At 42.7% G+C, this 144,179-nt stretch overlaps 1 protein-coding gene and 1 long non-coding RNA gene across 6 annotated transcripts; one reads left to right on the top strand and one right to left on the bottom strand.

Annotated features, from left to right (window-relative positions):
- Positions 1-48,080: 48,080 nt before the first annotated feature.
- Positions 48,081-113,679, top strand: LOC147424605 (MLO-like protein 10). 5 transcript variants are annotated; one of them, XR_015186438.1, is made up of 17 exons: positions 48,081-48,678; positions 49,158-49,215; positions 49,341-49,528; positions 51,956-52,072; positions 52,153-52,213; positions 57,263-57,348; positions 57,513-57,587; positions 58,518-58,600; positions 85,162-85,211; positions 85,302-85,342; positions 85,560-85,733; positions 85,813-85,848; positions 85,924-85,991; positions 86,065-86,125; positions 108,304-108,381; positions 108,888-109,126; positions 112,957-113,094. XR_015186438.1 is itself a non-coding variant. In XM_086500340.1 (15 exons), exons 1-15 carry the CDS (start codon positions 48,559-48,561, stop codon positions 107,535-107,537), a joined length of 1,320 nt encoding a protein of 439 aa, XP_086356466.1. In that variant the 5' UTR covers positions 48,083-48,558; the 3' UTR covers positions 107,538-108,280. The 5 variants fall into 5 exon arrangements, 3 of the variants coding, with proteins under 3 accessions (XP_086356466.1, XP_086356465.1, XP_086356464.1); XR_015186439.1 differs by having other exon boundaries at positions 48,083-48,678; positions 108,304-108,377; XM_086500340.1 differs by lacking the exons at positions 108,304-108,381; positions 108,888-109,126; positions 112,957-113,094 and adding an exon at positions 107,436-108,280 and having other exon boundaries at positions 48,083-48,678.
- LOC147424606 (uncharacterized) lies at positions 110,664-112,950 on the bottom strand. The gene is made up of 2 exons (XR_015186440.1): positions 112,500-112,950; positions 110,664-111,932 (listed from the first exon to the last, which is right to left on the bottom strand). It is a non-coding gene; the product is annotated as an uncharacterized LOC147424606 (long non-coding RNA).
- Positions 113,680-144,179: the final 30,500 nt, after the last annotated feature.

Below are 144,179 nucleotides of genomic sequence, written 5' to 3'. Positions count from 1 at the left end.
TCGGAAAACATGATACTTGGCTAGAATTCAAATAAACCTTACAATTAAAAAATAGACCAAGGTGCAGTATATTTTGATGTCCTTAATTTAGAAAAAATGAAAAATGTCATAGAAGACCACAGCCCATTTTGAATCACTCAAAAAGGGCATTCAAAAAGTTTGCAATAATAGGCCATAGACTGACATCATGGTGATGGAATTGGTTTACAATACCCATGAACTTCCCTTGTGCAGGAATTGGAACCACTGCTTCAATGTGAGAGTGCTAGGTACGAAAGCGATGTACGGTGCGTGCAGAGTCCAAGGGAGGAGAAGAGTAGAAGACACATTGTGTGGGTGGAGCAACCTCCAAGAATGTGGTGAGGAGCTCCTTATTCTAAGCACCCGACATCCGGCATCGAGCAAAGGCACAATGCCTTTACCCCAACAATCTCCCACTTAAAGGTGATATGGTGATAAGTGAGTGCTACCAGCTAAACTACTAGTATGTACAAGAAAATAGGTGAGAGTCTCTCTCAACCTATGCCCATTGGCTCGCTCAATTGATCTACATGAAATCGTATTGACTTTAGCGATAGGAGAACATGCATGCTAGACACTGCATGTAAATCCCACAGACAACTCTGTATGGTCTACAAAACTCCACTATGCATCATGCTAGTGTCAGTCATCGTATGACTGATAATCCTTGTTGCAAATGCTCCCACTATAGTTGCTAGGTTGGGCCTCAATACTGGTAGATGAGATTCCCGAATGCTAATGAAATCTGCATAAACCTAGTTGTCATAGCATTCCTTGTGCAATCTACATGTACTGCAATCATCATCAGGACTACCCATTGTGTATGGATGTGTCAACGTCGAGATTGGGATGGCTACATTCCTCTCACCCATATGCAGAATTGTGCGTCTTGGCACAACTCATCAGCATCTAGCATGAGCATATCAAAGAACTCCATGACCGTCATTTGTGCTTGTGTCTCTAGGAAGCAGACCGGGTCTACCTCTGCCTCCATAAACCTTGACAACACCTATTGTGTCTCACTAGAGCATTGTTGCTCTACCTTTGTCTCTACAGAGTCTACTAGACGTCTTGCACAGCTAAATCTATGTCTCGTGAGCATGGTGGAGCTCACCTGCGAAGGAGACACATCTCATCTCTCACTCAAAACATGCCAGTAACAAAATTGAGACTATGTTGTCTCAAAACTCATATACATGCAAAGGATATACCAAGCCACTGTTGGCTCCTCTAGTAATCATTAATGATCAAAAATGCATCTAGAAAGTGTGCTCTCGGAGCAATATATGACACCCACAATCTGCTAGCTATCTCATTGAGATCAACCTCTATCTCAGCTAAGGAACGTAGCGTACATGCGTAGCAAATATGATGCACCACTGGGCAATGACAAGCAAGCATCTCCTGCACCTGCAATGTCAAACGCCAAACCATTGGCCAAGTGTAGACAACCAAAGCTTCCACTAGAGAAGGTGCTAAACCACTCACAATGCGGTGTGATGTGGAAAATTGCATCCTTGTCTAGTAACCAATGGGGAGAAGTGTCACCTCTCAAAGACATATAATCAGGGTGAACGTTAAAGGCAAACATGAAATCACCCTCACTGGCATATGAAGCCACTCTCTAACATGTATCAAAATCTCATGTGTATCATGCATAGATCTCCACTATTGCCTCAGACGCTTAAAACAACGGCGTTTAATGTGCCCTATGTGACCACAATGCCAACAACTCATATATCGGCAACTACAAGACCTACGAGTCATCATTGTAGACTCTAAACTCTCAACACATGTCTGCAAAGTGGATGCCAAGAAATCAAACTATGGGAGAAACATTGGGAGAAATTTGGCAAAGTCTCCTGTGTAAAAAAAGAACTCTAGCAAAAGCTCAACAATAGACCATGCCAAACTTGCAACAAACCGGGAGATAGCTCGACCACTACAAAATCATGGAAGTCATGATCAAACGCATCAAAACCACATATACGTAAAATTAGCTCCACAATCTATTATACCTTCAAGCATACAATCTAGGACAAACAGCTCAACTGAGCATAAAGGGCATAACCATATACGCAAGTAGTGAACAAACTAGCTTAAAAGGCATCTCACAAGAGAAACTACCTGCAAAAATCTGCAAAAAACTGTGAATGGCAAAGTTTGTAGCCACACAAGCATATGCAACTTTCAATCCTGCGAGAGTGTGTACAAGGCTGAAAAAACCTATCAAAATGGGAGTCAAAAGCTCGACCACTAAACCATCAAAGAGCAATACTATAGATATGCATAAACATGGCAAGAATTTGGGAAAAATTTGGCAAAGCTTTTCGTGTAAATTGAGTAAAAACTCAAAACATCTCAGCCATAAACAATCGGCAGCACATAACAATGCATCAAATGCAGCAATGAAGCTATTTTGGCAATGTGCAACGCAGAGACTCGCTCTCTCATCCACATATATCATACACCAAGTCAAAAGCAACAAAACTCTCTCCACCACAATGGAGAGAAGCAAGACAAAACCTGTGGACCATAATCAAAAAGCACATAAACCTTTTCGAGATCAATCCATCTCAAACATAAATCCACATATAGCATACATGTACCATAAGCATCGCAACCGAGCTCACTCCTGCACCAGTAGCTCTATGGACAAGTCCACCTGTCCAAAACACCTGTATACCTGTGAACTTGGTACTTGCAAGATACACCTAGCTCAAACTGTATCCACAAATGTATATATAGCATAAATTGCACAAAATCGTGCCCAAACCACTCTCTAGAATGCCCCACACAGCCATACAATGCGTACAAAAGCGCATCTGAATGTGTAACAATTTGAAAGTCACACCCAAAGTATCACTTGTATACAAAAAACCAAGGTAGATGCCCTCTCAAATATCACCACAATGTGCCATACATATCCATAGATGCAAACCACACAATGCTCTGAAATGTAGGAACCAAACTGCCAAGCTTCGATATGTCGACGTTGTTGCAGGCTAATGCAAAAAAATTCAACACTCAAAATTTCAGAATTTTGATACAATTAATGTGTCTAGAACGTGCCAAAACTGCATAATAGACTTTTAGATCACACATATCCGAGTCTGGGTGTGATAGATATGCAAAAACATCCGTTTTTGGCCCAAAAATGCAGCACAAACTTGTTGTTGTTTCACCTGCTATAATTTTGGTCAAAATTTCATAAAAATGGATACCCCCATCACATAAATAATGTTCCAAAATCCCAACCTAGACTTCTGAATCATATCTATCCAACTCCATATGATGGAGATATGCAAAAAACATTGTTTCAAGAGTCGAAAACAACAAAAACAAGCTGTAGCACTTTCTGATCCTGCTCCTGCTTCTTCTCTACAAAAATTAGCAATGGATTGCTACACAAGCTCTATACAAGCTAAATATACATTCCTAAGCTCAAATCTGCAATTTGGGCTTCTCTTGCAGTGCAATCTGTGTGAATACAATGCTAGCGTAGAAGCTTTTGTGTACACGAGAAAAACCACTTGCAAACCTATGATGTGAACACGTTGCCACGCTATTCCCTTCTCTTGAATCTACTGCGGTCGATACGCTTCTCGTTTGCAAAGTCATTGACTCAATTGTCGCACTACACACTCATGCAAAACCGAAGCGCCGATACAAATTGTGAGAGCGCTAGGTGCGCGGTGCACGGTGCGTGCAGAGTGCAAGTTGGGAGAAGAGTAGAAGACACATTGTCTGGGTGGAGCAACCTCCAAGACTGTGGTGAGGAGCTCCTTATTCTTTTTGTATGTGAAGAATAAGGAATGTGTATGTACATATAGTGGGCAACCAGGCATCGAACATTCGGTCCCTCATCAAAGGCGCAATGCCTTTACCCTAACATTCAAGAGTGCATTGATAGAATCCTAGACAATCAACTATTTTGAAGAAGATTGAGGTGAAAAACCTGTTTGACATGCCCAAATTTTAAGAACATGCAAAAAAAAACACCATTTACTTATCAAGAAGCACATAATTTAAACCACATTTAGACTCGATCAATATCAACACATTTTCTAAGTAAATAAATAATGCAATGGATAACATCAACACATTAAGGCTTCTACAAAAGGATGTGGAAAGGACATCAAGCAATGCACCCAAAGAAATTGCATCACTAGTAAGTCTACCATTCACTAGATGTTGTATGTGCCTTGCTAACTTGCCAAATAGTTGGAGAACCATGTTTCCATTTTCTTTTACATAATCCAAGTAAATATTTTATTGGGGTTTAGTTTGGTGCTCGGTCTTGGGTGGCTCATAAGGGCTTCGTGTGGAAGTACTTGAACATTCTTTTTTAGATAGATGCCAACCATGGACACACTAGAAGAAATCAAACAAAAACATGCCGTTCAAGCCATGAAGCAAGACTTCAAAATTGACGAACCTTCTTTGAAAGACATGACTATGGCATTCTTCTTGTGAGGTGGAGACTCAAATTTAAACACAATGTCCTCAAGATCTCACAGCATGATAGAGCAAATTGTTAAACTTAGAAAAGAGAAAGGCATGTAGGCACAATGTTAGCTTGTTATAAAAACTTTCTTCAATTTGTTGGTTAAAGTACGGGGACCTTGACCTATGTCTCTCCATTTGAGCATCCCTAATACCTTTTTTGTAGGGAGGCATCGTAGCAACGGCCTAATCAAAACCACACAAAATTATCAATCCGTGGATTGAGAACGTGGCTAGCGGCACGAGCGTCATAGGATGCATCAAAATATAGGGTTCAAGGGATCCTTCTACCCATCATAGAGAGAAGCCATGGAAGGGGCTTCCTCTAATCAACCACACATTCTTAATTACTAATCACTTGCACACAATCATGTGATTGAAATTAACCTCTCACATCAATCACCCTAATCACACAACTACACAAGCATGCAATTAACATACCTACTTGGTATTAGTGTGGTTATTCCGGTCCATCCCCTTAATGCGACACGTATGCACACACACAAACCACACACCTTGGAGAGAGAGAGAGAGAGAGAGAGAGAGAGAGAGAGAGAGAGAAGGAAGGCATAGCCCTCACACACCATGGCCAATGGTGTGGAGAGAAGAGATTAACTCAAAAAGGATTAAAGATCTAACATCACACTAATACAATCTCACTTCACATAATCAAAGCAAAGAAGACTAATAAAAAAGAAAGTGCAATTTATTATTAGAAATCAAGAGCTACATGGGCATGGAAAGCCCATGAGCCTCATGACCATCCATTCTACAAAGAAAAGACCTCATGCAAGAATGACTTCTCATTTAGCATAGGGCTCTTTTATAGTTTTGGGCTTCAAGCCCTTCAACTATGGGATAAAGTTGAGCCCTTTGGCCTAAAAGCTTATACAATTTGGAACTCCTAAATGAGCCCCAAGGCCTTATATAATGAATAGGAAATATTGTGCACAATAGCATATCCTTAGCTTGGTGCATAATCAGTGTAGCATGTGTTAGACGTTGCTAACATTCCCCCCCTCCTAATTTGTCGCACGTCCTCGTGTGCCGCTGAAGCAAAGCACGGTGACATGGTAGAAAGCATGTCCATCGAGGAATGTTGAGTTGCAAAACATAAGACAAGTCATGAGTATCTAAGACCAACAAAGATGAATAAAACATGAAGTGCAAAAACAATTATGCAAAGTGAATTTTTGCTTCTAAAAGATGGATCAATCATAGCCAAAAACTAAACAACATAAACCAAAAAAAAAACCCTAAACTATTATGAAGATTAAACCACTTGAAATTTTTGTTTTATGCATGAAACACAAGTAATTAATCAAGACCTTAGGCTAATGCGATTTTATAAATCTACTAGCCTAAAAACCATATGACCAATCTTAATACAGCATCTAAGTCTATCCTGTCTACGGGCTATAAAGAAGCTCCTAATCTATTAGTACATTGTCACAAATTTTAGAAGCTCATGGAAGAAAGTTTTTAAAACATTTTATAGAAAAAAGTAAAGCACATCACAAGGCTCCCACCCCAAAGCAAGTCTAGCTACGACTCTCGGCTCCTTGAACCCTCAAGGAGGTGTTTCAAGAATCCACTAGCCTACCAAGGCCACCGCTAATCCTTATTACCCCAAGGCATCCATTTAGGGCCATGATCGAGCAAGCCAAGGTGGTTCCACTTGCCTGCCAAGTGCTAACAAGGCGCTAGGCCTCACATGGACACAACATAACATAGAAATTTCATTGTCATGTGTCCAGGAGCATTTGTGCTACTCTTTTTGGACACTTTTTGGCTTCATTGTTTCATTTTCTAGCACTTTTTTATTGCTTTCATAATTAGAGTGCTTATGGCAAATGGAATAAGAGACTAAAATCCTAATAATAGCCCTAGGTTATGCTAGAAGTGAGTGGAGTATTAAGTCAATCATTAAGAGTCTAGGACTAACGAGCAATGATCCTACATTAACCTAAGGTCAAAGCCAACTACCCAGGATTATCACACATAAAACCAAATTTTTAGTGAATTTAATATTCACAAAGCAAAGTATTGAAACTTTCATGTATGCCTAGCTTTTGAAATGAAAAGCACCATAGCTTAGAAGCAAAATCACTTAATCCAAGCATGCAAAGAGATGTAAAGATAAGAAATAGCATATCATGGAAGGATTTCACATATTCATGCTCTTTTTCACTCTTGAGCAAAGCATCCACCCTTGTGTGGAAGCCCTTTGATTCCTTTTATTTGCCTGCAGCTACATCCATACCGCCCTCAGGAATTTCCTCCAATTGAGCACCTTGTGCTCCCAACTGGACTTCAAACTGCTGCACAATCAACTACTTCCGAATTACCTCAAGCAGCAGCTCTAATTCAGCATTACGAGATTGCAGCTCCGAATTCTCTTCTCGAACCTTATACTCCCCAACAGCTTCAAACCATGATTTGTATTTGTCAATCGGTTTTGCCATATGCTCCTGAAAACGCCCAGCTACCTGATGCCATAACTCCTTGGTGTAGTCAAACACTTCCCTCTGCAGAGTGTCCACATCAGCATCAGCGAATTAAACTCTAGTGACTCCATGGCCATCCAAAGTAGCTTTCTCAAGATCCACTAATGGAGTCAATCGGTTCATCAAGAAATTATTATCAGCAACAATCAGATGTGCAATTTTATCTTCAACCTCCTAGAACTGTTTCTGAGTAGCATCCCTAAGTCCATCCACCCACATTTGAAATTCCTGCATAGTTCCCACCATATCTGAAATCCTATTCCGCATGTCCACACTCACCCGAGCCAACTCAAGTTGCAATGATGTCTTCTCCTTCAACTTCATCCAGTCTACTCCACAAATGACTAACTTCACGTTCCAGACTATCTATTCTTTCCCCTTTAGCCCTCTGAGTCTCCAAAGTCAAAATCATGGCCTCTTGGTTGCATATGAGTTGATTTGAATCTGACAAACTTTGGACCGCATCCTGCACTGAAAACACACCCTGAGGATTTTCTCTTGGAGCTTGAGAAAAAGGAGTGGCCTTTAAAGCCTGTGTAACCGGAGTCCGCTCCCCTGAGCTTTCCCGAGCCTTTCCCCTGAGTAATGGTACGACTCTTAGTGTCAATGTTAGACATGCCTGTTATCGAAGGAAAAAGTGGCACCTTCCCAATCGATTGCAATTTCTCATCAGTGCATACTGTAGATTTAATCCCATGACCCATTGCAGCTTTAGAATTATCCTCAAAAGGCATTTCCCAATCCAACTTCTGCCGTTTAGCTTCACTAATGCTCTGCACATCCGGACCTTTGAGAAAACTGGGCGGTGGTGGAGTTAGGGTACCTAAAGCACATGGGAAAAGATAGCTTGCAGGTAGGGTGCAACTTTTGTAATAGAAGGTGACCTGCACTTATCCCATGGCTCTGCCAACTACAATCTGTCATATATGAATGACGCCCAATCCACCTTTTGGCCCCGCTCAGCATAGTAAATAGGGGCAAATGCTTCTTTGGACATGTAGGTTGTTTTAGCCAACAAGCAAACCTTATCCAGATACCAGAACAGGTGAATACTACGGAGTTTCCTGCAATTCCGCACCATGTAATATGTCCTGCTACCTTTTGGCTGGCCGAACTCTGACCTCATCACTATGTCTGTTACCTTCTTCATTTTATGCAAAGGATTATGAGAAACATGGAAGACTTCCGCCACCAACTTTGGGGAAATATCTTTGTCTTCCACGATGTACCCAACGTTTTCCCTAAGGTGGCAGAGCTGTTGTTCTACACAATCATTTTTCTCCCAAAGCGCCTAAGGTAGGCACGCATACGCGTAAAGACCAACCCGGTGTAGCCAAACTTTAGTGTCTCAATCATGAACATCAAACTTTTCATCAACTTCCACTCCTCCAGTGCGTCTTCACCTCCCAACTCTGCACCCTCGCTCTCCTCCACACTCTACATGCTCTCCCTACGAGGGCGCAAAAGCTCTACCATAGCCATCTTCATAGAACGTGTATGCGGCATCTCTTCACCACTAAGCTCTTGTTGTTTAGCAGCCACGGGATTCCTTAAGCTATCAAAAGACATGGCTTCTGTGGTGATGGTGAACTGACGCGCAATGTTAAAGCTACCTTTGGATAAAAGCACGGGACACTTACACGCAAAATAATAATGACCTTCTACTTCAAAATGTGCATTGCCTACCCCATATGGCCCTTAATCTGAGATTGTGTATTAAGACAATGCACATGTGCAGTGATGAGACCCCTCACTTCAGGGGAATCTCCCTTTAAGATATTCCACCCCACGAACTGATGACACCTTGGATGGAGCTTGGATGACATACCCTTGGTAATGTATCATACAATACATTTCCATTGTGGTTTATTCTCAAAACAATTCGCTTGTCAAAACAAAATCCGATAACATTCCGCAACACTGACTCACTGCCAGACACTTCACATTCCCCAATATCCTCCAAAGATTCCTCCTTGAACTCTGGCACTGCTTGCACCCATTTTAGTACAATCTCCTCAGCTTTATTCACCATCCATTTTGGAACTTCAGGAATCTTGCCATAAAATTTCTTCAACCTAAAGCCATTGACTGGTTTCAAAATAGGTGTACCAAAAACATCTCTCAATCTGAACGTGACTTGGCCCAACTCTTCCACAATTTGATAAGGACCAAAATATCTTAGCTTCAATTTCCCTGGGTGTGGGCTCAATTTTGAATTGTACAACATCACCCAATCACCCTTCTGAAAATTTTTGAATTCAACCTGCCTTGTCATCCAAGCCTGTCTCCTCTTTTGTCCTATATCCGCTACATAGGCACTTTGAATCCGATCCTCATCCAACTTCAACAACTCTCTTTGTCTATGCAACACAGAATCCTCGGGGCTCAGCCTATGTTGAATTGCCAACCTCAGACTTGGAATTACATACTCCATGGGAACAACAACCTCAATCCCATATACCAATTTAAAAGGTGTCATCCCTGTGGCAACCTTGTATGTTGTACGAAATGACCATAAAGCTGAATCCATTTTGTCATCCCAATCCTTTTGAGACAATCTTCTTCAGGATCCTCACTAGAACCTTGTTGGTACTCTCAGCTTGACCGTTTGCCTGCGGATGATATGGGGTTGACTTCTTGTGCAAAATCATTTGTTTTGATGCCAACTCTGCAATCACGGAATTCAAAAAATGCACACCCTGATCTGATACTAACTCAATGGGACATCCAAATCTTGTCATAATGTTTGTTTACAAGAATCTAGCCACACTAGCTGCTTTAGTTTCCCTCAAAGATATTGTTTCCACCCATTTGGTAGCATAATCTATTGCAACCAAAATATACCTTGCTCCTGTTCTACTAGCTTTTGGTGATATTGGCCCAACAAAATCCAATCCCCACTTCTGAAATGGTTCAAGTGGCAACACTGGGTGATCCTGCATCCTATCCATTGAAGTGGGTTGTCCAATCTTTTAACATTGCAAACATTCTCTGGCAAACTGATGTGCATCCTTGAGCAACAAAGGCCACCACAAACCAGCTTGCATGATTTTCCTCCATGTTATCTCTCCTGAAAAATGTCCTCCTACTGCTCCATAATGGGCCTCTTATAACACTGCCTTTTGTTCCTCTCCTTTTCTATACAATGCTCCAGCAATAATCAGAAATGGCCTACTTCTCAATACAAACACACACACACACACATATATATACACACACACACATATTATATATATGTGTGTGTGTGTTCACATGCGTGCGTGTAGGAACTCAAACCCTATATTTCTCTCTCTCACCCTCTCCCACTAGGTGAGGGCAACTCTGCGGGGGGACATTAAGGTACAAGCCTTTTCTACGACAAGCTCAAAACATCATCAGCATAGGGTTCTCCATTGCCCCTCTTCCTGCAAATTTGACCTTTGTAACCCTGCCCAACGACAAAGTCAAACAACCTCAGCATGGGGTTCTTCATTGCCTCTCTACACGCGGATCTAACTTTTGCTTTGATCATGCCCCACCCTATCAATGTCAAGCTTACCGCTTATAGTGGCTCTACTCACATGGACTCTAAAGTTGATCCTATAAAGAGGTGGTCCACACATGCTTGTTTGCCCCCTTTGAAGCAATTGGCTGTGATTCTTCTCAAGTCTTACTACAAGTGAAAAATAGTACATTGTAGGTGCTATAAACATATGACACAATGTCCACCCCTGGCACATCGGCCCTCCCGTGTATGCAAGAGATTACTTGTTGTGGTAGCTACACCCTGGAAGGATCCTCTCGCCGATCAAGAAGTAAGAATCTTGGCACTTGAGGCCCATATTCATGAGATCATTGGGAAAAATGCAGCTCTCAAGCAATGCTTATAGAATCTTGAGAACGCACAAGAAGCAGAGAGTCAAGCTCTCCTTGCAAAAGCACGAGAGGTTGAAGCCTTCCTCACCCAAATCATCACGATGGTCTAAGAAGAAGTCCACAAAGTAACACATGGCATCACAAACAATATTGACACTGAGCTACATGTGGCCCTTCAGGAATGTCAATTGCTGCGAGAATGCCTCGGTCTTAAACTTCGGATCGGGGGACTCCCATCACTAGTGTGTACAACCAAAGATAGTCTTGAATAACCAAACATAAAGGTCAACGAAATACTTCAAACAATCACCATCAAGTCGGGCATAGGCTCTTGGATCAATGACACAAATAGGTGCTTGCCACCCGGGCACTGCGTTCTTACCCTCAAGGACAAAGAGGAGCATTTAAAGTTGTGACGCTAATCTTGCCTCCTTAAGGGCACAAGGGTTTGGAGTGCCAAGGGATCAAAGACGAACCAACTCAAACTCAAGGCAATCAAGCTCAAGAATATGCACGATGCCCGCAAACAAGGAGAATGGGTAGTCCATCTCGATAGTCTATCGAGATGGACAAGCTATCATCCAGGAGTTTCAAACTCCTAAGAAGACCTTGTTGCAACTGGATAAAGATAGCCCACATTACCCCACATTACTTCTGTTTTATGTTAGTTGGCTAGTGTGTCCCTAAATTTGACTCCCCCAAAAGCTAGAATATATCGTTCCCAATCTATACCCCACCCAATTGAGTTGTATCAGTCATATGATGGAGCCACATTGTAATGTTTTTATTTGGTCCCATAGGTCATATTTGACCTCTGAGGAAAATAGTCAATCTCTCTCTCTCTCTCTCTCTCTCTCTCTCTCTCTCTCTCTCTCTCTCTCTCTCTCTCTCTCTCTCTCTCTCTCTCTCTCTCTCTCTCTCTCTCTCTCTCTCTCTCTCTCTCTCATGAGGTCATTAAGAACAAGGAGGGATGCAAACTTGTGAATTGGACATGCAAGCATTCTAATGAATTACAATTGAGGGCTCTACAATACGAGTGAGAGCTTATCTTCTTGAAGAAAACTTCAACAAGAGTTCTTTGAATGCAATTTCCCCCTTTGACCATGCCTAGAAACCCACTTTCTTGAATATGCTTAGGGTAGTGGCTTCTACACGGCCGATTTTCAAGCCTCCATCATCATATAAGACTCTTCACAATAAAGAGTTGAAAGTAGAGGTGTATGGCATTGAGAGGGAGCTAGCACCAATAAGGGTAGCATGGGTAATATATAAATGCACCATCATGTGCGATGGGTGGTCAATTAAAAAACGACGACCTCTTATAAATATCCTTGCCCTTGTTTCCTTGGCAATAATTTTTTATTAGCATGTATGGTTTTTCATAATCTCATGCAAATGAATACCTACACGAGCACACAATACAAGCAATTGCAAGGCAACATGCAATCTTGAGGCGATAAACTACCCACACATTTATTGGGTGCCTTGTGCATCTTACTCTATTGATCTTGTTCATGATGAACTTTGTACGTTGAAAGCAACAAGCTCTTGGTATTTGTACATAAAATAATAACATAAAGCTGGCAAGGCCTTCAAGCACCTGCTTTGCCTTCCTATTCATTGTGTTGCAGAAGCAAATGCCATCGTAGTTTACAATGCATGAAAAAATATGAGAAGTGGCTTACGTGGGATGGTAGCCACACAATAAAAGGAAGTGAAATTGAGGACATCAATCTATATGGCCATTTTTTGGCATGATGCAGAGTGCATTGTAAAACTTATGAAGCCTCTAATTGATGTACTATATCTTAATGACTCTAAGGGTGCATCATGGGCACACTTGCAACCTATTTTATGACAATATTTATATTGCCTTGATAAAGTTTGAGCATTTTTATGCTTCTAATTCATTTTTTATTGTAAATAACAAATTTATAATTCAAGATAAAATCTAAACCATTGTCCATGATCGGAAGTAAACATGATATTGAAAACTTGGAACTTTGCAAGATGGATGAAATCAAAGCAATTTGCAAAGCAAGATGGAATTGAATTCTTTGGCCTATCCATGTTGTTGCCCATATCGTGCATCCACTTTGGAGGTGATCTCATCAAAGACATGAGAAAAAGCTAAACACTAGATAGATAGAATATAGTTCTAGGGTGGAGCCTAACCCTCTGAAGCAAGATCTTCTTGAGTCTCAAATTGTATGCTTTCGGGATCTTCATGGTGCAGATTTTGGCTCAACATTACCATGAAGATCTTTCAACATTCCCAATCTTTATCAATTAATAGCCTTGCCACTTATAACTAGCTAGGGGTTCAACACACGACTGGATGCTTTAGAAACATGAGAGAGAGAGAGAGAGTTGTAACTATTAACAATATACATAACACATGAGATATTCTACAAAGACCTTGGCCTACAAATAAAGTACAAAGTCATGTATTTCTTTCGACAGTTTATCCAAAGCAAATACATCATAGTAACAGGCCATTAAAGGGTAGGATGGTCCTGTTATAGTCCAATAGTTACAAGTACAGCACTTCATCTTCTAAATCAGTAGCCAAGGAGAGGACACCCTTACCTGCATCCACAGTAAGAAAACAAACTTTCGATTAGTTTTCAAACAGCATAACAGGTAACACGGTTGACCTAGTTGCCATCCATGTCACCCAGGTATTAACAAAAAAGAAAATCATGCTTCTAAAAATTATAGTGATGTGTAACAGCTTTTCTCAAAGATCATGAGTTCCATAAACTAGAATCAAACCCACATAATGTTAGGTCCAAATCTGAGCACTTGTTATTTGTACCCTCCGCACCCTAATGCGAAGTTTTAAAGAAACATTCCTTTATTCTAATGCAAAGTTAAGCCTCAAATAAGATCAATTTGACATATAATATTGACCGGAAAAAGCTCTCAATCCCATAAAATATCTGCTGTCTAAAAATTCATTTGAAAGAGTATTTTAGTGATTTAATGTAATACTGAAGTCCCAGTACACCTTAAACCATCACTTGATCTGCAAAAATCAAGATTAGAGATAGTAGTTGGCATTCCTATCATGGCAATAACTTTGGAGGGCCAACCGGGCCATATTCCAGTTATATCGTATATCAGGCCAAAAAGAGCCCGTATAGACCAGATAAAGAGAGATACATAAGGCTAAGAAATATCGTATAGACCACATATAAGGCTACGCTATACTGTATCTAAGGCCGAATATAGCCCGTATACACCAAATAATTCAATTGCTAGTACCCAAGAAAAAGCTTCAAATATTTTGTGAGTTTTAACACAGTCTATGGTTGATAAAATCATCATAAGGTACGATCAATCAGTAAGGGAATACCACCTGATCTGCAAAAAAACATGATAAGATTTAGTCGTTGGCATTCTGTCATGGCTATATCAATGGAAGGCCAACCTCCTTTAATGGAGTTATACCATATCCTAGGCCTAAAAACAGCCCGTATAGACCATATAGAGGAGACATGAATATAGATATAAGGCTAAAATATCCAAATAGATCAGATAAAAGGCCAAAACCATATTGTATATAGGGCCAAATACAATCCATATACCCTAGATAATGCAAATTCCAGTAACCAAGATAAAGCTTAAACCAATCTATGAGTTTAACAAAGTCCACTGCGGTAAAACTAGCAACATGAATAATCAACAGCAAAGAACATCTCGTTAGTTGTAGAACTACTAATCCAATCTAAGTTTTCAGTACATCTCGGCCCATCATTTGATCTGAAGAAAACAACCATGATTAGGGTCAGTAGTTGGCATCCCCAACTTGGTATTTATCATTGGAAGGCCAACCTGTGCTAAATAAATAATACACATAGTACAGCTAAGTAAACCTATACAAGGCCGAAATAGAGCCCGTATATACCAAATATCCCAATTCCCAACACCCAAAATCTATCCATGATTATTTTGTGAGTTAGCATAGTCTCCTGTCGTTAATCCCAGCAAAAGGGAAGATCAACAGTAAGGGATAAAAGCCAGCATCGGGGCTTCAAAGTCAAACCATATTATGAGTTATTGCTACTGACTACAAATTACTTATTAGTTTGTAGTACAATTCGGTCCATCAGCCGATCAAGTCAAAACCTTGATTAAGGTCATTAGTAGGCATTCTCAATCTGGCATTTATCATTGAAAGGCCAATTGATGCTTTAATACAGTTTATACAGCAAAAGTACACTTATATAAGGCCGAAAAACAGCCCGTATAGCCCAGATACACCAATTACCCGTATCCAAGATTTATCCATGATCGTTCTGTGAGTTTAGCAAAGTTTCCTATCGGTAAAACCAACAGCCAACGAAAGAACAATAGTAAGGGATAAGCCAGCATCAAGGCCTCATGTCAAACCCATAGTATGTGTTACTGCTAATGACTACAAATAACATTTGAAACAGCTCTTAAGAAGACAAAATACTCTCATAGATCATAACGTAAATCCATTGTTTGAGCAGAATCCTAACACAGCTTATTGAAAAAGACCATAGTTTTAAAGTTTGTTGAAACATTCCTTTAATAAGCAGAATTACCTCTGTAGATTCCACTGCAATTTTCTTCTTGGGGGCCATCACTTTGAAGACAACCAAGTAGCAGCTCGTACAGAAATATATATGTAGAGCATGCACAAAAGGAAAAAAACACACACACCCCTGCTGAATGAAAACTAAGTGAGCATAGAGCTCACCTTATATAACAATGCCAACTCCATGTATCCCATTCATAGCTGGCTGTGGAGCCCACATAGGAAAGGAAAGGTCACAGCAACTAGGTGGTATTGAATATCCCACCGCATCGGCCCAGTATAGTGCGGCGTTACCAGACTCATGAACCCCCAAAAACAGCACGTGGAGGGGATGCATTCAACCCAGTATCATTTCGTCAGACCCCTTTAGTAGCCCTCACCGAACAAAGCATTGCAAAATAAGTCTAAAATCGGTTTATTCTCTCGTTTCTCTTATGACAGTGGTTTAGAATCCGCCCAAAATATAGAGAAATCGAAATGGCAGCGCATCAATACACCCATGTGGTGGGGTATGGTAGAGAGTACACATACTAAGGTCAGTGGTAGTATTCTCATTTTTATGAAAGCATGGCATATTTCCCATCAGATGAAGAACGATACAGTAATGAAACAATATATCAATGCTTTAAAAGGGTCAAAGTAAACCAGAGAGTTACAATGTAGTAGATATGATATCTAGTACAATCTAGGCTAGTGTTAGACCAAGCCAGAGGTAGGATGTGGTAGATCAAATCCTGTTGATACCAGATAAAGAGAGATACATAAGGCTAAGAAATATCGTATAGACCAGATACAAGGCTGCGCTATACTGTATCTAAGGCCAAATATAGCCCGTATACACCAGATAATTCAATTCCTAGTACCCAAGCAAAATTTTCAAATACTTTGTGAGTTTTAACACAGTCTATGGTTGATAAAATCATCATAAGATCAGTAAGGGAATACCACCTGATCTGCAAAAAAACATGATAAGATTTAGTCATTGGCATTCTCTCATGGCTATATCAATGGAAGGCCAACCTCCTTTAATAGAGTTATACCATATCCCAGGCCTAAAAACAGCCCGTATAGACCATATAGAGGAGACATGAATATAGATATAAGACTAAAATATCCAAATAGATCAGATAAAAGGCCAAAACCATACCGTATATAGGGCCGAATACACTCCATATACCCCAAATAATGCAAATTCCAGTAACCAAGATAAAGCTTAAACCAATCTATGAGTTTAACAAAGCCTATTGCGGTAAAACTAGCAACATGAATGATCAACAACAAAGAACATCTCGTTAGTTGTAGAACTACTAATCCCATCTAAGTTTTCAGTACATCTCGGCCCATCATCTGATCTGAAAAAAACAACCATGATTAGGGTCAGTAGTTGGCATCCCCAACTTGGTATTTATCATTGGAAGGCCAACCAGTGCTAAATAAAGAATACACATAGTACAGCTAAGTAAACCTATACAAGGCCGAAATAGAGACCATATATACCGGATATCCCAATTTCTAGCGCCCAAAATCTATCCATGATTATTTTGTGAGCTAGCATAGTCTCCTGTCGTTAATCCCAGCAAAAGGGAAGATCAACAGTAAGGGATAAGCCAGCATCAGGGCTTCAAAGTCAAACCATATTATGAGTTATTGCTACTGACTACAAATTACTTATTAGTTTGTAGTACACTTCGGCCCATCAGCCGATCAAGTCAAAACCTTGATTAAGGTCAGTAGTAGGCATTCCCAATCTGGCATTTATCATTGAAAGGCCAACCGATGCTTTAATATAGTTTATACATAGAGTACAACAAAAGTACACTTATATAAGGCGGACCAACAGCCCGTATAGCCCAGATACACCAATTACCCGTATCCAAGATTTATCCATGATCGTTCTGTGAGTTTAGCAAAGTTTCCTATCGGTAAAACCAACAGCCAACGAAAGAACAATAGTAAGGGATAAGCCAGCATCAAGGCCTCATGTCAAACCATAGTATGTGTTACTGCTAATGACTACAAATAACATTAAGAAGGCAAAATACTCTCATAGATCATAACGTAAATCCATTGTTTGAGCAGAATCCTAACACGGCTTATTGAAAAAGACCATAGTTTTAAAGTTTGTTGAAGCATTCCTTTAATAAACAGAATTACCTTTGTAGATTCCACTGCAATTTTCTTGTTGGGGGCCATCACTTTGAAGACAACCAAGTAGCAGCTCGTACAGAAATATCTATGTAGAGCATGCACAAAAGGAAAAAAACACACACACCCCTGCTGAATGAAAACTAAGTGAGCATAGAGCTTACCTTATATAACAATGCCAACTCCACGTATCCCATTCATAGTTGGTTGTGGAGCCCACATAGGGAAGGAAAGGTCAAGGCAGCTGGGTGGTATTGAATATCCCACCGCATCGGCCCGATATAGTGCGGCGTTTCCAGACTCATGAACCCCCAAAAACAGCACGTGGAGGGGATGCATTCACCCCAGTATCGTTTCGTCAGACCCCTTTAGTAGCCCTCACCGAACAAAGCATTGCAAAATAGGTCTAAAATCGGTTTATTCTCTCGTTTCTCTTATGACAATGGTTTAGAATCCGCCCAAAATATAGAGAAATCAAAATGGCAGCGCATCAATACACCCACGTGGTGGGGTATGGTAGAGAGTACACATACTAAGGTCAGTGGTAATATTCTCCTTTTTATGAAAGCATGGCATATTTCCCATGAGATGAAGAACAATAGAGTAATGAAACAATATATCAATGATTTAAAAGGGTCAAAGTAAACCGGAGAGTTACAATGTAGTAGATATGATATCCAGTCCAATCTAGGCTAGTGTTAGACCAAGCCAGAGGTAGGATGTGGTAGATCAAATCCTGTTGCTACCAAGTATATATATATATATATATATAGAGAGAGAGAGAGAGAGAGAGAGAGAGAGAGAGAGAGAGACTCCAAGCACATAGCCACAACTAAAATTAAAAAATGCACATTAATGCAAAGGAAGAGGAGGAGAAGGTGTTGCTATTGGGATCAACTTTCATGCCATCACTATTGCCTCTCTATGTGTGTTACACCCTACTATTCGTCGCTAGTGCCTTATCACCACCACCACCCATGGCCCCTACTATCCCTTCACCTCCCTTGTTTGTGCTTTTCACGCTGTGTTGACTTATCAATCCGATCCCCTGTGCTGCATGTGCCTACTCCCAAATAGTGGTGCCAGCGTATCCATCTCTCTACTTGCCATGGCTCCAACCTTTGCATTGGTCTGCATCCTAGCCCGTTCTCAATCGCTCTTGAATTCCATCATCATTGTCTTGGTGCATGGCTGGCCAACGTGTTGCCATCGTCCACAACCGGAGTAGACTGCCCATCGACTTTGCCATGGTCAAGACTTGCAAAGCCATGCATCTTTGGTAGCACACCACAATTTTATGAGACTCATTTGTTTTTGTCATCATTTGTACTGCAACCATGTTGGGGACTGCTTGCTCATCAATACAATAAAGACAGAGAGAGGGGGAGGGGACTACCTAGTAGCAACAATCATCCATGCTCTCTCTCTCTCTCTCTCTCTCTCTCTCTCTCTCTCTCTCTCTCTCTCTCTCTCTCTCTCTCTCTCTCTCTCTCTCTCTCTCTCTCTCTCTCTCTCTCTCTCTCTCTCTCTCGCCGCTTCGGTTGCCACTGCAATGACCTCTCTCTTTGTCTCTTGTGGCTTTGGTTGCCTTTGCAATGGCTCTATTGTGCTCGGCTACCAATTTTCTTGTTTTCATTCCCCTGCAAGCCCCTTTCTTGTTCGCCTCCTGTCCCAGCACCCTCTCAGCGTGCAAGGGCTCACATCGTGCACGACTTGTGCTTGCAACCACGTGGGTTTTTTTTAATAGCGGCTTCCATAACAAATTAGAATAGATAGATCTATGTAAATACCATTGATTTTAGCATTAGGTCTATTGATTTTCATGGTCAACAAACTAGCTTTTGTTTTGATTCGTACTCTGAACTAACGTAGCTTGCCCATTGTCACTATGGACAGCCCACATTCTCACTGAAAAATATGGCAAAAGAAGAGTAAACATGTTGCTATTGGGGTTGACCTTGGTGCAATCACCTTTGTGCCCTTGTCTTTACCATCGGTGCCGCATCTCAAGGCTAGGGCTCTGTAGACTCTGTATTGTTAAGTATGGAGTCTGATTTACCCTTGTAATTTTCTGTGGTAAAAGCGCACATTTGTAAGGCCCCCATTATGAGGAGAAGCCATCGTGCGTGAAGGTAAATCACTCCTCGGAAACCAAAATTTTCACAGTCAAAAACCAGGGGCAACCTTAGGGGCCTGGGGGGCGGAAGCCCCCGAGACTTTTTTTTCCCTCACCAGAATATTCCTTTTCGCCGGAATATTATGGCCGGACGGCGGCCGGAAAGTGGTCGGAAAACAACCGTCGGTTGGCCGATGGCCGGTAGTCAATGGCCGGTGGCCGGTGGCTGGTAGTCAATGGCCGGTGGCCGGTGGCCGAATTCAAAAGCGGACTTGTCTTCTCAAGGGCAGCCACACATGGGCGGATTGGAGGGTCCGATTTGGACTTATCTACACAAGGGCGGCTACACATGGCTGCCTCTCATGAGAGAGGGCAGCCCTTTTGGCCTATAAAAGGAGGCCATTTCTACACACATTTCAGAGTGTGAAGTTGATGCAACAAGGTGAGTGTGAGGTGGTGAGAGTGAAGCAAGGCGGGAGCTCCATTAAGGGTATAATCCCTTTGTAAACTACTTCTTGTTTTGAAGTGCTAAAGCCATTGAGTAGCTGCTTTCCCATGGACGTAGCCCACATTGGGTGAACCACGTATATCGTGTGTACTCTCTCTCTCTCTCTCTCTCTCTCTCTCTCTCTCTCTCTCTCTCTCTCTCTAATCTCGTGTATGTAAATCTATCTCTCTCCATTAAGTAATCTACTCAATTATCTATTTAGCTACGTCTTATTTCCTAACAACTGGTATCAAAGCAAGGTTTGCTCGTAGCTAAGTTATCTCAAGGAAAGGATTCCTTGAATTGAGTGGGAGTTATGGCGGAGGAAGGGAAGCTCAAGATTGAGAAGTTCAACGGCAAAAACTACCAACATTGGAAGATGCAGATTGAAGACTATCTCTACTAGAAGGACCTCTATTTGCCACTAGGCGGTCTTGCAAAGAAACCCACAACGATGGCAAATGAAGCATGGATTGTCCTTGATCGAAAGGCACTGGGAACAATCCGGTTAAGCTTGGCGTCAACGGTGGCCTTCAATGTTTCGGAGATGAAGACCACGGAGGACTTGATGAAGTCACTTGACGACTTCTACGAGAAACCATCGGCATCCAATAAGGTGTTTCTTATGAAGCGCTTGTTCAATCTAAAGATGGCAGAGAATGGTTCAGTTGCAGAACACCTAAATGACTTTAACACAAACATAAGTCAACTTCGATCGGTGAAAATCAATTTCGATGACGAAGTGCGAGCTCTCCTTGTACTATCATCTCTACCGGATAGTTGGGACAGCCTTTGTGATGGCTGTAAGTAATTCTATTTCTGGCACAAATACTCTTAAGTTTGATGATGTTGTGGATGTTCTCCTAAGCGAGGAAATACGAAGGAGAAGCACGGGAGAATCATCAAGTGCTGCATTGTCAGTGGAAACAAGAAGAAGGCCTAAGGAGAGGTTCAAAAACCAAAAGGGTCGTGATCGCTCAAGGCAAACCAAGTTACGCACAAAGTCAGTTCTTGAATGTTGGAACTGTGGCAAGAAGGGCCACGTCAAGAAGGATTGTTGGTCCAAGAAGAAGAAGGAGACAGAGTCTCAAGACAACAAGCCAACATCGGACGCCAATGTGGCAGGTAAAGTAGAGCAAGATGCTCTAATTCTCTCATTAGACAATGTGTCTAATTCCTGGATAGTAGATTCCGAGGCTTCATTCCATGCGACACCACACAAGCAACATTTCCAAGACTACACCAAAGGTAATTTTGGGTATGTATACTTGGAAGATGATGAAGCTTGTGAGATTGTCGGCAAAGGTACAGTTTCTGTCAAAACTGCTAACGGAAATGAATGGAAGCTTAAAGATGTTAGGCATGTTCCTTCTCTTCGCAAAAATTTGATCTCTACAGGACAATTGGACGATGAAGGTCACAACATTGCATTCAGAAACAAACGGTGGAAGATCTCAAAGGGATCTTTGGTGGTTGCCAAGGGAGAAAAGGTCGGTACACTTTACTTGTGTACCGTTAGCACGCAACCTTCAGCTTGTGCAGCAACTACAGAAGTTGACAGTGCGGTGTGGCACTACCGGCTTGGGCATATGAGTGCCAAAGGAATGCAAATCCTTCAAACAAAGAAGCTTCTACCAGGTTTGAAAGAAGTGGACTTACAGTTCTGTGAAGATTTTGTTTATGGTAAACAAAAGAGGGTGAAATTTCAAAAATCAGGAAATGAAAGAAAAAATAAAAAACTTGAGTTGGTTCATTTTGATGCTTGGGGTCCTGCAAGTACACCATCACTTGGTGGCTCATTGTACTATGTAACATTCATAGACGATGCGACTAGAAAAACATGGGTTTATGTCATGAAGAATAAGTCCGATGTATTTTCCATATTTCAAAGGTGGAAAGCCTTTGTGGAGAATGAAACAGGTACCAAGGTTAAATGCCTCAGATCCGACAATGGAGGTGAATATTGCAGCTAAGCTTTTGAAAGCTTTTGTGCTAGCAATGGCCTTCGGAGGCAAAGGACAACCCCAAGGACACCTCAACAAAATGGGATTTCGGAAAGGATGAACAAAACAATCATGGAGCGAGCACAAAGCATGCGGCTACATGCTAGCCTATCGCATGAGCTTTAAGCGGAAGCCGTAAGTACGTCTGTGTACTTAATCAACCGGTCACCCTCAACGGCATTGGAGGGGGGAGTTCCAGAAGAAGCATGGACAGGTAAACCGGTGAATTATGCATTTCTCAAAGTGTTTGGGTGTGAGGCTTTCATGCACATAGATAGAAGCCTAAGATCAAAGCTAGATGCAAAGTCCAAAAAGTGTTTCTTCATTGGCTATGGAGAAGGTGACTTTGGGTATCGCCTATGGAATCCTGAAGATGGTAAAATCTTAAGGAGTAGGGATGTAATTTTTAACGAACAAAATATGTACAAAGATTACTTGGAAAGAAAACAAACAAAAGAAACAGGTGATGAGTACATGGAGCTTGAGGACGGTGAAGACTCAAGGACTGCAAACGGTGACAATGTGTAACAACGTCAACCAAATGAGGAGCTTCAACCCATTCCCCGAAGATCTACAAGAGCAAGTAGACCTCCAGAAAGGTTTGTTCCTTCCTTCAACCATCTCTTGATCTCAGATTCTGGAGAGCCGAATCATACGAAGAAGCTATGCAACATGAATCCAAAGAAGAATGGACAAAGAGCATGCAAGTGGAGATGGACTCACTACATCGCAACCAAACATGGGAGTTGGTTGAGTTGCCTAAAGGTAAGCGGGCACTTCAAAACAAATGGATGTACAAGCTGAAGGAAGAAGAAGGTGGGAAGAAAAGGTACAAGTCTAGGCTTGTGGTAAAAGGTTTTTCTCAAAAGAAAGGTATTGACTTCAATGAAATATTTTCTCCTATTGTAAAAATGAACTCAATTAGGCTTGTCTTAAGCCTTGTGGATGCTCATGATCTAAATCTCGAGCAAATGGATGTAAATACGGCATTCCCTCACGGTGACTTAGAGGAGGAAATCTACATACTTCAACCAAAGGGGTATGAAGTAAAAGGTAAGGAGAAAATGGTTTACAGATTAAAGAAGAGCTTGTATGGTTTAAAGCAAGCATCAAGACAATGGTACTTGAAGTTTGATCGATGGATGTTGGATCATGGATTCCCGAGATGCAACCCCGATCACTGCATCTACATGAAGAATTTGGGAGATGGGAAATTCATCATCCTAATGTTGTATGTTGATGACATGTTGATTTCAAGTGCTAACATGCAAGACATCAAAGACCTAAAAGAGGAGCTGTCTAAATCTTTTTCAATGAAAGATTTAGGTGCTGCAAAGAGGATACTTGGTATGAAAATATCAAGGGACAGGACAAAGAAGACAATAAAGCTATCTCAAGAAGATTACATCAAGAAGGTACTAGAAAGGTTTGCAATGCAAAATGCAAAACCAGTTTCTACACCTTTGGCTGGTCACTTTAAACTAACAAAGGATATGTGTCCAAATACACAAGAGGAGATAGCCTATATGTCTAAAGTTCCATATGCTGCAGCGGTAGGTTCTCTAATGTATGCTATGGTCTGGACAAGGCCAGACATTGCACATGCAGTGGGAGTTGTGAGTAGGTTCATGGACAACCCAGGTAAAGAGAATTGGCAAGTTGTGAAGTGGATACTTAGGTGTCTAAAAGGGACAACAACAAATGCTTTGTATTTTGGAGGAACTGATATTTTTCTAGAAGGGTATGCTGATGCAGATATGGCAGGTGACAAAGATACTCGAAGGAGCACTACTGGCTATGTGTTCACGATTGGAGGCACAGCAGTAAGCTGGGCTTCAAAGCTGCAAAAAGTGGTTTCACTTTCTACCACGGAAGCAGAGTATGTAGCAATGACGGAGGCAAGCAAAGAAATTATGTGGCTTCATAGATTCTTAGAAGAGCTTGGATTCAAACAAGACAATTGTGTCTTGTACAGTGATAGCCAAAGCGCTATCCATCTTGCGAAGAACTCAGCCTTTCATTCAAGGACAAAGCACATTGAGGTGAGATGTTGTTAGGAAATAAGACGTAGCTAAATAGATAATTGAGTAGATTACTTAATGGAGAGAGACAGATTTATATACACGAGATTATAGAGTAGAGAGAGAGAGAGAGTACACACGATATACGTGGTTCACCCAATGTGGGCTACGTCCACGGGAAAGCAGCCACTCAATGGCTTTAGTACTTCAAAACAAGAAGTAGTTTACAAAGGGATTATACCCTTAATGGAGCTCCCGCCTTGCTTCACTCTCACCACCTCACACTCACCTTGTTGCATCAACTTCACACTATAAAATGTGTGTAGAAATGGCCTCCTTTTATAGGCCAAAAGGGCTGCCCTCTCTTATGAGAGACAGCCATGTGTAGCCGCCCTTATGCGAATAAGTCCAAATCGGACCCTCCAATCCGCCCATGTGTGGCCGCCCTTGAGAAGACAAGTCCGCTTTTGAATTCGGCCACCGGCCACCGACCATTGACTTCCGACCACCGGCCACCGGCCATTGACTTCCGACCACCGGCCATCGGCCATTGACTACCGGCCACTGGCCAACCGACCGGTTGTTTTCCGACCACTTTTCGGCCGCCGTCCGGCCATAATATTCCGGCGAAAAAGAATATTCCGGTGAAAAAAAGTCTCGGGGGCCTTCGCCCTCGAGGCCTTTAAAGTTGCCCCTGATTCTTGTCCATGAAAATTTTGGTTTCCGGTGAGTGATTTTCCTTCACGCACGATGGCTTCTCCTCATAATGGGGGCCTTACAAATGTGCGCTTTTACCACAGAAAATTACAACGGTAAATCAGGCTCCATACTTAACAGATATCACTTCATACGTACTCTTTTGGAAGAGGGAAAGCTAAAGCTAGGAAAGGTGCATACAAGTGAAAATCCTGCAGACATGTTTACAAAGGTGGTCAACAAGGAGAAGTTGAGCTTTTGCTCATCTTCAATCGGCATTCAAGGATAAGAAGCCAAAATGGAAAGCAGTCAACAGGTTGGTTTGGAGATCAGTCTCCAAGTGGGAGATTGTTAAGTATGGAGCCTGATTTACCCTTGTATATTTTCTGTGGTAAAAGCGCACATTTGTAAGGCCCCCATTACGAGCAGAAGCCATCGTGCGTGAAGGTAAATCACTCACCGGAAACCAAAATTTTCACAGTCAAAAACCAGGGGCAACTTTTCGCCGAAATATTATGGCCGGACGGCGGTCGGAAGTGGTCGGAAAACAACCGTCAGTTAGCCGGTGGACGGTAGTCAATGTCGGTGGCTGGTGGTCGGAAGTCAATGGCCGGTGGCCGAATTCAAAAGCGGACTTGTCTTCTCAAGGGCGGCCACACATGGGCGGATTGGAGGGTCCGATTTGGACTTATCTACACAAGGGCGGCTACACATGGCTGCCTCTCATGAGAGCGGGCAACCCTTTTGGCCTATAAAAGGAGGCCATTTCTGCACACATTTCAGAGTGTGAAGTTGATGCAACAAGGTGAGTGTGAGGTGGTGAGAGTGAAGCAAGGTGGGAGCTCCATTAAGAGTATAATCCCTTTGTAAACTACTTCTTGTTTTGAAGTACTAAAGCCATTGAGTGGCTGCTTTCCCGTGGACGTAGCCCACATTGGGTGAACCACGTATATCGTGTGTACTCTCTTTCTCTCTCTCTCTCTCTCTCTCTCTCTCTCTCTCTCTCTCTCTCTCTCTCTACTCTATAATCTCGTGTATGTAAATCTATCTCTCTCCATTAAGTAATCTACTCAATTATCTATTTAGCTACGTCTTATTTCCTAACATGTATAGATAGAGGTAGAGTGGCAGTGCTCTAGTGAGACACAACAGGTGTTGTTAGATTTTATGCTCATGTTAGAGGTTGATGAGTTGGTGCCAAGATGCACAGTTTATGCCTTCAAGCTCAACCTCACTCACCCAACTGGCCTAACTGTGGGAGAGAGGCGTGCTGGGGTCAGCCCAACTTGGGCGGCCAAATGAATGTGAACTAGTTGTAAAGTCTATAAATGACTTAGAAAACTTAATGAAAAATCTCTCTTTCGTTTTGCTATTATCCTCTCCTCTCTCTCTCAATCTTCTTCTCTGCACTCTCTTCCTCTCCATGGAAATCAACATTAGAGATTGCATTCTCTTCCACAGTGAGCTCATCAAGTGCCTCGTCTTGGGAGTTTTGCAGTGGTAGAGAGAAGGTCATGGTAAGAAGCTTAGAGAAGGATGTTTGGTAGCAGTCAGTGATCAACTTGAAGTAGAGAACAGCTAGAGGACCTGCTAAGAGCTCAACCAGTCAAGGTGGCCATGGGTTGGCTACAATGATGCGCGAGGTGCAGCTAGCCTTAAGGGAACAACAGCCAAGGGTGGCACCAGCACAACACATAGTGATCTTGGTCAGCACACACAAAAGATCCCAAGGGGACAACCATGAGCACTACAAGCCAGCCATGAGGTAAAGATCCCTCCTAAGGTGGGCAGCTGAAGGCAGCCAAGAGCCACCACAGCACCCGGTAGCACCGGCTATTAGCGGCACCATTGGCTGCACCATGCTGCTAGGGTAAAGGCGCTCCGTCTTTTTCCTGCCCGGACATCCAGTGTCCGGACCCCCACTGTGTATACACACTTCCTTGTTCTTTCTATAGATACGAATAAGGAGCACCTCAGTCATACACTTACATCCTGTGCTCTGAGTTTTGACTCATTTGCAAAGGAAATTCTGTTTGTTTTTCTCCGTCTTCTTGCCATAAAAGTTTGAAGTGTTATGCCATCTTGCACAGTGGTCGATATATTCCTACTTTTTGACAATGATCGAGTGTTTACTCTCACTTTTGACAGGTTCTGTCAATTTGACACGGTTTGATGTTCTTGTACCCACTCTTGTAGGTGTGAGGATCAGCATATGCTTGTGTGGCTACAGACAGGTAGTCACAGGTTTCATAGGTTTTGCAAATATTTGCAGGGAGTTTCTCTTGTGGGACGCGTTTTGAGCTAGTTTGCTCTCTACTTGCATATATGGTTATGCGCTTTACGCTCGATTGAGCAGTTTGTCCCAGTTTATGCTTGAAGAGTTTGTAGATTGTGGAGTTGGTTTATGTATATGCGAGCATCGATTTTGATGCAATTGATCATGCTTTTGAGCATTGTGTAGTGGTCGAGTTACCTACCACTTTGTTGCCAGTTTGGCATGGTTTATGGTTGAGATTGTACTTGAGGTTTTGCTCAGTTTACAGTTGAGATTCTATCAGATTTTTCCCAGATTTCTCACCATACTTTGGTTCTTAGCCATACATTTATGGTATGCTCGTAGTAGTTACAGGTTTTCTTTGATTTTGCTTCATGTTCTCACAATGACGCATATTCCGATCGTGAGACTACAGCATGCAGGTTACAGGTTTTCACTATTGAGCTACTGGTTGGTTTGTACTTGATTAGCACAGTGGTCGAGTGTTCTCGCACTTTTGACTTGTATGCATTAACATGATGTGCGACACAATTGAGTCTACAGTGACGGCTCATGAGAGATGGAGGTCTCGCTCTTGCCGATACTTGAGTTGATGGCATTGTGATCACAGAGGGCACATTAGACGCTGTTGTTTCAGACGTATGAGGTAGCAGTGGAGATGTATGCATAGTGCAGATATGGCTTTGACACATGCTAGAGAGGTAGTTTCAGTGGCAGTCTATGCCAGTGACGGTGATGTCATGCTTGCCTCAAGTTTACCTCTTGCAGATTTGTCTATGACTTGAACACTTTCTCCACAGTGGTTACTAGATAGCGATGCTAATTTCCACGTAACACCATGTCATGAGTGGTTTAGCATATTTTCTAGTGGGAGACTTGGTTGTGTGCACTTGGCTTATGGTTCGGCATTTGACATAGAGGGTGCAGGAGACGTTTGTTTGTCTTTGCCCAGTGGTGCATCATACACGCTACGGCATGTGCGCTATGTTCCTTAGCTGAGATAGAGCTTGATCTCAGTGAGAGGAGTCTTTCTAGATGCATTGCTGTTCACTAGTGATTGCCAGAGGAGCCCGCAACGGCCTAGTATATCCTATGCATGTGTCTGAGACTCGAGATGGTGTAGTCTCTATTTTGTTACTGGCATGCTTTGAGCGAGGGACGAGACGTGTCTCTTTTGCAGGTGAGCTCCACCATGCTCATGAGACAAAGCATTTAGCTGTGCAGGACATGCCAGTAGACACTGTAGAGACAGAGGTAGAGCGATAGTGATCTAGTGAGACATAGTAGGTGTTGTCAGACTTTATGCTCTTGTTAGAGGTTGATGAGATGGTGCCAGTATGCATAGTTTATGCCATAAATCTCAACCTTACTCACCCAACTGGCACGACTGTGGGAGAGAGGCGTGTTGGGGTCAGCCCAACTTGGACATCTAAATGAGCGTGAACTAGTTGTAAAGTCTATAACGGCCTAAGAAAACTTAATGAAAAATCTCTCTTTAATTTTGCTATTATCTTCTCCTCTCTCTCAATCTTCTTCTCTGCACTCTCTTCCTCTCCATGGAAATCAACATTATAGATTGCATTCTCTTCCACAGTGAGATCATCAAGTGGTATTAGAGCAAAAGCCTCATCTTGGGAGCTTTGCAGTGGTAGAGAGAAGGTCATGGTAAGAAGCTTAGAGAAGGATGTTTGGCAACAACCAGTGATAAACTTCAAATAGAGAGCAGCTAGAGGAGCTGCTAGGAGCTCAACCAGTCAAGGTGGCCGTGGGTTGGCTACAACAATGCCCGAGGTGCGTCCAGCCTTAAGGGAACAACAGCCAAGGGTGGCACTGGCACAACACATAGTGATCCAGGCATGCACAAAGAAAAGATCCCAAGGGGGCAGCTATAAGCACTACAAGCCAGTCATGAGGTAAAGATCCCTCCTAAGGTGGGCAGTTGAAAGGAGTTAAGAGCCACCACACCACCTAGCAGCACCGGCTATAAGTGGCACCATTGGCTACACCATGATGTTGGGATAAAGGCGCTCCACCTTTTGCCTACCCGGACGTCCAGTGCCCGACTGCCCACTGTGTATACACACTTGCTTGTTCTTTCTATAGATAAGAATAAGGAGCACCTCACTCATACACTTGAGTTACTTCTTGAGGCTGCTTCACCCACATCATGTGTTCTCTTCTCCCCTTCTTACTCTCCGCACGCGCACTGCATTCGCGCACTCACACATGTTATGCCTACAGCAACTCCATGGCAAAACGTCAACAATAGAGGAGACAGACGGTAGAGGCAATGCCACCACAAAGCAAAGACAAGTCAACGGGTGGTAGTGCCATACCCAGCGCCTCCATCATCAGTGACGCCAAAAGCAGACCTACACAAAGCCCACATGCATTTTTTAATGCAAAATCTTTTATTTTAGATATAGCACTTTTCAATAATGGCCTTATTAACTTTTCAGAGGTGTTCACACAAGGATAACTATGTGATGACAATGATGTACATGATCCAATATGCCAAAAAAGGATAGTACCTAAGTCAATTCTATGATTATCATGATTTTTTTAATAAGGGATTAGACACTGCTTCAGTGAGAGTAGAGTAATGGAAGAGGTAAGACCTTCCCCGTAAAAGCTCAACTTTGTTTTATGTCATCACTTCTCATGAGCTTATTGGGTAAACCTAAACCCAAGGTTAGCTAGAGTAAACAAAAAACTCTAGGGTTTGAGTAAGCCAAAAACTCTAGGGTTTGGGAGTAAACCAAAAACCTTGTGTGATTGGTAGCTCTTTAGAAGCACCAAGTTATGGGTATACCTAAAACCCTCGATTGTGAGAAAACTTAATACTCGTGGTTGGGAGTAAACCTAAAACTCCATGTGTCATGAGAGTAATGAGTCCAATTTTAGTGGGCACATGATAAATTTTTCGAGTTTGGTTGAAGGGGGCAATTGTTGGGGTCACCCCAACTTGGGCAGCCAAATGAATGTGAACGGGTTAGGAGAGAGAGAAGGGGTGAAAAGTGACCCCCTTTAAAGTGTTCGAGGTTGCACGTGCACATATCAGCTTTGAAGAGTGAGTATACTTTAATTTTACATGTGATTATTTTAAAACAGCTTAGTTTGACATTATATCATTTTTTCATTTGTAGAAAATGTCTTTATTGGATTATCGGTCAAGGGTAATGTAACAATGACCAAGGCCACTATTCCTCCACAAGAGAAGCCATTCTTATAGTGGCTAACAATGCATGTGGAAATTGAATAGGTGAGTATAGTCACACTTGAAATAGGTAGTATTGCGGCATTACTTAAGATTATTTTGCAAGGGTATATTAAGCATGGTAGTGAAGATGGAATCCAAGAATTCTAAGATGAAAAGCTCCATGCACAAGCTACACGTATTGTAGCTTGAAGAAGCAATGCAAACTTATCTTAGACAAGCACTTTGGCAAAGTATTTATGCGGTGAAAGAAAAGCATACGGGCAAAAACAATGGAGAGTAGTAGCCGCACAATGTATGTGTATGTGTGACACTTTCTACACATGTATTTACTATGTTTCCTTAGGCTAGATGGCAAGTCTAGTAGAAGTTTTGGTGACATAGTCATTGCAAAATTTATTCCTTGAAAACATTGTTGCACACAAAGAACATTACAATGCACATTGGAAAAAAGAGAGAGAGAGAGGAGGGGGGGGGGGGGGGGGGGGGGGGGGGGGAAGTTTATAACAATGAAGCTCTTTAAAATATTTTGAATGCAACCTTGGCAAAGAAGGATGTAATTTCTAATGTTTAACATTTCTAATTTTCCTTTGAATGGAGGCTAAGAAGACCATTTTGTTTGGCCCATCTAGCAAATAAAGGTCAAACTTGATTAAGGTGAATGCATGATTGTTTGAGTGAAAGAGATTTGTAGGGCTAGAGAGCCAATGGCCTACCTTGGAGGCCCAACTATGTGTGTACACACACCCACACACACACTTAATACAAGTGGGAAACCTCAAGGCGAGGAAAACCCACAGAAAATAGCAAATACAAAGGCGTGAACACTAAAGTGTTCATTTATGAAAAAGGGCTAAAAGCATTCATAGGCAAGTTGATGCATGTCTAAAGTGATATCACCTACTTCCTAGGCAAAAATTTGCATCACCATGAGAGAACATGTAACTGTTGTGTTGACGCCACAGGGTCCAATAAGTCCAAAATCTGACCCACATAAAGAAGACTGCAAATGGTCGAGCAGAAGGCGAGAGAAGGCCAAAAGCCCAAAACCTTTTATGGAAAGCCATCAAGGGGAATTCGATTTGCATGCCAGCTACTATACTACAAACAAATTCTCTAATAATGTAGCAATCCCAAAGGAGGTGACTAACAGTCTCCTCCGGAGTCACAGCTAGAGGAGCAGATATGATGCGCACTAAGGAAAGAGCCCACTGGACGAACTCCAAGCACGCATCGCCAAAGAAACAATCGCTCCTTCAAAGGCAAATGACTCTTCCAAAGGGCAAAAGGCACTTTCTTCGACCAAATGTCAGACTTGTGCATTGACCATAGGGCAATTACAATGATCAACAATCCATGGTTGAGGCAGAAGAAGAGCATAAATCTTACTGGCCGACATAGTGTCAAAGGGCTTGTCCTGCAAACACCAATCATACATGCAATCCCTAGCCAGCAGAGGTGAAACATGCAAAAAGTCAACCAACATGTATTGAAGCTCTTTCCAAAACTGATGGTAATGCATACCCAATCCAAATTGACAAGCAACAAAGGGAAAGTGGAAAGTGTACCCCGCATCATCAACCATGTCGCCAACCACTCAAAGGCCATGACATGAGAGAAAGTAGGCTTGGAGAGGCGAGCGGTTGACCAAAGTAAGAGAGAATATCTAACTCCATTGAAGACTCTCTAATCGAAGAGAGTTCTCGTGCAATTGCTGTCAACCTTGCCATGATAAATGCACTGTAACTTCCTTCCAATAAAAAATGAGACTGGAGGTGATAGGGCATCTAGGATTGCACCCTTTTATCTTGCCGAACACAACCTCCCAAAAGGCTGGCTACCAATGGCCAAAGGAGGAAGTAACAACATGCCGACACAAGGAGGTAAACATAAGAGCCCACGGCTGAGCTTGTTGCAAGAGAGTGGGCTTTTCGGGCAAGAACATGTTGGTGCAAGTCCAAAATATTGAGTCCTCCATAGCGCTTAGGAGTGCAAAGTTTCTCCATGGGCATTAAACATAGGCCTTTTTTGTGAGCATGAGTACTCCACAAATGAGAAAAAACCAATGACATGAGTGAAGCAAGACAATGTCTAGGCCAATACAACAACGGTAAATAGAATTGTACATATGCCATCATGATACTTTGGATAATTCTCAAACGAACATGCAATGGCCATGTAGACATCTTCACAGTAATGCAATTTGGCATTCAAACATTGCATAGCCCAATCCACTTTTTGAGTATGAGTGACATTCCATCCGATTGGATACCCCAAATGCCTCACAATCACATTCAGAGGAACAATCTCTCTTTGCCACAACAACTCATGCCAATCACAAGAATTCAACGGGAGAAGCTTTGATTTACGAAACTTGACTCAAAGACCAACCAAAAGCCCATACAATGCCAAAGCTTCCATAATCATCCAAACATCAGCATGGTAGTTACCGGGGGGGGGGGGGGGGGGGGGGGGCGTAAGCAATGAGTCGTCTGCATAGGCTTGCCCATTGAAATTGCACTTTAACAGTAACTTCACGCCATGAAGACAACCAACAGAACTCAAGTGATCTAGATGCATCAACAAAGGGTGAGAGGCAATAGCATACAACTATGCACTAAGGGAACATCCATGTCTAACCGAGCAACCAAGAGGCCAGGAGTCTATCATCTCACCATTAAGGATCCTTGAAGACAAACTATGAGTATACAAGAAATAAAGAATATTGGCTAATTTAGGACCAAACCCAACACATCGCATCATGGCTGCAATGCAGTTCCGTTACACAATTTTAAAAGCCTTTTCTATATCAACTTGCGTTACAAGTACATCCTATTGCGTGTACTTTGTATATTCCATGCCAATCAGCACATTAGCCAAGTTGTCATTGATTTGACGACGTGGTATGAAACCATATTGAGCTTGATGTATTCCTTCAAAAAGATGACCCTTAATCTGGTCAATCAATAACTTTGCCAATATCTTATACACGACAGGAATCAATGTAATCGGTCTCCAGTGCAAGAAATGCTCACAAAGTGCAGTGTGGGTAACAATTTAAAAATGAAACCACACGACATCGAGATCAAGATGCATGTGAAAAATCAAGGGAGGAACGAGTCCATAAATCATATCTCAAAAGGCCCCATGCATAAGATAAGCATTATTAATATGTAGCAAACGCTTTTGATAAAGAGATCTATCACAAAGTGATTGCCCAAAGTACAAATTCAACAACATAGGGTGATGATCCGATATTTGCAAAGTGCAATCCATCTTCATATCACACACAAAGTCATCATACTGCTATCTCTGGATAACATACCAACTATCCAGACGTACACAATATGAGTGATGAGCAGTATGTTGAAAAGTAAAACCCCGGAGATCCGGATGGAGGAACGCCATAAATCAAGCATTACACAGAAGCAAGGGGATGATCCCATGCTTGTCTTTCTACAAGCAACATATGCAAATTACCTGTGTTGCTATCATACACGTTAGGAGTGTTGTTAAAATCACCACAAAGGAGTGCATTGGATGTCCATGTACAAGAAGAGATATCTCGCCATAGAGCAGCCCTTTGCCCAAAAGTTGTATATGCATATACACCTCCAACTTTGTAAATGAAACCATTCAACAAACATTGCACCATCATCCAATGAGCCCTTAGTTGATTCCTCACCAAAATTGGTTGAAGCTCATGCCAAACCAATATCATAACTCCAAAGTAATCATGAAAAACAACATACAAAATCCAATAACCCACAAAATATGAGCACTGATACGCAAACTCATGCTAATTATGTTCTTGCAAAACTACTATACCAGCCGTACATGTATTTACATAGTTCTAGGTTAGTCGCCTTTTATCAAGGTTACACAACCCACACACATTAAACGAGATGCATCTGATGTGATCATGCACGAGAGATCATATGTACAAAGGCAACCTAACAAGAGGAATTATGTAGATGTTCCCATGTGCACGTCTTCTTCTATCACATTTGTGCAAGAGCCAATGCTTTAATTCATTGTGGAACAAGTTTCTGTGAAAAATTCAATGTGGGGTAGAAGTCTCACCAATGAGTGTATCTTTATAAGAATGTATCGCTTTTTCCATGCGTCAATCAGCATACAATTGTCATTACATGGAAGCTGCTTGAACGATACATTCTTATTTGCACTCATAGGTGGAACATAATTATGAGAGAAGGGAGGAGTGTGAATCTTCACCATCTTTTTGGGCACCACCCAAGCACCAGACTCATTAGACCCCACATTTTTACCCTTCATAGCATTACCATTACTTGGAGCAATGTAGACTATGAAGGCTGGCTTTCCCTTTTTCCGAATTGGGAGTTACATTAACAACCAAGCTTCCATTTTTCTTAGCCTCACTAAGAGGTTTACCAGTGGATACAGGAGCAGGTGATGGGACTACTGAAGGAGGTGGTTGCAAAGTTGGTTCAGAACATTCAGATTGCTTATGCCCAAATTTTCCACATCAAAAACATCAATTTGCAAGCTTGTCCCATTTAATGAACGCTTGCCCACAGACAGATCCCGTGTATCACCTATGATGCTTTTTGGTGTAAGCATGTCAGTGTCCCATAGAATATAGAACATATTGGTATTTGCATCTAGTTTTGAAGGACATATCACCTTCTCGAGTTGAGCAGCCAATGGTAGAAAGTGTCTCCATTTGAACATTTGTGGCAAATAAGATTTTGATAGTCCTTTATCAATGCCCATGGCAGGACATGAGTCATCTACGTACCCAAGAACAATGGAGACATTTCCAACAAGAAGTTCATGGCATCAGTATCCGCCAAAAGGGCTTCGTAAAATCCATCAGCACCAAAGGTAACACCCCGGACAGCATGGCATTTGAGAAAAAAATTAACCCATTGCCCAACATCCTGTGCAGTAGGCATCTTTCCCGGGGGAAACAGAATGATTGCATTTAAGGCATATTGCACAACCGGATCCAAGAGTTCTTGCATAGGAATACGAAGTTTGAGAGGAGGAGATGGAGCATCCAAGCTTTCAGAGCTTCTTCAAAGTCCTCATATAAACAAGATTTGATCTTGAATGTGGCCTCCGAGAAGCTTCCCATAGCTTTCTGATGCCTAAACACACACAAGGAATCGAACATACAACAAAAACACCTTATTCAAGGAGAAAACACCTAAGAAACCAAGCACTGCCAAAATTCTTGTAACACCGTAACTTTGTACAAAGACCTTAAAAAACAATTACATATGTACACGATTGACGTACATGAAGATGCACCTTTCCCTATCTGTACAAAATCCCTGTCAACTTGATATTTTGCCATGTACTATGACCACCTGCAGGTATACAGACCCGCAAGGCTGCCAGATAGGCTGCTTCACATAGATGTGCCGCAGCAAAAAAAGGCTAACACGAGCAGTGCCATGCAGGCAGACCCATTGCAGGTGCTGAAACTCGTACGAGCAAATATGCGTCGATAGCGGGCACAGATGCACATGCGCAAGGGCACTCGGGTACCTCGCACCACAGAGGCTCGTGCCAGCAAGGGAACACAACACAGGGGCTCACACGCTCTCTCTCTCTCTCTCTCTCACACACACTCACACACACACAGGGGTTGGGGGGGCGGGGGGGGGGGGACGGGATTTATCAAGGCCCAAAAAAACACTAGGACCCAAAAAAAAACATTATTATCGAGCCCAAAAAACTTAAAAAGTCATATTTGACCAATCAGTGATTAACAACATTCTATTTCAATAAACGCATTAAAAAAAATTATAGGACCTATCTAATATGTTCTAAGTAAAATTAATTGTAGACCACATGGAGCTGGCATTTCCTTAGGGCACCCGTGGTCGTAGATGTGTGTGTGTGTGGGTGTGTGTGCGTGTGTGTGTGTGTATGAGAGAGAGAGAGAGAGAGAGAGAGATGATATTTGGTCATTGAGAGTGTGACGAGATAATGTTGTGATTGCAATAAGCCCTAGCCTTGAGATGGGGCACAATGACAAAGAGAAGGGCACAAAAGTGATTGCACCAAGGTCAACCCCAATAGCAACATGTTTACTCTTCTTTCACCATATTTTTAAGTGAGAGTGTGGGTTATCCGTAGTGACGATGGGCAATCTAAAGCAGTTTAGAGTATGAATCAAAACAAAAGCTAGTTTGTTGACCATGAAAATCAATAGACCTAATGCTAAAATCAATGGTATTTACATAGGTCTATCTATTTTACTATGTTATGGAAGCCGCTATTCACGAAACCCACGTGATTACAAGCACAGGTCGTGCATGATGTGAGCCCTTCGCACGCTGAGAGGGTGTTGGGACCCTGGAGCTTGGAGGGATCGATGGGAGGCAAACAAGAAAGGGGCTTGGAGGGGAATGAAAACAAGAAAATTGGTAGCCGAGCACAATAGAGCCATTGCAGTGGCAACCAAAGCCACAAGAGACAAAGAGAGAGGCCATTGCAGTGGCAGCCGAAGCGGGGAGAGACATAGAGAGAGTTCATTGTAGTGGCAACCGAAGAGAGAGAGAGAGAGAGAGAGAGAGAGAGAGAGAGAGAGAGAGCACGGACAACTATTGTTAGTAGGTAGTCCCCCCCTTCCCCCCTCTCTCTGACTCTAATTGTAATGAGCAAGCAGTCCCCAACATGGTTGCAATACAAACGATGACAAACACAACTAACTCTCATAAAATTGTGTGTGCTACCAAAGCTGCATGGCTTTGCAAGCCTTGACCAGGGCAGAGTCGAAGGGCAGTCTACTCCAGTTGTGGATGAGCCGCATGTTGGCCAGTGATGCACCGCGACAACGATGATGGAATTCAAGAGCAATTGAGAACGGGCTACAATGCAGACCGATGCAAAGGTTGAATCCATGTCGCAAGTAGAGAGATGGATGTGCTGGCGGCACTATTTGTGAGTAGGCACATGCAGCATAAGGGATGGGATGGATAAGTCCACACAGGCTGGAAAGCGCAGACAAGGCAGTCGGAGGGATAGTAGGGGCCATGGGTGGTGGTGGTGATAGGGCACTAGCGACGAACATCAACGTGTAACACACACACAGAGAGGCAATAGTGATGGCATGAAGGTTGACCCCAATAGCAACACCTTCTCCTCCTCTTCCTTTGCACTAATGCGCATTTTTTAATTTTAGTTTGCTATGTGCTTGGAGACTCTCTCTCTCTCTCTCTCTCTCTCTCTCTCTCTCTCTCTCTCTCATGTTGCTAAAGCATCCAGTCATGTGTTGAACCCCTAGCTAGGTATAAGTGGCAAGGCTATTAATTGATTAAGATTGGGAATGTTGAAAGATCTTCATGGGAATGTTGACCCAAAATCTGCACCACGAAGATCCCGAAAGCATAGAATTAGAGACTTAAGAAGATCTTGCTTCAAAGCGTTAGGCTCCACCCTAGAACTATATTCTATCCATCTAGTGTTTAGCTTTTTCTCATGTCTTTGATGAGCTCACCTCCAAAGTGGATGCAAGATAAGGGCGACAACATGGATAGGTCAAAGAATTCAATTCCATCTTGCTTTGCAAATTGCTTTGATTTCATCCTTCTTGCAAAGTTCCAAGTTTTCAACATCATGTTTACTTCCGATCATGGACAATGGTTTAGATTTTATCTTGGATTCTTAATTTGTTATTTATAATAAAACTTTGAAATAGAAGCATAAAATGCTAAAACTTTATCAAGGTAATATACATATTGTCATCAAAAAGGTTGCAAGTGTGCCCATGGTGCACCCCTTAGAGCCATTTAGATATAGGACATCAATTAGAGGTTTCATAAATTTTACAACGCACTATGCATCATGCCAAAAAATGGCCTTATAGATTGATGTCCTCAATTTACTTCCTTTTATTGTGTGGCTGCCATTATTGTGTGGCTGCCATCCCATCTAAGCCACTTCTCATTTGTTATCATGCATTGTAAACAGTTGGCATTTTGCTTCTGCAAGACAATGAATAGGAAGGCAAAGCAAGTGCTTGAAGGCCTTGCTAGCTTTATCTTATAATTTTATGTACAAATACCAAGAGCTTGTTGCTTTCAACATACAAAGTTCATCATGAGCAAGATCAATAGAGTAAGATGCACAAGGCACCCAATAAATGTGTGGGTAGTTTATCGCCTCAAGATTGCATGTTGCCTTGCAATTGCTTGCATTGTGTGCTCGGGTAGATATTCAATTGCATGAGATTATGCAAAACCATACATGCTAATTAAAAAAGTATTGCCAAGGAAACAAGAGGCAAGGATATTTATGAGAGGTTGTCGTTTTTTAACTCACCACCCATCGCATATGATGGTGCATTTATATCTTATCCATGCTACCCTCATTGGTGCTAGCTCCCTCTTACTGTCATACACCTCTACTTTCAACTCTTTAGTGCGAAGAGTCTCATATGATGGAGGCTTGAAAGTCGGCCCTGTAGTAGCCACTACCTTAAGCATATTCAAGAAAGTGGGTTTCTAGGCATGGTCAAAGGGAAAAATTGCAGTCAAAGGATTATTGTTGAAGCTTTCTTCAAGAAGATAAGCTCTCACTCGTAGTGCAGAGCCCTCAATTGTACGTCATTAGAATGCTTGCATGTATAATTCACAAGTTTGCATCCCTCCTTGTTCTTAATGACCTCATGAGAGAGAGAGAGTTTATTATAGTCCTGGGAGGTCAAATATGACCTATGGGACCAAAGTTACATGTGATATAGTATGTGCATGGCTGATGAGTAACTCTCGATGCTCCAAAATTGTGGTGATGAGAGTCGCAATGGAGAGCCCACATTGTGGCTGGGAGAGAAAAGTGTGTAGGTCTAAGTCATGGCTAAAAATGTGAGAGAAGCAAGTTTGGATGTGACCAAAAGCTGAGCACTCTAGTAGTGTGTGGTACTCAGACTCACAAACTTGCAGTGAGTATAATGTGCACAGTTGATTTGACTCTTCTTTATTGCCTCAACACCCTATCTCACATCGAAGGAAATGGGAGCTAAGCCGAATGGCTGCGATAGTGTGTATTGCCGACAAGGAGATAGGCTCAAGCATGTAAGTATGAGTACAGTTTCCTGTTTCAACAAAGAACATGGTTTTGTAGTGGGGGGCAATATGGGTGGTGTAATGTATGAAGCGTGACCCATCGGATTTCTCCCAAGCCATAATACATTGGCATTGTAGAAAAGCTTCATTCACTTGGGAGTCAATTGAAGCATCATGTAGCAAGTGTAATGCATCCCATCTCCCAAACCACTTCTTTATGTCTTGCATCCATCCCGTGCTCAAGATCTTGCTTTTATGCGTCTTTTGAACTTTTTTGCTTGCTTCCCATGCAATTGTAGAAAGTCGATGTGAGGGGTTTTGATGCATCTTATCATGTACTCCACAACCCTTTCCATGCCCATAACCTCAATTGGAAGAGATCCCTACTCAAGAAGTAGGAGCATATATAGTGTTTGTGTTTTAACTTGGAGAAATTTTGTAAGAAAATGCTTTTGGACATTCTCAAACTCTTTTCAAGTAGACTTTGAGATGCTACCACGCTTGTGTGAGCCACTAACACTAAGTACAATGTGTATTGTGCCTTAGTGCATAAGACAGAGAAGAAAGAAAGGGGGCACACAGTGTGTGTTGGCTCTCCCCCTCCAATGTGTGTGTGTGGCTATGGTGGTGTGTGTGTGAGTTCTGCTTTCATTGTGCTCCCGAATCCTCTCCTTCACATAGCTCTCGACGGCGTCCCCGTTAACTACATAAAGCAGGCGTGCTTCAAGGATGAAATATCCCTATTCTACTTACTCTTTTGCAATTAATAACACAACCATTTGTAACAAGCTTGAGGACCTCTCTTCTTGAGCAAGAAAAGAGAAACCAATAGCTCTGATACCAATGTAACATTTAATGCACCAGTAACTTGTGTGTAGTGGAAATTGATAACCTAGTGAGCATTTCATTAAGAACAAGTTCCTAATGAGCATAGATAGAGTACTTAATTTGACAAAGCAACATGGCAATTTGTACATAGCTTATTTGACATTGACAATACTTGAAAAGAGAGAGAAATACAACAATTGAGGACCGGATTTACATGGAGTTGGTCCCCCCTATATAAAGGCTTTGTATTATAGCTTCTCCCATCAAAGGAGACTTTTGTACAATACAATTCTTATGCTCCTTGACAAAACTCATTGGTGCAATGAAGATGGAAGCTTCATGCACCAAATTATGCTTGAAAAAACACACCTAGTGTCCCTAGCCTCAGTCCCAAGACCTGACACACTTCAAAAATGGTGAGAGCTAGCAGGGAAAGAGGATAGATTGAGAGGAAGAAGAGGTATGTTACGAGAAAGAAGTATTCTCCTCACATAATAATTCTAATAGCATAGCTTAGTTTAGTAATTAGCATGGTAGAGGAGATGAGCATGTCATTGAAGTTGATTTGCACTCCATAGCCAAGAGTTGTTGGTGTAGGCCTCTACTTCTCAATGCTTGGAGAAGGAGATGGAGTCCTTGCTCAACACATAACATGTGTGTGTGTGTGTGTAGCAAAGTGTGTAAGTCTAAAAATGCCAATCTCTCTCTCCCTCTCTCTCTCTCTCTCTCTCTCTCTCTCTCTCTACCCCTCTTGAATTTTTCTCATGCTGGCCTCTTATTGGCTCCTGCAAAGCTTAGCCAATCACCAATTAGAAGCATAGTTGATAGCCTTGTGACATGTCTCCCCCTTTCCCCTTTTGTGAGAACTTTAGGTAATTGAATAATTCAACTAAACTCTCATTGGACCTCTTAGTCTTCTGGCCAATAGGAATCAGGCAAGCCATTGGGCTGTTGAACGGTCATTGGACTCCTTGGTAGACTATCCAATAGTCTTCTAGGGAGCTTAATTTCTATTGGTTATTTTATTAGGAAATTTTAAATTGATCAAACTAATTTTACTCTAGCCTAATTCTCATTGGTCCACCTCTATGGCCATCCAATAGGGTTTGAGGGGAGGCTGGGGGCAACTGGCCTAGGAGCATGACATGTGTCCAGTATTCCCTTTGTGTAAAGGGGAAGCCTTGGAGTGTGTGTGTGTGTGTGTGTGTGTGTGTGCACGCTTTTCTCTCTCATCCCCTACTCTCATGGATCGCCCCCTCCTTGATAGGGGTATGGGAAGACTTTTTAGTCTTCCCATGACCATCCAATTTTCCCCTACATTAGCCTTTGGACAATTGAATAAAAAATAGGAACCTTAGCCTATGGAAGTCTTAATGGAGCCGAACCTTAGGTCTTTTTAAGCCCCATTGAAGCACATTGCTCTTTTGCATATATGTCCCCCTTTGGATCCCTGTTTTCCCTCCTTTGGATCTCTGGAGAGACCGGTGTGGCAGCCTTACCAGCTTTTACTCCCCTGGTACTTCCCCATATTAAATGATCAGTTGAACATGAGAAAATCATTTGGGAGTTTTAGATATTAGTTTTTATGACACTTGCTTCAGTAGAAGGAGCATCACAAATTTTTCTTTTTGCCTTCCTTCCCCTCTTAAAATAACCAGCCCATAAAAGTGTATTGGGTAGAAGTCGGTCTTCCCCTCTTAAAACAATGAGCTCGTAAAAGGATATTGGGTAGAAGATTCTCTCTCTCTCTCTCTCTCTCTCTCTCTCTCTCTCTCTCTCTCTCTCATATCATATGCCACTATTATTCTCTCCCACGAACATGTAGCGTTTAGGAAAAGCGCGTCTCAGTTCCATATCATATGCCACTATTATTCTCTCCCACGAATATGTAGCGTTTAGGAAAAGCATGTCTCAGTGCTTAGCCTTGTGCCGGTTAAAACTACTTTGTGATAGCATGTTTGAGATGATGAGTCGATGACCTGGTGTTAGATATAGAGGTGATTGTGTCTCTGTCTCCCTCCCCCCCACAAAGATACTTCAAATGAGTATAATCACCATTATAACACTCTCTCTCTCTCTCTCTCTCTCTCTGCTCATTGCAAGTTTTTTGTATTGTGGGGAGAGGGAGAGAGTAGACGTCATATATAGAGAGTGAACAATACAAATAAATGTGAGCCCCTTTTTGAATAGAGAGCCCTTTGTTGTCAATCATAGGGGTCTCCCAATTGAAGATATTGGTGAGTGATTTAGAGTGATTACTAGAGAGGGATACATAGATTCTTATTGTCTCCTATGCATGCACGTTGATAAACTTTAGTTGCGCAATAGTTGAAATCAAGAGGATAAGGAGAGAGAAAATGTTGAGCTAAGTCAATGTAACTCCAATGGATATGTTTCTCATTAACACTCCCTTGTTCAAAAGAATAAAAGAAGTCTCTCTCTCTCTCTCTCTCTCTCTCTCTCTCTCTATAATAAAACATAGATTTATGGACAATAAGGGATGTGGAGTGTTTAGTAAATAAAACAACACATCTTCTCATTATCTCCTATGCTTGCAAGTTTGTGATGGGGAGAATATGTTGAGATAAGTTGACATAAACTCCAGTCACTATCCTTACCACCCTTGTGAGAGCCCTTTGTTGCAAAAATGTCTCTTTAAAATAGTTTGTGGCACATGCATCATGCATTGTTCCTACTTTTTGATAACACGTTTGAGATAACGAGTCGATGAACTCTTGGTGCTAGGTGTAGAGGTGATGATGTCTCCTAGAGGGTATTTGAAATTCCCTTAAAATTTGAGTTCTTAACAACGTCTTCTCATCATTAACCCCCATTCTTGTAAGTTTGGTAAACTTCATGCGTAATAGTTGAGATGAGGAGAAATTCCTTTAAAAGTTGAGTTCTTAACAACATCTTCTCATCATCCCCAATCATTGCAAGTTTGGTAAACTTCAAGCGTAATAGTTGAGACGAGGAGAATATCTCGAGATAAGTTGATAAAACTCTAGTCACTCTTCTTATTACCACCTCTTTGAATAGGTTTTAGAGAGCCCTTTGTTGCAAAATTGTCCCTTTAAAATAGTTTGTGACACATGCATTATGCATTGTACCTACTTTTTGATAACATGTTTGAAATGATGAGTCAATGACCACTTGGTGTCAAATATAGAGGTGATGGTACCTAGGAAGTACTTGAAATACCCTTAAATCTCAAGTTCTTCTCACGCTGGTGAGAAGGAGAGAGTAAATAGCTATTATAAACATGAGCATGAACCAAGAAGCATTTCAACTTTGAGCATAGAGATGATAGAGACAATGGCAATACCTTCATCGTCACAGAAATGCACAAGATTGAACCAGAAGCAATATATCATCCACCATCCCTCCACATCCAAAACCATAGAGGAAGAGGAGCCACCGTGGGGTCCTCTACGATCACCAAGCAACACCCAAAAGCCTATGATGACCTACTACAAAGCTGTGATAACATCAGAGCAAGGCAAACTTATTTCCCTTCCCCTGTAGGAAGCGGGGGCAACCATTGGCCCTTATAGCAAAAGAGAAGTAGTGTGTAGTGGCTACCGTTGGATAAGGGACATCCTCTAAGGTGCTTCCCTTTAAAAAGGTGGATCCCCCAAGGCTAGCATCCTCCATGGCAGCGAGCATAATTGCATTCCTTGACAGGGCACCCTGGAGCCCTCCCTACCTCATGCGTGCCCTATAGCGCTGACACAGAGATGCTCGAGACATACACATAGACACTATGCTTGTCTTTTTTAATATAATTTCTCAGATAATGTAAATCAAAATATTTGTGCTTTGATAATGTTCATTGCACCGAGCTAGCTTTCATGTATTGACATTGATAACGGCCTTATGTTCACAATTATAGAAGGTTTTTAATAAACAATTTTAATCATGTAGGGCAAATGGCCATCATCATGAAGAGGATTGTTAGGTCCACTCTTGAAATAGGGGATGTGAGGCCGTTGAGGAGAGAATGCGCAAATTGAGAAAGACTATAAACAAAACACTGAGAGTAGAGGCTAGCAAGCAATTTTGGAGAAAGTTATTTTAGCTGGCATTGTCTCTATGAAGAGAGGGGGTTTCGTCTTTTGTTTACCCTTTCAAAAGGTTGTAAGAGTCATGTCTTCTTCGATCATAGCTGTGAATTAACAATTGGGGCCTATTTAGGAAGGGATTTATACAACCCTATTGGGGTGAACATTCTCTGTAGGGCTTTAAAACATAAGAATATGGATACCTTTCATGGAATGATCGAATAATTATTGCAAGAAATAGTTGGAAAAGTAGAGCTACCAAAACTATGCACACAACATTATTGCTAACGATATTAATAAATGTCTTTAGTCGTACGCTCATTTGTGACTCAAAAATAGAGTTTTCTTATCCCAAACTAATAATTGGACTCTAAGTTGATGTTTTGGAAGTTTAATCTTAAGCATGCTCTCGTTCATTATTTCCATAGTGAGGTCCATGAGATGATAACAAGTGAAAGGGTCACGACAGCTTTCAAAAACAATAAGAAAGTAATAAAAGTGTTAGGTTGAATTAAACTGGTATCAGTGTTTGGGAAAGGATTGCCTCAGCTTAGTCTTGAGCCGATTGAATATCGAGACTAGCTAATTGCAAACCATGGTAAATGGAAGAAAAACCGATGAAATATGTGAGAAAGTCGTCAAAAATTTTACAAATCTCAAAATTTCTGCTAGTATTTCTGATTTTCTTCTTTGTGAGGAAGAAACTTGATCAGCAGCCGCTTAATAAAAGAGACTTTCTCGAACGTTAACACTGACTGGAATCAAACTATAAAATGCAAGAAATGTAAAGCCATGTGAAGTTGTGTAATGAAAAAGGTGAAATAAAAAGAACTAATTAATATATATGTGTGTGTATAGAATTTATTAGAATTATGCAAAGTAAAGGTTCACTTTAGCATTCTAAAACAATAGAATGCAAAAAAACATGTGTGTGTGTGTAAAATTTACTGAAATTTATGCAAGGTGAAGCTTCACTTTAGCATTCTAAAACAATAGAATTCAACAAAAATAAAGACATGTCACGATGTGAAATGAAAGGTAAGTCTCCATCATGTCAGGATGTGAAATGAAAGGAGTCTCCCTAACCCAACACAACACTAACGGTTTCTTTTAGAAAGCCAAAAACCGGTAAGTATTATCCATCCTCAATAGCGATTATTGCATGGCGAGGAAAGAGAATGTTCTTGAACACAAAAGATTGAGAGGTAAGAACTTACCTAACCCTTAGTGTTTCACAAATTCTAAGAGTTTTTTTTTCCTCAATACAATAAATAAGTGCCGAATCCTAAAGCCAAGGAGTTATTGTTATTGAGGGGACGACAATGACAACGAAGAGGAGCTTTAGTTTGGTGACGATTTTGTGCACCTTGTCACAAGACACAATTAAATATATTTTGTTTCGTAAAAGGAGAAAACTTTAAACTTCCAAATATCGCTTCTATTTTTGCCACCAGTTACATTTTAAAATATTAAATGAATCTTCTTTTTTCAGCTTTCATTTCACATCCTTACACGGCTTGACTTCACTTGTTTTTGCTTACAACTTTACAAATGTTCTTTTAAAGCTAAGCGTATACATTTTTATTATTACAGACATTTTTTTTGATACCTTAATTTTGAAAGAGTACGAATCTCACATAGGTCTCTTTTATTAAATTGTTTTTAGAATGTCAACGCGACCCTTCACCTTGTTTCAATCCAATTGGCGTGACTCGTGCAACGAGTTCAATCGAGTTTTGTTGATTCCTATGTCATAGCCTGCAGCTGATGATGTCATGTTAAAGAGATTGCAAGAATTCCTTATTGAGGTTGAAAATAGATTCGTGGAGATATTAATTTAGAGAAATGAGTTGCTAAAAATTCTTATTGCACGCTCCTTGACTCTATAAAAAGTATGCTACCTCACTACCATCATTGGAATACTAATGGCAGGTTCTTTATTGTATTATCAGAATCTTGAGAGATTCCATCTCTTCTCCTCTCCCCCCTCTTCCCCCTTGTTGACGTCAAGCCAAAACTCTGAAAGAATTTGAACCCGCGCGAATCAACGATTGACTTGATCTCCACTGCAGTAACCAATGGTGCAGCTGTCGCGGTTGCAAAAATATTGCCTTTGCACATTAAAAAAAAAGAAGGCATGCTTCTTGTCTCCTCCACCTAGCATGGTGTAGCTGTCGTCGCGGTTGCAAAAATATTGCCTTTGCACATTAAAAAAAAGAGGCATGCTTCTCGTCTCCTCCACCTAGCATGTGTAATCGTCTTGCCTCTCATGCACGCTCAATTGCCACCTTCCTCTCGACTTCTCGGTCTAATCGCCTCCTTTGCAAGCTCGGCTGCCACCTGCTCCCAAGTTCTTGGTTGTCCTCTTTCCGCCCGCGTACTGCCACCTGCTCCCAAGTTTTTGGTTGTCCTCTTTCCGCCTGCGTCACTGCTTCCCTGCTGTGTGAGACAACACCTGGAAACCTTCTCTTTTTCATCTTTGATCGAAGAATTCTTTCAAATAAAGCAGTAAACATGATCCCCCCCCCCCAAAACTACTGGCTCATTTCTTATAAGATTCCTTCCTTGCACCTCGTCACAATTGTGGACATAACATGCAAAATCTTATCTCAAGAATCGATCTCTGACAGCCGCATCCAAATAAGCAAGTTTCTGAGCTAATCAACCTAGCATGAGCACTTTGCTGTTTACTGAGCGTCTCTTTACTTTTAAAAAAGCCATTCTTCTCTAGCTCCCACACATGCACGCGTGGCTCTATTCCTTGCTACTCGTGGCTGCCGCCTTTCCTCGTGCAAGTTTGTTGCTGGCCACCCTTGTACAGAAAGTGTGGGTTGCCGCCTTGCAACAACTACAACACCATGCACCCTTGTAGCAATAGTAATTACTGTGCAGCACATGTCGTGCTCGCTGCTTGTCTTGTGCGTGCCACATACCCCAGCCCCGTCGATCGACTTGCTAGCTATGCATCATTGTTGTTATCGAGCTCTGCGCGAGCCCTTGCCCCGTCCTCCCTCGTTCACCTGCGTTGCTACCTGGCCCGGCTGCCTATGGCACCCTTCCCGTTTCCTTTTTTATGCCAAAGAGGCACCTGTGGAAGATTCTCACCAAAAGAGATTTTTCAAAATGGGTACGACATATTTAGTTACGAGTTAAGTAAAGCAGATTTTCAAGCTTGTCAGGTTCAAGAAGAAGTCATTTCTTTGAGAAAGAAAGTATCATCGTTAAACATACAATTTTATACTCTTAATGCCATTTTAACTAGATTAAACAATGCTGTAATTAGGATTGGAAAAAAAGATCTGTTTTTGAAGTTTACTTAATCTCTTCCTCTGCGGAGGATTCGCTCATGATATCATTTTGCCTCTCAGTCTCTACACGTCTCTGGCTCCAAGTAATTTTCGTTGCATAGAGTTCTAGATCACTGAGTATAAAGAATAGCGAAAAGGGAGCATGGACCTACTCTTGTTGTAAGCTACAATTTCATGTGCAAAACGCTGTAGCTGCAAAACCCTCAATGTGTAGCTTAAAGGCGTTCCAAATTATTCAGGTGTTTGAACTTTGAAGTTTCTAAACTCTTGTAAAGAGCTTAGGCTAGAGCAGTCAGTCTTCTCACTGCTCACGAGGCTTGCAACAGCACATGTTGAAAGGTGCTTGTCACGATGCGGATTCCCCTTGTCTTAAATTTTAATTGTTAAACAACTCCCTCACTTCATGGCGCGCTTCTATGTCCTGCTGTCATAGGCTGTAGCTTGCTCACACATCTGCGCCACCACCATCTTTATCAGTCCCTCCCTCGCTTTTCAGATTGTGAGCCTGCCACAGTTTCACAATGAAGGCGAGAGTAGTAGTAGTACACGTACACATGCACCATTGCCCGCGTTTAGACACCGTCAATATTTCTCTACTGAGTCTACTCCTTGTAAGACACGCGCGACGTCGTAGAGCGCGAACTCGCATCGTCAGCAGAGCAGTTGGTGCAGCAGAAGTTGGTAGCCGTTTAAACGATCGCACATTTCCGTTTTGAAAGCCTGTATGAGCCCTTCAGACCAGGGGCTGCAAAGCTCTCTCTCTCTCTCTCTCTCTCTCTCTCTCTGTCTCTCTCTCTCTCTCTCTCTCTCACACACACACACACACACACACAGGTCCTTATAACTCGCTTTGTTCGCCTTACCCAACACAAGACAGGCTATAGCTATGGAGGAGGAGGACTTAGACAGTGTGCTTTACACCCCCACATGGGCGATCGCTGCCGTCTGTGCTGTCTTTATCGTTTGTTCTCTTGCCGTGGAGCGTGCCATCTTCTTCATCGGACATGTAATAATCTCCGATCGCTTTCCTCTTTTTTTTTTTTTCTTTTTTTTTTTCCGATTCTGTATCGTTTTCGACATGTGCCTTGTAGCCTCTCTTTTGGCATGGCACAATGCAAGGGTTATATCAGCTTCACCTGGCTCAACCTTTTGTGTAAGCATTTGAAGAATTCTATGATGCAGTGTAGGGCTCACGTAGAAGTCATACTTATGCTGTGCAATAAGAGCATGGTGGAAGAAATTTCCTGCATCACAGCTTCGGTCTCAAGCTTTATCGATTTGAAAGTGCTTACCGCTTTTTTTTGGCATTTAAAGCATGTTGCACATATACATTGGCCAGTTTTAAAGAAGCATGTGCTGCATTAGATGGGTGCAAAGAGAAATTTTGGAGGATAAATTGGGTATTGGATGACTGTGGCAATTCCTTTTAGGAAGAGAAGAGTCTGCAAAATTTGAACACAACAATTTGTTATAATGTGTGGACAGATTCTGAGAATGCACAATCAGACATCCCTTTCTGCTGCTCTTGAAAAGATCAAAGAAGGTATGTGCGAACAGGCAATTCTGGAGTCTTCTCACCCCATGTGTCTTGCTTTAGCGGAGGAGTGTCTTGGCTTCTGGAACTGCTTAGTTTCTGAATTATAAATTCTTTTTAATCTCTTTCGACAGAGCTCATGGTGGTTGGTTTCATCTCCCTTGCTCTTACTGTTGGACAACGGAGTGTTGCTAAGATTTGTGTTCCCAAGAAATTTGTTGACTTCATGCCTCAATGTAAGAAGCCCTCGGAACTCATGGGGAAAAATTCAAAAGCATTGTTTGAACAAACAGGTCTTCACAAAGGAGTAGCTTGTGCTGAGGTAAATTGTTCTCCCCTGTCGCTGAGCTGCTTATCATTTTCATCTAAGTTTCTTTCGATGAAAAGTGCAAATGCCAGCAGAACCTGGCAATTAATCAATTAGCTGTGTGTTGGTAGCTGTTTGAATCGACTTTGCAAGTTTAAAGACATTTGAACTGCATGCATGGATTCATGATCTCTCTCTCTCTCTCTCTCTCTCATGAGATGTCTTGAGTTTAATACCAAACCCTTAGATCAATTTGATCTCTTGGGATCATTTGTATGGCATCTAAATGTTCTAGTCTTCTTCTCTTCTCTTCCCGCCCTTTTCTTTCTCTTTTCTTGCAACGAACAAAGCCGATTTCTATTACTGAAAGACACCTGGAGAAAACAGAGCCTGTCCCGAGGGCCATACAAAATTGATATCGCTGAACCTGACGATCATGAAAACTGACACAACAGAAAAATGCCAGGGAAAAAACCATTGGTCTTGAAGGGGCAATCTGTACACCTCTCGCAAAGGACAATGAATCATGATAGCCTCCTGGAAATTGGGTGAGTAACTGAAACAAATCCGGCATTGAATACCTCTCCGAATCTGGTCCCTGGCCTTGTGAGAGGTTGCCTAGGTGGAAGAAAGTGTGAAAGTATATCAAATTCCAAATGGGTCTGCAATGCTTACACCAAATGAGAAGAGATGATGATGGGATCTATACCAACATGGGCTGGTCCACCTCTGCAACAACAGTGTGCATGCGCGTGCACGTGCGCGCGTACACACCTTTTTTTGGGTAAATCTTTGGGATTAATTTACAAGTGGGATACCTCGATGTGAGGAAACCCACAGAAAAGATCATATATAAAGGAACGAACACAGAAGTGTGCGGCTGAAAAAGATGGCTAATGCAGCATCAGTTAGCTACTCCGGTCCCTACGCAGGGAGGCTCTTGCCTCAACAAAATCGTATATAACCACACAACTGTGCATGAGTCAAATGAAGAGCACTCTTGTGGGGCATCACATTATTGCACGTAGGGGGGGAGAGAGCAGTGTGAGGTGTGCAGGACATGACTTCTTGCACCACACTGTACATGAGAAGGAAATCTTGCAGTCAATAGCTCTTAACCTGTGACAAGAGCTTGCAAATGAGCTCCCTGAGCTTAAAATTCAGTGCTCCTTCTTCTGCAAGAGGAAAGTGCACTAAAATGTGCCACTTGACATGTTTACAAGCAATTCCTCCTTTCGGGGTTGCCGCTTAAAAATCTCCCGACTGGTAGCCCAGTTGACTTTGTAGTAGAGTTCTAAAATGTTCCCCTTGTCATTCAGGAGGTATTGACGCGAATAGATTTCGTGGCCCAAAATAGTAGTTCCCTAAATTTTAGGGGATACTTGCGTTGGACTCCCACTGGTCATCTGACCATCTATCCCCACTAGGACCGCATCCAAAAATGCAATGTGGCCCAGCTGAAGGGTACTTTCCCTCGGTGACCCCCACCTTGGCACTTTGCCTTTATTGAGTTCACCTCTTAGTATCCACCAACTTGCTAAGTGCAACGGGGGACCTACATGATCTTGAACTAAGCCTAGACATCCTCTTACTATACGAATTCCAGTGCCGACCAACTTCCCGTCTGCGGGTGAAACTACCGTTCACATTGGCCATACAATGTCCGACCATTTGCAACTTCAAAAAGAGGGTCTCAAAAATAAAACAAAAATCATTGGAAAGAAACTAACAACTAAGGTTAGCAGTTTCCACGTCCTTGTGACATAGTTAACAGTTGCCACATCCTTGTGACACCTAGCCCTTTTGATGAACAAAACGCCTGGTGTACTTATCTATCTACTTGTAGCTAAGAGCTCTCTTAAGTCCATGTTGCTGTTGAGCAGTCCAATGTACAGCAATGAGCACTGCTGAGTGGGCCCCACTTGGAGTCTAATGGTGAGGCTGTCCTACTTTGTCTCGTAGCGAAAGGTGGTCCCTTAGCTGGCTGCTAGCCCCTAAGTGAAGACCATGTTTGGGAGGTTGGAAGCCTTAAACAATTCTGGGCCAAACCTGCTGTGCTTGCGGGCAATCCCATTAGCTATGACGCTGATGTCCATTGGATGCCCGCACCCAATGCAATCCAAGGGTTCTCCAATATAGGTGAATTACTGAAAGGTTTTTCATGAATGTATTTAAGACTGTTTTGAGCACTTTATTGAAGAGGAAGTTATGGCTGTTGTAAAATCCTATTTGGGATCATGTCAGACTTTGAAGAATAAACCTGTTTGAGAGCTACAAGTGCATTCACATTGGACATGTGCAAGGGGTTTTTGATGTGAGCGAAAGACACTGGATTTGTATTTAGTTGGTGCCAACGTTAATATCTGTAAAGACAGGTTTGATTTTCTTCCTTTCATTATGGTGATTTGGTTCTAAGCATTGTACTGTTTTATGTCACTGCAGGGTAAAGTACCCTTCATCAATTTAGAAGGCTTACATCAATTGCATATCCTGTTGTTTGTCTTGGCCATTGTGCATGTCATCTATAGCATCATGATAATGGCTCTTGGAATGTGGAAAGTGAGCACGACTTTAACCCTGAATATCTGTTTGTGACTGTCTCTTGAACACGCATTGAAGAACACGTTGCTGGTTACTAGGTTCACCAATGGAAGGCGTGGGAAGAAAGAGCTCATATTGCGGAATCTTTACGAGCTCATGGTATATTAGCACTAGTTCAAGAACTGGACATTTGAATATCCTGTGTTCCCAGCTAATATTTGTGCTCATGATGTAGTAGATAATGAGATGAAAATATTGAGATTTGACAAAAAGGAAAATATCAAAATGAATATCATTAAGAGATTCATGATAGTTCTAGATTGAAAATTTGAAATTTGAAATTTGAAATTTGAAATTTGAAATTTGAAGCGGTTTTCTAATTTTTTTTTCAAGTTTCTGTAATCTATATAAGGTGGATTTACAGGGTTTGTTTTTGTTAAGAGCCCCAAAGATATGCATTTTCTAAATAAAAAATGAAGTTGAAAATTTTGACTTTGAAGCCATTTTGCAAGTTCTTAAAATCCTGTTTTAGTTTAGGCTATAGTATAAAATGAATTTGAAGGTCAAAACCAAGAAAATGCATATTTTTGGCGCTGCAAACAAGCAGAAATCCTACAACTCAAGTACCATTTTGAAGTTTTTGTAATTCACAAGCTATGAAAAATATGAGATTGCCCTACACCTCTAGACTCCCCTGCTGTCGCACAAAAACCTCATGCTGCCATACATCTGTCAACCACAAAGCGACAATAAACCTCTCCTAAGTTGCCAGCTCCTTGCTAGCCAGCTTGGCAGTCCCCCAATCCCATCAGATGGTCCTCAAGCATGTTGAAATCCCACCACACTGCTGCTTCACCTCTGGTAAGGTATCAGCAATCATACTGCAGAACTCTGTTCTAGTGCATGATTAGGGGTGTATGCATACAACACGCCATGAAAACACATCGCGAGCCACTGAGCCCGTCTAGACATGATGACTCCTCTATTCTCGAAATGGCATGCTGCCAGGGAATCCACAATCGAGATATATACGCAACCCTGGGCTTCCATAGCGTGGATCAAAGAAACCCCACCAACCACTAGCCATCATGGGATACCATAAGAATCTCCCCTCTAGTCACTGCATGCCAACCATCCTAAGATGCTGCCTCTATCTCAGCCATACAAGTTGCTAGCGTCTTCGTACAACATACCTCTCTCTCTCTCTCTCTCTTGTCTTTCACTCTATTGTTCCAATTCAACACAGCTCCATTTGGAGAGGCCTCCACACATACTCGGTATACCTTTACGAGGGAGACGGATCACGTGTACACTGATGAGATATACAGGCAGCTATGCAGTCAGGAGCCAGGACGACCACTAGATGAGCTCACCCGATTTTGACAGAGACACTACATGGTGCAGCATCAGAGGCATATCCCCACAGCTAGCCTACACGCGGACGATCTGGAAGCATGCCTCAGAACAGTTGGTATGATGAGGAGTGTAGAGAGACGAGGATCATATTACAAACAGAGGTGCTCATGGGTACTACTACATATAGATAGTCACGGATTATCTTTCGCCGCCTAGTGCGACGAAAGAAGAGGGCTTACCTATCTCAATTAGAGCGTGATCTGTATCAGCTGTTTATGAGTCAGGACTCTAGTGAGGCATGGAGGCTTTTCAATGATCACTCTCCACCGCCAGCCATCACTTCCACAGAGACATGGGGGGAATATACTAGATCTCTCTATACAACATCGGGGCAGCCACCTTTACCTGACCATCCAGAGGCATGCCCAGAAACATGTACTTTCTTTACAGCTGAGAGGGTAAGGAAAGCCATTGACAAGAGAAGACAGGAAGAGCACAGGATCATGATGGTCTGCTAGCAGAGCACTTTATCCATGCCCGAGATATGCTTGCAGAGCCTCTTGCTATGATGTTTAATAGAGCCATGTACGAGGGTTTTGAAGTATGTCCACTATTGTGCCTATCTTCAAGTCGGGAGATCCTATGCTTCCTCGGAATTACCGAACCATCATGGTTGGTCACACTCTGGCTAGGCTATATGCATCAATTCTTGAGCATGAGCTGCGTGGATGGGCAAAGAGAGGGGGCATACGGGTAGCAGGACAGGCAGGTTTCAAGAGAGGTTTCTCCACTCTTGACCAGATTTTGACACTTAGGGTCATTATTGAGGAGGGTAGACACCATGGCAGGAGGACATATTGCAGCTTTATGGATTTTCGCAAAGCCTTTGCTACAGTGCCACGAGCTAGACTCATACGCAGATTGCAAGACATGGGGGTGCCCACAGAGCTGATATGGGGGATCTTAGCTTTATACAGGACAGTGGTAGGACAGGTACGCACTACTTAGGGCATGTCCGACATGGTTCACTCCACCATTGGGGTGAAGCAGGGTTGTCCCCTATCTCCGACTCTTTTTGGGGTATATGTAGATGAGTTTTCAGATTATGTACAGGCGAGGGTGATAGAGGTGCTCAGCTTGTAGGGACATGGATTCCGTTGCTAATATATGCTGATGATATTGTGTTGATCTCAGATTTTCCAGAGGGGATGCAACGTCATTTGGATGCATTGCATGTATTTGCACGTGACATTAGATTGTCTAAGACCAAGGTAATGGTATTTAACACCACGGCGCAGTGGGTAAGGAGGTCGGCCCCCACTTTTTACATATGGTCGAGAGACTGTGGATATGCAGATACATATACTTATCTTGGGGCGGTTTTCAGTGGTCCAGTATTTTCCCTGAGGCGTGCAGCAGATACACGATTGACAAGAGCCTATGCATCATTGGGGAGACTTGAGAGGATATGTTCGCAGGTTCAGTTCCAGGAACCTCGGACAAAGCTTTGGCTCTTTGACACTTTGGTCACCTGGCCATGCGGTACGAAGTGGAGATATGGGGCTCCTCAATTGATCATCATAGCAGAGCTGGCAGTACTGATGGATGGAGATGTATGGAGAAGCCCTTGGTGTCTATGATTTCTCGGATGATTAGGACTAAGGCCTCAGTACCACATGACATTTAGGGCGGAGCTTGCTGCTCCTCCATTGGTAGTGGAGGCACTCACTCAATCAATTTCATTTATGCATAGCACTTGGGCTCTCCCTAGAGATAGATATGCTCAATTAGCACTAGAGTCTTCGTGACAGCTGGCATTGCAGGGAGATAGATCATGTTGGTATGCAGAGATGGCATCTTGGTTTCAATTACATGGCTTTAGTATGGATTGGCTACCCCCATTTCCGTACTCTTTGGATGCACCCTCCATCTCTTTCACTAGGGCAGAGATTACTAGGCTCATCAGACAGGACTTGATTCAATTGGATACGAAGGGGACATGGATACAACCTACACATGAGCTAGGTGCGAAGATGACTTTCTATAGAGAGCATCTTCTCCAACTCACGGAGGATGGTTTTGTGATCAGACCAGGATACATGGACGCTCATCTATCCCACGGGATACGATGTGCCATTGGTCAAATACGCACATCCTCACATCAGCTAGAGATCGAGACAAGCAGATTTAGCGGAGTACTTGCTGAGTCCAAGATTTGTCAGGTGTGCCAGATAGAGCCAGAGACAGAGCTACATTACATATGTCACTGCCCAACATACTATGAAATACAAGGCCGCTTTCACTATCTATTCAGAGAGGGTTTTGGGCCACTTTCTAGATTCTTGAGATACCAGGATCAGAGATGCCTCATATTATACTTACTTGAGATTCGCAAACACAAAGAGGACCTCTTGAAGAGGGGCACAACAAGAGAGATCCAACAACAAAGGAAAATTACAGATTTCTTTCAGTCACAGACAGAGGAGTCCGAGCAGCCCCAACAAAATAACAACACCAGAGGCACCAAAGGCATACTGCTTGATCGGGCGATAGAGTTGGGGCCCTCTCGACATTGATGCAGATTGCGACAGAGGATCCATACCATACTGGCGCGACATAAGAGCCGTCGTGACTATACCTTGGAGGTCATTGAATCTCTATAGCCTTTTGGATACTGATGTATATGTATATGATGCCTCGACTGTCAGAGAGCTCCATTGTATCAACTCACCCTTTGTATTAGCTTTCACCCCACCCCTATCCACTATTTTCTTTTCAGTTCTTTGTACTTAATGTACCTAGACTTGGTATTAGATTCACCACATATAATCGTTTGGTCTCATAGGTCATTTGCCTTTTGAAGACGTTAATATTATATTTCATTTCATTTCATCTCTCTCTCTCTCTCTCTCTCTCTCTCTATTCGGGCTCGTCATCAATGCCGTATCCAAGAGCAGATCGCTCATTTACATCTACATCCGGAGATTCATGCTACAGGGATTTTTACTTCGCCATCGCCTATGTATCACATATTACATCCTCATTATGGGACTGGATGGAGCTAGTTAGTTTGCATTGCATTCTTGTACACCCCTACGCATATATTTCACATACCCTTAGTGTTAGTGCTCCATCTCCCACCCCACTCCACTCATCACTCCTATCCTACTAGTTCAGTCCTATTTTATTTTATTTCATGTTATATTTTGTCCTTTTTCTGGTCACCCAGAGGGCATTAGTTGTACATCGATTTTGTCTCATAGGTCGAGTTCGGCCTCTAGTAGACGTTAATAAAGCTTTCTTTCTTTCTTTCTTTCTTTCTCTCTTCATAACAAGTCTTGAGTTCAACTCTCCTCGTCGGCTATATCTTTAAAGTCTTTTGGGATAGTTCCTTACAACGTTAAAACTCTCTTCTCCTTCTTCTTCTTCTCTCCTAGTGACATTAACCTCTTGCTCATTTATTTGAATTTGTTATCTTAGTCTTTTATATATTCTATACTGGACATTTGGATCATACGATGTAGTTTTCTGGTCAAGAGGGTCTTTAAGGCCTTCTGCAGTGGTAAATAAAAATTATATTGCATTTCTCTACCAATCTCTCTTTGCTCAATAACGGGAAAGGAACCATTTACACGAGGAACCATAAAGGATTTTGGATTTACCTTGAACTACGTCTGGTCAATTCTCTCTTTGCTACGCCTGACAGGTTTGGCTGATGTTGGAAATGATATTAATATCTGTTTAAAAGTGCATTTATGATTAGTGTTGCCCGTGGTGGCAGAAGTCTCTGAATTTCTAAGAACGCTATCCAACCGAGAATGCTTAACCTTTTTTGGGCTTACTCGTAAAAAGGTCAAATACGGCTCACAAGAGATGTCACATTTATCCGGAGGCATGCATCAGGAATGTGGAGTAAAAACTGGCTCTCGGCCTATGTTGTAAGTTTTATGTCTTAAGTTGTCTTACAATTGCTACCAGGAAAGCACCACATTTGACATCCCCTGTATGATACACATGTAACTGTTTCATCTTCGCTGATAAAGCAATAGCTATGAAGACTGTTTGTTTCTCATGATCACTCACAGCAATCTTGTTGCTTCAGGCTGCATTTTTTCAACAATTTTTCCGCTCAGTAAGTGAAACGGACTACCTCACACTGCGTCATGGATTCCTCAAGGTATCTCTGCAGCTTTCCTTTATATCGCAACCTCTGAGCACCTACTACATAATCTTATCTTGGTATTATTCTAAATCATCTGTATGTCTTTTGAGTTGTTGACCTTCATACTTGGTTTTAAGTGAAAAGTAAGCATGAATATGAGGGTTTATTAAGAAAGGAGTTTATTCAATACAGTGGTTATTATATGAACAATGGTGCCTGCTTCAAGGCATTCTAGTAGGTTTTAGTCAAGCAAGCGTGTAGCTGAAGCCTGACATAGAAGATGCATGCAAAATGGTTATGGTGCCAAAAAAATATTTACAATAATCAGCTTATTTTTGGTGTGAACATCCAGCTGTGCTAATAAGATTATGTGTTCATTCTGTGACCATGCGAGATGGTCATTTTGACCATCTGGCTGGCTGCAAAACATTTGCAGCTTTCCCTAAAGCAAATAGCCTACACTAAATAGTCTCGCATACATCTGAACCAGAAGATGAACATATACAGAGGCCCACAAAATAGTGCCTCCTGCCAATATTAAGGTCTAGAAGGAATTTTCTTCATACTGGCAGTCTTGTAAAGATCCGTCCTTAGTATTGTAATATGTGATGGTTACACAATATCTAGCTCACAAACTTGTTAGTGTTTGCGAGGTAAAAAGGTAACGGGGAGGTGCATGTAGGAGTTTTAAGAAATATTCTCCCATAGAAGAAGCAGAATAAAACTTTAGCTATGTTCGGGTAGCCTATTCATGAAATTATTTTTCCTTGGAGAGTCTGCAATTTCTGCTACATATTTCTGAATAAGCCTGATTGTGAGTTTTTTACAGCATGCCTTCTCTCTTCATCGCACGGTAAATCTCTATGATGCTGCAAGCCGTATGTGTAAAAACTGTTGCAGGACCCTTTTTCTTTCTAAAACAAAAAAAACTGATGTATTATGCAGAAGCACAAGTTAAAAGGCTTCAACTTTCACAAGTACATTTTAAGAACATTGGAGGATGACTTCAAGCATGTTGTTGGAATCAGGTTGGTGATGATAATACCAAAAGAAGTCGTGCTCTGTTGAGTATCTGTAAATATGTGGATTTCTGCCAAGGAAACATAGGAAGTAAATAAAGTGGTTTATGAGATACCCTATCTGATACTGGCAAAAGGATTAAATGTGAGATCTTTGTTTTAAAATCTATGCATAATCGTTTCTTTTAAAAATGCCAAAATGTTGTGTGCCATGAGTAATTAGGTGATTTGTTGAACACCAAATGAAATCTCTAGTCAGACCTACCTCCGTATGTGCGTTCTATAGTTTTCATAGAGGAAACTACTTGCCATCTTTTTATAATGTCACTTGCGATGATATTAGAATCTCTAAATTGGGACCTCTGAACTCTCTGTGGAACTTGAGCTGTTCTCCCCTGCTAGATTTCACACAGTCTGGGTTTAACTTCTTTTGCAACCAACAAAGGAGTTTATCTTACTAGCAGAGCCTCATTTATGTGAAACAAGTGCACATTTTATCGCCATGAGAGGCTACAAATGGACTTTTGTCCGCCAGATTTCAATCAAGAGGTTGTTGAGACAGTGTCATACGTTTCTCCCTTTCCCATCAGCCCTGACCACTTTGCTAAGGAACAATGGATATCTAATATAGCATAGGGTTATGAAGGAATGGAAAGTGTGCGATGGCAAAACTTTTACCTGCCAGATGGTATGTAATGTAATGAAGCTCATGGTTTATTCGTCAATTTTTCTGAGTCTCAGGCTAGAAGGTTGCTCACGATCTAACATCAAAGAGCATCCAAACACTTCCCTGTTCTGATGCCAAGAATTGAGTCACTTGGAGCGCAGAGGCTGTACAGCAAGAAGGTGATTCTGTGTGAAGCCCACATACACATGAAAGAGTTTCAGGTGACTTACTTGTAATAGGCTTGAAAACACCCTAGCGAGAAATCAATAGCAACACACGAAAGAGTTTCAAGGGACTTACTTGTAACAGGCTTGAAAACACCCAAGCCAGAAATCAATAGCAACACACGAACTGTGTAGGATATGAGTAGGGGGTGGATGTAGTTAATGAGGGCTAATACAACACAATGTGGACGTGTGCGGATATAATGAGTAGGAGCTGATACAAAAGCTGATGGGCAGGGTGTACAATCATCAAAAAATCTGAATCACAGGAGGTGCATCATCGGTCGCTGGCGGATCTCGTCAATCTCCTCCATGGTCAGTAATCTGACCGGGCACGACATCTGCCCAGGCGTTGTGCATGTCTGGCCAAAGTGATCCGAATCCTCTGATGTAGCCTTCGTCGATGCTGTGTAGTCCACGGCAGTCATGGGCATCTGGATCTCCTGAGCTCAATCGCTCGGTCGATCAGCGTGCCTCTGGTGTGAGGAGAATGTGAGCTTTGCTGTGGTAGCTGCTCCTCTGATTGCCCAGTGTCCACCCTAAAGAAATCTGTGATCCATCTCTGAGACTGGCTAGCGTCTCCCCTCATTAGGCTCTCTCTGTGTCTGCGTAGCTCGAGTAAAAACAGTCCCAGACATGTCTGGTCCTCATACCTCATGACTAGAGAATAGTCCAAAGCCCTCTCTAAACAAGCATGAAAGCGGCCTCCTATCTCATAATAAAGAGGGCAGTGGCATATGTAGCGCAACTCTCTCTCAGGCTCCATGTGACATAGGGGACATGTTGTGGCCTCTGCTGGTACTCTTCTATATGTGCCAGTCTCGACCCGAAGCTGGTATGAAGATGTGCGTATCTGGCCAATGGCACACCTTATCCCATGTGATAAGTGGTTGTCCAGGTATCTGGGCCTCGTCACAAAACCATCCTCAATGAGCTGGAGAAGATGCTCTCTATAAAGGCCATCTTCGTGCCCAGCTCCTGTGCCGGCTGTATCCAAGTCCTCCTCGTATCTACCTGAGTCAGGTCCTGGCAGATGAGTCTGGTGATCTTAGACTGTGTAAGAGTCAAAGAGACCCATGAGTACTGGAATGGGGTCAATCTGTTCCTGCTGAACCCATGCAACTCAAACCATGATGTCATCTCCTCATATCCAGCATGTTGTATCTTTCTGCATAGCTAGCTGTCGAGAGGACTCAAGTGCTAGGCGGGTATATCTATCTTTGGGGGGAGGTCCCATAGGCGATGTATAAAGGAGACTGATCTGGTAAGCACCTCAACCACTAGTGGGGGGGCAGCTAGCTCTGCTCGAATAATGTCATGTGTTACATCGGACCTCCCATGATGGTCTAGTGAAGGCCCCCATATCTGAACTCCATAGAGCAATGCGGAAGCCACCAGACTCTAGAGTGTCAAAAAACTAGAGCTTCGTCCGAGGCTCCTGAAACTGAATCCGTGAACACATCCTCTCCAATCCTCCCAATGCTGCATAGGCTCTGGTCCGTCTAGTCTCTACTGCTCTCCTTAATGAAAATACTGGCCCACTAAAGACCATCCCAAGGTAGGTGTGACCATCTGTATACTCCACTGCCTCATGGCCATACGTAAATGCGGGTGTTGATCTCCTTCAAATAAAGCATAGATACATATCGGTTAAGGGATGAGGGCCCATCAAAAGGGTGATGTAAAAGAAAAGGGACAAAACCCTAAGGGGGTTCAAGTGAGAGGGAAGCCGGTTTGGGAGTTCGAAACTTTTGCATGACGGCTTTACCACCTCGATAGACTGCCCACTTACCTTGTTTGCGAGCTTCGTGCATCTTCTTGAGCTCACTTGCTTTGATCTTGAGTTGATTAGGGGTCAATTCTTCGGCGATCCAAAGTTGCTTTCCTTTGAGGAGACGAGAGTGGTGTAATAGCTTCCACCGCTCTTCTTTGCCCTTGAGAGTGAGAATACAATGCTCGGTTGGTACATTTCTATGTGGGTCGTTGATCCAAGAGACGGTTTCCGGCTTGATATTTACTGGTTGAAGAATATCATTGAGCTTAGAGATCGCTTCTTCAAGTGTATCCTCATCTGTGCGTCATGGCGCATGGAGTCCCCCAATCCTAACTTTAAGGCTAAGAGATTCTTGCAGCCGGTTCTCTTGTAATGTTGCTTGAATTTCGACGTCAGTCTTTTTATGTGTTTCCTCGTGGACTTTTTTCCGGGCTGCCTTGACTGTCTCTAAGAGAGAGACTTTGTCATCATGTGCTTTTGCAAGTAGAGCTTTGCTGTCTACTTCCCTAATATCCTCAAGCTTGCGTAGGCGTTGCTTAATTTGAGTGTTCTCCTCGATGAGATCTTGAATGTGACCCTCTAAGGCTATTATCCTCTAAGGTTGTTATCCTCGCATCTTGACGAGCGATAGGATCCTTCTTTGGCGTAGTTGCCATGGCAAGAAAGGACTTGTGGGTGCGAGAGATTGGTGTGGAAGATATCTTGTCGCAGGGGTGGGAAAGCACCTTTAATTTATGACTTAGGGTTGTGAGGTTTAGGAGGAATGCCGTAGGGTCTGCAAAAATACTCTGTGAGAGCGATCCTTGGGCCAACTTAGCTTTAGAATTTATTCGAGCGAACATAGCCGCTTTGCACATCAATGGAGAATAGCCGGGCAACTGATCGACGCAGGTCGAGAGTGAGTGCCACGCAAGTCAGGCACAAAGTGTCAAAGGCACCGTGCAGGTCTGATTCGGGGGGGGGGGGGGGAGGCTTGTGCTGAGGCTAACGCCTCCCCACAGGGCAGCCTCTCGTCCAGGGGGAAGGCTCGACAATGAAGCTAGGGTTTAGGCTCTGAGAGAGAGAGAGAGAGAGAGAGAGAGAGAGAGAGAGAGAGAGAGAGAGAGAGAGAGAGAGAGAGAGAGAGAGAGAGAGAGATGAAATGAACTGTTATATTAACGTCTTCAAAAGGCCAAAGTGACCTATGAGACTAGGAAGTTACAATGCGGTGTATCTGATACAAAGTCAGATTAACAAAATAAGTTAAACTAGGATAACCAAATATAAATACTGCGGAATCCTAAAGTAAGCTGATAGGTCAAAATGAGAAATGTAATATTAACGTCTTCAAAAGGCCAAAATGACCTATGAGACCAAAAGGTTACAGGTGGTGAATCTAATACCAGGTCTGGGTACAAAAAATACAAAGAACTGAAAAGGAAATAGTGGGTAGGGGTGGGGTGAAAGCTGATACAAGGGGAATACAAAGGGTGAGCTGATACAATGGAGCTCTTTGACAGTCGAGGCATCATATACATATACATTAGTATCCAAAAGGCTATAGAGATTCAATGTCCTCTAAGCTAGGCACTCAGTCGGGACGACTAGTATGTCGCGCCAGTATGGTATGGATCCTCTGTCGATGTCAAGAGGGCCCCCTCATCTGTGGGCGACGGATCGCCCCAACTCTATCGCCCGATCAAGCAGTATGCCTTTGGTGCCTTTGGTGTTGTTATGATGTTGGGGCTGCTCGGACTCCTTTGTTTGTGATTGAAAGAAATTTGTAATCTTCGGCTGTTGGTGGATCTCTCTCATTGTGCCGCTCTTCATGTCACAAGACGGGCACCAAGTGCTAATAGAAAAGAACAAATTGAACAGACTTTTAGCACTTCAATAACAAGTGAACTGAAATAGAGAGACGACACGCGAACGCGACACTGAGTGGCGGAATTCCACCCCAGAGAGTACTGGCCCCAAACCTTGGCGCCCCTTTCGGTATTTCTTTATATTGCATCAACTCAGTACAAGCCGGTACTCCAGACTCTGCACCTTCTCGAGGAAGCATGCCAAAGAATGAGCCCTAACCTCATATCTAAAGGCCCTAGGCCCCAAAAGCAGTTTACAGTAAAAAGCCTTCAAACTCAAACGCATCTGGTCCAAAAGCAATGCTCAAAAGCTGCCAACGTAAAATCCGGAATTCCGTACAGCTGCCACGTTAGCCGTCAACGCAAAACGCAGAAATCCGTACAACATGCTACGTCATCAGCCAGCGTGATATTTGGAAATCTGCCACGTCATCAGTTTGTGTGTGAACAGGTTCTGCTTTATTTTAATCCTTTGTGTCACTTGGGGCCCCATCAAACGGGGTCCCCATAAGACATCCACAGCCCACTGCGGGCGCACAACCAATATTCACTCAAAAGTCCAGAGGCTCAGCCCCTTGTATTCTATGGTCACCTGCACCTGTAGATGGAATCAAAAAGCTCGCGGCAACACCTCACCTCTGCCAGAGCCCTGCTGGCTCCCTGTGTACCTGACCCGTTGCCCCCTTGTGTACTCGCGAAGAGGACCTGCACCACAGCCCAGTACGGGCGCCACTGACAACCAGGAACAGCCCCTTGCTGCCCCTCTGTCTGACAGTAAATAGTAAGGCCCGAAACCCCCCCTTGTGCGAGGAGACCACATGCGGCAATGCTCCCTGCTGATCGTGCAATAACCAGCCCCGCAAGCGGCCTGTCTCTGCTGGAGCTTGGAACCCGAAAGCAGCCCCCACTGTGGGACGTGCCTGCTGTCCCCGCACCTGCAACCTGTAAGCTGAGGGCGCTGCCCTAAGGTCTGCAGCCCCGAAACCTGTAATGATGAGGGCGCTATCTGCTGCCCCTTGACCTGCTCTTGAGTGATAGCGTATCTGCTCATTGCCCCCACAGTTGGGTAGGCTCGTGGATGAAGGCGACCCCGCAGGGTGCTCTGAGGCGCCACCCATGCGCACAGAGAGAGAGAGAGAGAGAGAGAGAGAGAGAGAGAGAGAGAGAGAGAGAGAGAGAGAGAGAGAGAGAGAGAGAGAGAAATGAAATGAAATGAAATGTTATATTAACGTCTTCAAAAGGCCAAAATGACCTATGAGACCAATCAGTTACAAAATAGTGAATCTAATACCATGTCTGGGTACAAAAGAACTAGAAAAGAACTAGAAGTGGAACAAAATATTACTACTACTACTACAATCTAAAACTACGTGGGTGTAGCAGCTGATACAATAGGTACCCGGTAAACTGGATGTAACAGTGTGTGAAACAAAGATGGAAGAAATGGTGAGGATCCATCCTCATCTGCACTCTGGATGTCGAGAGAGTATGGCTCGAATCTTCTGTTGTAGTCTCCGTCGATGCTGTGTAGCTCCTCTCCTCAGTCGCGGTCGTCTGTATCTCTGTAGCTCCAATGCTCGGTCGATGAGAGTGCCAGTAGTGGTCGAATGAGTGTGGGACGAGCTCTGCAGTGGTGGCTGCTCCTCTGGCTGTCCCATATCTAGTGAAAAGAAATCTGTAATGTGTCTCTGGGACTGCCTCTCTCTAGCTCTCCCCAGTAAAGTGTCTCTATACCTGTGTAACTCAAGTAGATATAGTCCAAGACATCTCTGATCCTCATAACTCATGACCCTAGATAGAGGACCAAAACCCTCTCTGAATAAGCAGTGGAAACGCCCCCGTATCTCATAGAACACTGTGCAATGACATATGTAGTGCAACTCTGTCTCTGGCTCTCTCTGGCATAATCGGCATATCTTGCTGTCTGCTGGTATCCCTCTGAATCTACCAGTCTCAATCTCGAGCTGATGTGAGGATGTGCGTATCTGACCAATGGCACAACGCAAACCATGAGACATATGTGTGTCCATGTAGCTGGGTCGAATCACAAACCCATCTCTTGTGAGGTGGAGAAGATGCTCTCTATAGAAAGCCATCTTCGTGCTCAACTCCTGAGGCGGCTCTATCCATGTCCTCCTGGTGTCGAGCTGGATCAGGTCCTGACGAATGAGTCTAGTGATCTCCACCCGTGTAAGAGACAGCGAGGGTGCCTGAAGAGAATACTGGAAAGGGGGCAACCTGTCCATGGTGAAGCCATGCGTCTGAAACCATGAAGTCATCTGTGCATACCAGCATGAAGTGTCCCCCTGTAGAGCTAACTGTCTGGAAGACTCAAGGGCCAGTCTAGCATATCTGTCTCTAGTAGTATCCCATAGGCTGTGCACAAAGGACACTGATCTGGTAAGCGCCTCCCTGAGACCTGCTCACGGAGAGAGCTTCCCTCACGCTGCCTTTCACGCACTCACTGCTGCGCGTTATTGCTCAAGACAATCAAAGTTGCAATTGGCATTAAGAGCCATGAGAGAGAGAGAGAGAAAGAAAGAAAGAAAGAAAGAAAGATTTTTAACGTCTATGTCAGGCCGAAATCGGCCTATGAGACAAATCAAATGTACATGGCGTGTATGTCATCCGTCTATCGGAAAGACAAATGAAACAAAACTGATACAAAACTGAACTGAATGTAGGTAATGGAGTATCTGAGGAGGGAGGGAGCTCTATCTCTAGGGGTATATGCATGTCTATATGCTCAAGGTAGTACAATCATGAGAATGCATCAAGCTCTCTAGCTCCATCCTGTACAAATGGGGGGATGTAGGATGTGGTACATGGGCGGGGCTGGTGCCAAGGCTACCCGGATGAAAGCTGTCGGGTCAGCCCTCATCTGAGCAACTCGCTCCTCAGTGGCACGGCTCTCCCGGGCTCGGATCTCCTCGATCTGTCGGTGGTGGGAGCTCACTCCCCTGTAGCCTGGGACTCGTGGTCGTCGTCTGGCTCGGTTCACCTCCGCCTGTGGGAGTGTCACTCCTCTCTGAGTATCTGATGAGGTAGGGGTGGCAATCCTCTGAAAGAAGTCTGTGAGCTGCGACTGTCGCCCCTCTGTCTGTGTAGCTGTGCGTGGCTGTAGTAGTGTGTCCCGATGGCTCTGTATCTCTAGTAAGAAACGTCCGAGCTGTCTCTGATCTCGAGAGTCCATGATCTCTCGGAGAGTGGGCTGTCCTCTGAATAAGGCCTCATACCTGCCTCTGATCTCAGTGTATGCTCTGCATCTACATACAAAGTGCTCCTCACTCTCCACCTCCTCTGTGCAGGCTCTGCAGACTCGCTCCTCCCTGGGAACACCAGTGTGTCTCCCGATCTCAATCTCTAACCTGTGTGAAGCCACTCTCAGCTGACCAATCGCCACCCGTGAGCTATGTGGCATATATGTGTCCATATAGCGTGGTCTCTGTATGAACCCCCCAGACAATATGGTGAGAAACTGGTCTCTGTAATCTGACATCCTCGTCCCCAAGCCAGGTGACTCCCAGACTCTCCTAGTGTATAGCTGCCACAGATCCTGTCTCAATACCAAGTTTCTCTCACTGCGAGAGAGGTGAACAGATGGTGAGTGGGGGTCGTACTGGAATGGTGGTAGGCTCTCCATGTCAAGACCGTGTCCCTCAAACCATGCTCTGACCTGTGAGTACCAAGCTCTCGCATGCCCACTCTCTGATAGCTGTATAGCTGCCTCGAATGCTCTACGAGTAAGTCTGTCAGGAGGTAGCTCTCTCATCCTCTGGATGAAGCAGACTGTCTGGAATAATGCCTCTACAACCATAGGCATGCAATTGGCATTAAGAGCCATGAGAGAGAGAGAGAGAGAGAGAGAGAGAGAGAGAGAGAGAGAGAGAGAGAGAGAGAGAGAGAGAGAGAGAGAGAGAGAGAGAGAGAGAGAGAGAGAGAGAGAGAGAGACTGCTCACCCTGCGCGTGCTGTTGCACAGAGAGAGAGGGCCTGCTCGTTGCCCTGAGACCTGCTCACGGAGAGAGCTTCCCTCACGCTGCCTTTCACGCACTCACTGCTGCGCGTTATTGCTCAAGACAATCAAAGTTGCAATTGGCATTAAGAGCCATGAGAGAGAGAGAGAGAGAGAGAGAGAGAGAGAGAGAGAGAGAGAGAGAGAGAGAGAGAGAGAGAGAGAGAGAGAGAGAGAGAGAGAGAGAGAGAGAGAGAGAGAATATGAAATGAAATGTTATATTAATATCTTCAAAAGGCCAAAGTGACCTATGAGACCAGAAAGTTACAGTGTGGTGGTTCTGATACAAAGTCAGAGTAACAAAAATAACATCAATAACAACATAACATAACAAAATAAATATACTATGGAACCCTAAGCCGCTCGATGTGAACTAAGTAGCTGCGTAGGATAGCTAAATAACTAAATCACAGGAGATCCAACATCGGTCGCTGGTGGATCTCATCAATATCCTCCTTGGTCAGTAGTCTAACCGGGCGGCGTGCATGCCTCGCCAAAGTGACTCGAATCTTCTGATGTAGCCTCGATCGATGTTGTGTAGTCCTCCGCGGTCGTGGGCGTCTTGATTCTTAGCTCAATCACTCGGTTGATCAGTATGCCTCTGGTGTGAGGCAATAAAGAAATCTGTGATCCGTCTCTGAGACTGGCTAGCCTCTCCTCTCATCAGGCTCTCCCTATGTCTGTGCAGCTCGAGCAAAAACAAACCCAGGCATCTCTGATCTTTGTACCCCATGACTCTAGAGAGTGGTCCAAAACCCTCTTTGGAAGCGGCCTCGTATCTAGTAGACGGGGCAGCAGCATGTGTAGTGCAACTCTGTCTCAGGCAGAGAGAGTGTCACAAAGTGATGATGTGGCTACCCACCATACACACACACCCCCTCCAGGAAACCCTAACCCTAATCCTAACTGCAAAAAAATCAAAAACCCTAATTTTGCTGATGTGGCAACTGTACGGATCCCCGCGTTTTGCGGCGCAGCTTGTGGAATTCTGTACGGCAGCTTTTATGGCAGTTTTTGGGCCTAGCTTTTTGGCATTGCTTTTTCCCACGCAATGGGAGAGAGAGAAAGCCTCTTTGCTTTATTTTTATTAAGCAAGAAAAAGAGAGAGAGAGAGAGAGAGAGAGAGAGAGAGAGAGAGAGAGAGAGAGAGAGAGATAAAAACCTTGTGCTTTATTTTTACAAAGCTTTTGAGCTTTTGATTTCCAAGCTTTTGGGGCTCTACTTTTGGCATCCCTTGTACCTTTAAATATGTAAGCAGGCCTCTCACAACTCACAGCATCTGGATGCAGAGTTTGAGTGTGAGCGCCTGTCCGCACTCTTGTACTTTGAACACAGATTAATACAAAAAGAAATACCGAAAGGGGCGTCAGTCTTTGGGGCCAATATCTCTAGGCACGGAACTCCGTCGGGCCAGTGTCGAATAAATTGTAAACTGTGAACTATTTTGAAGTGGTTCGTTGGTGCTGTCGCGGTAGATTCTTGACTTGGAGTGTCCAAGTCTGTTACAGTGGTAATCAGAGCACGGCCGATTTCTCTTCTACGGGAAATCCGATCCCAATTTTTTTTCCGTGGCACCTATGGCTTCAGGCAAGGATCAGTCGACTCCCTCTGCATCCGGAGATGTGGGAAGGGATCACAACGAAGATTCACACGAGGAGTATGGCCCGCCTCGGCCTACTCAGGCGGAGCGTCGAGAGATGGAGTGTCAACGATTGATTGGCGATGCAACAAAGATGATGCTTAATTTTGCCAAGGTCCCGAAAATGGCAAAATATATGAGCAAGACCTCTTTGGAGGAGGTGCATACGCAGTGCCAGAAAACCACAACATCACCCCCAAAACCCGCTCTCAAGAAACCTCCTGTCCCAAGAAGTATATTGAGAAGGAATTAGAAGAGGTGGTGGATGCACGAATTGCTGAGCTTTTTGACGCGCAAAACAAAGCTGAAAAGCACGGCAAAAAGCAGAAGAAAGGCACTCACTTCCCTGGCTATTTGGGTCGTCAGTCGACATTTGAAAAGGCAAAGAAACAGAAGAAGCGTGTTCGATTTGAAGGAGTACCCAATTCTTCTTCTTCTTCTTCTGACAGTTCTTCTAGCTCATATGACTCGAGCGAAGAAGATAGAAAAGGCAAAAAGCGAAGCAAGAAGCAACGCTTCGAAAAGGGCAAGAAAAAGACAAAGAAGTCTAAATCTCGCCCCGTGAGTGACAGTTCTAAAGAGGACTCGTCTACAGACAGTTCAGACTCTGACGACAACAACTTTTATGCAAAGAAGAAGAATTTTTACAAAGCCAACCAGTATGACTTTCTGGAAGACAAAAGCAAGAAAGTCCGAGAGTTTAAGGAAGGTAGACAGTCCAGTAAATTTGACACGTTTTCTGAATATAGAGATGCTTCGAAGGCTTTGTCTTTTGTAGAGCAGTTTGACATCGCTTTCGCGGGAGGGCGTTACTCAGAGCACTCTAAGATTCAAAGAGCTGCCTCTTACTTCAAGGGGAATGCTCGAACTTGGTGGTCCACACTTCTATTAAGCAAGACTGCGCCAGAAGTCAGCTTCTATGAAGGAGTTAATGAGTCATGTGAAATGGGGTTTTGCCATTCACTTTGGCAGTCTGACTTACCCCACTGATGAGATCATGACACAAAGAGTTGAACAGACTTCGACCAATGAAAGTAGAAAGAGAAAGAGAAACTCAGAAAAGAAAGATGCACGACCCAAGCTTACTCCTCAGGAGGGAGCTCGCTTCATCAGGGAGGGGAAGGGCTTTGGATGCGGGGAAACTGGACATGTCTCCGCGAACTGCCCTAAAAAGGCACAGAAAGAAAAGAATGACAAGGACGGCGAAAGGTCTGAGAGTTCGAGAGCAATCGAGGACCGCGGAAGAAAAGGCAAGATGAAAATAGGACTGGTTCCAAATTGCGTGGGTATTGATCCCAGCACGATGGACGAAAGTACAGAACTTTGCCGAGCTTGGGGAAAACTGAAAGACCAAGAAGCCCTACAGGATCTTCTTTGATGGAGGAGCCAAGGCCAACTTCATTTCACTAGAATTGGCGGCGTTGCTCGAGATCACTCCCAATCGGATGGGACCACTTGCGGAGGCTGTTCTAGCGGCACCCGGCAGGGACGTGGCCATTACACCTGTCATTGGCAAACTTCGGTTGCATTGTCAGAGGCATTTGGGGCATGAGGACTTTTACATTATGCCTTTGGAAGGTTGTGATGTCCTCTTGGGAATTCCCTGGTGCCACAAGAACAACGCCGTGGTCGACTATCGGGCGAGGAAAGCGACATTGACTACAGAGAAGGGCATAACAATTGTACTTGATATTAAACTTAAGGGCGAGTCTGTCCCTATTGTATCGGCTTTGGCCATTTCAAAGTTAATGAAATCCAGTCTGTTTGTTTACTTGATCTTTATGAAAGAGTTGAGTGATGAGGATAGGACAAATATGTCTAAACTTGATAAAGAATGCCAAGATTTTCTCCACTCTCATGCCGATTGCTTCTCAGAGGGCCTGCCAGGTGAGTTACCACTTGCTCGTCCTGAAGATCATACCATTGATCTGATTCCTGGAAGCACACCACCGAACCGGCCACCTTATCGTGTGAGCCGGATACAGAATAAAGAGATTATGAACCAAGTGAAAGACCTCTTGGAAAAGGGTCTTGTCCAGCCTAGTACTTCATCGTATTGCTCTCCAATGTTGTTGGTTTTGAAGAAAGACAGATCTTGGAGAATGTGCATCAATTATAGAGCTCTCAATAAAATCACCATCAAGAACAGATTTCCGATTCCTAGGATGGATGATATACTCGACAGATTACAGGGATCCTCGTGTTTTAGCAGGATTTTGATTTGAAGAGTGTATATCATCAGATCAGAATCGCGCTGGGAGACGTCTATACGACAGCCTTTTGGACGACTTTTGTGTTATTTGAGTTTTTGGTGATGCCTTTGGCTTAACCAATGCTCTCGTGCATTTAACCGGATGATGGATAGGATTTTTCGAGAGTACAGGCTATTTGTTGGCACTTTCTTTGACGATATCATTGTTTTCTCCAAGAATGAGGCAGAACATAGAGATCATCTACTTGAGGTCTTTCAGGCATTACGAGATCACAAGTTAGTGATTAATGCAAAGAAAAGTGAAAATTTCCTACCAAAGATACACTTTTTGGGACACATTGTGTCAGCAGCAGGAGTGCAAATGGATCCGTCCAAGATAGAGACTATCCAAGATTGGCCCGATTTGAAGTTAGAAGCTTCTTGGGACTGTGTTCGTACTACATGGGGTTCATTCGAAAGTTTGAAGAGGTTGCTTCGCCTTTGCATATCCTGACACAGAAAGGAGTCCCTTTCTCGTGGAGACCCACAGAGGTGACTGCCTTTCAGACATTGAAAGAGAAATTGACTACGGGACCAGTTTTGACTTTGTCGGACTTGCAGCAGTCATTTGAAGTATATTGTGATGCTTGTGGTCGTAGTCTGGGTGTGGTCTTAATGCAAGAAGGCCATGTCATTGCTTACGAGAGCCGATTGTTCTCAAGGCCGGAAATGACAGCACAGATTTATGAGAAAGAGCTTTAGGCGGTTATCCATGCTCTTACTCAGTGGCGGCATTACCTACTCGGAGTGGATTTTACCGTCTTTACAGACCATCAGAGTTTACGCTACTTCTTGTCACAGAAGCAACTATCGGAAAAGCAGATGCGGTGGGCGAACATCTTGTCACAGTTTCACTTCCAGATCGTCCATGTTCAGGGACAGAAGAATGTGGTGGCAGATGCTTTGTCTCGGAAGCCGTTGGTTCTGGCTATTTCCGCGATACATCATAGGAGCTTCAAGGATATGGTCGACCAGTATGTCACAGATCAGGATTTTGCATAGGTTTTCACACGGATACGGGATGGGGAGACAGTAGCGGGATATTCCATTCGGGATGGCTACTTGATGAGAAAAACCATGTTGTGCGTTACACAGCCGTTGAGGGAAAAGGTTATGAAGCGAATGCCACTGTCCACCTTTTACGGGTCACTGCGGCATTGCTACCACCATGAAAGGGGTAGAGAGATATTTCTTTTGGCCGAGACTCAAGAAGGATGTGGACGAGTTTGTGCGCAGTTGCTTGGTATGCTAGAAGGTCAAGTTTGACATGCATAAAGCACAGGGATTGTTATAGCCTTTACCCATACCCACCCGCCCTTGGGAAAGTATTGCAATGGATTTCATTTTTTATCTCCCGAGAACATAGAGTGATCATGATGATATTTGGATTGTTATTGACAGATTTAGCAAATAGGCTCATTTCATTCCAGTGAAAAAAACAGTCAAGCCTGATCACTTAGCGAGACTGTTTGTGGCTCAGATTTTCAGATTACATGGCATGCATGAGACGATTGTCTCCTACAGGGACCCCAGATTTACGAGTTTGTTTTGGAAGGCAATTTGGGAGAACATTGGCACGCGGTTGCAGTTCTCGTCATCTTTCCACCCGCAGACTGACGGGCAATCTGAGATTACCAATTCAGTGGTTTTAGATTTATTGAAGTCTTACATCTCAGATCAGAAGACTCAATGGGATAAGTATCTACCTTTGGTGGAATTTGCCTACAATAACACGATACACTCTTTGACGGGGAAGGCTCCATTTGAGATTGTTGATGGTGTTGCGAAGGTTCCACCTTCCTAAGCACAAAAGATAAGATTTTTGAAGCTGATGAGTATACGTGCGACTTAGACACGGCTTTTGCCAAGGTCCACGAGGCTTTGCAAAAATCTCAAGAATGACAAAAAAAGGCAGCGGATCGCCATCGTCGCGATTTGAAATTGAAGGAGGATGATTGGGTGCTCTTACGTTTTGAGAAGGCACGCCTGAGAAAGAAAAAGGGAAAGGAGAGGCTTTTGCCAAAGCTTAGTATGAGATACTATGGACCTTTCCAGATCTCCGAAAAGATCAATGATGTCTCCTTGCGACTGAAATTACCTGACACTTGGAGGATTCACAATGCATTTCATGCGAGTCTCTTGAAACCTTTTAAAGGTGATGTGCCTGAAGATGGGGAGCCCAATGAGCAACCCGAAGTGGAGGAAAACGAGGAGATCCTTGTTCTTGAACAGATTTTGGCACATAAGGATAAGGGTAAAGTAAGAAGGCGGTTCTTGGTTAAATTCAAGAACTATCGTGCATTGGATGCGAAGTGGATGGAGGAGGAGGACCTAGCAGATACTCCTCAGATTATGAACCTTTACCTCAAAGCTTTTGGTTTAGCATAGTCTACTCCAAATGGAACCGAGAATTCAGCTTGGCCGCAGATATGGTGCAGTGGGGTGCACAAGAGGGGAATTACTCCGCTCCTTTGTCAACAGATGCCTTGATTTTTGTATATTAGAGTCATTGACGTCTCTTTGAGCTTCAGGGATATTGAGAGCTGACAGTATTCTGCTATATGACTATATGAAATTGATTTGTTCTTGACTTGTTTTTAAGTGCAGGAACTGATAGACGAAATGATTGCAGCATTTTGGTCTAATTAATCTCGAATAGACATGGTTGCAATAGGGGTTAGTCAATCGGACATCTATGAGGTCCCGACTGGATCTAGTTGCGATTGCTAGCTACATTGCCGATAAATCATGGTCTAAGATCCGAATGAATGTTGAATGTCATGTGATGTGACTGTCGATTGGTACATGTGCTAGATGTGTGTTCCTAGTGCGTAGGTACTAACAGTCAGTGTCTGCTAAGATGGTTTATGGCCTCTGTCTGTTTTGCAGGCGTAATCGAGGACAATTACAATGCTTTCAAGAGGGGGGTATGTCACAAAGTGATGACGTGGCTGCCCGCTATACACACACACCATCTGTAGGAAACCCTAACCCTAACCCTATCTGCAAAAAAATTAGAAACCCTAATTTTGCTGACGTGACAGCTGTACGGATCCCCGCGTTTTGCGACGCAGTTTGCGGAATTCTATACGGTAGCTTTTGTGACAGTTTTGGGGCCTAGCTTTTTGGCATTGCTTTTTCCCACGCAATGGGAGAGAGAGAGAAAGCCTCTTTGCTTTATTTTTATTAAGAGAGAGAGAGAGAGAGAGAGAGAGAGAGAGAGAGAGAGAGAGAGAGAGAGAGAGAGAGAGAGAGAGAGAGAGAGAGAGAGAGAGAGAGAGAGAGAGAGAGAGAGAGAGAGAGAGAGAGAGAGAGAGAGATAAACCTTCTGCACATGCAGGACTTCCAGTTGGGACTTGGTTAGCTTCTATGGGTCATGATCCGTTATGTACTCACTGTTCTTTGCGTCTACCTGAGTCACCTGCACACTGTCTTTGGTCATGCTCGTCTTCTCATGTAGTGTGGCTAGCAGTTTGCTTTTTACTTGGCAGAGCTGGTGTTCAGCATGGATTTCTCACTTGGGGATCTGTCTCCTGGTTGATGCCGATGCCCGGACCGCATCTTTTCTACGAGGGCTCAGACACAGATCCAGCTCTTATGCTTACCTCGACTGGTTACCGGCGAGGGACTTTGGCTATGTTACCACAGATTGCTTGGCAGGGGGATCCACAGACATGTGATAAAATCTTCTCAGTCATCATTAGCATTGCACTCTGGAATGTTTGGAGAGCTCATTGTCTTCACGTTCTTAGTGCGGCTCCACAGCTCCTTCCGTATACCCTCACTGCCATTTGGTTGGACATCATTCACACCCTCATTTGGCAGTGGGATTCTTCCTCAGGTACATCTAGAGCAGCCGAGGCTCGTTGATTTGACTTCTTTCGGCACTTACAGGTGAACAGATTACATGGCATTATGCACCTCCTCAGTGGTTTCTCCTCCACTCATCATACAGACCACCATGAGATTGTTCTAGTCGAGTTGTCACTATAGTGGCTCTCAACCTTACATTCCGCTTGTACACCCCACGTGATAGGCTATTTTGGCATCTGCTGGGGATTATATTGTACTCAGTAATATACAGCCTTGATTTTTCAAAAAAAGAGAGAGAGAGAGAGAGAGAGAGAGAGAGAGAGAGAGAGAGAGAGAGAGAGAGAGAGAGAGAGAGAGAGAGAGAGAGAGAGAGAGAGAGAGAGAGAGAGAGAGAGATAAACCTTCTGCTTTATTTTTACAAAGCTTTTGATTTCCAAGCTTTTGGGGCTCTGCTTTTGGCATCCCTTGTACCTTTAAATATGTGAGCAGGCCTCTCACAACTCAGAGCATCTGGACGCAGAGTCTGAGTGTGAGTGCCTGCTCGTACTCTTGTACTTTGAACACATATTAATACAAAAAAAATACCGAAAGGGGCGCCAGTCTTTGGGGCCAATATCTCTAGGCACGGAACTCCGCCGGGCTAGTGTCGAATAAATTGTGAATTGTGAACTGTTTTGAAGTGGTTATTTGGTGTTGTCGCAGTAGATTCTTGACTTGGAGTGTCCAAGTCTGTTACACACACAGAGAGAGAGAGAGAGAGAGAGAGAGAGAGAGAGAGAGAGAGAGAGAGAGAGAGAGAGAGAGAGAGAGAGAGAGAGAGAGAGAGATGAAAATGATATATTAACATCTTCAAGAGGCCAAAATGACCAAATCGTTACAAACTAATGAATCTGATATCATGCCTGGGTACAACAAATAAAATGAAACTAAAAGTGCTACTAGCTGGAACTGTGTGGGGTATGTTTGATTACTGAATCCATCCTCATATGTACTCTGGATGTCGAGAAAGTATGGCTTGAATCCTTTGCTGTAGTCATTGTTGATGCTGTGAAGCTCCTCTCCTTAGTCATGGGCGTCTCGATCTCCCTAACTCTAATGCTCAGTCAATGAGAGTACCCGGGTGTGAGTTTGGGCTGAGCTTTGCAATGGTGGTTGCTCCTCTATCTGTCCAATGTCTAATGTGAAGAAATCAGTAATTTGTCTTTGGGATTGTGTCTCTCCAAATCTCCTCAATATACTGTTGCCGTGTCCGCGTAACTCAAGCAAATACAGACCAAGAAATCTCTGGTCCTGATAGCTCATGATTTTGGAGAAAGATCTGAGGCCGAGAGAGAGAGAGAGAGAGAGAGAGAGAGAGAGAGAGAGAGAGAGAGAGAGAGAGAGAGAGAGAGAGAGAGAGAGAGTGTTATCCTCCTTGGTGGGGAGGCTCGCGGGAAGCGGCTGCCCTTTTGGGTACGCCGTGATCCGCACTCGAGGGACGGAACTGCAGGGCACGTGCCTGTGGCGAAGTTCCTCGGTGAAGTTGTACCCCGGTATTTAGGTGCTTTGCATAGGCGGGTGGGGAGATAATGCTCCCCTTCCTATGCTGTTATTTGAATCCGATCCCTTCCGGGGGAAATGACGTAATTCTCCCCAAGCGAAGCCAGATGAGCTACGAGAGCACCCAACTGCCATTCCCCCCGGGGGGGTCAACTTCACCTAAAAGGGGTTGGGAAATGCATAATGGGAGACATTACCAGCCTCAGCGGACGCCACCTGTGAGCCGACTCCCTTCCAAGCGGGTATGGCATTTCCTAGGGGAAAACCGTCGGGTTTCAAAGGCAGTTTAGTAAGGTGAGCGATAAGTTACCTGGAGGAGGCAACTCCAAAGGGAAGACCGAAGCAAGTCCCGCAGTACTTGGGCCTCTGAACATAGGTACTTGGTCGCTGTCACGCCCACCGAAATGGGTCTCTCAAGGAAACTAGTGACAAAAGCATCTGCCTTCGGTTTCTCGGGGCATAGTCCTGGTCATTCTTCTTGTCCACTTTTACGGTGGATAAGGGGAGCGGCCGGGCTTGCCCTGCCCGACTCCGAAAACAAAACAAAACAAAGAGAGAGAGAGAGAGAGAGAGAGAGAGAGAGAGAGAGAGAGAGAGAGAGAGAGAGAGAGAGAGAGAGAGAGAGAGAGAGAGATGAAATGTTATATTAAAGTTTTCAAAAGGCCAAAATGACCTATGAGACCAATCTGTTACAAAATGGTGAATCTAATACCATGTCTGGGTACAAAAGAACTAGATACTACTACTAGAATCCATCCTCATCTACACTCTGGATATCGAGAGAGTATGGCTCGAATCCTCTGCTGTAGTCTCCGTCGATGCTGTGTAGCCCCTTTCCTCAATCATGGCCGTCTGGATCTCTGTAGCTCCAATGCTCGATCGATGACAGGGCCGGTAGTGGCCGAATGAGTGTGGGCCGAGCTCTGCAATGATGACTGCTCCTTTGGGATTGTCTCTCTCTATCTCTCTCCAGTAAAGTGTCTCTATATCTTTGTAACTCAAGTAGATATAGCCCAAGACATCTCTGATCCTCATAACTCATGACCCTAGAGAAAAGACTGAAACCCTCTCTGAATAAGCAATGGAAACGGCCCCGTATCTCATAGTACACTGTGCAATGACATATGTAATGTAGGTCTGTCTCTTACTCGGCATATCCTGCTGTCTGCTGGTATCCCTCTAAATCTACCAGTCTCAATCTCCAGCTGATGTGAGGATGTGCGTATCTGACCAATGGCACACCGCAAACCATGAGACATATGTGTGTCCATGTAGCTGGGTCGAATCACAAACCCATCTCCTGTGAGGCGGAGAAGATGCTCTCTATAAAAATCCATCTTCGTGCCCAACTCCTATGGCGGCTATATCCATGTCCTCCTGGTATCCAGTTGGATCAGGTCCTGACGAATGAGTCTAGTAATCTCCACCCGTGTAAGAGACATCGAGGGTGCCTGAAGAGAATACTGGAAAGGGGCAGCCTGTCCATGGTGAAACCATGCGTCTGAAACCATGATGTCATCTGTGCATACCAGCATGAAGTGTCCCCTTGAAGAACTAACCGTCTGGAAGACTCAAGGGCCAATCTAGCATATCTGTCTCTAGTAGTATCCCACAAGCTGTGCACAAAGGAGATTGGTTTGGTGAGCGCCTCAATCTCCTTAGGAGGGGCAGCTAGCTCTGCTCGAATGATAGCGTGGGGTACGGAGGCCTTGGCTTTCATCAGTCGAAAGATCATAGATACCAAGGGCTTCTCCATACGTCTCCAACCATCCTGGCCTACAGAAGGTCCCCATGTCTGCCATACAACATAGCTGAGGCTACTAAGGTATCAAAGAGCCATAACTTTGTCCAAGGTTCCTGGAACTGAACCTGCGAACACATCCTCTCCAAGCCTCCCAAGGCCGCAAAAGCTCTAGTCAGTCTAGTCTTTGCTGCTCTCCCCAAAGAAAACCTCGGCCTAGTGAAGACAATCCCAAGGTAAGTGTATGCATTTGTATACTCTAAATCTCTTGACTATATGTGAGAGTCGGTGCTGGTCTCCTGATCCACTGTGGTGGTGGTGTTAAACACCATAACCTTGGTTTTACCAAGGTTTATAGACAATCCACTATCCTCTGCAAATTTGTGTAATGCATCCAACTGTCGCTGCATACCCTCTGGTGAGTCAGAGATCAACACAATATCATCACATATAACAACAATGGGATCCACGTCCTTGCCAGTTGGGCACCTCTATCACCCTCTGTGTCAATGTAATCAGACACCTCATCAACATACATACCAAATAGAGTAGGAGACAATGGGCAACCCTGTTTCACCCCAATGGTGGAGTGAACTAAATCAGATATCCCCTCCAGAGTGCGTACATGCCCCATTACTGGTCTGTATAGAGCCATAATCCCCCAAATCAACACTATGGGCACCCCCATCTCCTGCAGTCTGCGCATCAATCGAGCTCTCGGTACCATGTCAAATGCTTTGCGGAAATCCACAAAGCTACAATAAATCCGTCTCCCATGTGACCTTCCCTCCTCAATGATGGCTCTGAGTGTCAGCATATGATCAAGAGTGGAGAAACCCCTCCTGGAACCGGCCTGGCCCTTTGCTCGTACACCCTCACCCTCTGCCCAATTACTCAACTGTTGCTCAAGAATGGATGCATAGAACCGTGCCAATTTGTGCCCAACCATAATAGTGCGGTAATTCCCAGGCTCTGTAGGATCACTTGCTTTGAAGATAGGCACAATAGTAGACAATCTCCAAGTCTTGAGTAACCCTCAGACATGGCCCGATTGAACAACATTGCAAGAACCTCTACCAACATATCTCTAGCATGTGTAAAGTGCTCTGCTACTAGACCATCATGATCATATGCCCTGCTGGTCCTCATCCCGTCAATGGCTCTCTTTACCATCTCAACGTAAAGAAGGTGCTGGTGGGTGGGCATGGCTCTGTAGGATCTGGAAGGGGGTCTTGTCCAGGAACCGTATATAGCGATGAGGCATACTGGCCCCACACATCAGGAGAAGTAATCACTGGGGGAGGGGAGTGCTCATGAAAGAATCACCATGCCTCTCTTGAGTCTCTACTCAAGAACAGCTGATACAAGTCTCGCTCCATCTTGGCCAAGTAAGCTCGTTTCTTTCGTCGCACAAGGCGTTGGGAAGCAATCCTATATTGTCTGTAAGTGATGACTCCTAATAGAAGATCCCTCTGAAGCTGGGCTCTCATCTCTCTGCACTCCTCATCATACCAACTATTATGGGGCATGCTCCCAGAATATCGCCTCCGACCCGGTTGAGTGTGTGGGTATGCCTCTGATGCTGCACCATGCAGTGTCTCAGTCAGTAAAGTGGTGCACTCCTCCACTGAGAGGCCAGGACCAGCTGTGCATAGACCGCTATGGATCTCCTCTGTATAAACTGAGTCAGTCTCTGGTGTAAATGTATTACGGGTATGTGACCTACCTCCTGATGTATGGGCTGTACTATACTGAAATGAAACAGAAAATGTCAAAAGTGCATGATCCACTGCTACGCCCACTGGTCTGGCTCCCACTATGAAATGAGAGAGAGAGAGAGAGAGAGAGAGAGAGAGAGAGAGAGAGAGAGAGAGAGAGAGAGAAAGAAAGAAAGATTTTTAACGTCTATGTCAGGCCGAAATCGGCCTATGAGACAAATCAAATGTACATGGTGTGTATGTCATCCGTCTATCGGAAAGACAAATGAAACAAAACTGATACAAAACTGAACTGAATGTAGGTAGTGGGGTATCTGAGGAGGGATGGAGCTCTATCTCTAGGGGTATATGCATGTCTATATGCTCAAGGTAGTACAATCATGAGAATGCATCAAGCTATCTAGCTCCATCCTGTACTAATGGGGGGATGTAAGATGTGGTACATGGGCGGGTCTGGTGCCAAGGCTGCCCGGATGAAAGCTGGAGAGAGAGAGAGAGAGAGAGAGAGAGAGAGAGAGAGAGAGAGAGAGAGAGAGAGAGATGAAATGAAATGATATATTAACGTCTTCAAAAGGCCAAAATGACCTATGAGACCATCAGATACAAAGTGGTGAATTTAATACAATGTTTGAAGTATAAGTACAAAAAGTACTGAAAGTAAAAAATGAAAACTGAAAATGAAGTGTGAAATGTGAAAATGTAGAGTAGGCCCTCAATGACAATCTGGGTGTCGTGCTAGAATGCCTCTGATCCTTTGCTGGAGTCTTCGTCGATGGAGTGTGCTCCTGTGTCTCGGTCGTGGTCCTCTCGATCTCCCGAGCTTAGTCGCCCTGTCAATGAGGGTGCCTCTGGTATGAATGCGGGTACAACCCTGTGCTGGTGGTTGGTCTCTTGGCTCCCTCGATCCAAAGAAGTTTGTGACCTGTCTCTGCGACTGTCGTACTCCATGTCTCCTCAACAGACTATCTCTATGAGAGAGAGAGAGAGAGAGAGAGAGAGAGAGAGAGAGAGAGAGAGAGAGAGAGAGAGAGAGAGAGAGAGAGAGAGAGAGAGAGAGAGAGAGAGAGAGAGAGTGAGTTTACACGAAGCGGTGGAATTCTGCTTCCAGATGCATTGGCCCTAAAGAGTGGCGCCTGTTTTGGTATTTCTTTCGTTATGGAAGATCACAAAGTACAATTATCGGGGAGCATCTATTTTGCTATTTCTTTCTTTATGAATGATTACAAAGTACAATCGTGTGGGAGCACCTGCTCTGCGTTGTAAACTGCGAGAGAGGGAGATGGCATTGTAAACCAGAGAGGGCCACCAAGACTCATATTTAAAGGCCAAAAGCCAAAAGAAGCATCATATATGAAAAGCTTGCGGCCCATAAGGAAAATCCGTAAAAATATGAGATTTCCGTATTATCCTTAAATGTCTACCAATGATTTTAGGATGCCCACTCCATCATATTTTGAAGTTCCAGATTGGTATACTTATGACCAAATATCGGTGGACCAGCTTACCTTCACTTTCATTTCTTTGTGCGATAGGATCTGGTAGTTGTTGCTCTGGCTCCCTGTCCTATATCACTCCTAAGTCTTCGGAACCCTAGTTGTTTCCTGTAATTCTTTGTTTGGACACTGAGTAGAATGTGCTCAACCTCTCTACAGCCATAACATTTGCCCTCTTAGGCATTTCACTCACCTCTTGCACTCAAACAAGTACACGTTTTCAAGAATACATCAATCAATCAATTTTTTAGGACTTACCATTTCAATGCATCACGCACTGCACTAGATTCAACCCATTCAACATGCACTTAAGAAATAGGCACAACTAAACCAAAAGCCTCAAGATATAGCTCTAGTAACTGAGGAGAATCTACTAAGTCCTCCTCCACCATCCACTTTGCCTCAAGATATAACTCTAGTAACTGAGGAGAATTTGCTAAGTCCTCCTCCACCATCGACTTTGCATCAAGAGCCGAATAGTTCTTGAACATGACCAAATATCGGTGGACCAGCTTACCCTTCAATGTCATTTCCTTGTGCAATAGGATTTGGTCCTTTCAACATGTACTTAAGGAATAGGCACAACTAAACCAAAAGCCTCAAGATATAGCCCTAGTAACTGAGGAGAATCTGCTTAGTCCTCCTCCACCATCCACTTTGCATCAAGAGCCAAATAGTTCTTGAACATGACCAAATATCGGTGGACCAGCTTACCTTCAATTTCATTTCCTTGTGCAATAGGATCTGGTGGTTTATTGCTTTGGCTCCCTGTCCTACATCACTCTTTAAGTCTTTGGAACACTTCTGATTTATCATCAATGGTTTTCTGTGATTCTTTGTTTGGACACTTAGTAGAATGTGCCCAACCTCTCCACAACCATAGCATTTGCCCTCTTTGAAGTAGTTTGCACGTTGCTCTATTGTCAATCTAGGCCGTGTGGATTTCTTATTGTGCTTCTTAGAAGATTTTTTTCAAATGACTTGGACACTGACTCATCCGTCGCATAAAGGTATCCCAAAAATGTGACTATAAGGAGAAAAGGCATTGGGAATCCTTGTAGCCCAAAAAAGTATCAAACTTGACCGCTTGGTCCCCATCCTTGAATTCCTTAGTAGTCTTCTTCATCTTTTCCAGGTTGTCATACTGAGTAGCTTGTAACAAGTGATTCTTCTTCTTCCTCGAACTTGTACCAAGAGTGTGGGCATCACTTTGAATTGTTAGAGGTGGAAGAGGTTTCCTCCTTTGAACTAGTAGACTGGTTTTTGTGCTTTGTAGGCTTTTTTTCTTTGGTTTACTTTTCTTGTCCTTCCTTCGCTTCTTTAGTTTCTTCTCATCCTTATTGGAACTAGAGGAAGAAGAATTGTTGGAATTGTCAAAAGACGAAGAAGAATTGGGATTGTCCTCAAAGAAAATACGCTCTTTGATCTGATAGCCTCCTTCGGCTTGTTGCCCTTTCAAGAGTGCTTTTAGCTTTCATTAACTTGTTGATTTCTGTTCAAAAGCTTTGTCAAACTCTTCCTGTGAGTATCGCTTCCGTTTCTCTGCACCTAGATTTGCCTTGGTCTTCATTGCAGACATGGTCAGAGTGTGGATGACCTTCTGCCATTCGTCGTAAACCTCAACAATCAGACGACTCTTCATATGCTTCTCATAATTTGTGTCCTTGGAGGCGCCTTGCACAGGTGTCAATCTTAAGCTATCACTTGCACTTAGATCTGTTGAGATCCCGTGCAGAAGGCTTTCCATAGTCCTCTCCCCATGCTTCAAAAGAAGGCTTGGCCTCGTTGCAATCTTTGTTGATTCTCTTCGTTTCCATGCTAGGATTTGAGTGCTTTTTATTCTTGGGCAAAATTGTAGTAGGTCGGATGTTGTCCTCTCTGTCGGGTTCATTATTGGAACCCATGTGTGCAGAAGAAGTTGGATCGGATCCTCCATAGGAGGGGAATCGTTTGAGCTTTGATACCATTGTAACAGGCTTGGATACCCAAGTGAGAAATCAATAGCAACACACGGACAAAAATTGCAATAAACTAAGAGAGAGAGAGAGAGAGAGAGAGAGAGAGAGAGAGAGAGAGAGAGAGAGAGAGAGAGAGAGAGAGAGAGAGAGAGAGAGAGAGAGAGGAGGAGGAGGAGGAGGAGGAGGAGGAGAGAATTTTAACGTCGTAGGAAACTATTCCAAGAGACCTTAAAAATCTATCCGACCAGGAGAGTTGAACTCAAGACCTGTTATTCAAGAGAGAAATGAAATGTAATTAACGTCTTCAAAAGGGCAAAATGACCTAGGAGGAGAAGAAGAAGAGAATTTTAATGTCGCAAGAAACTATCCCAAGAGACCTTAAAGATCTATCCGACCAGGAGAGTTGAACTCAAGACCTCTTATTCAAGAGAGAAATGAAATGTAATATTAACGTCTTCAAAAGGCCAAAATGACCTATGAGACCAAAAGGTTAGAAGTACAAAGAACTGAAAAGGAAATAGTGGGTAGGGGTGGGGTGAAAGCTGATACGAGAGAGAGAGAGAGAGAGAGAGAGAGAGAGAGAGAGAGAGAGAGACACGAAGTGGGGGAGTTTTGCCTCCAAATGCATTGGTCCCAAAGCCTGGCGCTCCCGTCGGTATTTCTTTCTTTATTGATGATTACAAAGTACAACTCCCGAGGAGAACTTTCTCTGCAATTTGTGCACCGTAAATTGTTAGAGGGGGCCTTGAAGGCTCATATTTAAAGTCCAAGGCCAAAAAAAGCATCAAATATGAAAAGCTGGCGCCCATAGGGCAAATCCCCGAAAATCTGAGATTTTCATACTATCCCTAAAAATCCGCTGCAAATACTGGGATGTCGGAAAATGTGCCACATCATTATGTTTTGAAGTTTGAAACGGGTCCACTTGATTCCGGCGCTTAGACATGTTATTTTAAATTAGTATGCCACGTTATCACATTTGTGACATACTACTTACGTTTAAGGATGGAGGTCATACCTGTATGCACTCCAAGATACTAACAGAGGGATAGTCGGGACACCTTGAAAAGTGTATGGCATTTCAGTATGCACACATAACCCGCCGATAGATGATAGCGTGTTTCATAAGGAAAAACATTATGGGTATGTGTAGAGGTAACTTATGTTCATATCGGAACTTCCATGGAACAGGTTTGTCTTTAATCTGGCCACGGTCATGAGAGCCCCTTCATGTGGTGTGAACCTACATTTATAAAGCATACAGGATGCAGAAGTTTTTTGTTTTTGGTTGTTTTTCTTGTTTATTGGGTTTTCTAGGTGAGGGGGGTTTTCAGTTCGGAAACCTGCTATGTTCCTATATCCCATATTATCACTTGCAAGATCCAAAATGAAACAAAACAAGGATGATGAATGCATTGTTTTTGAGAGCAAGGCTATTATGCCATTGCTTGGAAGAGAATGTAGAGATAGAACAAAAGTCTTAGAAACATGTCCCTGTAGATATGAAATTGAATTACTCTTGATCATTTTACTTTTTGCATAAGAGATATTATATTTTTCATAAAAAGGTGCTTGCAGGCCACATATTACCGCACAATACTGTCACATGTTTAAAAGTGGAAAAATTTGATGGTGGAGCTCATGAAGTCAAATTCCCGGAAGGTCTTATTACACTTGCATGTTTGTGGAATATGACACTATGACTGACAATTGGTAGATTTAAGGAAAGTATTCCCTGTTCTCAAGGCCATAGAATGGAATTACGTGTGATTTCGATTATGCCAGCTTGTGGCTACTAATGTGCTTTGAGTGGCTACAGTTTTTTCCTGTTTTTATTTAATGATCATTGGACATCAGATTTGAGTTACGGTTTGGGTTATTTTCTTTTTTGTCAGTCCTTCTTTGTGGGGGTATATGGTCCTGTTGACGTTTCTGAATGTCCAAGGTAAACTGGCTTCCAGGTTGGTTGCTACACATCAATTTTTTAAATTTCTGCCAATTACAGATGATGATGTTTGTTGTTTTTTCATTTTAGGATGGGGGCTGTACTTTTGGGTCTCTTTCATTCCCTTGATTGTAAGTGCTGTTTAGTTTCTGTTATAAACCAAAAGGCTCATGGCTGTATACATAGTTAAAAGCCAGTCTTAGCTAGCTATCCATCTGCAATGACAGACTCCCTTGTAAAATGCATATTAATCAAGATTGTAAATTGGACTAGCAATATTGCAACATGCTTAGCTAAAACAGGTTTGCTGTTATTTTCTGCGTTTTGATTTGGTTTCCTTTCTAGTAGATGGTTCTTGCTATTGGAACAAAGTTACGGCATATCATTACAAAAATGGCCGTGCAATGCTTTGAGAAACACGCTGTTGTCGAGGGCCTACCTGATGTCAAGCCAACTGATGAGCTATTTTGGTTTGGAAGCCCCAGACTTATTTTGTACCTGATTCATTACATACTATTTCAGGTCTGTTTCTGTCGGTTACTGCTACTTTGGCATCACATATTATGTGGATGCTGAGTTTGAATTGGTGACATTGTGGCAGGATGCTCTTGAGCTATCGCTTCACTTTTGGACCACGGTAGGCTGGTGACTCTTCCTTGCACTGAAGGACAGTGGAGCTATGCTAACCTCTTATGATTCTTTTCAAGTGCAGTTTGAATTCTCAAGCGGCAGTTGCTTTTACAAGCACCAATATATACTTCTAGGGCGTCTCCTGCTTGGGTACGTTTCTGATTTGCAAAATAAGGCATTATGTGGTGAACTAGAGTCTTATGCTCATTGTTTGATGTAGCAGAGCTCTAGCGCAACTGATATGTGGCTACGTTATGCTTCCAATCTATGCTCTTGTTTCACAGGTAAATGTACACCAAAATCTTTTTTCATGTTACTCATAGTAGTTCATGTGTATGTCTTATATGACGGGGACAATAAGGTCTCCTACAAGGGAGCAGAAAGAGCCTGAAGAAGCTTTTAGTTTTGTAATACCAGACATATTGTTAGCTTGACAATTGGAATATTTAAGAGGCATCAAACATGACGAGCTCAAGTTTTTGATATGATTCCTAGAGATTTGGGTTATGCATGGAAAGAGACGAAGGCAGATCAGGAGATCTAATACTTACCTGGTTCGAGTGGTGGGTGTCGCTCAGGTTCTCTGCAGTTGTTTCCCTTTCGGCATGATACCTCTCCCTTGCCTATTTTTTCCTCTTTGGCTGCAAAGAAACTCAGCCCGGGCTCTACCTGTTTCGGTCTCTGTTGCAGTTTTCGTAGATCGCTCCTGGTCCTATCCGTGTCTAATGCCGTGTAGTTTGGCTCCTGTTGGTGATCTTTACCCATGCTGGGCTTCTTCTTTGGCTTCCCAACTCTTATGGGTGGACGTGCTCTTGTTTAGTGGGTTTGTGGTATGCATGTTACAGAGCTGCTGGGTGTTTTCTTCCTCTTTTTGTTCACTAGGTTGCCAAACACTTTTACTCTCTTTAGGAAAGGTTTTGTCCCATGGCTTTTCCCAGTTCTTGGCCTTTGGCGTCTGGCCAAATTTCAGCTGTATCTAGTAGAACTTTCTGCCTCTTGTATCTGATAAGAGTTGTATTACTTAGGAGATATAAGAGGTTGAAATCCAAGAAGTAGTCTTGGTCTTTTCTTGGCTTTGTATCTTTGCCATCGATAAGATCACTCTTCTGATGTAATCGATATTCTGTGTATTTTTCCTTCGGGTCTGTGCCCTCTTTGTTCAACAAAGAAACAGAGGGAGAGAGAGAGTATATTGCTGCCTCAAAGAAACCAGTATGACCTGCGAGATAAAACCTTACATGCAAAGGATACATATCTCCTCTAAAAGAAATAGAAAAACCAGTCTAAAGCTGAAAGGTGATAAAACTGAGTATCTACAGGTACATCCATAGTCCAAAATGCCCAGGATATCGCTAAAAGCTCTCTCTCAGGGCCATTCATGTGGTCAGTGCAAAGACCTTGTCATAGGGCTCTCGAGAAAAGTCTTTGGCTACCAACTCTGCCTATGCTTGGCTGTTCGACTTGCATAGGTCTTGCACCATTTGACACAAATTACCTTTGCTTCTTTGGTTTTGGAACAACTCTCATGTACCATTCTTCTCAATTGGAATCAATCTCAGTCTGCATAGCCTCCTTCCACTCTGGCTGTGAAAGGGCCCCTTTAACAAAAATAGGTTCTCTGTCTCGCAATGCAGACATCAAACATGGTTCATATGGAATGAATCATAAAACTCCATCTGTTTCACACCGTTGTAGATCCGAGAAGCTCTCGTAGTTGTAAGATTGGGATCCTTAAGAGTATTCAAAAGCCAGTTAAGAAACTTGACACTTTCTCCGTCAGTAGTGATAGAGGCTGACATACGAATTTGCAAGTCAAATCTTGAAACTTGAGGGACAGGAATGGGAGAAAAGGGTACACCGAAGGAGAGAACTATCATTAGGATCACCCCAAGCAAACACAGATTTGGAGATAGAGTGGAGGACACGGTTGCATGGCGTCCTCATACTGAATTTGAAACGATCCTAAAGTAGGAATGTCTCATATGTGTAGAAGTGAAGTATTGCCCGTGTATTGGCAGTTATTGTATCCCACTATGCAACGTTTTGGTAAGGTGCTTGTGCCACCTCGTGTACGAACAACGAATAGGTAGATTCTACATGCTTTGGGACTCTCCCAAAAAGAGGCCTTATTGGTTACACATTGCCCCATGGGATTTCCCTGGAATTTTCCAATCGGTCCAATATTCCGCTCTATGGATCGATTGGATAGGATTTATGTTATGCATCACGATGGTTTTTTACTTAAGGTTTTGACAGTGACTGTGGAACGCCAACATGTTCTTTCGGACCACTTTCTCGTGATGTTTTAAATATTGGAGCAGCTTGTGTATATGCTCAAAACCTTGCTAGCAAGGTCTCCTCTGAAGTTCAATAGCTCCTTTTCGAAGTAGTATGTGTTCAAAGGTCATATGGCTCATTCCAGCTTTATTGTCGCATTTCCCTCTTTTGATCGTTAGGATGTATTTGTTGCCAATGTGTGGATGGTGGCAAGGCAATCAACGTCACTGCGAAACGTGTTTCAGCAGCTTGAAACGTTGCAAAGTGAAATGCTTGGAAAACCTTTTCCCTTGAGAGGATTTGGCCATTAAAAATTTATTTATTTATTATGTATATTCTATTTCAAGCTTATAGCATGTGTCTCTACTTAGCGGCTATTCTGGTTCTTTTCTTCCTCTCTCGCTCTTTTTCATGCACACATCACATGCGTTCATTGTATACACTTGTCATACTATCACAAGACGGGCATCACGTGCCAACGGAAAAGAACAGACTGAACAACTTTAAGCACTTCAATAACAACTGAATTGAAAGACAAAGACAACACGGGAGTGGCGAAGTTCCACCCCAGAGAGTATTGGCCCCAAACCTTGGCGCCCCTTTCGGTATTTCTTTATATTACTTGAACTTAGTACATTGCCGGTACTCCACCCTCTGCACCTTCGTACTGAAGCATGCCAAAGACTGAGCCCTCTACACTTATTCAAAGGCCCTTGGCCTTGAAAAGCAGTTTACCTGAAAAGCTTGAAACTCAAAAGCAATTGGCTCAAAAATAGATCCCCAAAAGCTGCCAGCGTAAAAGCTAAAATCCGTACAGCTTTGCCACGTCAGCAATCAGCGTAAAACACGAAATTCTATACAGCTCAGCCATGTCAGTAGGCCATCGCAAAATCCGGAAATCCGTACAATCTGCCATGTCATCAATTGTTTACGCGCGTGTGAGGATCTAACTTTATTTTAATGCCTTAATGTCCTCTAGGCCCCATCGGACGGGGTCTCAAAAGTTGGCGGAACTTCTTCTTTAAAAATAGGCCACTTGGCAAGACTTTGTAAGTCGGTAAAACTTCTTCTGCTGCTTCTGCTTCTTCACTTAGGGTTAAGGCCCCTCGGCCTGGATCTGCAAGTCGGCTTTGTTCTTCAGTGGCTTGACATGTCAGCAATTTGTGACACATCTAGAAGGTGAGGGGAGTATTTCTTGTATCTCGCCTTCTTCTCTCTCTCTCTCTCTCTCTCTCTCTCTCTCTCTCTCTCGTTACATGTGACAAGAGAGTTGTGTTAAGTTGTAACGGACATTGATATACGATCATATCATATATCTTTATCAAGATTGATTGGAGCATTTCTTGTATCTCTTCTTCTTCTTCTCTCTCTCTCTCTCTCTCTCTCTCTCTCGTTACATGTGACAAGAGAGTTGTGTTAAGTTGTAACTGACATTGATATACGATCATATCATATATCTTTATCAAGATTGATTATCGGGCAAAAAAGTGTGCACATATACATTGCATTGTGAGCACCTATTTTGTGTATACATAACTCTATACTGGCGTTTCGGTCAAATGTTTTAGTGAAAACTTGGCCGAAGGTGAAATGTTTTGGGTCTGAAACCTTTCACAGTTACGCTGATGTTAGTGGCAATATGGTATTTATAATGCATATGTCCATCGTCAACAACTGATAATGTTGGAGGCACTATTGGATGCTACTCATGCTTAGCTTGTTGTAGATACCAATAATGAAACTTTGCTTTCGGTTGCACAATGTATAGCCAAACACATTACTGATTTACGCATGACTAGCTATCAAGTAGCTAGAGTGGCAACTATCACCAAGCGAGTACTGGATAATAATGACAGAGCATCGTTTCTATTGCAATTTGCATCCCGTGCATGCTCGTGAAAACATCATCATTCTGAAAAATGATGTAAGAGACAGGATTGTGGACCCCTTCGCATTGACTTTTGTGTATCATGCTTTCTTTGGGTCCTTGATGGATTCCCGAGAGAATGTAAATGTTGATTCATGGGCAGCTAGGAACTCTTATGTTTAACTTGATGCATGCCCATGTGTCACCTGATATGGCTGCTACTTTTGAAACTGACATTACCGAGGTTGAGGTTGAGGATGTCTTGCTTCATTTGCCCAAAAAGAAAACCTAGGATGGGATGGACTTACCAATGAATTATTTTCTCTGTATGCAGACGCTCTGAAGCAACCACTTACAACCCTTTGTCAGCATATTTGGGCTTTTGGCACCATGCCAAATTCTTGGAAGATTGGGCTTATTAAGCTATTACCGAAGGTCCCTTTCCCTTGTAACTTTAAACAATGGGCGACCTACTTCCTTAATGGGATGAATTTATATGATTTTTACGAAAGTCTTTGCTAATTGTTTGCATCTATCCAATGCAATTGGATTTATAAAAGGGCACACTATTTTGCATACTATTCTTAATGTTCAGCTGGTCATTGATTATACTAAATCTACCAATCAATAGGTTGTTATGGTTCAGTTGGATTTAGAGAAAGCATTTTTGGTCTTTCATTGCCGAATTTGATGCATGCTATAAGTTTTGGTCCTTGTATGTCGAATATTATACACACCATCAATGCCGGTTCCACCTCTCGTGTCATGATGAATGCTGGTTTCATTGACAGCATATCATTGCTTGTTTCGTGAGACAGGGTTGTCCTCTCAACCCTTTACTTTTTGCCATTGCTACACCCCATATTAAGGCTTCTTTCTCATTTGGTAATAAATAATGAAATTGTGGGACTTTCTTTATCTTCGGGACAACAACTTGTAGGACAAACATTGGCTGATGATTCTTTAATGTTCCTCAAGGTAGTGTCACGTGCACATCTAACCCTATGTGCATGTGGACAAGCTATCTTAGGTCTAGGATTTAGGTTAGCCGGAAGTATTCTGGCATCTTTGTGAGCCTGTGCACAGGCCGTGCATGTCCAGTCACTTAAGAGTAGTTGCATATGCTTTGCACACCCAGTACCACCCAACGCTTGCATTGTCCAAGGCAGTACACCCAAATTTCCACGGCATTTTGGGGCAGTTCAGTTGCAGGTATTTTATTTATTTATTATGCCACATTTTATGAGGTCATGGGGTTGTAGGGATGATTGCTCGACCCAGCCTGTATCATGTATATAAGCAGAGGAGGGGGCGCTCATTCCCAACATAAGAGGCAGTAGAAGAAGTTCCAGCAACTTGCAGTGCATCTTCTCAGCAAGACCGGCAGAGAGCCCTAGCGTTTTCAGCCAACAAGATCAGCCCTAGCGTTTCTATTGCAGATCAGCCCAAGTGTTTTCTATTGCAGATCAGGCCTAGCGTTTTGCAGTTTCCGTCGTCAAATTCAGCCAAGTCAGGTAGCATTTTCAGTATCCAGCCATTAGCCATTGCAGATCTAGTCCTTAGCTTTGTAGATCTCACCTACCCGTAGCAGATCCTTGTCGTACCCTCGGATCAGCCAACGTTTTCAGTTTCAGGCCGCTGTTTTCAGATTTCAGCATCTGCGATTTCAATGCATCGTTGCCGAGTCATCGTCTTCGCCATCCTCGCCGACACAATGTCGGTGTTCAGTAGAAAGTCTTTGTTTTCCAGATTTCAGCATTTCAGCCCTAGCGTTTTCAGTTTTCAGCCTGTCCTCGTCGTCGTCATCATTGTCTTTGACATCGTCGGCATGTCCATTGCATCTAGACCATTGTACCAGATTTATACAATCTTTAGTATAGACATCTCTCGCCATAGAGCAGTGTGACATGAAACGTTTCGGGGTTTCGTGCGTTTCGGTGTTTCGAGGTTTCTGAAACGTTTCGTTTCGGAGCTCAAAGAAAGCGAAACACAGGTTTCGTTTTATATGTATGTTCGTATAATTATACATTGAATATACATACAAATTCATATGTAAAGACATGAAATACCAAAATCTAGATGTGAGACTTGAGTCACGAGTGAACAAGGTAAGTCGGCAGCCAGCTGCAACAACGTGGAGGTAAAGACGAGGGGGCCATGCTGACGTGTAAGGTTCACAGAGAGAGAGAGAGAGAGAGAGAGAGAGAGAGAGAGAGAGAGAGAGATTATTCGATGTGCGTGAGGGTAAAAAATCTATCGATTTTTTGAGGCGGCCTTTGTGCATAGCTTTAAAAATCCCCGAACGGGTTGTTTGAGGTTAATTGGTCAAAAGGGGGCAAAAAAGAAAAAATCAACTTGTTTCGCACGTTTCGCCGAAACGTTTCGGCCGTTTCGCCGTTTCGGGGTTTCAGAGGGCTGAAACAGGTTTTTATGTCACTATGCCATAGAGAGAGGGGCCTTGGAGGAGGAGGGTTTTGAGAACTGTTCGGTGTCGTATTCTTCTCTCTCTCATTCTCAGCACTTTCATTCACAGTAGCATTCACTTTGTTTGTGATCATTGCACTCTCTCTCTATAAGGAACGGAAGGCCTCCCTTCCTTAAGTAAAAGGAATCCTTGAGCACATTTCGGAGCACTCATCTTGAGCAATATCAACATTCACTTCCGCTTCACCTTACGTTGGTATTAGAGCGTTTTGGCAGTGTTCTATATCACTCAAGGAAAGAACCACATAAACTTTTTTTTTCCTTGTTGGGATCGCACGTAACCCAAGTCCACTTGAGCGTGCCAATTCCTATTCGTGTTTTTGAAGAGTGACAGGTAACTCAAGAAAGAAGGGCTTGTCCAACCTCCCCTTGTTCCTCTTTTCACGCATTAAGAGTGGACCGTGCACTTAGCGGCTGGCCAATCGACGTGAGGTGGGAAAAAACAACTTTGGTGTGAGCGTAAGACCGCCAAGGGGTGCGTTTGCAGGAAAGAGTCGAGCTCGGGTAAGAGAAAAGCCTTCTCAAACACCGATTGCAAGCTAAAGAACTCAAGAACCTCAAGAACCCAAGTTCCTTAAGAACATAAGTACGCAAGATCTCAAGGTATGGTCATCACCTGAAGCGGAATGGATACTTTCCGTGAAGGTGATGAGAGTGGAGTGGGTGAAGAAGAAGTTTCTACACTAGGAGAATTGTTCCCCGATCCTCCCCCTTCTCCATCTACGCCACGGACTGCACCAAATCCTATGGAGGCTTTGGTCAAGTTGATGATGGATATGATGCTTCAACAAGAGGCGCAACGCGCCACCATGGATCTCGACCGCAAAGAACGAAAAGGCAGCAATGGAGGTTCAGTGCAAGCATGCGCGCGAAGCTCAACGCATAGCGGCCAAATAAAGGCGAGCCGCTTTGGAATTAGAGCGTGAGGCGCAGAGAGCAGTGTAATAGGGAACGGGGGGAACACAGCCGAAACGTTCCGAGACGGTGTTCCGCACGAGTCCCGTTCTCGAAACGGAGATGGGAATGGAACGCCGTTCCGGAACGGTGTTCCGGAATGGGGGGAACGAGGCGGAACATGAGGCGGAACGGACAAAAGTAGGCATTTGGGGGCAAAAAAGTCGGCTTTTGGGGCAGATTTGAGAACTGTTTAGGGAACATATTTGGTGCAATTTGAGAGGGGCAGATTTGGGGGCAGTTTTGGGGTTGCTTAGGAGTTATTTGGGACTAAGCTGAATGGAGGTAATTCAAGCCTTACTTTAGTGGACCGTTCCGGCCCCGGCCCCGGCCCCGTTCCCGTTCCACCCCCTCCTCCTCCTCCCCGTTCCCGTTCCGGGTAACTATGGCAGAGAGACCAACGCATGCAAGAGTTGGTCCTACAGATACTCACCTCGAATCGGAGCCAACAAGGATGTGCCAATCAAGGATGTGGGCGGTTCATCAAGTAGTACAAGTAGAGATGCGGACTTCAACAATCTAGTCACCGAGAAGTTGATGTTCAGTAAATATGACGGTAAGATAATGTCATTCATTCTTGGCTGCACCAATTTAATGCTTACTTTGCTACAACTAAGAAAACAAGAATAGCAAAGTTTTGACGGCAACCATGTATCTTGCCAGTGTTTGCCATTAATTGGTATCACGCATGGCAAGAGGCACAGTTGGCCGTGCACTTGGAGAAAGCCGAGGAAGGCGTGCCCCTTTCTTTCAATTGGGCCGACTTCCAAGAAAAGCTCAAGGCGCGATTTATGCCACCTCAATACTTAGCGTGGTTGAAAGAAGATTGACGCAATCTCAAGCAAAATGGTATGCCCGTTATGTCTTTCTCTAACCGTGTTTTGCAGCTCGGCACCCAATTATGCAAATCGGATGATGAGCGCAAAGAGGCATTTCTTTTCGGATTGGACGAGTATATCAAGTTTGATGTCGAAGTACTCGATCCCATAGATCTCAACAAGGCGGTAGCAATTGCTCTCGCATAGGAGATGGAGCACAATAAGGGAAAGCCCAAGGAGAACAAGTCTTCCAATAATACTTCTCAGACTCCTCATAACTCACAAAACGGTAAGAATGGTAACTCTTCTAGTCCATCTTCCTCTAATCCTTCGGAAAAGAACTCTCAAAATGAATCTAAGGGTAAAGCTAAAACACGCGCTAAACCTAAGTTAACCTCAAATGAAAAAGCTGCACAAGGAATTATAGGAGGATACATAATGCCAGAAGAACAGATCATTTATGCAAAGGAAGGTCGATGTTATCAATGTCATGTCAAGGGTCATATAAAGAAGGCATGTCCTAAGACAGCACCACCCAAAGAACCCAAAACACCGACAACTACCCCAAGCACTTTAGTGAATCTATCTGATTCTCCACATGTTTCTGACACACACATTGATGAGTCTCTCTTTAAATGTTACGGTCATGTGAAAGGTCGGCATTTTGTCATATTGTTTGATTCAGGCAGTATGCATGATGTGATTGGTGACTCTCTTGCTGAAAGAGCCCGCCTGGAGACTAGCCAAACAACTCCTCTCGAGGTGTCGGGACCCTCTCATTACACAAGAGTGTCTTGATGTGTTGTTATTCACTGTTCAACAAGCTTCCTTCCGTAGAAAATTTGTTGTTGTCTCCTAAGGATGTGATATGATTTTGGACACTAGATGGTTTCGTAAGCATAACCCTCTCATTGATTGGGCAGACAATACACTCACTCTAAATGCGAAAAGTGACTCTCCCATGATATTCGTGGTGAGGAGGGTCTGCATTCTTTACCTCTCATTTCTCATGTGCAGGCGAAGTGTGAATTACGAAGAGGAGCACAAGGGGCATTTATCTATGCCTCTCCCGTTACTCAGAGCCTAAAGGCTCCAAATAGGTATTCAACTTTGTTTACGAAGTATGAGCACCTCTTTTTGCAGGATGATCTTCAACCCGTCTCCCTCCCGAGCGGCCGGAGGCATAGTCACAAGGGACGTGTCAGGTGACAAGGAACAGGGGATGGGGCTCAAATGGATTTTTAGTGTAAAAAAGAGGGCGGGACGGCAAGTGGGGATGGGAAGCTAAAAAATAGGCATCCCCTATGACTGTGGCTGGAGGACCATGGCATCGAACTCACGGGGGGGGGGGGGGACAACCAATCAGAAAGGCTCTCTACCGTTTGAACAAGACACAAGAAGAATAATTAGAGCGGCAACTCATGTAGTTGGTGGCCAGATGATTCATATGCCCTAATGTAAGTCCTTTTGCTGCTCCTATTTTATTTGTCCGCAAGAAAGATGGTTCGTTTCGTTTGTGTGTTGATTACAGGGCTTTGAACAAGATGACCGTCAAGAACAAGTTTTCAATGCCTTACATTGAGTATATCCTCAATAGGCTCAATGGGGCAAAGGTTTTCAACAAGGTTGATCTCAAAAGTGGTTACCATCAGGTAAGGGTATTCAAAGGCGATATCTACAAGACTGCCTTTCCCATAGAGCGAGGGCAATGGAAGTATGTGTTGGATTGACAGGTGCAATGGGTACATTCAACCGTCTCATGTTAGGCCGTTTTGACGATTGATTGCGTGTGTGTGTTTATCTTTCTTGATGATATTCTCATTTTCTCTGCATCGTGGGAACAACATGAAAAGGATGTTGAAAAGGTAAGTTGTACATTGCAGCTAAGAAATCTGAGTTTTTTCTGATTGAAGTTACTTATTTGGGTTATATCATTTTTGTAGATGGTGTAAAGCTTGATCCCGCAAAGGTGGAACAGGTTCGTAATTGGGATTTGCCCAAAACTGATTATGATGTGCGTTCTTTTCTTGGTTTATGTCAAGCATATAGTTCGCACATAGAGAATTTTGCACGCATTGCCACACCCATGATGGATGTTTTGCAAGGGGTGAAAACTCGTCGACAGCGCGTGGTTTTGTCCGAAGCAGCCGTTGAGGCTTTTTTAGCTCTCAAGGTTGCGGTGACAGAAGTGCCGTGTCTCATCCTTGCTTCTTGGGACGACCCCATCGAGTTATTCAGTTTATGACAAAGAACTTCTGTCTGTTATTCACTCTCTCAAGCATTGAAAGCATTTTTTCTATGGTGTAGAGTTCACAGTTTGCACAGATCATCAAGCCCTCAAGTGGCTCCAGTCTATGCCTAGTGCACATTGGAGTGATCGCCGAGCACGGTGGTAACAATTTTTTGAGCAATTTGGTGGTTTGATTCAATATGTGCTTGGTAAAGCTAACCCTGTTGTAGATGTGTTAAGTTGCAAAGGACAGATCCTGGTTCTTGAGTCAAGATCCACAGTTTCTATTTAGGGTGTCTCTTTCGATATCATGAAGAACGAGTATGCAGATTCCGAGTTTGGTAAGCAATGGTTGCAGGCTCTTGCTCCCCAAGGGTCCAACAACTATCTCATTCGTGAAGGTTTGTTGTATTTTCGTCACCGTCTATGTGTGGCCCTCTCTCACAGGTGGGCACAGGGGAATGAACACCACTTTGAAAAGAATAGAAAGATTCTTTTATTGGCCTAAAATGCAAATAGATGTGTTTCGTTATGTCACACAGTTCTCCATTTGTCAAAAGGTAAAAGCTCCTCAAGGTAAGCAGCAAGGCCTCTTGCTACCGTTGCCTATTCCCGATTGGACTTTTTAGGACTTTTCTATGGATTTGTGACTAACCTTCTACATAGTTTCAAGGAACACTCAGTGTTTGATAGTTGCTGACCATTTCAACAAATTTTTTACATGTTGATTCCCTGTAAGGCCACAGTCACTGCGCAAGATGTAGCATGGTTGTTCATTAAGCATTAGTACCCTCTTTGTGGTTTGCCAAAGTCAATCGTTTCAGATAGAGATGTTAAGTTCACGTTAAATTTTTGGCGCGCTCTCTTTGAAAATTTTGGCACAAAGTAAAATTTTTCATCTGCTTTTCATCCATTTTATTTATGTTTTAATTTAATATGCCACATTTTATGAGGTCGTGGGACTGTAGGGATGATTGCTCGACCTAGCCTGTATCAGGTATATAAGCAGAGGAGGGGGCGCTCATTCCCAGTAGAAGAGGCAGCAGAAGAAGTTCTAGCAACTTGCAGTGCATCTTCTCAGCAAGACTGACAGAGAGCCCTAGCGTTTTCAGCCAACAAGATCAGCCCTAGCGTTTTTGTTGCAGATCAAGCCTAGCGTTTTGTAGTTTTCGTCGTCAGATTCAGCCAAGTCAGGTAGCGTTTTCGGTTTCCAACCATTATCCATTGCAGATCGAGTTCTTAGCTTCGTAGATCTTACCTACCCGCAACAGATCTTGGCCGTACCATCAGATCAGCTAGTGTTTTCAGTTTCAAGCCGCTGTTTTCAGATTTCAGCATCTGCGTTTTTAGCGCATCGTCGCCGAGTCGTCGTCATCACCATCCTTGCCGACACAGTGTCAGTGTTCAACAGAAAGTCAACGTTTTTCAGATTTCAGCATTTCAGTCCTAGCATTTTTAGTTTTGAGCCCGTCCACGTCGTCGTCATCATTGTCGTCGACATCCTCGGCAAGTCCATTGCATCTAGACCACTGTACCAGATTTGTGCAATCTATAGCATAGACCTCTCTCGCCATAGAGAGAGGGGCCCTTGGAGGAGGGTTTGAGAATTGTCTGGTGTCGTATTCCTCTCTCTCATTCTCAACACTTTCATTCATAGTAGCATTCACTTTGTATGTGATCATTGCACTCTCTCTAAAAGGAATGGAAGGCTCTCCCTCTCCCTTCCGTCAGTAAAAGGACCCTTGAGCACAGTTGAGAGCACTCATCTTGAGCAATATCAATTATTCACTTCCACTGCACCTTGTAGGTAGACAAAGCAAATTTGAGCAAGCATGATCTCTCTATGCACTTGCTCCTTGTCTTCGCATAAACATGTGTAAACTTGTAATAGACTTGGACACGCCAAGCCAAAGATCTAGAACAACATACTTGAGAAAACTGCAAACAATTGAACCGAACTTGAACCGGGAGAGAGAGAGAGAGAGAGAGAGAGAGAGAGAGAGAGAGAGAGAGAGAGAGAGAGAGAGAGAGAGAGAGAGAGAGAGAGAGAGTCGACACGAATCGGCGGATTTCTGCTTCCAGATGCATTCGCCCCAAAGATTGGTGCCCCTTTTGGTATTTCTTTATTATTGCTTCACAAAGGTAGGATGTCCAAGGGCCCTCTCTCCGCAATGCTCCCAAGCTAATCTGCATGAGAGAGGCCCTGGATCTACTTATGAATGCTTTACAGTAGCCTCATGCCCAAAAGTAACTGTTATGAAAAGCTGGGCTCCCAATAGCTAGAGCCCTCTGACCTCGAGTACAAAACTTGAGCCTGCGCATATGTTAGTACTTTACCGTGAATTTTGGGAGGCATCCGTACAGTTCGCCAGGTCAGCATCTCTGTGCAATTTGGGGGACTTTGCTTTTCTCTAGGAGGTTTTAGGCCCTTCGGCCAACTCTGCTGAATTGGGCAGGGTTAGAGTTAAAAACCTAACCCCTTGCCCCTAGACCATAATTTGCAAGTTAGAAGCCTAACCCCCTCTTGAGAGAATTGTAATCGCCCTTGATTACGTCTACAAAACAAACAAAGGACAAAACCTAGCAGACTGCACATATTCAACACTTGCACAAAGATAATATTCACTGAACATTCACATCATTATCCTTGTAGGGACGTCAGATGAGAATCATGATCATTGTAACTTATTTAGCAATCACATCTAGACCGTGTTGATTTTTTCACGAATGTCTTGATCTATTAAATCTCGTCACTATCACATTTCCATCACGTGTCCGTTACTAGATAAAATGCTGCAGTACTTTCATCTTTCCGACACGTACACAAACAATACACACATGAGAGAGCGCATGTAAAAAAAAACATTTTAGGGATTCCCATTTCAAATGTACATCTTTTCATAGTGTCGCTTAGCAAAACACTGGTAGCGTGTCAGTATCCTTGAAATCTCAAAGAGAAATCAATGGACTTTATTCCCATTGAGGTAACCTGTGACAAAGGAGTGGACTAGCTCCCCTCTTGTGCAATCCGCATCGCACTAGATTCAACATACTGATTCATCAATACCTTTTGAAATAGTTGGAGCTAAACCAAAAGCCTCTCTAATATCTGAGGAGAATTCGCCATGTTCTCCTCCTTCTCCATCCACTTGGCATCAAGAGCCGGATAATTCTTGAACTTGACCAAATATCTGTTGACTAACTTATGTTTCACTTTTCTTTCCTTGTGTGCAAGGACCTACTCTGGAATGAGAATCTCTCATACTTTTGATTGCTCATCTGGCTTCCTGTCCCATTGACACTTCACCTTTGAAAGGTCTCAAGAGATTCACATGGAATGCATTGTGAATCTTCCAAGTATCTAGTAACTGTAGTCGGAAAGATACACCATTTATATTTTCTTGTGCTTGGAAGGGCCCATAGCATTGCATACCAAGGTTTGGAAAAAGCCTCTCCTTACCCTTTCGCTTTCACAATCGTGCTTTCTCAAACCGGAATAGCACCCAATCATTTTCCTTCATCAATTGCAAGTCACATTGATGCTTGTCTACTGCCTTCTTATGTTGTGCTTGAGACTTTTGCAAAGCCTCCTGTACCTTGGCAAAGCAATTTCTAGCTAGATCTTGTGTATACTAATCTGCTTCAAAAATCTTCTCCTTGGTGCTCAAAATCGGCGGAACCTTTCTGACACCCTCGACGATCTCAAATGGTGCCTTCCCTATAGACATATGAATTGTGTTATGTAAGAAAATTCCACTATAGGCAGGTACTTTTCCCATTGAGTTTTATGACCAGTGAGTTAGCTATCTTTGATTGCCCATCTGTCTGTGGATGAAATGAGGGCGAGAAGTCAACGTGAGTGTCTATATTCTCCCATATTGCTCTCCAAAACAAGCTCGTAAAGGTGGGGTTCTATCTAACACTATAGATTCACTCATGCCATGTGATTGGCTTTCACTGCTTCTTTACCGGAATGAAGTGAGCTTGCTTGTTGAAGTTGTCAATGATTGTCCAAATTCCATCGTGTCCACTCTGAGTCTTAGGAAGGCCAAAGATGAAGTCCATTGCTATACTCTCCCAAGGTCGGTTCGGAATGGATAAAGGCTGTAAGAGTCTCGGTGCTTTATGTCTGTCAAAACTTGACCTTCTGACACACCAAACAATATCTTTGATTGCCCATCTGTTTGTGGATGAAATGAGGGCGAGAAGTCAATGTGAGTGTCTATATTCTCCCATATTGCTCTCCAAAACAAGCTCGTAAACGTGGGGTTCTATCTAACACTATAGATTCACTCATGCCATGTGATTGGCTTTCACTGCTTCTTTACCGGAATGAAGTGAGCTTGCTTGTTGAAGTTGTCAATGATTGTCCAAATTCCATCGTGCCTACTCTGAGTCTTAGGAAGGCCAAAGATGAAGTCCATTGCTATACTCTCCCAAGGTCGGTTCGGAATGGATAAAGGCTGTAAGAGTCTCGGTGCTTTATGTCTGTCAAAACTTGACCTTCTGACACACCAAACAAGTGGGTACAAACTCATCCACATCCCTTTTGATCTGAGACCAATAGAAATACTTTCAAGGTACTGTCGATATCTCTATGCCCAGCAAAACGTGGACTATGGCACTTTGTCAACACCTTTAACCGCAAATCCTTAGTGAAACACAAGATAGTCTTTCTCATGAGATAACCTTCCTTGATTGTATAATTTGCAACTGTCTTCCCACTCTGTATCGGGTCAAAGATACATGCAAAATTAGGATATGTAGCATACTGATTAAGTATATCTTCAAAGGTTTGATGATGTATATGCCGAGATGGCCAATACCCGTGGTTTTTGAGACAACGTGCCTGCCACCAATTTCTTCTTTCCCATCATGTGAACAACCGAAAAATGGAACTGCGACAAAATGTTCATCCATCTCATTTGCTTATCGGAAAGCTGCTTCTGAGACAAGAAATATTTCAAACTTTGATGATCTGTAAACAATGTAAAATCTACTCCAAGTAGGAAATGTCTCCACCGAGTTAGAGTGTCTATTATTGCTAACAGTTCTTTCATGTAGATTTGTGCAACCCTCTCTGGTCTAGAGAACATTCTACTCTCATTGGATATGACATGGCCCTTCTACATTAAGACCGCTCTGAGACTAGTACGACAAGCATCACAATAAACCTCAAAATGATTCTGCAAATCTGGTAAAATCAAAACAGGACCAATCGTCAACTTTTCCTTGAGTGTGGTAAATGCTACAATTTCTGGGGGTCCCCAAGCAAACGGAACCTCTTTTTGAGTCAGGGTATGCAATGGAGAAGCAATTTCTGCAAGCTTTCAAATGAATCGCCTATAGTAAGAGCATAAACCCTAAAAGCTTCGAACTTCGTGTACATTCTTTAATCTAGCCAATTCGGTATGGTTTTATCTTGGCCGGGTCCATCTGTACGCCTTCTGCTGAGACGATGTGTCCCAAAAAGTGTAAATCTGTCCTTATTAGCTGCATAGAGGAGCATTTACAGGCCTTTGGGTGGCAAGGACATGTGCACAAACCAAATATCTTGCGTTTAGGCAATGGGCCTCTTGGCTATCCAATGGGTGCGGATGTTGATATCAATCATTTGTTGTCTTTTATCTCTAGCAAGATGATAGATAAGTTTGTCTATTGGAAATCGCAGTCATGGCCTTTTCATGTATGACTCAAAGTAGATCAAGCAATCTTACTTCCTATGCTATCATATTTTATTTCTTTGCTGCCTTGGAATTTTAAAGCAGTTTTGAGAATTATTGAGCCCATCTCATTCATGCTTCGAAATTGAAATTACCTCTCAAGTTAGGGATGGTTTGGGTCTAGTGGGTGCACTTATCCACCCCTAAAAGAAAAGGCAGGGCTGCAATTTTGGATGTATGGGTACATATGATAGCAAGGCGTTGGAGCCTTCTTCAAGATATGTGTGTTGATTCCATGCAGCCATGGGTTTCTGTTGCTGAGTATTTCATATGCTAGACAGGTCTCCCACATGGCAAGACTTTAATAGAGGCACCATGGTGGCGTATTGTAAATGCAAATTAGCGAGTAGTCATCTTTGCTCACATGCTTGGTGCTTTCATTGCAATATGTATTGAAGTTTGCTCATTAGAAGGCACCCTGAGAGGTAGCAAATTCTCTACAAATTTGAGGTGCTTGCCACCACTAGAGTTAGTAGTTGGCATAGCAAAGAGCATCTTCGTGGACAATTTAACTGTATGGCAAGGCTTGGTTTTGTTCACTCTCTGATACCATGTTGCCACAATGCAGTCAGCTTCGTTGTTTTCCGTAGAATGCGGTATTGTATTGTATCCCTTGTGGATATCGAGGTATTTGGAGCGACTTCGTGGTTGCCTTTCTCCTTTTCATGTGCTCCCTGTCCTACTCCTTGATCTGCCTTTGCAAGGTTGGAAAGTCTTTTTATTTTGGGTTCTCTATTCCTAGGTGTTGGCCGTGTGTATGTGAGCTTGACAGGGTTGGGCTATTTGGGATAGCAAAGCAAAAAGCCCATTACCGCCAGTTCTGCAAATTATGTCTGTCACTCTCTTATTGGACAAAAGCCAGGCATACTCCACTTCCTTATAAAGGATAGGTGTTTCTTTGGCATGCTATGGTGGGAGGGCTTGCATTGGGAGAGAGTTTGACCCGTCGTCGTCTGTCCAATGACATGTGTTTCTTTTACACCACTTTCTGAGAAGACAATAAACATCGCTTCATTACTTGCCCTCTTGCCAAGAAAATATGGGCCTTCGTTTCATTCGTCTGGTTTCATGTTGCCGGTGAATCATTTTCTCCTCGTGAAATGGTTTTAGGAAAGCGCCCTTATGCATGCCATCCTAAGCATTTTGATATGCTTTGTTTTTGGCATATTTGGACCACACGGAATGCCTTTATATTTAATGGGGCAAGTGATGTTCAACAAAGGGAACAAGTTTCTTTGGCAAGCTATGGGTGGAGGGCTTGCATTGGGAGAGAGTTTGCACCGTCGCCGTTTGTTCAATGACATGTGTTTCTTTTGCACCACTTTCAGAGAAGACGATAGACATTGCTTCATTACTTGCCCTCTTGCCAAGAAAATGCGGGCCTTTGTTTCATTCGTCTGGTTTCATGTTGCTAGCGAATCATTTCCTCCTCGTGACTGGAATTTCGGCCATCCTCAGCATTTTCAGTTGCTTTTTGATATGCTTCGTAACTGGGGATTTTGGCAGCACGGAATGCCGTTTTTTTTGATGGTGCAAGTGATGTTCAACAACTTGTATTCAGGTTGAGAGGTATTTTGCTTTTGTTTCTTTGCTCACCATTGTTGGGGTCATTTCCGTGAGAAAATGCATGGGTCTTGAATGATGGCATATTGGCGGCGACATTCATTGCTTGATCGTCTAGCATGATTGCTTTGCCATCTTGGTTATTGGCTTTCCAGGTTCATGTCCAATGTTGGACTTCAGCCTTTTGAGAGAGAGAGAGAGAGAGAGAGAGAGAGAGAGAGAGAGAGAGAGATTGGTTTTATTATCCTCCTTGGAGGTCAAATATGCCCCATGGGACCAAAGTTACATGTGATGTAGTATGTATGTGGTTGATGAGTGATTCTCGATGCTCCAAAATTGTAGTGATGAGAGTCGCAATGGAGAGCCCACACTATGGCTGGGAGAGAGGAAATTGTACAGGTCTACGTCATGGCTGAAAATGTAATGGAAGCAAGTTCAGATGTGACCAAAAGCTGAGCACTCTAGTAGTGTGTGGTACTTAGACTCTCGAACTTGCAGTGAACATAATGTGCACACTTGATTTGACTCTTCTCCATTGCCCCAATGCCATGTCTCGCATCGAAGGGAGTGGGAGCTAAGCGCGAATGGCTACGATAGTGTGTATTGATGACAAGGGGATAGGCTTAAGTATGTAAGGGTGAGTATGGTTTCCTCGTCATGGAGGCCTCCCATGTCGTGCTAGAATAGTCGTGATCCTTTGATGGAGCCTCCATCGATGTCGTGGTCGCCCTCGTAGACGTGGACATCTAGCTCTCCCGAGCTCAATGGCTCTATCAACTAATATACCTCTGGTATAGGTGGGCTCTGAAGTTTGCTTTGAAGCTTGCTCATGTGATTGGCGAGTCCCTACTCTAAAGGAGAGAGAGAGAGAGAGAGAGAGAGAGAGAGAGAGAGAGAGAGAGAGAGAGAGATGAAATGTTAAATTAACGTCTTCAAAAGGCCAAATTAAACTGAGACCAGAAGGTTTCAACCATGTGTGACTCTAGTACTATGTCTAGGGAACATAAAAATAAAAATAAATGAGGGTACCTAGAGTGGGTAGGTATGTGAACCTACCCTACATCCTTATCATCGTCAGCATCACATAATACATCATTTCAAAACATATGCGGAGGGTACAATCACATGAGAGCTGATGAGGTGTACAATGGAGAAAGTACACAATGGTCATCATTCCATGAACTCTCTCATGGGTCTCTGTAGTATGGCCTCAATGTCCTCCATAGTCAACTCTCTAGGACGGCGTGCTCTGTGTCGCTCAACGATGCTTCGTAGCCTCTGATGCAGACCTCGTCTATAATGTAAAGATTCTTGCATCTTGGGCGTCGTGAGCGGCCAAGCTGGATGGCTCGATCAAGAAGAATGCCCCAAATGAGGGTGTGATTGGGTAACCTGTGGTGGACCATCCCGAGTAGTCTCTCTGTAAAAGAAGTGATGTGCCTCTGTATGGATTCTCTATGTCTAGTCCTATGCTCTTGAGGGTAGTCTCTCTGAGTCTATAGGTCTCCAGCAAAGTAGGCATCTCTGATCATAGTAGTCCACGATGCGTGATAAGGGGCCAAAGCCCTCTATGAATATGCAATGAAGATGTCCATGGATCTCATAGTATGCTATGCATTGACGGATATAATGTCACGTGCACATCTAACCCTATGTGCATGTGGACAAGCTAATTCCTACTTCTAGGGTTTAGGACAACCTAGGAAGTGTTTTGGCACCCTTGTGAGCCTGTACGCAGGATGTGCATACCCTCTGATTGCACATGAGCACAGCCAATGTCTGCTAGGTGCACACACTGGGGGAGTGTTTCCATATAGTTGCATTAGTACCCAGCATACGCATTTACTTCATGTGAAGCACCTCTTATAAGTGAGTTCAATAAACTTCCTATTTAGTGACATTTTAGCTAGCCAATTAAAAGTTGTGGGTTTTTTTTTGGCATTCCCCGACCAAGCTTTAATTCCATATATGTGACCCTAGGGGTCACTTCTTAAACATAAATCCAGTACCGCAGTACAAGCACCAGCATCCCAGATACCATGCATCAGCCCACAATACCAAATCAGCCTTGTAGCTCTAGATCTGCCCTAGCGTTAGCAGTTTCCAACATCAGACAATAGATCAGCTAGCATCTATGTAATTTGTGGATTCCGCCCAGATCAGCCAGCGTTTTCAGATTTCAGCCCATTCCCATTGTCAGCATCAACACCCTCGACATCAGCCATAGCCTTGTTGACAGTTTGCAAATCCCATCAATTCCTGTAGCGTTTTTGCATTTCAGCCCTTAGCCTCTCAAATCCAAGCATCTGTATCAAGATCCAATCAACATCTCAGCATCTAGGACCGTTGTATTAGCGTTTGTGCTATCGAAAGCAAATACCTCTCTAGAGATGGAGGGAGGGTGTGTGGAGGAGGGTTTTGGTCTATTGCACATCTCTCTCATTAAGTAAAAGAAACTCTCTCTTGAGTAAAAGGAAACTTGAGTACACATTGAGCACTCATCTTGAGCATTCACCATCAATCACTTCCGTTGCACATTACATTGGTATCAGAGCTCTTTGGCAGTGTTCGGTATCATCACTCAAGAAAAGAACCTAAAGAGTCTCTTTAAGATTCTCTATGAAACAATCTTCGTGTCCTTGTCCTAGACTTATTAGCCACTCCCACTCCGCCCTTAGTCCATCGTGCATCGGACGTGCTCTCATCGCTTTCTCTTAAGGGCCATTAGGCCATTAAAAACTATAGATTTTTTTTTTCCTTGTTTGAGCTTGCACGTAACCCAAGACCACTTGGGCGTCCCGATCTCTCTATCTGTGTTTTGAAGAGTGACAGGTAACCGAGAAAAGAAGGGCTTGTCCAGCCTCCCCTCGTTCCTCTTTACACTCATTGAGAGCGGACCTTGCGCATTGCGGTAGGCCAATCGACATGAGGTGGAAAAAAGCAACCTTCGTGTGAGCGCAAGACCGCCAAGGGGTGCATTTGCAGGAAGGAGTTGAGCTTGGGTAAGAGAAAAGCCTTCTTAGACGTAGATTGCAAGCAATACCAAGTACCAAGAACCCCAAGTACCCCAACTACCCAAGTACCCTTAGTACCCCAAGGATCTAAGTACCCCAAGAATCCAAGTACCCTTAGTACCAAGTACCCCAGTACTCAATGCATAGTCATCACCCGAAGCGGAATGGATACTTTGCCTGAAGGTGATGAGTTTGAATTTGGAGAAGAAGTCTTGCCACCGATTGCACCAAATTCTATGGAGGCTATAGTGAAGTCCATGATGGAGATGATGGTATGGCAAGAGGTTATGCGGGCCGAAGCCAAGGGAATGTGAAGCTCAATGTATAGCGGCTGAAGAAAAGAGGGAAACTATGGAGCTAGAGCATGAGGCAGTGTGAGACCAACGCATGGAAGACTTGGTCCTGCATGTGCTCTCCTCGAAGAGCAATCCATTCAAGGAGGCGGGCAAGCTCATAAACTAGGTAGAGACAACAACTTCAACAATCCAATCACTAAAAAGTTGACTTTCAATAAGTATGATGGTAAGATGGATGCTTTTGTAATTTATTCTTGGTTGCATTAATTTAACGTTTGTTTTGCTACTAACATGAAAAGAAGTAATACTAAAGTTTTTGACGGTTGCCATGTACTTGTTGGGTGATGCCATTAATTGATATACACAAGGCACAGCTGACCGAGCATCTTGAGCATGCCATAGATGGAAAACCACTATCTTACAGTTGGGTCGACTTCCAAGACAAGCTCAAGGCTCTTTTTATACCTTGAAGAATAACAAAAGAACCCACAAAACCTACACATCTTCTGTTAGTCTCATAATTGAGAAACCTAATATGCCGAAGTATTTAATGATTATCCAAATGAGTCTCTCATTAAGTGTTATGCTCATGTGAATGGTCAACGCGTTGTGATCTTGTTTGATTGTGATAGTATTTATGATGTGATTAGTGATTCTCTTGTGAAGAGGGCTTCCTTAGAACCTATTCCAGTAGATCCCATCGTGATTTTTGGATTTTCTCTGGGCATGTACTCTTCCATCACACATGAATGTCTTAATTTGCCAATTTGTGTGAGTCATACATGTTTTTGTCGCAAATTTGTTGTTGCTCCTCTCTCTGGTTCTGTATGATTTTCGGTATCAAGTGGTTCCGTGAGTTTGATCCACAAGTTAATTGGAAAGAAAACACTCTCACCATCACTCTTGAGGGTGCCTCTCTTGTGGTGATTCGTGCTGTGTAGAGCATCCCGTCTTTGTCATTAATATCTCTCTCTCTCATGTTTTTAAAGAAGAGAAAACACGCAGTCCAATAGTATCTCTCAAGACGTAGTCACAGTTCAAAAAAGAATCAGTCATTGCATGAAAAATAACCTCTCTTTGTCATTCATTCCCTACAACATGACAAGCAATTTTTGCATGAGAGAGATTTAGTATCGAGTAGACCTTGGAGTGACCGTCAAGCTTGATGGTTCTAGTCTTGTGAGCAATCTAGTGGTTTCATTGATTATATTTCTAGTAAAGCTAACCCAATTGCAGATACGTTCAGTCATGAAGGACAGATCTTGGCTCTCGAGTCGAGGTCCACAGAACCCATTTTGTTCGCATGAAAAGTCAGTATGTATTTTTCGAGTCTCTCATTCGTGACTGTCTTTTGTATTTTAGTCACTGTCTTTGCGTGTTGAAAAGCAAAATTTACACGATGCACATGATTCACTCACAAATGAGCACAGAAGTATGAAGATCTCTTTAGGAAAGGTAGAAAGTTTGCATTCAAGGAATACACAATGTTTCACCATTGTTTGTCATGTCAATAAGTTTTGCATGCTCATCAACATAAGCATTAGCACGATTGTCCATCATGCATTGGTGTCCCCCTTGTGGTTTTCTAGAGTGGTTTTAGGTAGAAAAGTCAAGTTTAGATCACATTTTTGGCATGCACACTTAGAAAGGTCTGGCACTCTATCACATTTTTCACCCGGGCATTCCATCCGTAGTCTTTTAGGAAGCATAATCTATTTCCAATCATGAAGAAGGTAAAAGATGTGTCTATGAATTTGCGGATGCCTAACTCAAGGTCAACACACACCATTTTTCGTATTTTTCGCTTGATGTTGTTTCAGGGAGATCCCCCAACGGAGATTCTTGAAGTGAACGAACCTAAGATTGTAGACGAAGTTGAAGACATGGAGCCGCAGCAGTTCTAATTCCATTGCTTTAGATGAGGCTCAAAGAAGCACGCATTGCAATCCTTTTTGAAGTTCAAGTATTGTGGAACCCACATAGCGGAGTGGGCCGATGAAGATTTCTTTACAATTTCCTTGGAGTTGTTTGGCGGACTACATGAAAGCCATGTAGCTCGGTACGGTACCTCACCTTGAAAATGAGGGATGTCACGTGCACATGTAATCCTGTGTGCAAGTGGACAAGCTAACTCCTACTTCTAGGGTTTAGGACAGCCTAGGAAGTGTTCTAGCACCCTTGTTAGCATGTACACATGACGTGCATGTCCAGGCACTTAGATTAGTTACATACCCTCTGATTGCATATGAGCATAGCCACTGTCTGTTACGTGTAGGCACTAGGGAGTGTTTCGATATAGTTGCATTAGTACCCAGCGAAGGTATTTACCTGCATGTGAACGCCTCTTATAATTGAGTGCATTAACTTACTAATAAGTGACATTTTAGTTGGCCAACCCAGCTTTAATTCCATCTATAATTGAGCCTAGGGGTCGCTTCTAAAGCATAACTCCAATACCCGCAGTACAGACACCAGCATCCCCAGTACCATGGCGTTTTTGCCCAGCATCCGCCCACAATACCAAATCAGCCCCGGCAATTCCAGATCCACCCTCGCGTTAGCAATTTCCAGTATCAAACAACATTAGCCAACGTTTCCGCAATTTATAGATTCCACCCAGATCAACCAGCGTTTTCAGATTTCAGCCGACTCCCATCGTCATCATCAACACCATCAGCATCAGCCATAGCCTCGTCAAGAGTTTGCAAATCCCATTAGTTCCACTAGCGTTTTTGCATTTCAGGCCTTAGCCTCTCAGATCCAAGCATCCATATCAAGATCCCATTAACATCTTAACATCTAGGACCATTGTATCAGCATTTGTGCAATCTAAAGGAAATACCTCTCTAGTGATAGAGAGGTATCTGGTGTTAGTTTTCTTCTTTCTCTATCATTCACAGAACCTTCACTCACAACATCATTTTGTCTTCTTTCTAGTCTATTGCACATCTCTCTCATGAAGTAAAAGGAACTCTCTCGTGCAGGAAAAGGAAACTTGAGTATGCACTGAGCACTCATCTTGAGCATTCACCATTGATCACTTACGCTGCACATTATTTATAATGCCTTTGTCTTTGCCTTTCTTGCAAGCCTCCGTATAATCTCTCCTCTGGGGTATACCTTTGTATTAGTGTAATGTGCAGCGGAAGTGACCGATGGTGTATGGCTCAGGATGAGTGATCAATGGGTGCTAAAGGTTCCTTTTATAGATGGAAGGGGGAGCTTTCCTTGACTTAATGAGAGACTGTGCAATGACCAAACACGAGTGGAATGCAAACTATGAATTGAGTGTGCGTGTGTGTGTGTGTGTGTGAGAGAGAGAGAGAGAGAGAGAGAGAGAGAGAGAGAGAGAGAGAGAGACCACATGGGTCCCAAATCCTCCTCCAAGGGGCCCATCTGGTGATATCGAACACTGCCAAAGAGCTCTGATACCAATGTATTGTGTAGCGGAAGTGACTGATGGTGTATGGCTCCGGATGAGTGATCAGTGGGTGCTCAAGGTTCCTTTTATTGATGGAAGGGAGAGCCTTCCTTGACTTAATGAGAGACTGTGCAATGACCAAACACGAGTGGAATGCAAATTGTTAGTGAGTGTGCGAGAGAAATGAAATGTTATATTAACGTCTTCAAAAGACCAAAGTGACCTATGAGACCAGGAAGTTACAATGCGGTGTATCTGATATCAAGTCAGATTAACAAAATAAATTAAACTAGACTAGGGATAACAAGATATAAGTACTGCGGAATCCTAAACTAAACGGATAGGTGTGAAAGGCGAGAGGCGTGAAACGTGTGGACTGAGCTATACAATGTGTAGACAATTTGGGAGGGAAGTAGAGATCTATGTGCATAGAGATCCATCTTCATTTGCACTCTGGACGGCGAAAAAGTATGGCTTGAATCCTTTGCTGTAGCTTCCTTCGAAATTGTGTAGCTCCTCTTCTCCATCGGGGTCGTCTAGATCTCCCTAGCTCCAATGCACGGTCTATGAGAATGCCAGTAGTGCGGATAGACCTCTCCACTGTTGGTTGCTCCTCTGTCTGTTCTTCTGGGTGTTCAGTATCTAGTGTAAAGAAATCTGTGATCTGTCTCTGGGGTTGTCTCTCTTCAGCTCTCCTTAGTAAAGTTTCTCTATGCCTGTGTAGCTCAAGTAGATATAGCCCAAGACATCTCTGAAGAGAGAGAGAGAGAGAGAGAGAGAGAGAGAGAGCGAGCGAGAGAGAGAGAGAGAGAGAGATACGACATCAGATGGGGTCCCAAACCCCTCTCCAAAAGCCCCCCTCTTTATTGCTAGAGAGGTATTTGCTTTAGATTGCACAAAGTCTCGTACAATGCTTCTAGATGCTTCTAGAAGACGATGATGGTGACCGTGACGTTGACGATGAGGGTGTTGTCGTCAAGTCCGGGATCTGCGATGCCGATGGCTGAAATTTGAAAACGCTAGGTTACGCTGATGGGATTTGCAACTGTGGCGGTACTGCAAGGCTGATCTGCAACTGCCAAGGCGTGCTAGTTCTTAAATGCAAAAACTCTGGCTGATCTGGGCTGAATTTGCAAACGTTGGTTTTTGTTACTGAATCCAAAAACACTAGGCTGATCTGGGTCGTGACGGGAAATCCAGCGAGGATCTGCAACGCGAGCTACGATTTCTCGCAAGGATAAGGACTGAAACTGAAAATGCTGGTGGCTGTGTCCTGAGAAAACGCTGATGGATGTCCTGAGAAAGCGTTGAGAGGCTGAATGCGGCACTTCTTGCTTTCTGCACCTGTGCTCCTCTGAGTCTTCTGCCTTCTACTGAGCGCTCGGGCCTTGCTTATATATCTTGCAAATGTTGGGTCGAGCAGCCTTTCCAACAACCCATGATTCTGCTAAACAATAATGTCAAAATGTTACTTATAAAATAAATGACTATAAGAGGTCACACAAGCGAGACTGGAACCATGTGGTGGAAAATGCTCATGCCAGGTACTGTATCATGATGCTAATGCTATGGGTTATGCAATCAGAGGGTATGCAACTACTCTAAGTGCCTGGACATGCATGGCCTATGCACAGGCTCACAAAGGCTCACAAAGGTTGCCAAAACACTTCCTAGGATTTCTAAACCCTAGAAGTAGGAACAGGTTGTCTACATACACATAGGGTTATATGTCAATCAATCTCAATCTCCAACTGGTGAGATGAGATGTGTAGCTGACAAATAACACATCTAATGCCATGAAATAGGTGGTGTCCATATACTTGGGATCAGCCTGGAGATCATGGATGCAAGTGGTCTCTCCATGGATCTCCATCCATCATATTTGCACCCTGATCTACTATGATGATACAGGCTAGGCCCATGCATTTTTTCCTCAAGACCAACGTACATGCCCAAGTCTACAAAAGGGTTTTTCCTCAAGACCAACGTACGTGCCCAAAGTTTGCCACACCTTTTTGCAGTACATGAATATGCCACTCATGAGTTTTGGAGATCTTTATGTCAACAAAATTTGTCCTCAATGAGCATACTTTGAAGCATGATTGTGTCTGGTGCCTCTGCTTGTTCTGGTAGCCCTGATCAAGCACCCTCCTGTGCTTGCCTTAACCAACCACCCCCGCTAAGCAGGCCCCTTGCTTACAAGCACAGCCCTTGCTTGAGGGAAGCATTTAAGGGAAGTATGGCTGAGCCCTGCCCGACCACGCATGCAAAGGTTTGAAGCTGCTCGTGATCCTCCGCATGTAATTAAGCGCAAGAAGACCTGCACTCTGAGAGAGAGAGAGAGAGAGAGAGAGAGAGAGAGAGCAAGCAAACATATTTTATGGTGGGTGAATGAGTAAAATCCTGCTATGTAGTATGTGTGTGAATTGTTTGTGAATGTTTTCACTTGATGAGAGGCTTGAATGCAGATGGGGTCAGAGATGAAAGGAAGTGATGATCATGGCAGAGAATACACACAGATGGTGAGCCTGAAGTTGGAGGAGTCGTCTCAAAGCAAAGGGAGGGGGCCTGTTTCAAAGCCAAGTGAGGACATTCCTGCTGTATCAGGTCTTGACGCTATGCGATTACCTAGGGATGTAGAGAGTCAACATTTGCAAAAGCAGGAGAATGGAGAGTCTAGCCCAAGAGATGAAATCAAAGAAGACGAGGGTCGTCATGGTACTGAGGTGGTTGATGGTTCACCACGCCTTCAAAAGAAGATGAGTTTCATCCAGCGAGTGGCAAGGGGTGTGCAGGGTGGTGATTACCATACTCTAGCTATCCCTGGTTCAAATGAAAAGCCGCTCTAACATTTGCACATGAGAGGAGTTTTACAGGGTTGAAAAAATCGGATCAACGTGGTCTAGAAGGTTTTCATTTTCCACTCGAAGAACCATCCATGGCCCCCTTTCTTGGAAATTTACAAGTAACCTTTACAAATGAGGGGACACTACAGCAACCCTATGACAGCTTCAATCTCTAAAGCACTAAGTGGAAATGCCAAAAAGAGTTTGTATCAAGAGGCCAAGTAAATATTGATCCTATCCTATCCTATCAACACATATTTTTTGAGATGGTTACTCAGTATAACCTCTTTGTGATGTTCATATACCTGCCATCCAATATATCAGACAACAGTCAATTTCCAGACACTTTTCATGAGCTTCATATTCTGGGCTAATGACCACATTGCAATGCACAGAATCTAAGAATTAAATCATATATTCACTTGGACATAGCAGAAAAAACCTTCCAGCAACTGTCCAAGGAAAATTCCAGCACATTGTTTTTTATAAAAGAAATGCACACCAATATTGCGAACGTACTTGGATTAATTTACCTAACATGCTTCTGTTATTCTAATTTTGTTGAGAAAATCAGATGGAAAAGACTCCAAGAAATTGAATGGAATGCACAAATTGAGGTAGAATACTAACCTGTTGATCAAGTGTAAATGTAAACTGTTCGGGCTACAACTCAATGATAAGTATACTAAACAATATGTGGTTTATGAACTGCATAAAGTGCTATAGATAGGGGCGGTCAAGAGTTGACATTGTCTCTCCAAAAATTTACAACAAATGAACACATTGAGCCTTGCCCCATAGTCAATTGTGCAATCTAGTTTAAAAATGGAGAGCAAGATAACAAACCTAAAGTCTTGAGTATCTGAATGTTGTTCCATCCCTTTGTAGGCTTCTTTGTCGATCTATCTTTTATTGTAACATAGAAGGATAGAGGTCAAGGTATGAAGAATAAAGATTAGATTCTAGGTAAATATAAATGCAAACAAAATAAGTAGCGTTGCTTGATTTGGAGAGAATGCCATCGATGTTTGACTCTTCTCTTTTTTTGGTCTTTCTGTGTCTCTCCTCCTCTATTCTCTCTTGCTCTCTCATTTTTTTCTCTTCCTATCTGTGTATCCATCTCATAGTACAACTTGGTGTTGATTGAGGCATCATGATGATCTTGTGTTGAGGGATTATGTCCTCATGCTTCAATTGATCATTGTCTTTACTCTTTTAGGAGTATTCATTTCTTTTATGGTTGAATTCATGTTGTTATTGCTTGAGTGTATTCGACTATGATTATGAGAGAGAAGATGGAGAAGAATGTCATAGGAATGAGAGAGAGAGAGTTTTAACTATTAACAGTATACATAACACATGAGATATTCTACAAAGACCATGGCCTACAGATACAGTACAAAGTCATGTATTACTTTCGACAGTTTATCCAAAGCAAATACATCATAGTAACAGGCCATTTAAAGGGTAGGAAGGTCTTGTTATAGTCCAATAGTTACAGGTACAACACTTCTTCTTCTGAATCAATAGCCAAGGAAAGGACACCCTTACCTGCATCCACAGTAAGAAAACAAACCATTCGTTAGCTTCCAAATAGCATTGCAGGTAATTGGGGTGACCTAGTTGTCATCCATGTCACCAAGGTATCAGAAAAAGAAAAATCATGCTGCTAGGGTTCAAAGTGATTAGTAATATTTATTTCCAGAAAAACTTTCCAGTTTTAGTTCAAGTTCATTTCTTTTCTTCCGAAGTTTTAAATGAAGTTTTTATAGCTCAGAATCTTGTTCACGCTATACCAATTGTTTCTTATGTTACAATGAAGTCAGGTTTTAGTATTTTTTAATCAGATTCAACAATCATTGGCATGGCTGTTCTCTTCTACCAGTATTTCCATCATCAAAAAAGTTCCAAAAAACCTAGTTTAGTGAGTTATAGAAATCTCTCAGTCACATCTTCTCTTCAAAAGCACCCACAGTAATGATTCGAGACCATAATCAACAAAAAGAAGCATTTTTTACCATCAGCCATTCAGTCTAGGCAGTAGTTTAATCTGCTAGCATTTCCAATCGAAAAAGCCAGTCAACTTTATCCAATATACCACTACTAGATAGTGATAAGAGTCGGGAAAAAAACCGTCGGCACAAAAACCAGTCAAGACCAGCAAGGGATAACTTACCTTTACATGTATCCATCATTGGCATGGATCTTCACAAATTCGAACATAATATGATAACCTAGATCAACAAGGCTAGCTAACCCTTGCATAAATCAGTCATCGGCAAGGGTCCTCACAGAATCAAACATGATCCGAGACCATAATCAACAAAAAGAAGAGACATGAATACAGATATACGGCTAAATTATCCAAATAGATCAGATAAAAAGCAAAAACCATACCGTATATAGGGCCGCATGCAGTTCATATACTCCAGATAATGCAAATTCCAGTATCCAAGATAAACCTTAAAACAATCTATGAGTTTAACACAGTCTATTGCAGTAAAACTAGCAATAAGAATGATCAACAACAAAGAACATCCCATTAGTTGTAGAACTACTAATCCCATATAAGTTTCCGATCCAAATCGGCCCATCATCTGATCAGAAAAACCTCCATGATTAGGGTCAGTAGTTGGCATCCCCAACTTGGTATTTAATAGTGGAAGGCCAGCTTGTGCTATATAAAGAATACACAGATTACAGCTACGTAAACCTATACAAGGCCGAAATAGAGCCCGTATATACTAGATATCCCAATACTCAACACACAAATCTATCCATTATTATTCTGTGAGTTAGCATAGTTTCCTGTCGTTAATCCCAGCAAAGAGGAAATATCAACAGTAAGGGATAAGCCAGCATCCGTGCTTCAAAGTCAAACCATATTCTGAGTTATTGCTACAAAGTACTTATTAGTGTGTAGTATACTTCGGCCCATCATCCGATCCAGTCAGAAACCATGATTAGGGTCAGTAGTAGGCATTCCTAATCTGGCATTTATTTTGAAAGGCCATTCGATGCTTTAATACAACTTATACATAAAGTTCAGCCAAAGTACACTGTCATGCAACCGAAAACCAGTCCATATAGCCCAGATACACCACTTACCCGTATCCAAGATTTATCCATGATTATCCTGTGAGTTTAGCAAACTTTCCTTATTGGTAAAACCAGTAACCAATGAAAGAACAACAGTAATGGATAAGCCAGCATCCGGGCCTCATGTCAAACCCATAGTATGTGTTACTTCAGATGACTATAATTAACGTTTGAAATAGCTTTTAGGAGGACAGAATCTTCTCCAAGATCTTAACTTAAATCCATTGTTTGAATAGAAAATTAGCACGGCTACCATAGTGTTAAAGTTTGTTGAAGCATTCCTTTAATCAGCAAAATTACCTATGTAGATTGCACTGCAGTTTTCTTGTTGGGGGCCATCTCTTTGAAGACAACCAAGTAACAGCACGTACAGAAAGATATATGTAGAGTATGCACAGAAGGAATACAACCCACACACCCTACTGAATGAAAACTAAGTGAGCATAGAGCTCACCTTATATACCAATGCCAACTCCATGTATCCCATTCAAAGATCGCTGTGGAGCCCCCATAGGGAAGGAAAGGTCACGGCAGCTAGGCGGTCTTGAATATCCCACCGCATCGGCTCAGTATTGTGCGGCGTTATCTGCTTCATGCACTCCCAAAAAAGGCAGCGCATGGGGGGGATGTAACCACCTTGGTAGCTCTTCGTCAGATCCCTTCAATAGACCTCACCGAACAGAGCATTGCTAAATAAGTCAAAAAATCGTTTTATTCTCTTATGAAAGCGTTTTTAGAATCCACCCAATTTTAGGGAAATCGAAGTGGCAGCTTATCAATATACCCATGTGGTGGGGTATGAATCAGTTCAGGGGTTGATCTAGTGCTAGTCCAAGCCAGAGGTAGGATGTGGTACAGTAAATCCTGCTATAGTAAGTAGAGAGAGAGAGAGAGAGAGAGAGAGAGAGAGAGAGAGAGAGAGAGAGAGAGAGAGAGAGAGAGATTACTATGAGAGCTTTCTATGTTTGTGCTTATGTGTATCTAGTCCCTTCTTTGTACAATTCTCCATCATGTGCAATAGCAATGCCTTGAGCCTCACTTTCATGTGATCAATGCATTTATTGGGATTCCACCAATGTACGTGGTAAGTGTTGGGTATGTGGCCTTTGGTTTATGCACCAACATATGGTGTGTATCTTCTTTAGTCCAACCTTTATCTGTTTTGACACTTGTCATGTGAGGTGTACTAGCAACAAAATAAGTTGTGCAAAGCTCCAAACAATTTTCTTAGGTTGATGGGTCGACTCCCCTTTGTAGGAGCTGATTTGAGGTGCCTCTTGAGCCAGCGACATTGGTACTGCACACTTTACATCACCTTGCTACTTCTACTTAAGTAACCTAGCATATAGACACTTCTAGTGTGAGTTTATGATAAAAAGTTTAGTTTATTTTCATCTGGATACATACATTTTTTGTAATGTGCCATTGATTCTTGTTGTAGATCATAATAAATGCTTTGGTAATTAGGCCTCCATAGAATTAACAATTGGTATCAAAGTAATATAGGATTAGAGCTTTTCTAATCCATTAGGGTTTATTAATTTAAAAATCCTTTTGATCAATCGAATAAACTCTATGCTCGATTATGTTCTTAGGTTTTATTTCTATTGAGCCCCTAATCTTCATGGACATCTAATTTCTTGATTAATTAAGAACTAGGCCTAGCTAGTGAGTGCATTTGCATAATTTGTATTTGCCAATAAAAATCTCTTAATTAACCTCTTCATTAATCTTCAATTGATCACATCCACATCATTTTGAAGTTATTAAATGATGGCCCAATTAATTTGAACTTTGTAAACTCTCTTTCTAGTTGCTTCCAAACGAGCTTGGTTGGCCGTGGTATACAAAACAATTTCTTGCAAATCTTTGAAAAGGTATAAAGGGACTTTATGTTCACTTAGACATAGCAAAAAAAACCCTTTTGGTGACTGTCTAAGGAAAATTCCACCACATTGTTTTTTATAAAAGAAATGCACACCAAGATTGTGATCGTACTTGGATTAATTTACCTAACATGCTTCTGTTATTCTAACTTTGTTGAAAAAATTAGGTGGAAAAGACTCCAAGAAATTAAATGGAATGCACAAATTGAGGTAGAATAACCTGTTGATCAAGTGTAAATGTGAATTGTTCAAGTTGCTACAAAATGATAAACATACTAAACAATGTGGTTTCTGAACTGCATAAAAAGTGCTGTACAGAAGGTTGGTCAAGAGTTGACATTGTGTCTCCAACAAATTACAAGAACAAGTGTGCAATCAATTAAAAAAATAAGAGCAAGATAACAAACCTAAAGTCTTGAGAATGTGAACGTTGTTTCATCCCTTTGTAGGCTTCTTTGTCGATCTATCTTTTATTGTAACAGAGAAGGTAAGAGGTCAATGTACGAAGAATAAAGATTAGATTCTAGGTAAATATAAATGCAAACAAAGTAAGTAGCATTGTTTGATTTGGAGGGAATGCAATGTTCGACTCTCTTCTTTTTCTGGTCTTTCTATGTCTCTTTTCCTCCTGTTATTCTCTCTTGCTCTCTCATTTTTTTCTCTTCCTATCTGTGTATCCATCTCATAGTATAAATTGATGTCGATCGAGACATCATGATGATCTTGTCTTGAGGGACGATGTCCTCAAGCTTCAATTGATCATTGTCTTTACTCTTTTAGGAGTATTCTATTTCTTAGGAGAGGAAGTAAACAAGAGATCAAACATGAAGGGGAGGAGCATTAGTAGTTACATTTGATAACATAAAGTTATGTTTTAAATGTGGCAGAGAAGGGCATTTGGCCAAGGACGATTACTACCCCTTCTCTTCTAAATGCTTCAAGAAGAAAAAGCGTAGTACCAGTAGCAACACAGAGTCCATGCATTAGTTCATGTGGCAGAAGAAAACCAAGACGAAGAAGAAGTTGGTAGCAAAAATTATGTTTCTTCCGGCTATTAGAGTGATGACACTCTCTTAATTTTCCTTTTGTCTTTACCTCTTGCAGTGGATTCATGTGGGAGATAACTTGAATTTATCTTGTTCTTGGTCTTGTATACATTGTTCAAAGAGAGATGTCTTTAGTTTGTCTCTTGGATTAGAGATGTGTCTCCTAGATTGGAGATGCTCTTGGATTGGGGATGTTACTTTATTTTTCTATTGAGCTAAAGTGTGTTGTAATTATATCACTTGTCATTGCCCAAACCCAAGGGAAGGATTTTTAGGTTATGTGGACTTTGGCATGTGGTTGTTGCTTCTTCATGTGTATCCTAGTATGCCTAGCATGACGAAGAACTGTTAATGTACGAAACGAGTCTTAAATGCGGTCTTAGAAACATTGTGTTCCCTAATCTTGACTTGATCATACCTTGATATCACGTCGATTTTAGAATAATATTTTTCCGCATGGATTTGGTCAAACAACTCATCCATATGAGGCATAGGGCATTTATTTGTAACTTCACTCTAGTAAAGATCCCTATCATCCATCTACATTTGCATGGACCCATTTTTATTCTTTACTAGAAGAATGGATCATGCCCAGATGACTTGTTACATCCATCAGAATCCTCACCCTCATTATGTTTTTAAGGCTTTGTTTGATCTCTCATCTCAATTGTATTTTCTTTTGCACTTTGGGCTCACTATTGAATGAATTTGATGAAATTATTCCCATTGTGCTGATTGAATTTTCCCCTTTGGATACTTAGGAGAGTCCTATGGGAAATGTCCACCTGTCCTAGCACAGTCATTACAATACACAACTGGTGGCACTAAGTTCTTATTTAGATGAGGACATTAATTCTTCCAATGATGCTCCACATTTATGGCATCCTCTTGTCTTTTGTTTCGGCCGTTATTGTTTGATCCAATCCCATTATCAGGCTAGGTTTTTGACTCATATTAGGTAGATACATTACATAGGTTGCCAACGTGGTGTCAATGGCACATACAACACATTTTTGTCGTGCTTTACCCTATAATAGCATTTATGGGTTTCATGGTTTGTCCATTTTCCCTCAACAACACACCACTTTGGTTGCTTAGGTAGCCCCATTGGTTTCCCTATAGGTGATCCTTCTCCAACTCCTCTCAATGGCATTTGTCTCTTGAGCAAGACCATGCTTTATTTTCTTCTTTTGGAGCATACCTATTTAACTTTTTGAAAAAATTGCTTGAAAGTATAGGGTATTTTGATCAAAATACCAAACTTCCTGTATTTTTTTCCACCTATAAGTTACACAAACATAAGTTTAGATGGATATTTGATGCCTCGAATAGTATTTTTTCTAATATTACCAAAGAGATTACCCTTTGCCTTGACCTTATTCTTTCTGAATTTGAAATTATCTGTGCCTCTAAACATAAAATCTGCTCCAACTTTATTCAAATTCACTACAACCCTTTTTGGTTAGTTAAAAATGCCACTGAGGTTACTCTTAACCTACCGAAACAAATCTTTCATCTCTTCACAGTTGATATTACTCAATGCTATGAGAATATACCTTTGGAAGGGGAAGTAGGAATGAAAGATGTTATACCTCTGATGATTAAGCTGGCCTTCAAGAATGCTAGAGTCAATGGTTACTTTTACATATCACTCTCCAGCTAAACCTAGATGGATTAAAAAGACACAATCTTCTCATCCCCTTCACTTTGATGATGTAAAACTATTCAATAACATATCTTGGGTACTTGATAATTGTACTATTCTCTTCGGAGGACATACTTTAATAAAAGCCAAGGAATTCCTATGGGATTTTCTTGCTCATCTGTAATCTGCAATCTATACTTAGCCTTCTTTGAATACAAATGGTTTCTCAAAACCATGAGTGAAAAAAGTAAGTATCATATACTTCCACTTTTTGATCATACTTATAGATATATGGATGGCTTATTAAGCCTCAACAAAAGATTATTCTCGGATGAGATTAATCTTGTTTATCCCAACTGCTTAAAGAATGAACCAACCTTTAAACATGGGTTTAATTCACCATATGTCTTTTTTGCCACTACTGTCCAATTCCTTAACTTTTCTATTAAACTACACAACCCTTGTGTAGGAGACAATGACCAGAAGTTCTCTTGGAAAAGAGACCTATTAGATATTCCACCTATTGAGTTCTTAAAAAAGAATAGTAATCGTCCACTAAAGCTGCTCCTGTACCTTAGTTTACTCCTATTCCAACTGCTTCTTTGCTTGGGAAGATATTAAAATTCTTATATATAAAATTTTCCTTAATCATTTCAAAAGAAAGGACATAATTAACAAAATCACAAAATCCCTTTCTCATAACGATTAGCCTAGCTTAGATTTCAACCACCTGAACCTCATTTCTCTGATTAGGTAGTAGGCCCATTCACTATGGGCATACTATCAACCCATTGTGTATGGTGCCTGGGACAGGGTGGATACACACACACACACATACACACACACCTATACAGTAGTTTGATTATATATATAGGACAAAAAAACATATATTTTTTTCATACACAGATCCTTTGTGTAAACATTTTTCAAATTGAAAACAAAATTAGTCGGTGTGGTTTAAAAAAAATAAATGGGGGGTAACCCTCCTCCTTCTGAACACCACATGAGAACCCACCTCTTAGAAGATGTTTTAAAGGTAGTGGCTTTCATTACCTTAAACCTCACGCCCGCTAGCTCTCTCTGTCTCACTTATCATGAGCGTCTTCACCTTGAACATGATAGGAGGCGTATGTTTTCCTCTGAGTGTGTATTTCAAGGAGAGGTGTGAGGGCTTTTTTGATACTAAGCAGCTGTGGAGGTTGTTGAGCTACCATCTCAGGTTGGTACTCACCTTGATAATAATACCTTGATGACATACATTAATGGTTTTTCTTGCTAAATCGTGTAGTCACTGATTGGTGGTACTTGGTTTTTTCTTTGGTATTTTTTTGTGACTACATAACTATGCAATTGAAGATGGCTTGTACTACATAATTGTTTGATGATCATATTGATTGCTGTTGGGGTTTTTGGCTATTTTAGGGTAATTATTTTCTTGTAACAAAGACCTTTTTTTAGCTTGTACATCGCCTGCAAATCATTTTTGATAAAGGTATTTTGGTAACCCATGCACAAACAATGTAGTAGTGCTTGATGTGGCGATATTCAGACATAAAAATGGGGGGATCTTATACTTGATACTATCGTTTGTCTGGCCTAGTATCAGGGCTGTTTTACTTTGTATCAGACGCATGGAAATATCTGCATACAACTGCGTAGTGTAAAGGGGTTTAGTTTCTTGTGAACAAAAGGTTTTTTTAGCTTGTACAATGCCTGTAATTCATTTTGGATGAGGATGTTTTGGTAACCAATGCACAACTAGTATAGTGGTGCTTAATGCGGCAATACTCGAACAAAGGAAAATGGGGGATCTTATACTTTTTTTTTTTCCGAGAAAAAGATCCTTCTATTAGTTAATGAAAGCTGCCCATAGGGCTACATCCACCTCTGCAAGAGAGGGCTACAACAAACATGATGGGGAGACTCTCCCAATGAAAAAACAGCATATATACAATGGGGCTAAATCAAGAGATGGGAGGAGGGAAAAGCCACACAGGTGGACAATAGTGCCATCTGAGCACCCCCTTGACCATGGAGTAAAACGGCCCAGGGCGCCAGAGACGAAGGAAAGCCTCGCGGCGCTCCCGCATGCGGTCGGAGCTGCCCTGTAGTCCCTCAAGCTGTCCTCTGAGAGTGTGGATCAGCTCTAGCCAAAAGTCACGAACAGTCTCCGCTGGTGGTACAAGGCGAGCCTCAAAGATGCGGAAACAACGGGCCCGCCAGATGAACCAGAGAGCTAGGCCGCTGATGAGCTCCCAACACTCCGCTCTCTCACTGCTCCACTCCTGTGGAGTAAGGTCTGTAGCAGGCTGGAGTGTAGGTCGACCCCCCTGTATCACTATCATCCTGCTGGTGGAAGATAGCTCAAACTGAAGTGCCGGGCCCGTGAGGGTGGACCAAGCCGCCGCCCCCCAAGTGTACTGTCGAGCCGTGGAGAGGGCAGGCATCAGCCAAAGAACTCGTAGCCACACCTGCTGGGCCGAGGGGCAGTCCCAAAGACAGTGTCGCTGACTCTCCACCAACTGGTCACAGGCTGTACATGCGACCGAGAGACCACTATGTACAAGCCAGCTCCCTACTGCTGTGGCTCTGTGTGCAACCAACCACTGGAACCTGGAGAAAGAAGTGGCTAAGCTGAGCTAGGCCTGAGGCCACTCTGTCTGCAGGTGGAGCCTGGCTGTCCATGCCCTCTGTCCATAGAGCCTCGACCCTCTCTCTGAGTGCTGAGTCCAACAAGACCCGCTCTGGGATGCGAAGCATCGTGCTCCCACTCCTCTGCCTGTCTGCCACTGTGAGGATCACTGGTGCATGGTCCGAGAAGGATGTCCCTGCCAGGATGCCCACTGATCCCCCCAAGTCATTGAAGTGGTCACTAGTGTAGAAGCGATCTATGAGTGATAGATTCACTCCTCCCACTCTGTGGTCCGATCTAGAGAAGGCAAGACTCTCTGGAGGCCTCACAAAGCCCGAATGCTGCCATGTATCCGAGACCCTCAACGTCATACAAAACCTCTCCCAAGCTGCTAACTCGACTCCATGCAAAGTAGCATGGCTGCCTCCGATCCTGTCAGAAGGGTCCTCCAACATGTTGAAGTCCCCTCCTACACACCACTGGTCAACCTGTGGCAAAGACTCAACAATCTGTGACCAAAACTCTGCACGAGCACTCGCCACATTGGGCGCATAGATGTTCAGGAAACCCACAAGGCTACCCTGAACCTGCATAGTAATCCACTGAGCCCTGCCTGGTACAATAATCCCTCTACCCACAATGGCCTGCTGTAATGAGTCTGCAATAGTCATACATACCCCACCCTGGATGCCTCCAGGTCCAAAAGCAGCTGACCAAAAGGTATCATAGCGTCCACGCAAGATCTGACCACATCGCCGAATGCGGCTCTCAGACAAATGGTGCTCCTGAAGCATAAGGAGATCAATCTCTCCTCCCACAAGGCAACGTTGAAGCTCCTGACGCAATCGGCCCCGCTGTCGCTGAAACTGGGGCCCACCTAGTCCCTGCACGTTCCACGAGACGATCCTCATGGGGAGCGAGAGAGAACAGATGCTGCCGCAGCAGCAAGACGAGCTATCTTCGAAGCAGGCTTGGATGGGGAGTAATCCGCATCCGAGCGTCCTCTAGATAGGCGAGACTGCAGTGAGTGCCTGGTCCAAGCCCAAGTAGAGCGAGCCGTGCGTAAAGCAACCTCCTCTGTCCAGGAGTCCTCATGAATGAATACATAGCAAGGTAAACACTGCGTATCAGCAAAAAAGTACACCACAATGTGTCTACATCCTGCAGAATCTGGGGGTGTCATCGCAAACTTGGCCAGTGGCCACAAAGTCTGCAGCAAATCTGTAATGCCAAGTTCTCCCATGTGGTGAGAGAACTCGAGAACCTGTGTATGCAACCATCCCACCACTGAGTCGAGGGACCACTCTGTCTCAGTCCTGCCACATAGGGGGAAGGAGAAACCAACTGCTGAGTCCAAGGCCTCTGTCCCCCTAGCGGCGAGGAACAAAGCGTGGACTCTGAAGCAGGCTGCCTCGTGGTCTGCTGCGGAATCGCCAAGAAAACGAGTAAACCCGTAATCGAAGAAATCCCAGCGGCGTCGGAGGTCAAAACTCGTCAAACCACGAGGGATAGCTGCAAGAGGAGAAGTCTGAATCTGTAGTGGGGGCCGCATGAAGGGCCGACCCTCTCTCGCTAGGCGACTCGTGGCGAAGGCGCTGCCAAGAGATCTCCTGGCCGCCGGCAAGGGTCCAGTCTCTTGAGCCGACTGTGGTACTGAAGCAGGAGGATGGGGAGAAGGGGCTGGGGGGGCGGGGGAGAGGAGAAGCGGGGTGGGGCGGCAGAGACATGGGGGGGGGGCGAGGTGGGGAGTGAGCGGTAGCAGAGGGCGGGGGAGGGCATGAGGAGGAGGAGGGGAGATCGAAAGGCGGAGCGGCTGGCGAGGGTGAAGCGGAGGTGGTGGCTGGCGTAGGGGGCTCCTCCTGCTCAAGAGGACCAAAGCGGTTCCCCGTGGGAACCCACTGCTGCTGAGTAGGCACCTGGGGGCCACTCTGAGTGCCAGGCTGTCGCTGTGGCCCCTGGCGTCGACGGCCACGGGCCTGTTGCCACCCCTCCTCCGTTGGAGCCCTAGGCTCAGAGGGTGGCGCTGAATCTGTGCTTTGTGTCGTTGGCTATGGCTGCGGCCCAGCCTTGGCAGGCTGGGGCTGAGGCTGGGGTGCGGGTCGTGGTCTCCTCCATGGACAGGCCTTCGCTAGGTGGCCCATCTATCTGCAAATGAAGCACTGGTTCGGGAGACCCGAGTACTCCACACTCTGTCTAAACCAACCCCCACTCACCCGAGGCAGAAGGATGACCTTCGGGAGCGTGTGGGTATCTCTGACCAAAACTCGAACTGAAGGGATGCCAGCCGCCTTGGCAGCTACTGATGCTGCCGTACGAGGTGTCTCCAGAACAGTTCCGATGGCGGAGCCAATCCTGGAGAGAAACGGAAGGTACTCCCTCCGTAAACCCGGAAAGAAGACTGAGATGGGGATGTCCGCCTCCTCTACTAGCACATCCGAAGACGGGTCAAAACCATGTCGCCACTGTCGAAAGTGGGCGCGTGATGCTCGGATGGCCAATGGACTCATAGCTATGACCTTGGAGGCCATCTCGGAAGTCTTGAACTCAATCTGGTAGTACCCCCGTCCGAGAATCTGGACATCCAAGATCTTGCCCACCTCTGCGAGGAGGCGGGCCTGGAGAAGGTCTCGCAGCTCTCCTCTGCTGGGACGAGTGCCGAGAACCTTGCAGATGACAGAAGTCGCCTGCAAGCGTTCTACCTCTGTGGCAAGGCTCGCTTGCTCTGCCGGCGTAAGAGCAAGTCGAATGGTGGGCTCAGCGGGGTCGGGCGAGGGGGCTTCATTGGAGTCCCTCTGCGGTGGAGCATGAGCCGCCATCTGTGTCTGCTACTGGTAGAGAAAAGGCGGAGGATCGTCGACGAAAAAAAAGGGGGGAAGACCTGTTGGATCGAGTACGTCAAAGGTGCTGGCGACGCCCGTCAAGCAAGAATGGAGAGGGAGAAGGCTAATGGTAAAAAGCAAGCGAGGGGGGCGGACAGTGGGAGGGGGCGGGCTGGCGTGGTTGACTGCGGGAACTGCTTCGGGCTGGCTGGGCAGCAGGCAGCAACGGGGGGCAGCGCGAGGGGGGGGGGGGGGGGGGGGGGGGGGGGGGAAGCGGCAGGGAGAGCTGGCTGAGCTAGGCAGCGGGCAGCTGCGGGCTGCCAGTGCAGCGGACAGCAGCATGGGTAGCGCGAGGGGAAGGGGGCAGCGCGAGGTGGACAAGCGGGAGAGCAGCGCGAGGGAGTGAGGGAGGGCGATGGCACAAGGGGGGAGAGGTGCGAGCAGCAGCGAGCCAGAAGGTTTCTTTGTATTCGCTACTCTATCAAGTTAGATATCCGGGGGATCTTATACTTGATACTGTCGTTTGTCCAGCCTAGAGTCGGGGTTGTTGGGACTCTGTATGAGACGCATGGAAATCTCTGCATACTGCTGTGTAGTATACAGGGGGTTTATCTTCTCTTATGCCATTTTTGGGATTGTTACACTTGCAAAGGATCTTGTGTGAGAGCTTATATTGCATGACGCTGAGAATGTTGGTAACATATATGGGTTTTTTCTCTTTACTAATCTTTCTAACTTGGGCTCTTTTAGTGTTTTTTCATTAAACTTACAAACTTTGGTAGGTTGATATTTGGAAGCCCAAATGAATATGAGAATGTTGATTTGGCTTGCCAAAAGCCGAGTTTTTTTTTTTTTTTTTTAAATGGGAGGTATCTATAGTTGGTATTGAGGACACTTTATGCCTTCATGGTACTTAGTAAATCTAGTGAAATCGGTGCCTGAAAAAATCTACAAAGTTATTCCGGTATTGGTACATATCTCAAGCTATTAATTAGGTTACTTTGTGCGTTATGGTGCTTAGGAATTTGGGCGTGAAAAATTGGTAAAACAATATTTTAAAAACTAACCTATGGGTTAAAATAGGATTTGGATCAAAAGGGGTAATGGCCTTTTGATCAAAATGATATATATGTTAAATATCTATTTAAAGGTCTTTTAAAACATTGGGCTATAAAGAAACCATACAATTACTGAAAAAAAATGAGATAAATAATTTTTTTCCACTAAAAGAACTGAAAGACAAGAACATTTTGGATAGTGGTTTTAAGTTAAAAAGGGTTTGGGGTGTAAGTTGGACATGGATAATAAATGATATAGTCCATTGACACATGTAATACACATCCACGGCTAACGAATGTGCTGTCTTGTTTGGATGAATGCAGGTGAGGACTCTATCTTTTCTTGGATTTTTTTTTTGCTTAAAGCTATTGTCTATCAGATAGTATACCTGCTCTCACCACTTGAGAAGTAATTATTTATTGGATCACTATCATTGTATACTAGAATGAGGCTTCATTCTCATATGTCATGTACAAAGATAATTCTAAGACTGAATTGTTTTTGTACTAATTTTTGCCTTTTCTCTGAAGGCAGTTTTCAGAATGTAAAAGTTCATTTATGTCTTATTATATAAGTTAAAACAGCTACACACGCGTCATATACATAAGGTTTTTTCTTGTTTGATTGGTTGGGTGGTGTTAGGTGGTCCTACATAGGCTAAGATTCTGGTTTCCTGCTCATGGCTTTCATGGTCTCCTACCTTGCCGATTTAAGGATTGCAGGCCCAAACTACTGGACTAATCTTATATATACTTTCTTTCAAGATCACAAACATTTTAAGTTGACAGCTAGCATGAGGGTAAACCACAACTCGGAGAAACATACAAGGATTTTAGAACAAATTAGATTTTACCTAAAGGAACACACTCCTAAAAATCCCCTAGCTATTAGAACTAGAGCCTTTTTGGCTAGACGGGCCAAACATTGTATTACTTACTACCACAAGTAATCCATGACTTACTAACTAATTTTGTCTATTGCAGACCCTCTCTCTCTCGCAAGGCTTGGAACTATCTTTTGAACACCTTTTTGTGGCTACCTCTCTTGTCCTTATATGTATTGGCAGTATCGATGCTTCTCAATTAATGTATGATTTGGCTCTATCTTCTGAAAAAAAGTTGTCTATCTTACACATGCTGTCCTTTAATGATTGGGTCAAAATTTTGGCTACCTTAGACAAGGACTCCAAAGACGGGGTGAATATGATTTCCGAGTACATAACCCAATTGCCTATTCTTTACATACAAAATCAGCAAGAGCTTGCCTTATTTTCTTCTTTTGGAGAGCGCAGATCTATCTAACTCTTTTGAAAAAATTGTGTGGGCTTAATCCATATTTTATTAGTGCCCCTGCTGCCCCTTCTATTCCTCAAACTAGTGGAATATTTTGTAGAGAGAGCATAGCACTTGAGGCTGTCAAGGAATTCGAAAACAATCTTTGATCCCTAAGTGACTCTAACCTTTTGGAAATGGTACCCAAGGTTTTTCCTTTCCTTCCTGCTAGACATATTGGAATTGAATCCTTTGGTATGGATCATCCGCTTTGGGTTCTTCCTAACAAAGCTTTTTTGGCACCTATTCTTAGCAAAACTTGGGTATATCTGGCTAACCTCTCAGCTGCCACTATTGAGGAGTGTAGACTCAAATTTTGAAAGGAGGCAGAACTCATAAAATCCCCCTTCAACCTCAACCTGATAGACCACTCCAAGTGCTCATCTAATACAGGTCTATGCATACGGGTGAGAGGGAACATGGAGATTGCTAAAAGTAATCCTGATGTCTACACATAATCCATTTGGAATGTCTTTAAACCTTATATTACATGTGCTTGTAAATTTCTTGATCCTAAAGCCATATGTGAATCCAACATTATGTGGTTTGACCATGCTATCTGGTTTATCCTCAATCATTTGGACCAACTCTTTCCTGAAAAACCGGTGGAATTTCATTTGTCTCTCATTTGCTCTTGGCTAGATGGCCAGACCAAACAATTGGTTATTGCTCAAATTTCTTTCAACATTTTTTGCGGGCTTATGCTAGATATCCTCAAAGAATTGAAAGCTGATGATCCTAGGACGTATTTAACTACCTATGCAAATTACAAGGGTGTTAAGATTATCACCAGTCTCCTTAAGCCTTGTATTGATGATGATGATTCCCCCTCACTGAAAAGAACCAACTCTCTTGCGACCCCCAATTATTTCACTTCATTCTTGACTCCTAGATCCTCCTCTAATTTTACTAGAGGAAAATCTCGTAGCTTCACTAGGGGAAGAGGAAGGAACACCCCCATCAGGCACCTTCTTAACTTATGATCACTTATGATTGTGCAGGTTGTTGTTGGCCCTTGTGGAATGTTATCTCTCACCAAAAAAAATTATGACAAAAAGTTTATTTATGAACATTGTCTTTTTCAAAATGTACTTTTGGATTGGGTACACCCTAAAAAACTTTTTTGTGAATGTTTGACTTATTACTTGGAAACAATGAGATAATTGATAATGTTCTTATTGGTTGGAGGTATTAACAGCCTATTAAGAATGCGGTCTACAATAATGATTTCTTAAGACACAACACTATGCTTGTTTGTGATTGTGATAGATTTATCTCATACTACAAAGATTTTGACACTTATGGCTTACATGTTTGGACTTTTAATTAAGACACAACACTATGCTTGTTTGTGATTGTGATAGATTTATCTCATACTACAAAGATTTTGACACTTATGGCTTACATGTTTGGACTTTTAATCTGGATTTCATTGAAAATACCACAATCAAGAAAATCCTTGCTAAAGGACTTAATCACATACCCACTTTTCCTAAAAACCCATATCTTGCTCTAACAGCTTTACTTAGCTGTTTAATAAAATTGGTTGAAAAATGATTCTTTCAAAAGATCTCACATATACCTTTTCAATGGCTATCTACTAATAGCTGTTGGATCACACCACAACTAGCTGAGGACTTTCAAAGACTATCACATAACTGGTTTATTGTTGGACCTGACAAAAGATCCAATTGTCCCACCCTTATATGCAAAATCTTGGCTTGGAATGCAGCACACTCTAGGATTCTGGGAAGGAATTCACACCACTTAAAGCTTCCCCCTATGAAGTCACTTGTGATATTTCAAAACACCTTGAAAGTATAGGGTATTTTGATCAAAATACCAAACTTCCTGTACTTTTTCCCACCTATAAGTTACACAAAAATAAGTTTAGATGGATATTTGATGCCTCGAATAATATTTTTTCTAATATTACCAAAGATATTACCCTTTTCCTTGACCTTATTTCCTAAATTTGAAATTATCTATGCCTCTAAACAGAAAATATGCTTTAACTTTCTTCAAATTCACTACAACCCTTTTTGGTTAGTTAAAAATACCACTGAGGTTACTCTTAACCTTCCGAAACAAATCTTTCACCTCTTCACAATTGATATTACTCAATGCTATGAGAATATACCTTTGGAAGGGGAATTAGGATTAAAAGTTGTTATATCTCAGATGATTAAGCTAGCCTTCAAGAATGCTAGAGTCAATGGTTCCTTTTACATATCACTCTCTTGACAACCTAGATGGATTAAAAAGACACAATCTTCTCATCTCCTTCACTTTGATGATGTAAAACTATTCAATAACATATCTTGGGTACTTGATAACTGTACCATTCTCTTCGGAGGACAATGCTTTAATAAAAGCCATGGAATTCCTATGGCATTTTCTTGCTCACCTGTAATTTGTAATCTATACTTAGCTTTCTTTGAATACAAATGGTTTCTCAAAACCATGAGTGACAAAAGTAAATATCATATACTTCCAGTTTTTAATCATACTTACAGATATATGGATGACTTATTAAGCCTCAACAATAGATTATTCTCAGATGAGATTAATCTTGTTTATCCCAACTGCTTAAATATTGAACCAACCTTTAAACATGGGTTTACTTCACCATTTGGATTTTCTGCCACTACTATCCAATTCCTTAACTTCTCTATTAAACTACAGAACCCTTGTGTAGGAGACTTTGACTAGAAGTTCTCTTGGAAAAGAGACCTATTAGATATCCCACCTATTGAAAAAAGAACACTAAACATCTACATAAAGTTGCTCTTAGTACGTGTATAAGCCTCCTATACCTTATGATTTACTCCTCTTCCAATTGCTTCTTTGCTTGGGAAGATATTAAAATTCTTATACATAAGTTTTGTATTAATGGTTTCAAAAGAAAGGACATAATTAACAAATCATAGAATCCCTTTCTCATAACAGTTGGCCTGACTTACATTTTAACCACCTTAACCTCATTTCTCTGATTAGGTAGTAGGCCCATTCACAATGGGCCTACTATCGACCCATTGTGTATGGTGCGTGGGACAGGGCAGGTACACACACACACACACACACACACACACACACACACACACACACACACACACACACACACACACACACACACACACACACACACACACACACACACACACACACACACACACACACACGTATACCTATATAGTAGTTTGATTATATATATAGAACAAAAAAACATATATTTTTTTCATAGATCCCTTGTGTAAACATTTTTCAAATTGAAAACGGAATATGTCAGTGTGGTTTTTTTTAAAAAAAATCGGGGGTAACCCTCCTCCTTCTAAACACCCCATGGGAACCCACGCCTTAGGAGATTTTTTTTGAGGTAGTGGCTTTCATTACATTAAACCTCACACACGCTGGCTCTCTCTGTCTCACTTAACTACACTACAACTTGTAGAAGCATATGATACCCCCTACACTGGCTCTCTCTCCCTGTCAACTCCGCGTATGTAAGCAGGAGTGGACATAGAGGCGGCTTGGGAGGCAATAGCTACTGAGTACTTGATTGTGGGTGTCTTCACCTTGAACATGACATGAGGCACTATATAAGGTGAGGGTGCTCTGGTCCCTCACTTAGTCTGTGCGTATGTTTTCCTCTACGTATGTATTTCAAGAAGAGGTGTGAAGACTTTTTTGATACTAAGCAGCTATGGAGGTTGTTAAGCTACCATCTCAGGTCGGTACTCACCTTAATAATAATACCTTGATGACATACATTAATGGTTTTTCCTCCTAAATAGTGCAGTCATCGCTGGTGGTACTTGGTTTTTTATTTTTATTTTTTTGCAACTACATAACTATGCCATTGAAGATGGCTTGTAGTACATAATTGTTTGATGATCATAATGATTATTGTTGGGGTTTTGGGCTATTTTAGGTTGATAAGTTTATTGTAACAAAAGGCCTTTTTTTAAGCTTGTACAATGCCTGTAAATCATTTTTGATAAAGGTATTTTGGTAACCCATGCAAAAACAATGTAGTAGTGCTTGATGTGGCAATATTTGGATAGAAAAATGGGGGATCTTATACTTGACACTATCATTTTTCTAGCCTAGTGTCAGGGCTGTTTTACTTTGTATTAGACGCATGGAAATATCTGCATACTACTACGTAGTGTAAAGGGGTTTAGTTTCTTGTGAACAAAAGGTTTTTTAGCTTGTATAACACGTGTAATTCATTTTGGATAAGGATGTTTTGGTAATTAATCCACAACCAATATAGTGGTGCTTAATGTGGCAATACTCAGATAGAGAAAAATGGAGGATCTTATACTTGATACTGTCATTTGTTTAGCCTGAGGTTGTTGGGACTCTGTATCAGACGCATGGAAATCTTTGCATACTATTGCGTAGTGTAAAGGGGTTTGGTCTTCCCTTATGCCATTTTTGGGATTGTTTCACTTGCAAAGGATCTTGCGTGAGAGCTTATATTGCATGACGCTGACAATGCTGGTAACATATATGGGTTTTTTCTCTTTACTAATCTTCCTAGCTTGGGCTCTTTTAGTGTTTTTTTTCATTAAACTTACAGACTCTGGTAGGTTGATATTCGTAAGCCCAAATTAATATGAGAATGTTAATTTGGCTTGTTAAAATCCAATTTTTTTTCAAAAAATGGGAGGTAGCTATAGCTGGTATTGAGGACACTTTATGCGAGGTATCTATAGTTCGTATTGAGGACACTTTATGGCTTTCATGGTACTTAGTAATAACTAGTGAGATGGGTGCCTGAAAAAATTGGCACATATCTCAAGCTGTTAATTAGGTTACTTTATGCTTTATAGTGCTTAATAATTTGGGCCAGACAAATTGGTAAAACAATATCTAAAAAAACTAACCTATGGGTTAAAATAGGACACTTGGATCAAAAGGGGCAATGGCATTTTGATCAAAATGATATATATGTTAAATATCTATTTAAAGGTCTTTTAAAACATTGGGCTATAAAGAAACCATACAATTACGGACAATAAATGGGATAAATAATTTTTTTTCACTAAAAGAACTAAAAGACATGAACATTTTGGATAGTGGTTCTAAGTTAAAAAGGGTTGTAAGTTGGACATAGATAATAACTGATATAGTCCATTGACACCTGTAATACACATCCAAGGCTAACGAATCTGTTGTCTTGTTTGGATGAATGCAGGTGAGGACTCTATCCTTTTTTGGATTTTTTTTTGACTTAAAGCTATTGTCTATCAGATAGTACACCTGCTCTTACCACTTGGGAAGTAATTCTTTATTGGATCACTATCATTGCATACTAGAATGAGGCTTCATTCTCATATACCATGTACAAAGATAATTCTAAGATTGATTTGTTTTTTTACTATTTTTTGCCTTTTCTCTGAAGCCAGCCGTCTCTTGAATGTAATACTTCATTGTCTTATTAAATAAGTTAAAACAGCTACACACACACACACACACACACACACACACACACACACACACACACACACACACACACACACACACACACACACACACACACACACACACACACACACACACACACGCGCGCGCGCGCGAGTCACTGACATTCCTTGAAATTACCTCGATTTGTTTATACCTAAATTTTCTCATATATTTATGTATACGGTTCGCCCTTTATATTTTTTCTTCCTTCTCTTGGTCCCATTTCTCTCCTCTCTTGCCTAGCTTGGTAATTACTACGCCTAGATTAGGTCCACCTGGTGGATCCCCCCCAAAACTACCCACTATTTTTAGTAGGAACTAACGATTGTAATTATTGGGCTTGGTTTTGGTCCATCTTGTGGGAACTCCCTCAAAAACCTACCTCATTTATGAGGGGGTACCACCCAAGGATATTACCACCCCTCCTTCTTTGAACTAGTCTCTTCCTCCCCCTGTGTTGAATCCTTGCTGAGCTTATTTTGCTCCTCTAGGTCCGTTGCTTAACATTCATTACGTACTTTAATCTTTGTACCCTATTGTTGATTCACACCTTATATATTCATCTCTGTTCGTGGATAATCTTGCAGACTTGTAGGAAACTATGCAAATATTGATGGAATTTAATGGGTGGCACCCAACTAAATTCCACTTAGTGGTTGTTGCTATATAAGTGGCGAGGGACTTTTTTTCCCCCTCACTTAGCCTTGCAATATTAATTTTGAGAGTATGAGAGAGAGTCACTGTGCAACTTCAATTTTGGACCCACAGTCTGTAAATCCTTTATTGGTAGGCTGGTGTTAGGTGGCCCCTTTTAGACTCTTTTTCTGGTTCCCTGCTCACGGCTACCATAGTCTCTGACTTTGCCGGTTGAAGGTTTGCAGGACCAAGTATACATTACAATTTGGACACTTTGCTAATTTTATGTCACCTCTTTTTTAGGATTGCTCACGTTATAGAATGACAGCTCGCATGAGTACTAATCACAACCCTGAGAATCATGCAAAGATTCTCGATTAGATTAAGCTTTACCTTAAAGACCATAAACCGGAGAATGCCTTGGCTACTAGAACTAGACCTTTCCTTGCTAGGAAGGCCAAACTATGTATTACATACTATGGCAAGAAAATGTAAACCTGACCTCATTGTTTTTGCAGTCTCTTTCTCTCTCTCAAGGATTGGAACTAACCTCGAAGCCCCTCTCTGTGGCCTCCTCTCTTGTCCTCAGATGTATTAGCAGCTTGGATGCTTCACAACTTATTTATGATTCGGCACTTGCCTCTAATAAAAAACTATCTGTCTTGCATATGTTATCATTTAATGACTGGGTTAAAATCCTGGCTACATTGGACAAAGACTCCTTAGAAGGAGTTAATTTGTTGTCCCAATATATTTCCCAACTTCCTGTCCTAGCTTCACAATATCAGCAAGAGCTTGCCTTGTTCTCCTCCTCTGGCGCTGAGCTGTCTAACTTCCTTAGAAATTATGTGGGCTTAACCCCTCGTTTGTCTGCACACCAAATACCCCCTCCATCCCTCAAACTGGGGGCATCTTCTATCGAGATAGTGCAGCACTGGAAGCAGTAAAAGAATTTCAAAATAATCTTTGCTCCCTCAATGATATTAACCTCTTTGAGATGGTACCAAAAATCTCTAAAGTTTTTCCTGTCTTACCAGTAAGACAAATCAAAATTGAGTCCCTCGGAGTTGACCATCAACTGTGGGTTCTGCCAAACAAAGCCTTCTTGGCTCCTATTCTTAGTGAAACCTGGGTGTACCTTGCTAACCTTCCTGCCTCAACTATGGAAGACTGCAAACTCAAGATTCTTAAAGGTGGACAATTCCTGGACAAAGGGGAGCTGATTAAAGCACCTTTCAACCTTCATCTCATCGACCACTCCAAATGCCCTTCAAATTTAGGATTATACATACGCACTAAGGGGAACATGAAATTTGCTAAAAGTAACCCGGATTTCTACACCGAGTCCATCTGGAATATCTTCAGCCCCTATGTGAAATGTGCTTGTAGATTTCTTGACCCCAAAGCTTCCTGTGATTCAAGCATCATGTGGTTTGATCATGCGATATGGTTCATCCTCAACCATATGGATTTATTATTCCCAGAGAAACCAGTCGAATTTCATCTGTCCCTAATCTGCTCGTGGCTAGGGGGACAAGTTAAGCAGATTGTGATTGCACAAATTGCCTTTAATATCTTCCGTGGTCTTATGCATGATATTGTGAAAGAGCTTAAAGCAGATGAACCCGGTCTATACCTCACCACTTATGATAACTTTAAAGGGGTCAAGCTCATCACTAGTCTTCTTAAACCTTGTATTGAAGATGATGATTCTCCTGCTCTAAAAAGAGGTAACTCCCTAGCTACTCCCAACTCTTTCAACTCTTTTTTAACACCCAACTCCTCGTCTAATCGAGGAAAAACTTGTAGCTTTACAAGAGGGAGAGGCATGGTTCCTGCAATCAGAAACTTCCCTGAAATCTAACCCATGAATATATTGCAGGTCTCAACAAACCCATGTGGAAGAAGAATTCTTTGCAGAGAAGATCCAAAATATGGTGCTATCTACATACACTGTCTCTTTCACAATGTACTTCTTGATTGGATTCAACCAAAAAATCTTTCTTGTGAGTGCTTTGACTTACTTTTTGGGAATCATAAATTGCTTGACAATATTCTCATAGGATGGAAATATCATCATCCCATAAAAGGATTAGTTTTAAATAATGACTTTCTTCGGCAAGAAGCAATCCCTTATTGTACATGCATTCATTTTGCCACATTCTGCAGGAATTTTTAAGGAATTGGTAACCCTGTCTGCACCTAGATCTCAGCATTATTGATAATGCCACAATACACAAGCTATTGGCTAAAGGCCTCAATCATATACCTAACTTTCCAAAAAACCCCTACCTTGCCCTATCAACTTTACTTAGCTGCCTCACTGACCTTGTCAGTGCTCTCCAACTGGAGATGACAGTCCTACCGGACTTAAAGGAATTAGTGAAGGAATTTCTCAACTTCCTAGAAAGTGGCTTTCTTCTGATAGCTCTTGGCTTACATCTCAACTAGCTCTTGATTTTCAACTAATCTCGGATAAATGGTTTGTGGTCGGGCTTGACAAAATCTGCAACTGTCCCACTATTATGTGAAAATACCTGGCCTGGAAAGTCGCTCCGGATCGAGTATCCTTCTCTGATATCACCAAAGATATTACTCTTTGCCTTGAACTTATCCTCATAGAATTTGAGCTCATTTGTGCATATAGGCAGAGAATCTGCCAGGATTTCCTAAATATCCAATATAATCCCTTCTGGTTAACTAAAAATGCTATACAAGTCACACTTAACCTTTCTCAGCATATCTTCCACATCTTTACCGCTGATATTACACAATGCTACGAAAACATTCCACTTAATGGGGGTCTCGGCCTTAAGACTCTTTTAGCCAAGGTTATTAATTTAGCCTTTAACAATGCTAAGAAGTGAAAATATCATTTCATTTCCCTATCCAGGAAGCCTAGATGGATTCAAGCATCTCACTCCGTGCACCCTCTACACTTCAATGAATCAAAACTTCCTATATTTCTTGGCTGTTGAATAACTATACTATTATTTTAGGCGGCTGTTGCTTTAACCAATGCCTTGGCATCCCTATGGGCTTCTCTTTCTCACCAATATGTGCAATATCTACCTTGCTTTCTTTGAATACAGATGGTGTCTTAAGAACATGAAAATTGACCACAAAAAACTTCCACTATTTAATCATACTTTTAGATACATGGATGATTTTCTTAGTATTAACAATAGGGAGTTCTCTAATGAGATTGATCTAATTTACCCCCACTACCTAAAAATTGATCCCACTTCCCTCCTAGATAACTCGTCATTTTTTGGGGATTTTTGCAAATCTGTCCAATTCCTTAATCTTCCAATATCCATTCACTCCCCATCTATAGGTGGATATGACCTTAGGTTTATCTGGAGAAAGGATCTTCTTAAGCTACCCCACATGGATTTCATTAAAAGAAATAGCAATAAGCCATACAAAGCCTCTATTTGCTCCTGTATTGGTCTTCTTTACTTAATCTGCTACTCTCCATCTACCCCTTCCTTGGCTTGGGAAGAGATATCTGTACTAATTAAAAAATAATGCTATAACGGATTTAATCAGAATCAGATCCAAAACACTATCATACAAGCTCTCATTAGGCATAACTGGCGGGACTATTGTTTCAGAAAGAGAATCTCATCTCTCTTATAAGGTAGTAGGCCCATACACAATGGGCCTACTACCGACCCATTGTGTGTGGTGCCTGGGTTAGGGCGGGTACACACACACACACACATACACACACACACACACACACACACTAAAGTACTGATTTTTTCTTGCTATATTTCAATTTTCTCCCCCCACTTTGGTTTCCCCCCCCTATTGGAATTGTAGAGCTTTCTTTGCTCTGCCATTATAAATACTTTCCTTATAGTGGGGCTAAGCCCTTGCATAATCGAAGCGTGAATTTATTGATATCATTATACGGGGAAGGCGGCCCCGTCAACTCTCTTCTACTCTCTGACTATGGACGAGTGTGGGATTCTCACAATAAGGGGCGGCCAGGTGCATTCATCTCCACCTCTCTGGAAGCGTGCACACCTACATATTTAAACAGAGGTGAGGGCACACCTTGGCCCTCACTTACCCTTGGATTATGTTTTTTCTCGCTACTTTGTGTCGTTACTATCTGAACTTGTTGAGCAATGGAGCTTGCTGCTCAAACATCCCAGGTGCCTTGTTTTACTAGTTTTTAGTTTTTTGGTTGTGGTACTATGCATGGTTGGCTTCGATTGGGAGCCGATTGGTATAAAAACCGTTAATTGGTCTTGAATTAAACTACTGTGCCGGGGCATGTTTAGCTTGTGCCTTAAGTACTCTTATGCATAAAATGGGGCTGAGTTGTTGTCGAACATGTGCGCGAACTGTTTTTTGCTACTGGTTGTTGTACTGGCTCTATTTCAAGCCGTTGTAGGTTTGTAGCTACTGTTTGTTATGGCTCTGTTTTCAGCCACTACAGGTTGTGCGCTATTGGTTGTAATATTGGTGCTTGTTTGCATACTGGTTGTTATATGGGCTCTGTTCTTAGCCACATCAGGATGTTAATTTACTCTCTTTATTAAGCAGTATGACATGTTGCATGATTTGGAGGGTTGGAAGTTATTTGTTTAAAACAGTCTTTGTTAGCTTGGCTTGATAAGCTATTGGGCTTAAGTCCAGTTTGGCACTTGAAATTTCATATGAAGCAACTGGTTGGGGTGTTATTTACTTCATCTAGTACCTTTGGTTGTTGGACAAGTAAGGTATCTTACTCAATCAGGGCTAGACACTACCGTTCTTTAAGGGTTGCTAATGACTTGTGGATATCTTGGGATTATGAAGGTAAGTATATGGCTGGTATTTTCGGCTTTGGCATAGCTTCCAAGCTATGGCTTGTAAAATGAGGTTGCATATTAAAAAGAGGGAGTCTTGCTACTCTGCTGACTGGCTATACTAGTGTTTATAAAAAGGAGGTATTCATTACCCTCATCGGATACTGTTGGTTGTCAAAAAATAGAAATTAAATGATTAGGCATCTTATACAGAAAAGGTCGAACATGACCTCTCTTTGTCTAAAGGGATACCAATGATACCATGTGATTGCTAATTCTGAAGGTAAGTATATGGTTGCTATTTTGGGCTTAAGCATAGCTACCGAGCTATGGCTCTTGAAATGTTTGGATTCTTGGTGGACTTCACCACTCAGATTAGAAAGTAGATTGTACCACGCATTTTTGAAGTAATAAGAAAAGACTGCTAACATACAAGTTCTAATAAATAACCTAGCTTGTCTAAAGCAATTAAATCCTATAAGATGGACATGGATAAAAACTGATATGGTCCATTGATACCTGTAAAGCACATCCAAGGCTAATTGAATTGTTGTCTTGTTTGGATGGATGAAGGTAAGGACTCTATCCTATCTTGGAGGGTTTTCTTTTCTTTGGCAAGCAACCATACTTAAATGAAGTACTCACTGAGGAAGGGGGAAGTTCTTTTACTATTGGTCTAACTGAAAGAGGATCTCTTTCCGATTGTACCTAAATAATTATGATACTGAGTTATTTTTGTACTTATCTGTTCATTGTTCTCTGGCTAGCTGTCTTTTGAATGTAAAAATTCAATTATGTCTTTTTAGTTAAGATATAAACAGCTACATACACAAACACAATATTGCAAGGATATACATATATCTATAAAAAATATTTGTGTATTGAGTTTCCAATGTAATGTATTGTGTGAGGGTCCTTAATTTATGTTTAAGCTGGCCATTCACACACACACGCACGCACGCACGCACGCACACACACACACACACACACACACACACACACACACACACACACACACACACACACACACACACACACACACACACCAAGAGATATTCTATTACCACATGCAATGCTCAAATGTGTTGATTGAGCCACGTTTTCAAAACAGCACATTGCTCCCCTCATAGTTTTTTCAAACACACACAAAAAGAAATAGTAGAAAAGGTTACAAGCACACAATGTACCTTTTTCCCTTTCTCCATTGATGGGAAGCCTTATAGAATTGCCCCTTGTTCAATATGGCAAGGTTTAACTCCACTACTGATGGGAAGCATTGTATTGCCTCAGCCTTGCAACATTGGCTCTGACTAAGACTTGACTCGTCCAGTTTCTCCATGGACATCCAATGTTGCCTCACATTTTCTACCACTCCCACTCACTCGCCCTCCGTCTCAATTCAGTTGATTAACCCCACCTCCTTCTCTTCTTGTGTGTCCATGCACACATATATATGCATATTATTGTGTACATTGTATAGGTTCAAAAATTGCAATGGTGAATGTTTTCCTCCCACTCATTCAAACTACCTATCAACGTACATATTTAAACTTCAAAGGACTTGCCATTCTGATCACACTTGGAACAAACAAATGAATTTAGTTGACCTTGCTCACAACTAGCCTTATAATCTCCTCAAGCACACCACTCATGGGGGCCTTACACATATGGACCTGGCTCATCAACCATGACACTATATACAATAGGGTATTAAAAGAAGCCCCAACATTGGAATCAAGAGAGGAGAAGTTGGGAGTGTTTTCTAGGGAAATCTCTTCCATCCACAAAAGCAAAAAAAAAAAGACATGGACATGTGGCTTGTGTGGAGCTCTTGGGCCTACAAAGAGGGCCATGCTGGTAAAAATGTATTGAGGTGGAGCTTGACTGACAAGGAATTTTGAATCTCACTATAGGTGGCTTGATGGTGAAATTTAGTTGATGAGTAATGGGGGATGTGTGATTTTACCAAATACAAATTTTAATGTTGCACCATTATGTTTGTGTTTTGCACATATTTGTGTGTTTATATGTGCCACACACACACACACACACACACACACACACACACACACACACACACACACACACACACACACACACACACACACACACACAGAGAGAGAGAGAGAGAGAGAGAGAGAGAGAGAGAGAGAGAGAGAGAGAGAGAGAGAGAGAGAGAGAGAGAGAGAGAGAGGTGTGTTTTCTTTGTGAGATCAGATGTTGCAAAGACAAAATAAGATTAAGATCCACAGAAGCCTACTCAAAGGAGTACATGTATTTGTATAGAAGTCTTGATATAAGGAACCATGAGATTTAACGACTAGAGAGAAAGGGAATTTTGACATTGCAGGAAAAATCCTATATTTTTACTCTGTGTATGTGTGTGTGTGTGTGTGTGTGTGTGTGTGTGAGAGAGAGAGAGAGAGAGAGAGAGAGAGAGAGAGAGAGAGAGAGAGAGAGAGAGAGAGAGAGAGAGAGAGAGAGAGAGAGAGAGGGCTGAAAGAAAGGAATGGTGGTACAAATTGGTTGTCCTCCTTGACACCACCTAGGCTTGGTTGGTTTTCTAAGTAGAACAAGACTAAAGTAAAAGAGGGAAAAAGGAAAATAAATGAGAAAAATTAAAGTGAAAATTCTTGGAGGTTATTTAATTTAGTCTTTTTTTGGAAATGTCCAATAATAGATCAACGTGGGTGCAAGATGTGGGTGGGACTCAAATTTTGATGCTCTCTATGTGTGTGTGTGTGTGTGTGTGTGTGTGTGTGTGTGTGTGTGTATGTGTGTGTGTGTATACATACATCCACGGCAGCTCATGCCAGTACCATATCTATAGAGACAATGATGGAAGCTCAAAGTGATCCCTTCACCAATCTTGAGTTAGGAATACCTACATTTACAAAGGGTACTATCATGGGAATCATGAGTATCACGAACCTATCAACAACCAAGTATTTTTGCGGGGCTATTGGGTGCAAAAGAAGCATGAACAACTAAACTTTCTATCACTAGGTCAACAAACAATATATGCAAAGCCATGGCTAGGTGTTGGCGTCGGTAGACCCAAGGACAGACCCAAGGACTAACAATAGTAAAACAACAGGAAATTCTAGAGCAACTCATGCATCATCAACCATTTTCCAAGTTAAGGAGTTTGGATGTGCAATCGAGTCTTCTTTTTGACATAACACATGGACTTAGCTGAAAGTGCCCCACTCTTCAAGTGAACTTTTTGTGAAGAGAACCTCTTTGACAATGATACTGAAAAATGCTGATCAGAGAACAAGCAAGTAGTGCATTAAGTTGGATGTTGTTGTATGTCCTTTTTTATTGTATCTAAAATCACAAAGAATTTGAGCAGGGTTTAGAGGTAAAGTTTAAATTTGATGGTCTCTTTGAGAAAGAGCATACGAATAATGGAAGGTTGGTTGGACAAGGAAAGGAAGTGGCCAGAATGTTTACTTTGGATGTAAACGCGCCTGAGGTAAATGATGTCATATTTGCACAAGGTGTAGGATTTGTTGCCAATATTGAGATCTGTCATAGATGTATTGGTCATGTAATTTGCAAAGGCTGAAGACAATTCAAATTAAAGACATGGTCACATGTATGCCAACATTTACACTTGCTAGAATGTAAAAAATTTATGAGTTTAAAAAGCAGGCAAAAGCATCATTTCCTCATGATAAGCATGTATGCTAGCATGTATTGGAACTAGTACATATAGATGTCTGGGATATGACAAAGATTGCTACTATGAGTGGATACAAGTACTATGTGAGCTTCATTGATGAACATAAAAGGAAGGCATGGGTCTATTTCATAAAGCAAAAAAGTGAGGTGTTTATATAGTTGCAAATTTTAAGGCTAGGTTGAAAAATAGAGTGGGAATATGTAAAGTGCCTAAGGTCAGATGGAGGGGAAGAGTACTTCTCTAATGAGTTCAACGATGTTTTGAAAAGTCAAGAATTTCGAAGGTAGTTTTCCTGTAGGTATACTCCGTAGCAAAATGGTGTTACTGAGTGGAAGAACAAGTACATAGCAAAAGATTTTAGAGCAGTGATGAATGAGAATAATATGCCTCATTGTTATTGCAATGAAGTTGTTGCTACAAGTGTTTACATAATGAACAAGACCCCTACTATTGTAGTGCATTATATGACATCAAAAGAGAATTTTTAAGAGTTTGGATGCATTGCTTATGTGTATGTGCCAAATGAGTTGAGAAGTAAGCTTGACTAGAAGGCAAAAAAACATGTGTTCATTCCCTTGAACAACAAGGGTATGTGTTACAATCCTACCATGGGTAAAGTTATGGTGAGCAGAGATGTTGTTTTTTATGAAATGGAAATTTGGTATGTTGATGTGAAGGATGATTTAGGAGCTGATGTAAGAGAGAATGTGGCTACCAAAAATATAGG

The sequence above is a fragment of the Adiantum capillus-veneris genome, chromosome 25, assembly GCF_014529385.1.
Source record: "Adiantum capillus-veneris isolate H3 chromosome 25, ASM1452938v2, whole genome shotgun sequence".
Classification (NCBI taxonomy): domain Eukaryota; kingdom Viridiplantae; phylum Streptophyta; class Polypodiopsida; order Polypodiales; family Pteridaceae; genus Adiantum; species Adiantum capillus-veneris.
The sequence above is the reverse complement of the archived record's forward strand: the minus strand, read 5'-3'. Positions and strand labels throughout refer to the sequence as shown.

Bases quoted from the DNA above. Each gene is read 5' to 3' on its own strand.
- LOC147424605 (XM_086500338.1), top strand. From the start codon at position 48,559: ATGGAGGAGGAGGACTTAGACAGTGTGCTTTACACCCCCACATGGGCG. The intron at 85,849-85,923 runs GTAGGCTGGTGA...TTTCAAGTGCAG, and splicing joins CGCTTCACTTTTGGACCACG to TTTGAATTCTCAAGCGGCAG. The intron at 85,992-86,064 runs GTACGTTTCTGA...TTGATGTAGCAG, and splicing joins CTAGGGCGTCTCCTGCTTGG to AGCTCTAGCGCAACTGATAT.